Source organism: Triturus cristatus, chromosome 4_1, assembly GCF_964204655.1.
Source record: "Triturus cristatus chromosome 4_1, aTriCri1.1, whole genome shotgun sequence".
In the NCBI taxonomy this organism is placed as follows: Eukaryota; Metazoa; Chordata; class Amphibia; order Caudata; family Salamandridae; genus Triturus; species Triturus cristatus.
This window is the reverse complement of record NC_140585.1, coordinates 193,711,730-193,839,884: the sequence shown is the minus strand read 5'-3', so window position 1 is coordinate 193,839,884 and position 128,155 is coordinate 193,711,730. Positions and strand designations below refer to the sequence as shown.

General features: G+C 45.6%; 1 protein-coding gene across 4 annotated transcripts; it reads left to right on the top strand.

Annotated features, from left to right (window-relative positions):
- The first annotated feature begins 33,995 nt into the window (after positions 1 to 33,995).
- LOC146853997 (membrane-spanning 4-domains subfamily A member 12-like) lies at positions 33,996 to 127,181 on the top strand. 4 transcript variants are annotated; one of them, XM_085650466.1, is made up of 8 exons: positions 33,996 to 34,254; positions 35,149 to 35,275; positions 85,575 to 85,752; positions 92,718 to 92,837; positions 94,712 to 94,768; positions 106,923 to 107,090; positions 121,284 to 121,403; positions 125,829 to 127,181. In XM_085650466.1, exons 2-8 carry the CDS (start codon positions 35,172 to 35,174, stop codon positions 125,928 to 125,930), a joined length of 849 nt encoding a protein of 282 aa, XP_085506592.1. In that variant the 5' UTR covers positions 33,996 to 34,254; positions 35,149 to 35,171; the 3' UTR covers positions 125,931 to 127,181. The 4 variants fall into 4 exon arrangements, with proteins under 4 accessions (XP_085506592.1, XP_085506590.1, XP_085506591.1 ...); XM_085650464.1 differs by having other exon boundaries at positions 35,146 to 35,275; XM_085650465.1 differs by having other exon boundaries at positions 35,130 to 35,275.
- The last annotated feature ends 974 nt before the right edge of the window (positions 127,182 to 128,155 follow it).

Sequence of the window (128,155 nt, the reverse complement as noted above, 5' to 3'; positions counted from 1 at the left end):
CGAGAGAGAGGTTATTTAACTTCCCACGGTGCCCACATTCAGCACGGACCCCTCATTCATGCCTTATTAGATGCAATACATCTACCCACTGCAATATCAATTATGAAATGTAAGGCTCATACGAAGGTTACTGATATCATTTCCCAAGGCAATGATCTAGCCGACAGAACAGCTAAACAGACTGCTCAAACTCAAAGCCCCGACATGACAAAGACAATAGTCCCGACACCGACACATTGTATGACAGTTAAAGATCCTACTCTTGACGTAATTGACATACAGACACATGCTACACCAGACGAAATAAAGAAATGGACTGAATTAGGAGGGATCCAAACGGACCAAGGATGGATGATGAAGGAAAAGTCTGTATGGTTCCTTCCTGATTCAATGGTCCAAGTTATAATTAACACTATACATAGTCCAGCGCATCTAGGAGAAAAAGCTATGCTAGACAGCATTCAACACATTTGGTTCAATAAACATTTACGAACAGCAGCCAAACAAAAGGTCCGTACCTGTATGATCTGTTGTCAGTTTAACCCAGGAAAAAGCGTTCCCGTAGAACAGGGTGGATTTCATCCTCCTCATCATCCTTTTGAAGTACTCCAGATGGACTATATCCAGATGGAACGATGTCGAGGATTCAAATATGTTCTTGTAGTTGTCTGCGCTCTGTCCCGTTGGACAGAGGCATACCCGGTTTCAGATTACACTGCTCCGACTACTGCCAAACAGTTGGTTCGAGAATTCTTCCCACGATACGGTTTACCACGTGTTGTTCACTCAGATAACGGCCAGCCGTTCTCATCCGAATTAATGAAACACGTCTCACTTTTGTTAGGATATCAGTGGAAATTCCACTGTGTCCGACACCCCGAGGCAGCAGGTCTCGTAGAAAGACATAACCAGATACTGAAAATCAGAATGTCCAAAATATGCAGAGAGAAAGGTGTCGACTGGGTAGTAGCGTTACCCGTTGCACTCTTTTACATGAGAATGGTAGCGCACTCTCGAACAGGGCTATCCCCGTATGAGGTGATCTTCGGCAGACCACCGAATATGTGGGGGACGCCTATACCACGCAAAATAACTGATATTGACTGTAATATGCTGACAGATTACTTGGCTTCCTTGATGTCTGCACTACAATCTTGTCGTTCACAGGTAGCTGCAGCCTTTCCCGACAACACTGAGGTGAAACCCCATGACGTTGTTCCGGGTGATCTTGTCTTTGTGAGGAATTTCGACCGGAAGACTCAGCTGGAGCCCAGGTGGAAATCACCCAAGTTGGTCCTGCTGACCACAAGGACAGCCGTGAAGATCGAGGGCCGCAAGGGCTGGATTCATTCAAGTCATATCAAGAAATTTCATGGACTATCCTCGGATATAGACATTGTGCCATGCACTCCCTCACAGACTGATTCAAAACTTCCTTTGGTTGAAAAGACTGAAACCGAACTCTATAAAGTAAAATTGAGGCCTAGAACGTCAGACAATTTGATTGTTTAAGTCCTCTCCAAGGTGAAGCGGTTGAATTCGTCCCTGACATGTATCCTCTAGACCTGAATCATGGACAGTCGCGAAAGATGTTGAAACGACAAGCGTATTGTAAATCACTGCGTAGCCACTGTATAGTGACATTATTAATTCTGTTTTTATTGAGTCTTTTAATAATTATTACAAGTATGTTGTTGCACATATATTACCCTATTTCTAGACACGTTTATAATGTTACTGCTGAACATTCTTTTAGTGACTTACCTCCGCATGAATTGTCTTATAGACTTGCGCTGCGCAATAACACTTTCATTAGTATGTTACATCATTCCCATCAGACTAGTAATGCCACCAATTGTTGGGTGTGTGGCCGACTCCCTCCCTATCAGAATTATGAAGGAGTCCTGCCTTTCTTTCCACATCCATTTACACATAATGGCTCCTGTGGAGCATGGTTTAGTTTAATAAATTCCATAGACTCAGACACAGCAGTTTACCAAGATCATTGGGTATGGGGAAACCTGAACCTAGTTTTACTCAAGGTCTGCTACCCTGACAAGAAGGGTAGCCCCAAAAGAACAGGAACTGATCTAGAAAATGAAGTATATGGATTAGGTAATTATACACCTAATCTCATGATTCTAAATGTCGTATCCGAAGTTGAACTAGTCTTACCCACCATGTCAGTATTCCCAGCGAAGGGTGAATTGTGTGTAAGAAAGGTTGGTTCCATACATATGGGCCATAGTAAATGCACTACTATAGTAGAATTCAGTGATCAAGGCAAATCTTCATTTAGAGCTTCTCGCCACTCCTACTTTATATGTGGTCAGACTGCATATATGCGTCTACCTCCAGATTGGGATGGTACCTGCTACATTGCATTCCTTTTGCCACCTGTTTTCCTAGCTCCTCCTGATTATTACAGAAATATTCATTTAGTACACAACAGAGAGCGGAGAGATCTCCCCATTGTCGATTACACTGAGACGGCATGGGACAAGTATGTAGATTTTAATAAAGGTATCTTTCCCTATATAGGTACTGTTACTAATAGTAAGCTGATACGTAGATTAACTAGAACCCTTGAAGCAGTAGTGAATGAGACTATTTCCGCCTTAGGCAATTTAACAGAAGAGCAGTCTGCTATGCGGATTGTTGTGCTTCAAAATCGTCTTGTCCTTGACGTCATCTTGGCTGATAGGGGCGGAGCTTGTAGGGTCATCGGATCAAGCTGCTGCGTATTCATACCAGAAAATTCGCCATCTGTATATAAAGCCATCACTCGCCTTCATAAGATTGTAAACCAGATACACCAGAACCCAGGCACTTGGACTTGGTCCAGTTGGTTTTGGAATATGATATCAGCCTGGGGATGGAGAGTTTTATCCTTCCTAGGTATTGGCCTTCTCATACTATTCAGTTGCTGTCTATGTCTACAATGTGGACCAGCGATTTGTGGTCTATGTGCCACATCGTGTATTCCACCATCAAGATTTCATTCGTCACGGAAGAAGAAAGAAGAACAAATGATGCTACATGAACAGATCAATGGATTGATGAAGATTGATATCTCTTAACGGGCAAGTAGGGGACAAGGAGGGAATGTGGAAATGTGGATTTTCCTGGTCAGTTATGTCCCCTATCTTGGACCCCAACGGTTTTATGTGCATGTCACAAGTACATGTATGTTCCCTCCAGTTCCAGTTATGAAGACGCAAATACATGTGCGTCCACCGTCAACATGTCCTCTGTCAGATCCGCCATGAATAGGCCGGATATTCCATTCCTAAATATGAAAGGCCACCGGTTTTATATGGTTCACTTATGCCATTTTTACAGTCCAGGCAAGTAGGCCCTGATCCTGTCATCAGACTCCTCTTGCCTTCTGCCTCTGAAAACTCCAGTCTGAGCCTGCATCTGTGACCATGAACTTTGTCTCATTCTCTGCGCGGCTCACGAAGCCTGACATCAGCCTATTCTCTGCCAAGAACTGTATTTCACCTTCGAATTATCTGCTTCCCCCTCAGCCGATGCATTCCTGCCTAGTAGTTTAAGTAAACATTCTTCCAGTTACCAAGCAAAAGGCTCGGCTTCTCTGTCCTCATGCAAGTAATTCATAGCCCTGTTACCAGAGAATATTCCTACCCCCTCGCATTCAGTGTAGACACTTAGACGCTTGTACACGCACGCACAGTCAGTATAGAATAGATTCTGTCCGAGAGTCCTTCTTTTGTGGATAACATAGTTCTTTAAACATAGGATGTTAGATATGATTTGGGATTAGGTTGACTTGACCCCTCAGACTTTTCGTCTCCACATGTAGAGCTAATGTCAAGTCCCCTTCACCCCCTAGTTACACGTCAATTACACGTCATGCTGCTGCGCGCGCATCTATGCCAAGTATTATCTTATAGATCCACCTATGTATGACATCATAACCAATTATGTTCTTTTTTACTCCTTATTACACCCATTTTTGGTTACGCAGGTGAAACGTCAATTTCCTTATCAATTGTTACGCCTACTGCATTCGCTTCATTGTAATGTATGTACTATAAAAGTTACTTCTTGTCAATAAAGTATGTACTTCACTTCCTGAACCCCAGTGACGTGTCAGTCTCGTATTAGTCTTGTTACAGCGAAAGGTGCTTTTGTGTTCTAGCATTCGCAGTCTGACTTTCCGAGTGGTCATCCCTATATACCGGAGTTTGCAGGGGCATTCAATCATATAGATGAGATTTTCACTGTTGCAGTTGGTAAAAGATCTTTGTTCCCATGGTTTGTTCGTGCCTATGTCTAGTATTGTAGAATGGCTAGTCTGCGGGCATATTGAACACGTCCCACATGGGTGGTGTCCTTGTACTGCAGGAAGGTCCCATAAAGTGCCAATGGGACGTGGTCTTACTTCGCGGGGTCGTGTATGAACCAATTTGTCTCTAAGGTTGCTTCCTCGTTTGAGAGAGAACAAAGGCAGTGGTATTTTCTCTTTGCATGAGTTCAAAAGGCGCCAATGCTTTCTCACACTCTTCTGGATTCCATTGGTAAGAGTGCTGAATGTGTGGACAAAGGTGAGCCGCTCAAGTGGTGGTTTAGCAATAGGTGGCTCAATTAGTGCTTCTCTGTTATTATTGGAAGCGCGTTTAAACGCTTTCTTGATCAGAGATCTCGGATATTGTTTAACAATAAGTTGTTCAGTGAGATTCTTTGCATGTACCTGGTATTTGTCAGATGTGGAACAGTTGCGTCTTACACGCAAAAACTGTCCGTAAGGAAGATTATCTCTCAATGATTTAGGATGTTGACTATCATATCTCAGGAGAGAGTTACGGGACATTGGTTTCTTATACAGTTCACTTTCAAGGCCGGTTGTAGTACTGAAGATGGAGAGATCAAGAAAGGCTAATCTCTCTTTGTGAGCTTCCACTGTGAACCTCAAGAAGTTGTTTCTGGTGTTCAACCAATCTAAGAAAGGTGACACTGATGACAAATCACCGCGCCAGATTACCAGGATGTCGTCAATATAGCGCTTCCATAGTCGGATCGAATCACTGAAGGGGTTGTCATCATTAAGCACATGTGTTTGTTCGAATGAATGCACATAGAGATTGGCTAAACTTGGAGCAAAAATACTCCCCATGCTGGTCCCGGAGACCTGCAGGTATATGGTGTCTTCAAATTTGAAAAATTTTTCTTTCATAGCCAAATGTGCAAGGGTCATGATGAAATGAACGGGAGTGATGGTATCCAGGTGTGTATTGTTCAGGATGGAAAAGATGGTATCTAGGGTCTCATCCTGAGGAATGGAGGTATATAATGATTCCACATCAAATGATACTAGAATGTCTCTATCGGGATCAAAATCAACTGTAGGCAAAAGACGTAGAATATCTTTCGTGTCCTGCAGGTAAGTAGGCATCTCTTTGACTAGAGGTCTCAAGAAGTGATCAACAAAAGTCGATAGAGGTTCTAGTAGTGAGCCTTGTCCTGATATAATAGGTCTCCCTGGTGGGGGCCGTTGGACTTTATGGACTTTGGGAAGAGTGTAAAAATAAGGCATCACAGGATGAGGGGTATTGAGAAATGATGCTTCCTGTGAAGTGATCCATCCATTAGATGATGCTTCATCTACTACTTCAGTGATAATTTTCTGAATCCTCTTGGTGGGATCTTGTTGAAGAGGTTTGTAAAATCTTCGATCCGACAGTTGTCTGAAGCATACTATATAAGCTCAGCACAACCGAACCCACAAAGCTTTCCAGTCTCAAGGGCACCAAACGGCCCATGCTATAGCTAGCCCAAACACAGCCCTCAGTTATACCTTCCTGACATGAAATGTATGAGGACTCCGCGATCCCTGCAAGCGCAGGCATATCCTAGCCTACCTAAACAGACACCAAGTGCAACTGGCAATGCTGCAGGAGACACACCTAGACCCTAACACACCACCCACCTTTGATGTAGCGTGATGTGAGGCAGGCTAGCAGACCATTCAGTAATATTGGTAAGCAGTTATGCCCCTGACATTGACGACGTCACCTATTTCGATATACTCTGGGGCTGCATTCTGGCTCAACCTTCATTATATGGGGAGGCGATTTCAATATAGCACTAGACCCACAGATTGACAGATTACATGCACTCTCGTCCTCACATCCACCAGCGAATAAACATCTCTCAGGTATTATGACAGACCACCAGCTGTTTTACACATGGCGGTCCCTCCATCCCACATGCAGGGAAGGCACCTTGTACATTCCAGCTGGTTCCGTATAGATTTTTGGCTGCTCTTGAAAGGACTGAGTACATGGCTCCGAGAGGGGACGCATCTGGCATGCACCCTCTCGGACCACTCCTCCGTGCTAATGCGACTGGCCCTGCCAGGTAACGATTCCCTGTATCAACCCTGGAGGCTTCAACCCACAACGCTGTTAGATAGCGCCTTTTGTGAAGAAATTCGCCAGGAAATTCTGGCATTTTTCCCCTTGTAATAAATACATCGTCTCATCACTTGCTTGCGTATGGGAAAGTTTTAAGGTCACTATGCAGGGACTCTGTATTGCCAAGGGCGGGGCGATCCTGCGTGCCATTAGAGGGACCCTACACAGACTAGAGGGAGACATTTAAAAAGCAGAGGAACACCTGGCTACTGCACCTACCCCGCAGCGGACGGAACACCTCAAAGAACAGCTAATCAAATACTCAGCTGAGGCAGAGTGCGAATCTAGGTTTCGCTGTAAATACCATACAGCTAGGACATATGGAGAGGGTGAGCGACCCAGTAAGGCCCTAACTGAAGTAACTCGAACCCCAGATTTGCTAATCAGATATTGGAAATAGTTGACGAAGATGGTACTAGACATACCGACTCGCATGGGATTCTCAATACTTTTGCTTATTACTATGCGCTACTCTATTGCACGCACAGAAGGAACTCACCTGATATAGCTTCCTATTTGGAAGACACCGCCCTCGGGTGGATCAGTGATTTCCGCGGAGAATTTCTTACAGTTGATATCGAGGAGGATGAAATTCAAGCCGCAAAAATGGGCCTACGCTATTGCAAAGCCCCGGGTCCTGATGGGCTGCCTGTAGACTTCTATAAATGCTATATTGATCAACTAGCCCCTTCCTCAAACAAGTATTTGAAGTGGCTAGGGAAAATGGGGTTCTACCCATGACCATGCGGCAGGCCATGATCATCTCTTTGCTCAAGCCGGGCAAGGACGCCACCACATGTGAGTCCTACAGACCCTTGTCATTGATTAACGGTGACACTAAGATACTAGCTAAATTTATCACAAATAGACTGACATTGCTGATGGAAGGTCTGGTGCTGCCGGATCAGGCAGGCTTCATACCCGGGAGGGCCACCTCCCACAAATGCTTCACACATTGCCTCATTAGATTAGCCTGACTGCTCTGTGCAAATTTCCCAAACGGTGAGCACAGGTAATGTCTAAGTGAGTTTCTGGTTTACCCTGACTAGGAATTGTGGTTCAGCTTGCACAGTGTGTATACACTGACAACCAGGAACTCAATTTCAAACAGGTATTATAAAGGGGTAACAAGGAGTTTCTAAGGTTCAGGGAAGGGTAGCATTCAGGAGTATAACTGTTTTCAAGCACTCCGGGTGGGTAATGTTAAAGGGTAGTAAAGGTTTTAGGGGTCTGAGAAAGGTAGCATTAAGAGGTAGTTAGGGATTTTATGGTTCAGAGATAGTTAGTGTTAAGGAATAGTAAGGGCTTTTTAGGGTTCAAGGAAGGGTATCATTATGAGGGTTGTAGGGTTCAACGAAGGGTAGAGTTAAACGATAGCAGGGGGGGTTTACGTTTCATGGAAGGGTAGCATTAAGGGGCAGTAACAGTTTTTAGGGTTCATGAACGGGTGGATTTAGGTGGAAGTAAGGGTTCTTTTAGGGTTCATGGATGGGTAGCATTATAGCTTAGTAAGGTTTTTAAGGTTTAGGTGACAGTAGCATTAGGAGGTAGTAAGGAATTTTTAGGTTTGAGCGAAGAGTAGTGCTAAGCAGTAGTTAGGGCATTTAGGGTTCATCGAATGGTAGCATAATGGATGGCAACACATTTTGAGGGCTCAGGGAAGGGTAGTATTCAGATGTAATAGGGTGCTTTTAGGGTTCATGGAAGGGTAGCATTAGTGGTATCAAGGTGTTTATACTAGGAAAAGGTCAGAATGTGTTTTTTAGTATTCAGGGAAGAGTAATTTAAAATTGCAGTATATTACATAAGTAAATGAATTGATTTTATAAAAATATTACATTTGAAGTAAAGTGAATACTAAATTATTAATATCTTTTTTTAATTAAATAAGACATTCAAATTAATAGTTAAATTAACTTTTGGGAGTGGAGGGGCTTAAAAAAGGTTTCTCCAGCCTATAAATCTTAAAACTAGGAATCAGAAGATAAAACACTATTCTCTCAAGAAGTCCAATGTTGAGGTATCGCTGAAGTTGAGGACAGAGAGATTTTTTGAACTGCAAAACAGCAGTGCATTCCTCCTCAATGCCCTCCTTCCTTCTAAGCTGCTGCCAAAGAAGAACAAGCACCATAAGTATCTATCAAGGAGACATGCAGCATTGCAGTGGTGTGTGTTTGACCTGAAGGTTGACACAATAGCTATTTCTTGATAAAGAGCTCTAGCTTGTACATCTTGATAAATAAATGATTACAGCTCTTGGAGGGTAAGCACTTTTCAGTGGAAACACTGAATTTCTGCCCAGTTAAAGCATGTACTCTTGTCCACCAACATGTGAACGGAGCACTCTGAAAGGTCTTTTTTAGGTTGATCACATAAGGTATAGTAACCGCTGCACTGGCAAGCCAGAGTTAAAAAGAAACTTCTGTTTAATGCATCCTCAGCATTGATGTTCTCTTCCCTGCTGCTCAGCCAGTGTGTGATGTCATTGGAATGTTGAGAGTGTTTGGGCTTGCATGTGTGTCAGCTGGAGTGGATGTGCTGAGCAGCAAGGATGCCGCTCTTGGTGGGGCATTACATAAGAACTTACCAACGTATTGATAACCTGTAACTCAAGACTTAACTTGAAGAATAAACCTACAACTGTAATCAACATGACTTGACTATGTAGCTTCCTACATTCCAACACAACTGCAGGGATGAGACTGTGTGGAAAGGAGTGTATGGTGGTGGGTGAAAGCAGCATGAGATAGAATCAAGGCTAGACAATCTTGGTGTTCGGTGACCATGTTGTTTGGCAGTGCCATCGGTGGGCTTCTGAGAAGAGCTTTGTTCCTCTTTACTTATTCTTTACAAATTAACTGTGGCAGAGATGCAAGCCTACCTTAGATAACAGACACACAATATGAATAAGGCAGCAGGACAAGCCTCTTTCACACTAAACAGGAGCAGTTGTGCAAGCAGCTGGGCAAACCTCTTACAAAACTGAAATTCAATAGGAAGCATTAAGCCTCCCTCACAAAGCATGTTCTGCATCAACAGCATCTGTGAAAAAAATCATTTGGGAAACACTCATCAACAAGAATGAATGCTAAACTTAGGAAAATGTTTAAAGCAGCAGTACGTGCTTCTTTGATTAGGGTTGAAATGAAAACTGAGCTCACCGACACCTCACAGTCAGGGATCGCAACTCCAGCTTGCAGGTAAGCGCACTTTGGATTCTGACCCTCTTTTTTTCCACTTGCTCCTCCTCCTATGCTTCTAATATTCCTCACACTTGACCCAACTATCCTTCTTCTCTAGTTCTCATCTTTCCATTTTTCCCTTGCACCCTTCTATAACAGAGTTCACCTTTCGTTTCCTTCTCTTCTCTTACTTTTCCTCTGTTTTTTTGGCACCCTCTTTCATTTGCCCATTTTTCTTTCTCATGTCAAATTGATTCAAACAAGGGTGTTGTCTATTGTATTCAATTTTTTTTTCCAGTATGTTGTTGTAACATTTAAACTTATACTTAGGGCTAAATTCAATTGTTTCTCCACCAGGGCGATGAAGTAAGTGACTCCATAACCCTGACAAAGTTTGTAAAGTATTGGCAGGACTGCTGTCACAGCGGTTCCAGTTAATATTTTTTCTTAGTTTGGTGCAGAACTCCCTCAACATGACTGAGCCTTGCACCAAACTGTTCTGTGTTTTTTCCCCAAAAGAAAATGCTGAAGTAGGATTTTCTTTATGAAAATAAAAAAAGATAATGCCCCCTCACCATGGGAGCCCCATCAGAGGGTGAGGTGGGCATTTTGTGTTTTTTGTTGTCTCTTTCTGCCGGTGTTTCCCTGGCAGTCAAGGACAATAGACAATGGCTAAATGTCCGCCCATCCTAATTTTACGGGGAGACATATAGCCAATTCACTGACGGCCCTTACTCTGTCGGAGAAGTTTGGCTGCGGCGGTAATGGAGTAATCACCACCATGGCCAAACTATGATCTGCCCACATTTAAATCAGGCATGCGGACCACTATGTTGACGGGGAGGGCACACCTTTACCATTGAGATAGAGTTTCTTCTCTGCCGACATATAAATTAGGCCCTTAGACTCTATGTTGAACACCTGTGCCAAGGTGCAGGATGCACATCCTGAAGAACAGAAACAATATCACAGATTTTGTTTGAGACCATGGGTAGCTGTAAGGGAGAAGGATGGAGAGATGGGTGGAACAGAAAGAGGATAAAACGCTGAGCCAATAGTTGAGTAGGGTAAGATGCAGTGAGGCATGTAAGGAGAGGACAAAATGAGAGATGAGAAAGATTTACACAGAAAACAAGCATTTGCAATGCAAGAGGACTCGCATTCACGCGTGACCTATTGCATTGCAAATGAGCAAGCGGGGCAGGGGGGGCGCGAAGGCACGAACAACAGGAGTTGTGAGAGGGGTGAGAAGGCACGGGCTGCGGAAGGGGGGAGAAGGCACAGGGAGAAAATAGTACACAAAGTAAAGGGGCCAGTAGCCATGTAAGGATACAAATGAAGACATGGCCATCATAGGGAGGGACTAACAGGCTTATAAGCCAATAGAAGGCAGCATTTAGTAAAGGACAAAGACACAAGCCAATTAAAAAGATGGGCGGGGGAGTGGGCGTGGCTTCTCTCCCATAGTCAACTACCCCAGATCAACCCCAGACCAGGCTCAGGGCTCGACCTAAAAAGTAGGGTGTGCACTATAGGGTAGGTTAGGGAGTGGAGATCGTGTCAGAGAGAGGGAATCAGAAAGTGAGAAGAGGAGAAACAGAAAGAAATCAGAACTAGACTAAAAGAGGGATTGAAATGCAGAGGAGAGAGCAAGACGCAAGAGATAGACATGAGTAAATGAAGTTGAGCGTGAGGAAAAGAGATGAAGTGAATACGAGACCCAGAGAGGCTACACAAAATAACTACATTACCTCAGGACACTTCAACCTCAGCCATTGAAAACACTTGAGTCAGAGTTGAAAAAGGAAAAAAGTGAAGTGGACAGAGCTTGAGCGGCACAGAGAGGCAATATCAAAACCTAAGGCTGCCAGGTGTACAGGTAATTAAAGTTCCTTTCTGTCAAGCTCTTCGACTCCTCGGGATCGGATCGATGCTCAATATGGTCCACCTCTCGATAGCTTCAAGTACAAGGGCTATTATAGCGCAGATCAGTGAAGCGATCGAGCGAGGGAAGGAAAGGGAGGGGACAGCGGGGAAGGAGACCTGAAAAGACACAAGAAGACAACAATGTTATAATCCTAGTGTCCCCACCACTCTCTACCTCTACCCCGTGCGTGAGCACCGGTATTAAGGGTAATCACCTGTAAAGAAAAAGAAGGATACGTGTGGCTCCTTAGGTGCAGATCATGCTCTCTACCCAAGGACCTCAGGCCGGTCAGATGAGGCCTCTTCGTACTCAAGAAAACATACGTAACACTAAGATGGAGAAAACAGTGTTATAATCAGATATGTTCTGTATACGTGGCCCCCTCTCCCAATGTGACCCTTCCTCTTAGTTTGACCTACCCAGATTTATATCTGATAACATGTCGCAGAGGTTGTATGAGATTGCCTCATCTCATCCACAATCCCCTGCTAAGAAAACACAACAAAACACATGGATTAGTTATATCTCATCCCTTGAGATTAAATGGGTCCATGCCCATCGGTTGACGAACAAGTTACGTGGAACATACAGACAGTCTTTGCTCACTCCAAATGAAATGTTTCGTATATCCCCCACACATTTCATGCAGCGTTAGAGAGTGTACTTCATATGTCCAGGCACTGGTATCCCTGCTACCTGCAAGAGCCGACAAACGTGTGGCTCGCCAACGAGGAGGGACCCCTAGTGCAATGGGCGTAATGATATGCTAAATAAATTATAAGACTTATGCAAGCCCTCGAGTCTTGCAGCACCTCCGTGTTTGCAGGGCATTTGTATTTCTCCCCGAAAACCCTCACAAGCCCAGGGAGGCCGTTTGGGAATCACACTGGTGCACTGCACCCTTACCGTACAGGATGAGCCTGCCAATGGAAATGTCTCCCCGGTTTCATCTCACCGGGTATGTGGGAACGAACGTTGTACCTACGTCGCTGTGGGAAGGGTTCTGGCAGAAGCCACCGGAACAGCCAAAAGCGGGAGCAGGAACAGACTCTCCTGCCTCTTGCGCTGCTTCCGTACACAAAATAATCGGCACTGCCGCCAGGGCGGAAGTGCTCTATGAAGCCTTCCGCTCCTGCGCGTGTATGCCGCCCTGCCGCTACTGCTCATGGGACGTGTAGTCCTTTATCGTTTCACGCAATTACCGCTGCATGTCAACATCGTTTCTTTCCAGGGAAGTGCTGAAGACCGACAGGGTTTTAGTGAACCTGATAGTACATCACCCTTTACGTGCAGTTTTTTCTTTTCTGTGGCAGGGGATGATTTCTATGGAAAGCGGCAAGTAACCTAGGAGCGTGTACGGTGCCTGCCGGTTCCCAAGAATTGTCTTCTGGCCCGTACCTCTTCTAGGATATCAGATACCACCTGTTTCGGCCTCTTGTTTTGGTATCTAAGATTTTTGCGACTTCGTATTCTTTCTCATTGTTTATCCACACAGGGTGTGGTCTCTTCTTAATGGGTGCGACCGAGGGCTTTAAGAGCGATACATGGAACACAGGATGTATGCGCATAGAAGCCGGCAGGGCTAGTTTCACGGCCACAGGGTTGATCAATTTAACCACTTTATAAGGTCCGATAAACTTAGGGTTGAACATTGATGGTAGTTTAAAGTGGATGTTTTTTGTAGATAACCACACCATGTCTCCTGTTCGGTATGTGGGGCCTGCTCTACGATGTTTGTCAGCCCCCTGTTTATATTTTTGTTTGGCTACCCGTAGCCGAGTTTGGGTTATCTTTAACGTGTCCTGAATGTGCTTCACCCTGTTGTTTACCTCTGGCATGTTTGTATCCCCTCCTGGATGCAGCAAAGGAAGAAATCTGGGGTGAAACCCGTGTGTGTTATAAAAGGGTGCGGTTTTAGTGGAACTGTGTATGGCGCTGTTATAAGCCACTTCTGCCACCCATAACCGATCCACCCAGGCTTCAGTTGTGGAATCTACGTAACACCTTAGGTATTGTTTAAGAGTTTGATTGACCCTTTCGGTCTGCCAGTCAGTTTAGGGATGGAAGCTCGTAGAGAGAGCCACCTGAATCTGTAGGGCCTTACACCACACCTTCCAAAACCGAGCTGTGAATTGCGTTCCCCTATCGGACACAATGCGACGTGGAAGGCCATACAGTCTGACTATGTGTAGCAACAGTAGTTTTGCCAAGAGCCCTGCTGAGGGTACCTGGTGACAGACAATGAAATGTCCCATCTTAGTGAGATAATCAACCACTACAATTACTGTATCATACCCTTGGTCTTTAGGAAATCCAACGATGAAGTCGATGGAAATGTGCTCCCAGGGAGCCATGGGTGTGGGTAAGGGTTGAAGTAACCCCTGAGGTCTGGTGTGGTCTGTCTTCATTCGAGAACACGTGTCGCAATCTTTGATCCATTGTGAAACGTCCTTTCGAACACTAGGCCACCAGAACTGTTGTTCGATAATAATAATAATAAGGGAGTTTTATAAAGCGCTTGGTTACGCTCAGATGGCGTGTCCCCGCGCTAAAACAGAGGAACTCCCGCAGACTAGAACGTAAAGTCTGCACAGGTTTCGGAGTGTATAAGTATGTTTTTAGCTTCCTCCTGAAGCTAGGTTCAGATGACTCCAGACGGAGGTCTAAAGGTAGGGCATTCCATCTCTTTGCCACCAGGTAGCGGAAAGATCTACCTCCCATGCGAGCCCACCTTATCCTCGGGACCTTTAACCCCTTCCATGCGGGGCGGATTCCCCCGCTGTGCTGACTGCTGCTTGCGCGGGCGTGGTCATGACGGAACGGTTCCGTCATGAGCACAGCTCAACCGACGCTCATGACGGAACCGTTCAGTCATGAGCGTCGAAGGGGTTAAAAGGCCGCCATGGGAGGAGCGAAGGGCGCGCGTGGGAACGTACCTGGTGATTAGGTTCTGGAGCGGTGTTGGTGCCTTCCCAGTAAGGATGCGGTGGCAGGTACAGAGGGCTTTAAACTCGACCCTACTCCTCACTGGCAACCAGTGAAGAGTCCGAAGGGCAGTTTTGGAGGCCGATCTTTTGGGAAATTTTAGAATGAGGCGGGCTGCCGCATTCTGCAACACCTGAAGGCGATTTATTGCCTTATTGGTTGCTCCCAGGTACAGCAAGTTGCCATAGTCCAGGCGTGATGGGACGAGGGTGTGCACCAGCGTTCTACGGGCTGACGTAGGAAGGAGATCCAAGACCTTCCGTAGACTTTTCAGGACGCTGAAGCAGACACCCGCCACACGTCCTATCTGAGATCCAAAGGACAGGTAGGCATCAAGCCAAACTCCAAGGTTCCGAACTTCTTGACAGGGTATTGGAACCTCACCTAAGCATGGAGGCCACCACGCCGACGACCAGACAGATGGGTTCCCCCCCACTATGAGCACCTCGGTCTTGCTGCCATTTAGTTTAAGGCAGTTGGTGGACATCCAGGCTGCAAGGTCTTGCATGCAGGCTCTGAAACTGTCCACCTCAAGACCGGGCGCTCGCAAGAGGGAGATAACCAGCTGCGTGTCGTCGGCGTAGGACACTATGTGCAGACCATGGCCCTCAGCAATGGGGGCCACTGGGGAGACATATAGATTAAATAGGGTGGGGCTCAGGGACGATCCCTGGGGTACGCCCTGGCCCAATCCAATATCTCTGGAATAACATTCACCCTGGCGGACCTGAAAGCTTCTCCCCGTCAGGAAGGACTGGATCCATGCAAGTGCAGCTCCAGATATGCCTCCACTATTCAGACACTGTAGCAAGGTGGTATGAGCTACAGTGTCGAATGCTGCACTCAGGTCCAATAGGATGAGGGCCATAGTATGACCCTCATCCACCCCCTGGCGTAGGGTCTCCACAGCCATCAGAAGCGCTGATTCCGTTGAGTGGCGGGGACGGAAACCGAACTGGGTATCGTGTAGTAGGGCAACCTCGTCCACGAAATCCATCAGTTGTAGGTTTACCGTTTTTTCCGCCACTTTGGCCAGGTAGGGCAGAAAGGAGATCGGCCGGAGGTTCTCTAGCTTCTCAAAGCTGATGTTAGATTTCTTCCTGAGAGGTAGAACCACCGCCTGTTTCCAGTCTTTGGGCACGGTCTTAGTGCTAAAAGACACATCCAGTAGGTGTCTAATGTATGGTTCTAGCACCGGTAAGCCATCTGCTAGCCGTTTCGGCGTGGTGGGATCCCGCGGGGAACCCGACTTGACGGATCTGCAGATTTTTAATAGGTCCTCTGGGGGCGGGGTGACAAAGTTGGTCAATATATGTCTGTCCCCCCATTCCCTCGGGCTTTCCGCAAATTCAGTCCCAGCAATGGGATGACTAGGAAATGCCGAGTAAATTTTGGCTATCTTTTCGGCGAAGAAGTCCGCGATCCTGTCACAGGATTCCACCGAGCAGTCATCTGGAGCAATGGCTGGTTTCCCACTCGAGAGGGTTTTGTAGAGCAAGAAAAGCTCCTTCATCGAGTTACCAGCTTCACTAATTCTAATAGTGTAATATGCTGCTTTGGACTTCCTGATTAGCCTGTGATAAATTCGCCTCTCAATTAGGTAGGCCTCCCTAGTTTCCTTAGAAGGAGCCCCCCACCACTGTCTTTCGACTCGCTTCAATGCTGTTTTCATGACTTGTAGTTCATCACTGAACCACGGGGCAGTTTTTTGAAAGCGGCCACCCGATTTGGCGTGCGAAAGGGGGGCTGTACAATCAAGCGCCTCATTGATACGCTTACATAGATTGATATTAGCCGTAGCCGCATCATCCCCCCCAGGGCTTCCTCCTTTAGTCAATGCCGCACAGAATTTAGCCTGGGAAAAGGTAGCCCATCTCCGCCTAGGATGGTACAATATTACTGGCTCCGGAGATCTTACCCCGGGAATTCGTATGGAGAATAGTACCAGATGGTGATCCGACCAAGGGATGGGAATGGGGGTCATGGCTTCTACTTCCCCCCAATTGACGAATATGGGGTCAAGTAAGTGTCCCAACTGGTGAGTGGGACCACTTACTATTTGATTCAATTGGAGGGCTCCCAGCGCCTGGCAAAAGTCCCTGCTAACGTTGTCTGTGGGGTTGTTCAAATGTAAATTAAGATCCCCCAGTACCAGGAATTTGTCTTTGCGTAGCGCAGCCTCCATTATGCCTTCAACCAGACTCTCCCCAAACCTGGCTATAGGGCCTGGGGGTCTATAGATTAACATGCCCTTCAGCGTGCAGCCTTCATTTACTTTGACAGTAAAGCTCCCTGCCTCACTGTCCAGGATGGGAGAGTGGTCTAATTGGCATCGTAGACGTTTCTGGGCTATAATAGCAATGCCCCCTCCTCTACCGGTGGGTCTATCCTGCCTAAGCATTATGTAGCCTTCCGGTAGTGCCTCTAAGGCATCAGGGGTAGAGCCTTCATCTAACCATGTCTCAGTAAGAAACACAAGATCCCACTGTTTCTTGGTGAGTAGATCGTATAGATCTAATTTGTGTTTCCGCAGGGAACGTACGTTGAGCAGGCCACAGTCCAGGATATAGTCTCTGGGGGCCACATCCCTATCGGGATCAAAGGAGAAGTGGCAATGTTCGCAGCCTATATTATCCTCCACTCGCAAGTTATGTAGACATGGGTCGGCAAAGCCACTGCGGAAGGCCAGCAGTTCCTGCCTGTTCCACCGTATATGGCCCTCCCGAGGGACATAAGGTATGGCCATAGACTGCGTACGATCGCGGACGGGCGCAGACGGGCTTGCTTTAGGCGTGCCTTCGGCGCACTGCCAGCGCGCCCGCTGCGCCCGTCCGCTGCGCGGCCGGAAAAGACACATGATTTAAAGGGAAAAAAGGAGGGGGTATGGCTTAGCGTAGAGGGGGCGTGGCCTGAGCAGAGGGCTTCCCCGAAATGGCGTCGGTCTTTGGAGCAGCCCGCAGCAGCGTCTAAATCGGCTGCGCGGGAGATAGTGCAGACAAGAAAAGTAGCAAAGTGCAAAGGCCAGGTAGGAAGTAAAAACACAGAAATACAAATTTTAACTCGATCCGCTCTAGGGTTTTGTATACCCCGTTGTGTCCAGAACTCGGTATGTCATGGCACCAGGTCTTCGTGGGTACCAACATCATGTGTCCTTTTAGGAAGATGCCTTGTTTTCCCTTCCACTTCCTGTGGAATCTCAGCCATGTTCTCCATGTGCATGTCTGGGTTCCTTTTGCCACTTTCTGTAGGAAATCGCTGGTTTGTAGGGCACACACGACTTTAAGTGGGGGAATGATGGAGTGTTCTGCTCGTTCTTCTTCTTCTCTACTGGATTCTTGTCGGGTGAGGGCATCTGCCTTCTTGTTCTCCTTCCCTGGTCGGTACGTCACAACGAAATCAAATTCTTCAAAGAAGAGCATCCAGAGTAGCTGTGTCGGTGTTAAGTGTCGTGCGGACCTCATAAACTGCAGATTCCTTTGGTCGGTGTAAACCATTACTCTTTCTTTGGCTCCTAAGAGGAGGTGGCGCCACTCGGTGAAAGCTTCCTTGATCGCCAGCAACTCCTTCTCGGCGATGGTGTAGTTTATCTCCACCTCGTTCAGCTTCCGGGACATGAACGCTATGGGATGCAACTGTCCCGTGGCGTTGTGTCTTTGCGACAAGACTGCTCCAATGGCCACCTTGGATGCGTCGGCTTCCACTATGTAGGGTTTCTCTGGATTGGGATGCGTCAATACGATTGCGGTTACGAATGCTGTCTTTAGTTCATCAAAGGCGGTTTGGGCTTCGTCAGACCACTGAAACTTCGTGCCTTTTCGTAATAAATTGGTTAGAAGAGTCACTGTCTTGGAGAACTGGTCAATGAATCTTCTGTAAAAGTTGGCGAATCCCAAGAAGCACTGTACGTCCCGGACGCTCTGTGGTTCTGGCCATTCTTTTACAGCTTGTACTTTCCTTTCTGCTATCACCTGCCCTCTTGGCGTAAGCATAACTCCCAGGAATTCGGCAACGTCCACGTGAAATTCGCACTAACTAAGTTTACAGAACAGTTTGTTGTTATGCAATGCCTATAAGACCAAGCTTACGTGTTGTATGTGCTGTTCTTTGGATGACGAATAAACCAGAATATCGTCGATGTAAACGACGACGTATTTGTCCATGAATTCACGTAGCACCTCGTTAAGAAAAAACTGAAATGCCGCAGGGACGTTGCAAAGACCGAATGGCATCACCAGATACTCGTATAGCCCGTATCTTGTTTTGAAGGCGGTCTTCTATTCATCTTCGGCTCTCATCCTCACAAGGTGGTAGGCTCCCTTAAGATCTAGCTTGGTGTAAATCACTGCCTTCTTGACCTGTTCCAATAGAACTGGGACTAATGGAAGAGGATACCGGTTCTTAACCGTTATGTCGTTCAATGCCCTGAAGTCTATGCAGGTACGGAGCTCTTTGTTGGCTTTCGAAATGAAAAACAGAGGGGAGGCTGCCGGTGACTTGGAAGGGCGTATAAACCCCAATTCCAGGTATTTGTCCAAGTAAAGCCTCAAATGCTCATTCTCCTTTTCCGTAAAGGCGTATATCCGTCCGCAGGGTACTACTGCTCCTGCTACAAAATCGATCTGACAGTCATACTGTCGATGGGGTGACAGGGTCTCTGCTTGCACTTCGTCGTGATATAGAAAAACCGGTTCATGTCTTCAGCACTCAAAGAGGGTAGATATGTAGCACTCGAGAGTTTCCTCCAACGTCCCTCGAGCTGTCTAGTTTTCCGGAGTTTTCTTGCCATAGATGCTTGCCTCCTTTCCCCTCTCCCGTGGGTTCTGGGGTTTCTGTAAGCAATCCCTGACAAAATGCCCTCTTTTCCCACAATTGAGGCACAGTCCATTCTTTCTTCTTGAGTTTCTTTCTTCCACGGTGAGTGGAGCACGTACTGCTCCTATCTCCATAGGTTCTGTGTAGCTACGAGGAGGTTCTCGGGTGCTGAAACGTTCGTTCCGTGGGGGTACACGTTCCTTCTTCCGAGTGTCATTCTTCCTGTCGCTCAGACGGTGTTCTAATCTGAGGGTCAAGTTGATAAGCTCAGTAAACGACGTCGGCTGGGGGTCAATCTGAGCGATTATATCCTTCAGGTCGTCTCTCAATCCTTGATAGTAAATGGTGAACTGTTTATCTTCTGGCCATTTGGTTTCCGTCACTAGTCGCCTGAACGTGGTGAGATATACCACTAGCTCCTTATGTCCTTGTCGCAGTTCAAGCAATTCACGGTCCGCAGAGAGGGTATGGGACCTACGTTCGAAAAAAAATTAAAATTCCTCTCTGAACGAGTCCCAATCGTAAAGGAGCGGGTCACCCCTCTGTACTAACGGGATGGCCCACAGAGCCGCATCGCCTGCCAGATACGATATAAGGAATGCCACCCTTGCTTGATTGGTGGCAAATGCTTTAGCCTTACAGTTAAAGTGTAACATGACCTGTGTCAGGAAGACCTGTATTTTGATAGCGTCTCCATAGTACCTTTCTGGGGGCGCTAGAGGGATTGGGTTGGGGACCTCGACTGTGATAGGATGTGACTGAAACACAGAAGACCCCCCTGCATCGAAAGGGTTCCTTTGTAAGCGGTCTACCTTAGCTTGTAGATTCGCGGTTTCTATTATGGAGGCTGTCAGTTCCTGCTGCACTATCTGTAAAGCAGCCACCACATCCTCAAGGGTAGCCATACGTAAGCAGAGTATTCGATCAGGAGGAGTAAAACCCGTGGGCCGATTATTCTGTCAAGCTCTTCGACTCTTCGGGATCGGATCGATGCTCAATATGGTCCACCTCTCGATAGCTTCAAGTCTGAGGGCTATTATAGCGCAGATCAGTGAAGCGATCAAGCGAGGGAAGGAAAGGGAGGGGACAGCAGGGAAGGAGACCTGAAAAGACACAAGGAGACAACAATGTTATAATCCTAGTGTCCCCACCACTCTCTACCTCTACCCCGTGCATGAGCGCCAGTATTAAGGGTAATCACCTGTAAAGAAAAAGAAGGATACGTGTGGCTCCTTAGGTGCAGATCATGCTCTCTACCCAAGGACCTGAGGTCAGACGAGGCCTCTTCGTACTCAAGACATACGTAACACGAAGATGGAGAAAACAGTGTTATAATCAGATATGTTCTGTATGCGTGGCCCCCTCTCCCAGTGTGACGTCCTTCCTCTTAGTTTGACCTACCCAGATTTATATCTGATAACATGTCGCAGAGGTTGTATGAGATTGCCTCATCTCATCCACAATCCCCTGCTAAGAAAACACAACAAAACACATGGATTAGTTATATCTCATCCCTTGAGATTAAATGGGTCCACACCCATCGGTTGATGAACAAGTTACGTGGAACATACAGACAGTCTTTGCTCACTCCAAATGAAATGTTTCGTATATCCCCCACACGTTTCATGCAGCGTTAGAGAATGTACTTCATATGTCCAGGCACTGGTATCCCTGCTACTCGCAAGAGCCAACAAACGTGTGGCTCGCCAACGAGGAGGGACACCTAGTGCAATTAGCGTAATGATATGCAAAATAAATGATAAGACTTATGCGAGCCCTCGAGTCTTGCAGCACCTCCGTGTTTGCAGGGCATTTGTATTTCTCCCCCAAAACCCTCACAAGCCCAGGGAGGCCGTTTGGGAATCACGCTGGTGTACTGCACCCTTACCGTACAGGATGAGCCTGCCAATGGAAATGTCTCCCCGGTTTCGTCTCACCGGGTATGTGGGAACGGACGTTGTACCTACGTCGCTGTGGGAAGGGTTCTGCCAGAAGCCACCGGAACAACCAAAAGCAGGAGCAGGAACAGACTCTCCTGCCTCTGGCACTGCTTCCGTACACAAAATAATCGGCACTGCCGCCAGGGCGGAAGTGCTCTATGAAGCCTTCCGCTCCTGCATGCGTATGCCGCCCTGCCACTACTGCTCATGGGACGTTTAGTCCTTTAGCGTTTCACACAATTACCGCTGCATGTCAGCATCGTTTCTTTCCGCGGAAGTGCGGAAGACCGACAGGGTTTTAGTGACTCTGTCACTTTCTGACTCTTAAGCCTCATTGAGGGTCAGGCGGTGCAGAATTCCCATATGACCCATTGATTTTGTACTCGGTTTTCACCCGTGAGGGACACTTGGACCCAATTTTACTGGCCCAAAAAACTGGCTAGTAAAATTGCTTCAGGTTTTGGCTCCAATAGCAGCCAGGCCTTATCTCCCGTTTCCGCCCAACCTCCTATTCTGGCTCAGAGTGGTTGTAAATGGGAACATTAAACCCCATAGAATTCGGAACACCATGCGGTTTTACACCCAGCAAAACCAGATTCACAGTGCTAGGCCAGATTCCATGTGGCTTAACTCATAATTTCACAGAACTGATGGGGTATTACTGCATGGTGCTGGTAATTGCAAGTGAGGAGTTTACACCACGCCAGTACTGTGCAACCCATAATGAGTGTCAGAAGAATATAAAGAGAAACAGTGTGCTCTCTGAATTCAAATTGTTATCTGTGGTGGAAAATATGTCTATGAGTGGATGTAGTAGTTGAATTTGTAGTTTATATCTATTTGCTTATTGTACCAATGCTTGGTGTGTTTACAATTTGAATGGGCTTTGTTTCTTATTTAAAAAAATCTATAAATCAGAAACTGAATTTGTGGCTCTGTTCCACACAGTGTACTCTCTGTTTTACAAATCTTGCTTTATCTGTGGAGAAAAATCTGTAGATGAGTGGACTAACCCACTAACCCACTCTACTCATGGACCTCCTTCAACACCTACCCAGGCTTCTAAAGGAGAAAGTAACAGGCAATGGTGTAGCAAGGGTGTCTCAGGCCCTAATGGCTCCACCTCCCAATTTGGTAGTAAAGGACAGTCATAATTGGGGAATACAGCATGTTACTATGCATGCTATTACATTGCGTTCTATTACAATGCGGTCTTTACAACGACCGCGTTGTTAGAACGCGATACCTTTACATCGCAAGTCATTAGATCGAATTGCTGTAGGGGGGCGTGCTGGACTTAGGAATAGTATAATTTACTATTCCAGCTCCAACATGTGCAACCGTAGGAAAGGTGTTGGAATAGTAAATTATACTATTCCTTGGGTCAGAGCGCCCCCTACAGCAAGTCGATCTAATGACTTGCGATGTAAAGGTATCGTGTTGTAAACACTGTTTCCCTAAGTAGGTGGCATTTGAAACATGAGGGCCGGACTGGAAATCAAACACAACTCTTAAAAAAATGTTCAATCCAGCGCCACAGTGTAAGAGTTGCGATTAGTAATGGGACATGAGGTTTCAAGGTTGGTTAGCAGAGTCCAGTCATCTAAAGCAGCCTCTAAACAGCAGCCTATATGGAAACTGCCAGAGTGGCAGAATGGTCAGTCCAGCCCTGACCTTTCTAACATGAACCCTAGTGTCAGAGCGCCTGCTGAACTGCTGATAGCTCACGAGTTGATTGTACCCCTAGGCTGCAGTGTTGGCTCCTCCGTTGAGGCGAAGGAGCATCGCCCCACTGCTCTCTCTGCAGTGAAAACATGGAAAATAAAATAATAATAAAACAGCTTATTGTAATTTTTTTTTCCTTGCTGAGTCGAGTCTAGAGCGGGGCTGGGCCGGGCCATCCTAATGAACAGCAGCAGCAGCAGGGAGGAGGAGTGGTGGGCACTGGTGCAAGTGCGCATGTCGGTTTGGATGGCCAGCTTAGGATGGCCAAACCAGCATGCGCACTTAGATCTCTCCACTCGAGCTGTGCTGCACAGCTGTGTGTAGAAGATGCAGGCTCTCTGATCCTGACTTATCATCAAACCAATCCAGACGCTTCCCTCATGCTGGCTAGTACCAGCTTGAGAGCAGCATCTGGATTTGTCTATGCAGTCTGGGAGGCTGTGCATAGAGTGCCCGGAGGAGCAGAGGAACAAAGGACAAAGGAGCACCAGAGCGACAAGCCCTGGGTAAGTTATATTAATTTTTTTTTTCTTCATTTCCTCCCCCGTGCTTCCCCCTGCGCTAGCCCCCACACATTTTTATTTTACATTAGCCCCCACTGTTAGGCTGCACGTGGCTGTGAGATGGAGAGGCAGGAACGTCATAAACCCCCTCGCGTCAGCAGCTTGAGTGGGGTTGGGTGCTAGACGTCAGTTGTGTGTAAAATAAAACATTTAAAGTGGTGTTAATGGCTTCTTTGAATTTTATCAAAAGCTGATCAATACCAGCTCTTGCAGTGGAAGGTAGGGAAGGCTGTGGGAGGGAGGAATGGAGAGAAGGATGTGTGAAAGGGGAGAAGGGGCAGTATCAAGAAGGATTCAGAGAGGATGGATGGATGGACAGATGTATGATTTCAAATATTTGTATTAGTTGTTTTCAATAAAGAAACAGAAAAGGACAAACAGCAATGGCAAATGGCGTACAGCAAGATAATATTATCTTGATACATCTATTGAGGAGGTACATAACATTTCTAGTTTGTCTAATAAACAATGATTATTAACCTCATTACAATATGAGTCATGGGAAAAATATGAAGCATATTAATACAACAGGCTGTACATTAGGAAATTATATACATATAATCCAAAATTAAGAAAAAAAAGATAAAAGATGAAAAATAGAGAAGACTAATAAGAGCCAGCGAGAAGGCTAGGAGAAGAGAAAATATTGCGATCAGAGCAATTAAGCGGCTTACATCTGTTAATTTCAAATAATTGACCATTAGATGTGTCAGAGAAAGGAACGTATGATAGAGAAGCTTCCAAGATAAATCATGGAGGTTTGTGTGTATTGAAATATGTATCTAGACTATCCCACATATGCCTAGAGGAGGGCTTCCAAGGGGAGTTTTGAAGAGCGATATTATCTGCGCCCCTAAGGTGAATAATCCAGTTCATCCAACCTTTAAAAGATGCCTTGTGTGCGTCTTTCCAGTCATTCAAGATAATCTTAACTGCGGATATGAATAATAGGTACAGTAGGTCTTTGTCTGCATCCTTTAGTGTATCAATGCCAAGAAAGCCAGTTGTTAAAGTGGATAGTTCTCTTTTTAGATTACAAGAGAAAAGTTTTGAAATCAAATCAAATACTTACACGTTACAGCTCTGCACTGCAGAATAAGATGGGCTAAGTCTCCTGTTTCCTCCTTACAGTTCCAGCAAATAGGGTTGTCGCGGAGGTGTTGTAAATGTAATCGGGCCGGTGTCCAGAAGGCCTTGTGTAGGGGCCATAATTTTGTTTGAGATAGGACTAGGGATATTTTTTTTCTGGTGGTAGAGCTCGATATTTGAGATTAATTAGGTTCGTATATCGGGTTAGAGGAGTGTGATTCCCAGAAAGTTATAAGGTTTTTATTAAGAGTTGAATTTTTTGGGCGATTTAATTTATAGATCAAAGAAACTTGGTGACCTTACGTATTAATCTTCATCACAAAGTTTGGTAAGGATGGTGTTGAATTGTGCAAGTTGGCTTTTGTCAGCACCGCCCTAACTTTTAGAAAATTATAAAACTCTATGCTGTCTAAATTGGAGTTCTTTATGGTTTAAATCTTTTATTGACATTTCAAAACACACAAAGAAACTCCAACAAAGGAAATTATCAACACCCTGTGGATCTAAAAAAGGTGGGCGGGCCCCTTACCCCTATGCTTGAAATCCAAGCCAGACTATGCAGAGTTCTTTAAAAGTGATAGGGTAGGATACGTTTTCTAATTGATGGGGGAAGAAGATCCCTTTATCAATCTAGGTATCATAATTTTTTGTTTCGCCTTTGTATAAAATGTCGCGTTTGTCCCATAAGGATTCTGATTTAGAGCGCCTTATGCTGGAGTCAAGTTTCTTATCTAATTTTAGCAACAATGCCTTTGTATTTTTAAGAATAGATTTTGATCTAATTAGATTTGTGTGGTTAGAGGTAAGCAGGGCAACAGGGTCAAGATTATTAAGGATGGTTGTTTCTACTTCTAGCCATACTATAGTGTACTTGATAGGAGACGAAATCCAGTAAGAGCCCTGTTTTGCCTGGAAAGCTGTTTGATAAGTTTTAAAGTCGGCTAAGTTGACTACACCTACTGATTTGTCCAACCTTAGTTTTTTAAGTCCAATTCTGGCCTTCTTGCCTTGCCATATAAATTTGGATAGGAGGACATCAAGTTTACGATGGAAGTCTTCAGTTAATATGAGAGGGAGCATGGTAATTAAATAATTAACTAAGGGCGAGATCATCAGCTTTATTGTTTCAATTCTTTCCCACCAAGTGATACTTTTTGGGGACCATGTGTCTAGAAGTGTCTTTATTTTTTCCAGTGTGGAGTTTTCATTATAAAGAAAAGTGTCTATTATATTGCTACCAAATTCTATGCCTAAATATTTTATATCATCACCAGCCACAGGGGCAGCCCAAAACACCTGAACCAGGGGCAGTCAGTGTATAGTTCTAACAATGGTTCAAGAAGCAATTTGCCTAAAAATACAATACTTATAAACAAATCCAAATCACAAACAAAACAAATAGTAAGTGAAAAAACTAAATAAAAAAAGCTATATAGAGAGAGAAAAGAGAAGAAAACCCCATATGCAAATTAAATCTGGAAAAATATGACAAATGTATTACATTTTCTGAATACTAAAACAATTAAGACAATGACGCTTAATACAATGTGCTGGTACAAAAACAGTATATATTACAAACCAGACAAGTGGCAAACAAAAAAATACACGTCACAGGGAGGGAACAACATAAAACAGTAAAATGTGTCCTTCATTAGTTTTATGGCCACATATGCGTCAACGGCGTTTCGACCACTGTAGAATTACACGGTCATCATCAGGACTGGAAAGTCAATTGAGCGTCCAAAAATTCTATTTCACAGAACAATCCGACCCTCTATTACTTGCATGGGTTGGAATGGTGTTCCAATATTTTCATTAAAATGAGAGATGGGCGGGCGTGATGTTAAGCCGTCCAAGGGTATAGAAACTTTCAAACTGGCTATAACTATCCATACAATTTAGCAGATCATGCCAGGAAACAGGTGAACAAATCACCGATGTGCTTCAACGCCACAATGGGCAAAGACGTCCCAGCTGCGGCAGCAGAATCAGGAATGTTAGCCTTCCTACCTATTAGAGTAATTACACCTTTCTTTTTATGATCTGCCGGCGAACATGCCACGTGTAAGATACAGTTATGCTTAATAAAGGCTGCATCTTCCTCAGATCATTTTGTTTCCTGTGAAAGTATAATATCTCCCTTCATTTTAGCAAGATAATCAAAGACTTTCATGTGTTTAATTGGGTGATTAAGTCCCTTCACATTTAGGGAAACAACGTTGAGGTCCTCCGTATTGTTATAACTCTTATTCTGAGACATTGTATAAACTAGTGAAGATAGTGATGAATGATCTCATATAGCATAGGTATAGCCTGATAATCAACCCATGCACCAAGTCGCTTAGATCCAAATGAATGCTAGACACACAAGGGTGCCTCACGTTAAATGTAGATAAGACAATGGCTCTGCTAGTATATGTATAGTAAGCCGTATATACGATCTCTAGATGTTCGAGAAAGAAAAGAAAAGAAGGAGCAAAAAGAAAGCAAAGAAGGTCAAAAACAACCTGAACCAATCTTACCCAAAACCCTTCTTCCCCCTCCCCTCCCCTCCCTCCCTCCCCTACCTGAAGGATTCGAATATTGGAGGTGCAACGACAGGAACGTCAGTCTGACAGCATGAAGGGATATAACCTGGTAAATAATCTGGAGTAGAGCAAATGTAATAAGCGCTCCCTATATTACTAACATTACTGTAGTCAGTAGAAATCTATAACTATAACGTATAAGCATATAGGCAATTGCATATAAGAACAGTCAGCACCTAATTTTGCACAAGAAAAAATATGGAGATTACAGCCTAATGATTGGTAGTAATGCTGGATTCAACTTTTTGTGGCGATCAGAAGTACCACCATTTAACCAAACAAAACTGAACTATCAGATCCACCGTGATACATAAGCACAGAGTGTCACACAATGCAATGAAACCCAAAACTTAAGATAAGATCTCACTCATGAGTATAGGAAGCCTATTCTTGAAAATACTATTGAATGACTATTCTCTGAGGAGTGGGTCCTCTTACACATGTGATTACTTTTTTAGTCTGCATATTTATTGAAATTTAGTAAAATATAATGTCAATTTTTTTTAGCGATTACCACACGTGAATTCTAATCAATCTGAGCGTTTATCGTACATTGTATGCAGAGCTAGACCATCAAAAGGATATCATGACTTTCTTTTATTCAATGCTGAAGTGGATATATCCATGACCTGAGTTGCCGTTGCATCTAGGTGTTTTGCCAAGTCATTGGGGTTTGTGAAGAAATACGGTCTTCCATTTTCAAAGATTCTAAATTTTGCAGGACCTGCAAAGGAAAATTGGATGTTTTTGTCCCTTAGTTTATCTCTTAATAGAAGAAATCCTTTCCTCGTTTCCACTGTGGTTTTTGAGTAGTCCTGCGTAAATGTTATTTTTTTATCTTCCCAGGAGATCTGACGATTTTTCCGTTTTCTGTAGAAGAGCTCAATGTTGGCACTCTATGTGCCCTGTCCAGTTTTAGATTTTGATGGAATTTTATGCCTGTGGCAAGGGGTATCCAGGATTCCAGAAACGCTACACAAGACTCAGCGGAGTCCTCCGAGCCCTCCGGAATGCCGACAATTTGAATATTGCCTCTCCTATTGCGGTCTTCAAAGTCAACAGCGTGTCTTTTAAGGTTGCTGGTGATATCTAAAAGAGACTTGATTTCTTTGTTGGCCTGAAAGGTGGTGTCTTCCATGTCACTTTTTTTTTGTTCAGCGTCATTGATTTTTGAATTGATTGTGCTCATGTCGGCACGTATGGCGGTTAGCTCTAGTTGCATGGTATCTGTGTTTTGTTTTGTTGATTTTGCTAGATTATGGACATTGGTTAGTTTCTTGAGGATCATTTCCATTGTGCTATTTATATCTGTTTTAGCCTTGATCGGTGAGTCAGGTAGTCACGGCTCAGTTTTAGATTTTTTGAGTTGCGCTCTGGGTTCTTTATCCCCCATCTTAAATCTAATCAGCGCACGTGAATAGATAGAGCGCTTAAATAGATAGCAGTAACTAGATGGAGGTAACTCTGGGTAATATTCTCTCTATAATGGCCTATAATTACTGTTGAAATGGTACAGGTTTAGATAGATAAACCTAACCCCATAGTGCCTAGAGGCGACTCAATTGTAAGAGTGACAAACCTTCAGGGCAATCAGGAGCTCAGATTAGTAGCACAGAGTATTGACTATTGCATGTCTATTGTCGTGTATCTGTCTATTATTTGAGAACCTGGAAGATTTTATGCAGCGTAGTGGTATATGGGGCACACAGTGGCACTAGCTAAGATGTATGGTGAAGGAGTCCTGTGACAATTCTCACCATAACTCAGAACGGACGTTGAGTAGTGCGGTCTCCGTACCTTTTATAACTTTATGGCTGTATTATGTCTGACACTTTATTTACCACCTATGAAACTATATAAACATTATGGAGGGCATCATTCTCAGTTGAGGTACTGTGGAGGCGTCAGAGTGGCATAATGGGAATCAAAAGTCTGGTGTTATACTTAGATGGCTGTATTAGAGTTCTAGCTCTGGCAGCAGTGTAACAGATTTTATTTATCACCCATTACACCATACAACACTATGGAGGGCATTATTTTAAGGTGAGGTGTTTTTGAGGCATAAGGGTTGTATAGCATTGATCGAGAGACTGGTGCCAGACTCAAATGCTGTGCAAGTATTCTGGTTATGGCAGCAATTAGGAGGGCTGGCAATCTGATTTGTCATTACAGCATGGAAGCCCCTACATCCAACTTTGCTGACCTGACCTTGGGGAACATTCGTACATGCCTCAATACAAGTATCTGCCGGTCAGCGTGGAGGATCGAACATGCTCGGATTCCACAGAAAAGATCGGAGCCACCGACATTTCGAGGTCAGACAAGTGCTAATGTGGCAGTCTCTGCACAGACGCTCCCGAAGCACACACAAATTCAGCGCAGGTCAGAAATCAGTGTAGATTTGATTAGCAAGCCACGATAAATATCATTGAGACGATACACTTTGCAGCATGAGGAAACAATTATATTAGTTACTCCGTAATAGGTGATGTAAGCGCCATTTTGGGGTCAGGCAGCTCGTGACAAAAGTTATCGCTGCAGTACCTATACAGTTTTTCAAACAGAATACTAGCAAGTCTTACTGTGCGGCAGTCGGTCGAGGGTGGTAGAGCATTCTGCTTGTCTGACGGACCAACATGTAGATGAATCAAAGGAAGTGCAGCATCTCCAGCGTCTTGGCTAGGGTTTCTGCCTCGTTATTTTGTGTGGTCGCCTTCCTCGAATCACGTCAGGGTCGGGACCGATTAAATGGCAAAACAGAGGTATTCTTCTGCCGGTGAGCATAACAGCTGATTCCGCTTCACTTAATAATGATCACCACATTATTCATATCCTCTCCGCTTCCACTAAACTCCAGAACGGAGGTCAGGTATCCCCTCATAGTGCAGAGCGATGGGATCAGGTAGTCATGAGCCACGCCCCCCATCGAGAGATGTATGTATGGATATATAGACTGATGAGTGAATGATGAATGAGGCAATTGATGTTTTAAGAAAAGGATGGATGGAGGGATAAATGCAAAGAGCAGTAGATGAATAGAGAAAAGAGGGAATGGAGTGAATGTTGGAAAGAACGAAGGAAGATGATCTAGGGAAGAATTAATTGATGGATGGTAGAAGTAAAGATATATGGATGTGTGGTGAGAAGGGAGGGTGGATGGATGAAGGAAGAAAGTAAAATACAAAGATGGAGAGAAGTTTAGATGTGCATAAAAAGAAGGTGGAGAGAAGGATGAATGGATAGAAGTAGAAAGACAAAAAGATAGATGGATAGTTGGTGGGGGGAGTGGAGTGATACAAGTTGAGAAAGGTTAGGAAGAAAAGCAAGGTGGAAACCATCAAAAAGAAAGGTAGAGTGAAGGAAGAAAGGACAGATAAAAGGAGGGAAATTAGGATGGAAGGAATTTTCAGACATTCAGAATTGCCTCAGAGGTAATAATGCCCCTAATGTCTGCCTTCTCCTAGTGCCATTTTGGATACGTGGCTATTTTATTTTTCTGGCTACGCCCTGGTGGAGAAGCACATAGCTAGTGCAGTTATGTTCTTAGGTCTGCAAGAAAAGATGGTGACTAGAATGTGAGGCCTGTTCGAAAGTGTCCACATGACATGAGGTACATTGCCCACCATGGGTGGAGACCTCCTGCACAGTGGAGGATGGCTGTGTAATTAATTATTTGTTGCAACCTAGCATTGAAAACCAAGGCCCAGATCTGTATGAACGAGAGAGAGAATGAATATGTGACAAACGGAAGAGTAAATGCATGATAGAAGAATTCTGCGACGGATACATTACATGCATGAATGTGGGAAACTTCACAGGACTGTTAGGTGGAATGGATCACTCCAGGCACTTGATGACTGAAGTAGTGAGTGCAAAGGGAATTCAGAAAAACATGAAAAACTGAGAGGCAGGGGCGTAGCTTAGTCAGTGAGATTCGGGGGCAGTGGTGTAGCTAGGCACTTGGCCGCCCGTGGCGGTCTCTGCCATTTCCGCCCGCGGCCGCGCTGAAGAGTGGGGTGACTGCTGGCCACATTTTCTGCAGAAAACTCATGTAAGAGAGGCGGGGTCACCCCCAAAACTCGTGCCGCCCTGGGCGGACCACCCCCGACCACCCCTCCGCTACATCACTGATCAAGGGGTGTGAATCTCAAATTTCCAAACTAAAAAAGCAGTTGGCTGCAGGGTGGAGAGATTAAGTGACAAAGGTTTGGGATGGACAGGTTCCATGAGGAACACGGTCAGGACTGATTTGCGCTAAGGGATCCCAGTAGAGTGGTACATTGGGAGAAAAATGATGGGTTGGAATGCTACCCTGAGAGATTGCCAGTGGTTATACTATTTGTAAACAGACATCCCATCACCTTTTGTGTGTATGATTGCCGGTAGTATTTCTGGAAGCGTGAGACAGGCGCAGTTTTCCAAACCTCCTGCTGCCAATGCTTTTGAATTCCAAAAACGAGTAAATTTTAACTCATTCAAGTTGTATTTCTTTAAGAGTAGAGTTAATACTTTTTTGGTAAACAGGTCTCCTGCTTTTACTAATTACTTTATCGAGGAACGACCTCATGTACTAAGCCCCAGTCGTAAACAGAGTAGGGCGCTCAGGCAAATCAATAGAGCAGGTCGAGCCAGAGCCGAGTTATGGGTCCGGCTTGGCTCTAAGAGTCCGTGCCTGAGCCGAGCCATAAAACATTTGGCATGTATTTCGTGCAACAAACATAATATAAAAATATGATACAATCTCTTCAAAGTTTAAAATATTGTATTTCTTTAACATGCATAAGTGGTTCACTTTAGTACATCAGATTAAATCACTGCACAGACAGACATTTATTAAAATGGCGTGCACTCCAACAACAATGCCATTAATGAACTAAGAGGCAAGTCAGGAGTCAAGCCAACCCTAAACCTGCCATAGTTTATTAGTATTGATGGAGCAATGTTACAGTCTAATATAAGAGGTGCTTGTGCAGTGCATGTCATGAATTCAAGTATTTAAAACCGCGCTCATATGTGATAATAAAGAAAAGGGACACTGTGGATTGAAACAGGCACCTAGAAGCACACAGTTTTGACAAGCAGAGAAGACGGGATTGATTCCAAGTTGTCTGGTTTCACATTTTGAAATTCAGACACCATGTGGGTCTCTTTGACTGTCTCTCCCGTTTATTTCAAAGGTCACTGTTTTGTCTTTCCTTCTTGACTACACACAAAAAAAAAAAAAACACAACAACACAGAGATGGTAGCAGAACCGATGCTGGGCCACCAGACTCAAGTACCATGTATTTGGGGTGGATTGGTTACACCTCCCCCCGCCCTCGTCCTCGAAAAGGCGGGGCTGGCATCGGGCACGCCGAGAATATGGCAGTCCTGCTGGCGCCCGATGACCTGGGAGGCGGGCCTGTCATGCACAGCAGTGACGCAACAGGCGCGCCTCCACCATTATTGGTCGTTGGTCATGGGTCGTGACCCGGAAGTGAAGTGAATCACTTGCGGGTCACGCAAGTGGCCAGCACCAGGCCGGCTAGAACCGGTCTGGTGAACTTGTGGCTATAAAAGGCTGGGGAGCAGAGGAATCTTCCTCTTTGCCTTCTGCGCTCCCCAGCCTGTAGAACAGCCTCGCTAGGAGGCTGCTATTTAATTTTGCCCACCCACCATCCCCTAAAGCAGAGGTTGTGTAGTGTATGATTTCTTTCCGTTTTAGGTTGTGTTATGTTCAAGTAACATGTTTTTTCCCTTTTTTAAAGGTAATATATTGTCGTATTTTTAGTGCAATTCCGTGGTCAGGCGGTAAGGTTATGATTGGTGAGCAGAAAATGTAAGGTCCTTAGGGGGCAGCGCCATTCTTGAATGGGGTCGCCAAAGGGGGAGGGACAAGTCGTCCCTCTTAGAACTCCAGGGGCAGTTACAGCCTTTGTGGCTGGATGGGTGCAGGGGAGGGGGGGGAGTTACGCTTTTCCTAGGCTGGTTGGCCACCCCGCACGTGCACAATGGCGCCAGTAAAGGGTGCAGAACTGCAAGGGCCCCTGATGGAGATAATATACAGAGCATACAGGGGTAACGGGGGGGGGAGTACCCTCACGGTGAACGGGCCCTCTGCGCATGCCTACTCCGGAGGGAGTGCGGGCTTAATTGATAAGGATCTGACACCAGTTATTGACCTTGCCGTAGGCTTAAACATGGATATGCAGAAAATAATTGCCATTATGATTATTGATGATGCTATGTTTGGATTCGGATAGGAATAACTTATATTAGAGTTATGTTAAGGATAGCCATCTGATATCTGTACATATCAAATGTAATCAATGTCAATTGTATGTTTTTCTGCGTAATTTTTGTAAATATTGTTATTATTAATTGTTTAATTGTTAATAAATACGGCGGGGGGGGGGTATCTATGACCCCCCTATTCCAAAGAAGCTCTTGTTCTTGATATTCTGTGGGTCTTGCAAGGGAGGAGGGGGTATAGGTAGTGTCAGGCCATAGTGCGGAGAGGTGGTTTGTCTCAGCGCTTGTTCACATGTGAAACTTCCTGGGCAGCGCGGGTTTGCAGCCCTCGTCTCCCCGCCTCCCCTTCAGGGCCCGTCTCTCCGGCCCACACTCCGTGCAGAGAGCACCGAGGCCTCGGATTGCCACATGTTTGGTTAATGAGGTCCCAGCGGGTGTCGTGTTACTTTCCGATGCGGTCACTCGGCTCCGTTGCCATGCGTGTCCTCGCTGCTCACCTGGGGCCTCCGTGGCGTACCTGCGCAGGGCACGGGGTGCGCGCCTTCCTCCCAGTCTCCGTTCTCGTTACTACTCGGCTTCCATCCTCAGCATCTCAGCACGACCTCGAGGCGCTAGAAGTTCCGGAGGACCAGAAGCAGGTCCAGAAGGGTGAAGGTGTAGAGAGCGGGCAGGAATCGGGCCGAGGAAGAGAGGTGCACTGAGCAGAGACAACGAGACCTCTTGGCGCTACGAAGAGAGCGCACAAATTAGAAAGAGACGCAAACTACCAAGGTAGGGGGAATGGGGCACGGTAATTAAGAGACAGTAACATGACTGCCGGAAGAGAGAGACTGGGTGAGTGGGTGTGTCAGATAATAACGGAAAGAGACAGACAAAAAGAAAGAAAGAGACAAGATGGACAGCAAGAGGTTACTATATGTAGAGCTGGGTGGAAATGCAGCTCCAAGCCTCTAGGACAATGTTCGCAGGCCTGGCCAATAGTGTGATGGCATAATGCATTCTGGGTGTTGTAGTGTTTATTTATTTTTTTGCTTCAGTTCAACTAATTAGACTAACACACTGTACACACATGAAACCGGTGATTTGTAGGCGAAAAGGCACCAGCACCCGTAGTGACCAGGGGATGTGACGGACATAAATACTGTGTCATTTAAAGAACGTTAGTATGCACACATGACAACATTGTCTAGTTACAGTACAGCAAATACACTGGTCACCCCACCCCTCTCCTGAAAGAGCTTCCCTTCAGAAAGGAGCCAAAGAGTGAATGGGCAGCTGCTGAGTGAGCGATTTTCATTCCAGCTCTTAGAAATGATTTCTCCAGAGACCGTAAATGCATAATCCCAGGAGGCTTCCTGCAAAACGCAAAGCACTGCGCGCGCACTTCCTGTATTTATCTGTTTACTTCAAGCCATCTATCTGTAGGTGAGCATTATGAGCCATAGCAGCCCGAGGTGTGTATTGTGTAGAAGGATGAAAGAGTGTGGACTCTTTCCCATTCTCCTGCAGCCTCTCATACTTTGAATCAATGCTTTACAGACGTCACGTTTGGTCAGATATGGATTGATGCTGAATGTTTGGTGTGGAATGCCTCTTAGTATTTGAGATGCTAATAAAAATATGACCATGGATGGAAACATCACCAGGTGACGTGTTTCGCAGCAGATTGATCGGGACAGCTAGCACCGATGGACCCCACATTTCAAAGACTGAAGCCCTATCAAGATGGCGAGAACTGGAGCGCCGTCCCTGAGGCCAGCATCATCCCAGAGGCTGGGACCCGCCATGCCAAGTATGTACACTATATGCCAAGAATTACCACCATTATGCTATTGTCAGTATCAGTAGTGGGGGCTGCCAAGCAAATGATACACACACGTGCCAAGAATTACCAGCATTATACCAGGAACAGGCTACATCATTCCTTGGATGCCCACTATGTGCCAAAAATTATAACCGATCGCCTAGAGCCAGCTGAGGCTAGGGTGACGACCACCAGAGCAAGAATGCCCACGCTGTATCATGAATGGGCATCCTCGCCCACTGACGGCCTTTCCCCGTCGAAGCGATAAAAACAGGGATGTCTGGTCAGGTTATCTTTGCACTAGAGAGGATAGAACTGCACAGTAGGAGCACTACTGCCATCAATCAATCAATTAATCAATCAGGGTTCTTGTATAGTGCAGCTAATCATCTGTGAGGGACTCGAGGTTTTTGGGGGTGGGGGGGTTTGTAGTTCAGTCAAAGAGCCAGATATTTAGGTCCTTCCTGAATTGAGGCAGTGACAGTAATTGCCTGAGGTGGAGAGGCGGGGAGTTCTGAGTCTTCGCAGCGAGGTCGGAGAAGGATCATCCTCCAGCCAAGGACTTGCGGATCCATAGGGTAGTGACCAGGGCCAGTTGGACGGAGTGAAGATGTCTGTTGGGTGTGTAGAAGGAGAGGCAGTGGTTGAGGTATTTGGGTCCGGTGTTGTGGAGGGCTTTGAAGGCATGCTTGAGGTGTGTGAGGTGCTTGAAGGTGATTCTTATGTTGAACGGGAGCCAGTGGAGGTCTCTCAGAAGACCTGAGATGTGTCTGCGGCGGGGGATGTCCCCAATAAGTCGGGCGGAGATGTTCTGAATGCACTGCAATTTCTTTGGGAGTTTTTGGAAGGTGCCGGTGAAGCATGCGTTGCCGTAGTCGAGCTTGCTGCTGACAAGTGCCTCGGTGACCGTTCTTCTAAGCTCGGTGGGAATCCACTTGAAGATCTTCTGCAGCAGACAGAGCATGTGGAAGCAGGAGGATGATATGGCATTGATTTGGCAGTTCATTGAGAGCAAGGAGTTGAGGATGATGCTGAGGTTGCGTGCGTGGTCAGGAGGGTGGGGGTGGTCTGAGAGCTGCTGGCCACCAGGAGTTGTCTTATGCAGAGGGAGTGGAGCTCAGGAGGAGGACTTCGGTTTTGTTGGAGTTGAGTTTGAGGCAGCTGTCCTTCATCCATGTGGCCACTGCCTTCATAACGTCGTGGAAGTTGTTCTTAGTGACTGTAGGTTCGTCAGTGAGAATCTGCTGGGTGTCTTTGGCGTAGGAGACAATGTTGTGTCCGTGGTTTCTAACTATGGCTGCAAGTGGGCCATGAAGATGTTAGAGAGGGTTGGGCTCAGAGAGAAGCCCTGGGGACTTCTGTAAGTTCTCAGGAGAATGGTGGGAGCCTGACTCTCTAGGTTCGGCCAGTGAGGTAGGAACGGATCCACTCTAGATCTTTGCTGCGGATGCTGGCATCATGATGTCTTGTGCAGACGGTGTGGTGGGAGACAGTGTTGAAGGTGGCAGAGAGGTCCAAGAGGACGAGGGCTGCAGTTTCGCCTTGGTCGAGCAGAGTGTGGATGTATTCAGTTACAGCAAGGAGTGTAGTCTCAATGCTGTGGTTGCTCCTGAAGCCAAATTGGGCGGGGTCCAGGGTGTGGTTAGTTTCTGTAACGCCCTGAACGTCTCAGGATCGTTTAACAGACACGATAATGAGAACGCAACCACTTGTGAAGGTTTAGTTATTTTAATGAAGGCAAAAATAATACAAGGAATAAACAAAGGTTATAGTCACTGGAATCCTCCAGGCTAAGTACGTTACCAGCCCACAGCACGGATGGTCCTAACCGTCCTCTGCATATACGCCGATCCCGGCGTATGCCAACAGAGGGCAGAAATGAAATGGCCGACAATGCCAATCGGTAGGCTGTGAGGGGCACGAAGAGTGTTGGGGAGAATCGAGGAGTCAGGGAAACACCCAGCCGGGGTCTCTACCTGAAGGGAGCAGCCGCTCAACCTCTTCCTCAGACTGCACCGGGACGCGGAGTCACCTCCTGGTGATACGTCACCGATACCCCAATCACAAGCAAAGAAGACTGAACCGAGAGCAGCCGCTCGATCGATCCCGTGGACTTCCGAGTCTGTAACGCGGCAAACACCTCCTGGTGTGCGTTACAGCTGGCAGTCCCTGTATCTCTGGTCGGGCTGGGAGTTACGACTCCAACCAGCAAAAGCGCCTCTGCGCTTTGACTCAGCCGAGTCAAAAAGCGAAGCTCAATGGTTATCCGGTAGAGCTTCCGGGTCCTTCACAGGTGACGATGGGGCAAGACACGGCCCAGGGAGTAACGACTCGACCTACCTCCGTTCTTGCCTTACTGGAGCTCCACTCCGGAACACTGCTCTTCACTAAGCAGGTACGTCGGTGTAAACACAATATCCAACAGCGTTGTACCTCCCGGTTCCTCCCTTTATAGGGCGTGTTTTCCTTGAGTTATGTAACAGCTCTCCTGTTTACATAAGGGCGTGTTTTCCTTGAGTTATGTAACAGCTCTCCTGTTTACATAAGGGCGTGTTTTCCTTGAGTTATGTAACAGCTCTCCTGTTTACATAACCTCTCAACCGCTAAGCATCCTGGGAGATGTAGTCCGTTTTCGCTGGTTACCGTTTTCCTCCCCTCGCATGACAGGAATTCTTGACAGTACATCCTCCCTCTCAGCGGCTCCCCACGGGTCCAGCGCTGGCAGGAAAACGCCGATGGAACAAGGAGACCAAGCGCGGAGCATGAACCCCTTCAGCCGGTTCCCATGACTGCTCCTCCGGGCCATAGCCTTTCCACGCAACCAGGTACCACAGCTTCCCCCTGCGCCATTTGGACGCCCGTATGCCCGACACTTCATACTGCACCTCCGACTCCACGCATACCGGCCTAGGTGTCCCAGACGGCTTGGAGGGTGCTGGTTTGAGCAATGATACATGAAAGACAGGGTGTATCCGCAATGACTGGGGCAAGCACACCTTCACGTTCACGGGACCCATACACTTGGTAATTCGATAGGGGCCCATGTACTTGGGATGGAACACACTGTTCTTTCGAAACCTCATGTTTCTTGTGGATATCCAGATGTAGTCTCCAGTGCGGTACAGTGGCCCGGGCCTTCTCTTCCTGTCTGCCGCAGCCTTGTATCTTCTCTTGGCCTCTATTAGGACAGCCTTTGAGCGCATCAACGTGTCTTTTATGTGTGCCACCCTGTCCGCTGTGGCGGGAATCCTGTCCTCTCTGAACGGATGTAGAAATGGCAAGAACCTGGGATGTTGGCCATAGTTGCTATAGAACGGAGATGACTGTGTGGAGCTGTGAGTGGCGTTGTTATAGGCTATCTCTGCAACCCATAGCAAGTCGACCCATTCTTCCCTGCCCTGGTCCACAAAACATCGCAGATACTGTTTGAGCGTTTGGTTCAGGCGCTCGGTTTGGCCGTCCGTTTGAGGGTGGTAGCTGGTGGACAGGGCGGTCTTAACATGCAGCGCAGTGCACCAAGTCTTCCAGAATTGCGCAGTAAACTGCGACCCCCGGTCCGACACGATCACCCCAGGTAATCCATGCAGTCGTACCACATTCTTTAGGAGTAGTGACGCCAATTCCCCGGCCGTAGGGACTCTCTTGCAGGGGATGAAGTGCCCCATTTTCGTCAAGTAATCCACCACCACCAGTATTGCCGTCATCCCCTGGTCTACCGGTAGGCCCACCACGAAGTCCAGTGATATGCTATCCCATGGTCTATCCGGGGTCGGAAGTGGATGTAAGAGCCCTTGGGTTCGGCCATGGTCGGCCTTCATGGTAGCACACGTAGGACACTCCTGTCCCCACCTCCTGACATCCACTCTCATGGTTGGCCACCAGAAATGCCGTCCCATGCTAGCCACCGTTTTTTCAAAGCCCAAATGACCTGCGCATGGAGAGTCATGGCACCAGATGAATGCTTGTTTCCTTAGCCTAGGCGTGGGTATCAATAGGCACCTGCCCTTCAGGGGTATCCCGTCCTTCAGCTGCCATTCTCTGTGACTGAGGAGCCACCTCCGCCATGCGAATGACCTGATCCCTCTCTTTATTCCCCTCAGGAAAGTATCCGGTTGGATAACCCCCAATACCATCCTCGGGGAAATGATGGAATGCTCGGTCGCAGGCAATGGTTCCTTAACTGCAGATTGACGGGACAGGGCGTCCGCCTTCCGGTTTTCCGTCCCCGGCCGATATGTGATGCGGAAGTTGAACCCCGAAAAGAAGATCATCCACCGCAGCTGTCTGGGAGAAAGGTGTCTTGTGGCCGTCATGAACTGTAGGTTCCGATGGTCCGTGTACGCCGATACCACATGTCTTGCCCCCATCAACCAATGCCTCCATTCGGTGAAGGCGTCCTTGATTGCGAGAAGCTCCTTCTCCGCAATATGGTAGTTGCGTTCGGCGTCGTTGAGTTTGCGGGACATGTACGCAACGGGATGAAGCACCCCTGTGTCGTGGTTGCGTTGGGACAAGATAGCCCCCAGCGCCACATCCGATGCGTCCGCTTCCACCACGTAGGGGAGATCCGGATCGGGGTGAGCCAACACCGGCGCCTTACCAAAGGCGCTTTTCAGGGCCTCAAAGGCTGTGTTCGCTTCAGAGGACCAGACAAACTCCTTGGACTTCCTCAGTAGCTGTGTGATTGGGGCCACCAATCCTGAAAATCCATCTATAAACCGCCTGTAAAAGTTGGCGAAGCCAATGAAACTTTGGACGTCCTTCACGCTTTGGGGCACCGGCCATTCTTTCACCGCCTTGATCTTTCGTTCTGCCATCTCCTGTCCCTCTGGACTCAGCATCACTCCGAGGAATTCCACGGATGTGACGTGGAAGTCACACTTGCTGAGTTTGCAAAACAGCATGTTTTCCCTCAGCTTTTGGAGCACAGCTTTGACGTGGTGTACGTGCTCCTCCACACTGGACGAATAGATGAGGATGTCGTCGATATATACGACCACGTAGATATCCAACTCCTCTCTGAATACCTCATTCAAAAAGTACTGAAAGGCTGCCGGGGCGTTGCACAGACCGAACGGCATGACGAGGTACTCAAAAAGGCCGAACCTGGTCTTAAAGGCGGTCTTCCACTCGTCTCCGTCCCTCATGCGCACCAGATGGTATGCCCCTTTCAAATCCAACTTGGTGTAGATACGAGCTTTCTTGACCTGTTCCAGAAGTACACTGATGAGAGGCAAGGGGTACCGATTCTTTACGGTTATCGCATTCAATGCCCTAAAGTCCACACAGGCTCTCAGCTCCCCATTAGCCTTCGGGATGAAGAAGAGTGGCGAGGCGGCCGGAGACTTGGACGGGCGGATGAATCCTAGCTTGAGGAGTTTATCCAGGTACCCCCGGAGATGCACGTTTTCAGGCTCCGTCAGGGCATACAGCCTGCCGCTGGGAACGCTGGCCCCTGGCACCAGGTCGATCTGGCAGTCAAACTGTCTATGTGGTGGTAGCACTTCCGCCTTCACCTCATCAAATACATCCTCAAAACTGTGATAAGCCTGGGGGAGAGCCACATCTTTTTCTGCCGCTGTAGCCACCGTCTGACTCCCGCTCTCATCTGCGTCAAGGGATTCCGTTCTTATTCCACAATGCAGGATGCAATACGGTGACGTCAGTTCGATGCGATGTGTTGGCCAATCCACAGAGGGGTTGTGTTTCTGTAGCCACGGCAATCCCAATATGACGCCATATTGGGGCGCTCGGATGATGTTAAAATCGATTTGTTCCAAATGGTTCCTCCCACATCTCATCGGAAGGACCCCCGTGTGCTGCCCGATGGGCCCCGTCACCAATCGCCTTCCGTCTACAGCATAGACGTCTTCGGGTACAGCTTTGGGAAGAAGCACTAGCCCTAGCCTGCATGCCTCGTTGTGGTCCATAAACATGCCAGTGGCCCCTGAATCCACCATGGCCACAACGGGTATCCACTGGTCATGCACTCCCACGTGCACCGTGAGAAACAGGTGTCGTTGTCCCTTAGTGACCGAGTTGGAAAGTGAAGGGATGGATGAGTGACTCCGAGATGCCCCTTCTTTGGTCTGGGAGTCCTCTAGTTTTCCGCCTGTACGTCCACCACGGCTGTTACCGACCGGTTGGCCTGATAACGTGACGTCTTCGGTTTGGCAGGGCATTCACGTACGTAGTGGCCTTTTTTGCCACAATATAGGCACAATCCTTGTTTACGGCGTGACTCTTTCTCCGTGGCTGTGAGGCTCGCTCGTATTGCGCCGATGTCCATGGGTTCTCCCTTGGATGCGGTGGCAGTTTCAGGACTTCCCACTGTCACATAGGATGGAAGGGATTTTCCTTTTCTCCCATGATCCCCCTTTCTTTCACTTAGCCTATGTTCCAGCCGTAATACCAGGTTGATAAGGCCCTCACATGTCTTGGGTTGTGGGTCAATATGAGCCACGGCGTCCTTGAGCTCATCGCACAGCCCGTGATGGAAGAGCGCCGTCTGTTTAGCAACAGGCCACTTGGTTTCCGCAACCAGCCTTCGGAACGCGTTGAGATACTGCACCAGGTCGTTGGATCCCTGTCTCAACTCAAGCATTTCACGGTCCGCCGTGTACGAGTCAGCCCTTCTGTCGAAGACCTTCAGGAATTCCTTGCGAAAAGCACCCCAATCACATAAGATGGGGTCGTCCCTGCTCACCAGAGGTACGGCCCATTGTGCCGCGTTTCCAGCCAAATAGGATATAAGGAAAGCCACACGAGCCTGACTCGTGGGGAACGCCCTTGGTTTGCACGATAAATGTAGCGCCACTTGTGTGAGGAATACCTGCACTGTGTTAGGATCCCCACTGTACCTCTCTGGTGTTGCCAAGGGGACGGCTACCGGCATTTCCACTACTACCGCAGGGGTCTGGTTCGTGAGGGAGGTGCTGGGCGTGAGCGGGTCCAATTGGATAGCATCCAGTCTGGCTTTTACATGGGCTGTTTCTTGCCTGGAGGCAGCCAATTCAATTTGCACGGTCGCTAAAGCAGCCAGCACATCATCAAGTGTTGCCATGTCTGTTCTCGACCGGGAGACAGTTCGTGTTATTAAGGTCGGATATTTTGAACGCCCTGAACGTCTCAGGATCGTTTAACAGACACGATAATGAGAACGCAACCACTTGTGAAGGTTTAGTTATTTTAATGAAGGCAAAAATAATACAAGGAATAAACAAAGGTTATAGTCACTGGAATCCTCCAGGCTAAGTACGTTACCAGCCCACAGCACGGATGGTCCTAACCGTCCTCTGCATATACGCCGATCCCGGCGTATGCCAACAGAGGGCAGAAATGAAATGGCCGACAATGCCAATCGGTAGGCTGTGAGGGGCACGAAGAGTGTTGGGGAGAATCGAGGAGTCAGGGAAACACCCAGCCGGGGTCTCTACCTGAAGGGAGCAGCCGCTCAACCTCTTCCTCAGACTGCACCGGGACGCGGAGTCACCTCCTGGTGATACGTCACCGATACCCCAATCACAAGCAAAGAAGACTGAACCGAGAGCAGCCGCTCGATCGATCCCGTGGACTTCCGAGTCTGTAACGCGGCAAACACCTCCTGGTGTGCGTTACAGCTGGCAGTCCCTGTATCTCTGGTCGGGCTGGGAGTTACGACTCCAACCAGCAAAAGCGCCTCTGCGCTTTGACTCAGCCGAGTCAAAAAGCGAAGCTCAATGGTTATCCGGTAGAGCTTCCGGGTCCTTCACAGGTGACGATGGGGCAAGACACGGCCCAGGGAGTAACGACTCGACCTACCTCCGTTCTTGCCTTACTGGAGCTCCACTCCGGAACACTGCTCTTCACTAAGCAGGTACGTCGGTGTAAACACAATATCCGACAGCGTTGTACCTCCCGGTTCCTCCCTTTATAGGGCGTGTTTTCCTTGAGTTGTGTAACAGCTCTCCTGTTTACATAAGGGCGTGTTTTCCTTGAGTTATGTAACAGCTCTCCTGTTTACATAAGGGCGTGTTTTCCTTGAGTTATGTAACAGCTCTCCTGTTTACATAACCTCTCAACCGCTAAGCATCCTGGGAGATGTAGTCCGTTTTCGCTGGTTACCGTTTTCCTCCCCTCGCATGACAGGAATTCTTGACAGTTTCGAAGATTTCTGTGAGTTGGGCATTGATAGCTATCTCAATGAGTTTGGCTGGAAAGGGGAGCAGAGAGATGGGTCTGTAGTTCTCGAGGTCCATCAGGTTGGCAGAGGGTTTCTTTAGCAGGGGTAGATCTCTCTGTTTTTTCAGTCTTCAGGGAAGGTGGCAAATTCGATAGAGCAGTTGATGGTGCAGCAGAGTTTGAAGGCGATAGTGGCGCCGGCTCGGTTGAAAATATAGTGGGGTAGGAGTTCGAGGGGGCTACAGAGTGTATGGCTTTCATGATCCTTAAGGTGTTGTCCACTGTGAGAGTGGTCTAGTTGAGCAGGATTGGCTGGGATCTGGAGTATTTGGGTGCAGTGGTTGCAGTTGGGGTGGGTGGGTCTTGGATTGCTAAACTGTCAGAGATCTGTATGATCTTGTGGTGGAAGAAGGTGGCAAGGTTGTCGCAGAGGTCTTGGGAGGGGGATGTCTATGGTGTCTGGAGGTTTTGGTGAATTGCTAATCCTAGTGAAGTGTTCTATGCTGTTGTGTGCATTGGCATTGATACATTCCTGTATGGCATTTTTCTTAGTGGGTCTAATGATGTGGTGATGTGTGGTGAAGGCGATTGGGAAGGATGTGTGGTCTTCCAAGGTCTTGCTGCTCCTCCATCTTCTCTTGGGCTTTCTGCAGACTATTAGAGGGTGAAAAAAACAAGCTGGCTTTGCCGGAGGGCTGCTTGCTGGAGGGTTTCCTGAGGGGAGCCAGTGTGTTGGCACAGTAGGAGATCCATTGGTGGAGGTTGCATGCTGAGGCGTTGGCGTTCAAGGAGGTCGGTGGTCGAATTTTGCAAAAGGATGTGGCGAGTTGGTCTACGGAGACCTTGTTTCATTTTCTGCGTGGGTCGCATTGGGCGCAGTGGTGTTCGGTGGGTTTGTGAAGGAGAAGCGGATGCAGTGGTGGTCTGTCTAATGAAGTTTGGAGGTGTGGCTGACAGAGATGTTGTTGCTTGAGGGGAATATGGGTTCGAACATGTGTCCTGCTGAGTGAGCTAGGGAAGAGACCAGTTGTTTCAGTCCAGTGGGGGGCAAAGTTCTCCAATCGGGAAGAGGTGTTATGGTCGTTGAGGTTGTTCAGGTGGAAATTGAGGTCACTGAGCAGACCCCCCAGGATTTCGCGATTTCGCGATTTGCAAAAAAATCACGAAATCGGCACTTTTGTAAAAATGCCGCGATTTTTACAAAAGTGCCCGCGAAATCCTGGCATCCTGGCGGCATCCCACCCCCATCCAGCAGCAGACAGCAGATCACGCGCCTCTCTTCCTCTTCTATTGTTCTATTGGGCCAGTGGCTCTTGCCACGGGTCCAATAGACCAATAGAAGGGGGTTAGGGGGGGGTCCTCACAGCAGGCAGTGCTGACGACTCGATGACGACGCGACTCACCTGGTCTGGAGCGGCGCTGCTGGTCTGGATCGTCATTGTATCTTTGTCTGGCTGGCGGTAGAAAAGTGAAGGATCGACCCGTGCTGGCCGCCGCAGCAGAAGGGCTATAGATTGTATATACGTTGCACTCTGATTCAGGGCCGGCTTTAGGGTGCTGGCTTCCTGGGGGCGCCGTCAATGAAAGTTTATTAAGCTTTTGAAGCACCTGCCGCAGCGTTTCTTTCCGCGGGCAATGACCAGGCATCACATAAATGTCAAGATAACTCCTGTGATTAATTATCTTCCTGGATAGAGATCAGCATTTTGTGTAGTTCAGGGTTTGACTTGGGTGAAGTTAGTGCAGAGGGTTAATGTGCCTGCTGCAAAGAACATGTACCAAGTAGATTACAGAGTGCGTAGGATGTAAACAGATCAGCAGGTCACTACTTTCAAAAGAGACATCCTTTTGTTACTTGCAATTTATAACTTAAAGTCCTAATATAGAATAGTGAGCTATTAACTTTCATCCTAGAACAGCACGCACACTACAAAGAATACATTATTAGACCATTGATTAATGTTGCAAAAAGAGTTAATTTGGCTATTATTAAAGAAAACTCCCAACTCTGCTGTTTCTTTTTCGACTCTGCGTTTGTGCTTCTCCGCACCAAGCACTCTTAAACTATACTGCCTACGAGTATGGATGACATGTGACTCCTACACTTTTAGTCCTTTGGCTTATGTAACATTTCCTATACACTGATTTACACACGTATGATTGATTGTCTCTGTGTGATGTAAAGTGCTCGGACACCCTACACTGGTATGAGTGGCGCTATATAACTACCCTGGGCATTTATTCAGAAACAGGTTTATGTCCTATTTGTAGTCTTGAAGACAAACAAAGTCTCTACATTGTAAATAAACCAAATATACATAGCTTCATGGTGTTAAATAACTCAAAAAACAAAGAGATCTGTGTTTGTTGTAGGATAAACCGCCAAATAAAACGCCGCTAAATTGCCGCTAAATTCCCATATTTGTGCCGCTAAATTTCCATATTTGTGCCGCTAAATTTGCTAATCCATGCCGCTATATCCTGGGGGGTCTGACTGAGGAGGATGTAGTCAGTTGAGGCTAGAGAGTGGTGTGCGATGAAGTCAGCTTTGGATTAGCTGAAGAGGATACGGGTCCGGGAGGTCTGTAGATGATGGTGCCACTGAGGGTGGTGTTTGGGTTGGTCTGAATCTGAAAATGGGGGTGTTCCATGTCGGGTGAGTGGTCGTTGGGGCTGTTTATGAGGTGGAGAGTATTTTTTGTGTATGATGGCGATGCCTCCACCCTTGTGGATGATGTTGTAGCTGTTTGGGAAGGTGGTTGAGATGTCTGGGGCTGAGGTGGGGTACATCTAGGTTTCTGTGTAGAAGGTGACGTCGAGAGAGATATAGTCAAGCACGTCCCAAACCTCCTCAGCATGTTTGTTGAGGGAGCATGTGTTGAGTAGGATGCAGCTGTGGTGGTTGGGTCCAGTTCTTGAGAGCCGTTCGGCTGGTGGGGCAGGTGTGCGGAGGCAGAATAAGGTGCAGTTGTGGCAGGTGAACAGGCATTTGGTGTCCTTCAACGACGCGAGGTGTCAGGCAGTGAAACATCCGGTCTTAAGGGAGTAGAGGATGCTGGCGTCGGAGCAGTGAAGACCTTGGGGACCAGAGTCTGCCGTGCAGGGTGCAGTCCAGGCGCAGAAGGGTGCAGACGGGCTTGCCTGTGGCACACACGTACATCGCATTTGCTGCTCAATGGCCGCCATTAGGTAGCGTTGGGGAGCAGGGAGGGTTGGTCAGCTGGGAGGTTGGATGTGGTGCTGGTAGGGGCGGGCCGTGGGGAATCAGCAGCGGCAAGGACAGTAAGAAAGACGCACAGAATAAAGCAGAGAATGAGGGAAAATGTGAAATACAGAGAAAATTAGAAAAAGACAAAAAGACTGGAAAAATAGAACAAGAGAAAAGAGGAAACAGGGAAGCAGAGACCAACTCACCACTGGGCCACCAGGGATGAGGCCTAGGTGGGAGCCTGCGAGTGGAGATGGGCCTCAAACATAAGACCTGGAGCACAGAGGGGCAACAGCTACCAGATGGAGCTGCATGGCGGGGGCGCAACGCGTGCTGACTGGCCAGTGAGGTCGCTCCTTCACCTTGCCGCCATTAATTAGAGTTTGGGAGGCGGAAGGTGGGAATCCGTGCTGGAAGGGGCCACGGGGAATGAGCAGCGGCAAAGGGTGGGAAGAAAGAGGCACAGAATAAGGCAGAGAATGAGGGGGAAAAGCAAACTACGGAAGAAAAATTAAAAAAGACAAAAAGGCTAGAAAAACAGAACAAAAGAAAGGAGGAAACAGGAAAGTAGAGACAGACTCACCACTGGGCCAGCACGGATAAAGCGTAGGAAGGAGCCTCCGGGAGGAGGAGGGCCTAGAACATAAAACCTGGAGCGCCAAGGGGCCACAGCTAAAATGTGGAGCTGCGCAGCGGGGAGCAACGCATGCTGACAAGGTCCGTGAGGTTGCTCCTTCCCTGCACATCGGCCGCCATTAAGTAGTGTTGGGGTTGAGGGAGGGCTGGTCAGCTTGGATGCAGGAAGTGGTGCTGGAAGAGGGCGGGGCTGCCAAGAGTCAGTAGCGGCAGGGGTGGGAAGAAAGAGACACAGAATAAGGCAGAGAATGAGGGGGAAATGCAAAATACAGAAGAAAAATAGAAAAAGACAAAAAGGCTAGAAAAACAGAACAAGAGAAAGGAGGAAACAGGAAAGCTGGGCAGCTAGGTACTGCCAGATAACAGAGCACCATAGAGGCCAGTCGCACACTCTCAATCCCGCACGTATGCATTCCAGAAGAAACACAGCCACAAGCAGACATTGACTCGCACACACAATCTCAGGCAAACATGTACGCACGCACTTCCAGTCCCTGAAGCCAATGAGACTTTTCCTCCCCATCACTCACTCTGGCTTTGCCTTTTCTCCTGTTCTCGATCACACTCTTGTATTTCATTTCCACTGCATTGCAAGCCAAACATTCACTCTCACCGCCAGCTATGGCTGCTGCCAATCTCAAGTGGAGGGGTGGCATGGAGGGGGTATTATGGAAATAATAAATAATTAAAAAAGACTCATCTGCCACTGATGCTGCCGCCCACCTTGGTGCTCCTCTCCAGCTCTCCTCTTGAAAGTCCATGGGTCACAGCACAAACTTCCCCCCCCAATCCAGACGCTGCACTCATGCTATACCTAGTATGAGAGAAGCACTTGGATTGGCCTGAGTGGGCTGGTCCGACGCTTGCTCAGGCACAGGGATCCTGTGGCTTTTATCCAACCTGGCTGTGCAACACAACTGGATTGGACAAATATAAGTACACATGAGTGTTTGGCCGGCCTGAGACAGCCGGCCAAACTGACATGCACACGTATACGTTCCCAACATTCCTCCTCCATGCCATAGCCTGGCCCCACCCCGCCCATGACTCCATGGCTTCATAATGCTGCTTAGGCAGTGATAAATAAAATGATAATACAATTATTTTATTATTGTTTTATTTTTCATCTGTTTGCAGTGGGGCAACGCTCCTTCGCTATTACGGAGGACCTGCGCCTGCTCACAGCATGATTGACAGTGTGGCCCTGCAATGTGGCCAGTCTCCATGCAGTTCAGCCTTAATGTGCATGGCGATTGGCTAAGTTACAGGCAATCATTCACAATATGTCTGAAGCACAACTGAAACCCAGCTCTGCGACAGAGTCTTAGTTCACTGTCATAAAAAACTTCTTACATTGCGCATGTGAGATGGCAGTTCAAAATTGAAATGGCTGTATTCCTCCATATCAATTTGTATACTTTAAACAATAAAAATGTATAAAGAAAGCATCATAGTTTAAAATGAAGTCTAATATACCTCACAGAATATATATTCCCTACACTGCCCTTTTCCCTCAGTACCACATTTACTTACTTTATTTATTCAATTTAGAAAAGGCGGCACAGAAAGGAAGAGTAATAAAGACAGTCTCAAACCCAGATGCAAAACAGAATAAAACAAAAATATAAATTATACTGTTTAACCTTGCAGAATGCAAGATGATTAATACTGCTAGTGCAACTATGTCAAAAGTGCTAATTCATAGTGAGTCCATCCATTGTTTAACCAGCCCCCAAATTAAGGCTAGCCGGCTCGTACCCTTGCCCCCAACTAAACTAGGCATAGCTGATCCACAGTGCCTATGAAACATTTACACTAAATACAGAAAGTGGGGATTTGGCCTGGGTACATACCTCGGCCAACCACAAATCCCATTTCTAACAGGTTTGGGGTAGAGGGCCTTGGAACTGATGCAGCTGATCTTGAAGATAATCCAGGCTTGAAGGGGGAATCAGTGTAGATCCTTAAGAACATTGGCCATATGATCAGATTTCTTTAGCCCCTTGATGAGCAATGGGGCTGGTGTAGAGGATCCCTTTAGGGGAGCAAAGGTGGTCTCAGGGATGCCATGGGGGCATGGATTCCAGCTGGATGGGAGAGGACTAGGACTTGTTCTGTCATTCTGAAGAGAAAAATGTTACATTTTTTTCAGGAGAAAGAGTTGGAACCAGGCTTTATTCGATCTTCTTGGCAATGTTGTGTGAGAGGTTTGAGTTGAGGATAAAGCCAAGATTTTTAGCCTGTTCTGTTATTAGGGGTGTGAAGCTTGTTAGTTCTACGTTGGAGAGCCATGAAACTGAGAATTCTTGGCATTGTTGCCAAACAGGATAAGTTTGGTCTTCCTGGCGTTTAGCATCAGTTTGCTTGTTGACATCCGGGTTGGATGTGTTCAAAACAGGCTTTGAGTCTCTGTATCTCATTGGTTTAGATTTTGAGATACCATTTAGTGTCGTCAGCACACTGGTGGATATTGATGCTGCTGCCTGCAAAGGTTTGATATAACGGTTGAAAATGAGGGGTGGCAGGATGAAGCTCTGGGGTGACACTGCAGGTGAAGGGTAGAGTCGGGACCTGAGAGCTCCTAGTTAAACGAGTGGCTATCAGTTGGCGAGGTCGAATGTAAGCCATTGCAGTATTGTGTCGATGAAATACATGCAAGTTTTCAGGGTGTGGATCAATGCTGGCTGGTCAACGGTGTTGAAAGCGGCAAAGAGGTCAATCAGGAGACAAAGGGTTATTTTTGTCATTGAGGAAGAGAGCATCATCCACTGCTTGGAGCGTGGCTCTTTCAATAATGCAGCATGGTCTGTACCCGGATTGACAATCTTGGAGTAGGTTATTCTTGCTAATGCGTTCCTGTAGATTATCTTGAAATAGGTTATTTTTGATAAAGTGGTCCTGTATCTGCGTGCTGACTGCCTTCCCAATGATTTTTCCTACAAATGAGAGGAGGGTTACAAGAGAGAAGTTGGCAAGGCCTGTTGGGTCTAGTGTAGGCTTTTTCAGCATGGGGAGATTCTTGGGGCTGTTTAAGGAGGTACACTGGGTGAGCAAGGCATTGACAATGTAGAGAAGGGTTTTAATGACTTCTCCGTGCAGAGACTTGATAATGACAGAGGGATGAATGCTAGCTTTGTAGGAGGTTGCTTTGAGTGAGTTTAGAATGTTGAAGAGGTCTGCATGGGAGAGTTGGTTGAAGGATAACTAGTTACAGGTGTGGCGGCTGGCTATAGGTGATGGTGTGGAATACAACAATGAATTGGTGATGTTAGATCTGATTTTGTTTCTTTTTTCTGTTATAAAGAGGTTGATAGTGTTCCATCTGTCAGACGAATTCTGGGATTGTGATGGCACACTGTTTGACATCATTGGGGATGGATTCTTCTGCTGATGGTTGTGTGGCAGTAGGTGGTTTTACCTGTGATGGTTATGGAATGATGATTGGGGCAGAGTGCTTTCAGACAGGTGAGGTTCTCCTGGCATTTTGATCTTCTCTATGTCTCTTCCTATCTTTGCATGGTGTGCTGTTTTATGGTGATGTTATGGCTTGAAGGAACACATTTTCAAAGGAGCACAGCATTCTATGTGATTCCTCAGAGTGGTGTTGAAGATGTTGAGTAGAGTGACATCTGTTGAGGGTTGAAGCGCTTGAGTATGTTGATTAGTTTTTCTTTTAAATATTTTAGATGGATGTCCTTAAAGAAGCAGTGGTGGAACATAGAATGACATCAGTATTGAAGTAGTGCCAGTGCAAGCTAGAATAATATGTACATCCTGCTGCATCTCTCTTGATTGTTTGCCGGCTATCTCTTAAGTTAAAGGAGTCCATGAGATGGCCTTTAGCTGCACAAACATTATGCATGCTCCCACATCCCTCCATTCTGGAATTATCAATCAGGGCATTTAATAAAACATTGATATCACCATACGTAATAAATGGACCATTCCATTAACTCCAGAAACAGCTGTACATGTACTTGTGGGTCATCTACATTTGGGCTATAAACTAGGCAAATGGTTAATTGCCTCCCAGCATGGTCTAATCTAACCAAAGCCCAGGAGTCCTTATCGTCTTCTTTTGCACACAGACATAACCATGCGCACCTCTTACTTAGGATTGAAACTCCTCCAATGGACATACTCTATGTAGTCCATCAAAAGAGTAGCCTGAATGTCTTAAGATTCTGTACTGAAATATTGGTCACCCCCATGCAGATAATATCAGTTTTCAGTTGATTGAGTTTTCTTTGACTACTTGCCATTTGAAGCCTGAAACTCATACCATTACAGGTCCAAGTCAATAACCTGACATGACAACATATTTGTCCGAGCCATAAACAACAATCTACAAAAACGTCATGCCAGTAAATCCCAAAAATAAGTAATGTACCAACTTTTTCAATTTACAGTTTTACCTGCTCCCCAATGTCTCCACCACCGAGCATTACCAGTTGAAGGGGCCTCCGTACAGAACGTTTTGAGGGTCCCCTGATACTCTCATGTGTCACAGATATTCATGGTCCTGAGGCTAAACAAGGAACCCAGGAAGGGTGGGGACCCCTTGCACCTGAGGGGTTGCAGGAAGTTGCGTAACACCCCTGAGCATTAAGAGAACCAAACCCAAAATTCTCCACTGAAGTCTAAACCACGCAACCCACCAATGATAGCCTTCAAGGAAGGACTGCTGCCACCCTCACCACAGTAACATTAATGATAACCACACACTCTGTCATTACAAAATAGAAGCAGGGTCAGTACCCCCAATCATAGAGTATCAATCAAAGCATTATTATTGTACCGTCTAATACTTAAAAAAGAAAAAGAAACAGAAAGTGGAAAAAACACCCCTTGTAAGCTTATTGCATCATTCTGCCATATAATGAAAGAAGGACAGACATCCAACAGCCCTTCCATATATAATTATCACAGTTCCAGATCATTGTAAGTTGGTAAAATTGGGCAGAGATGATAGGAAAGGAAGGGGAGTGGTCACTGCTTTCTCAAATAGTCTTCAAAGTTTTATTATTGAGTCCCATGTCTCCAAACAGTTGGAGATGTTGGTGTGTAAAGTAGACATATTACCTGGTAAAGGAGCCTGACTTACTGCACTCCGGGCCCAAAGAAATAATTTAGTTTTCTGCTGTTAAGTCTGCTTTTTCCTGACATTATAGAAGCCAATGATTTCTGCTTCTGGGATATTTCACCTACCAAGTGGAGGAAGTTGAAGATAACGAAGTCCTCCAATGGTTATCACACATGGGCACAGTCGAATTGACACCGGTCGTGTCTGCTCCGACACGTGTGACTAGCCACACGCTGGATGTAATATTTAGTCATTTCAACCAGATAAAATTTGACTCCTCTTTACCTGTTATTTGGACAGAACATTATCTTATTATTTGAAATTCCTTTTGCAAATGGCTTTAACTTTCTGACTGCAAAGAAGCAACTACTGTCGTGCTCTTGGAAGAGAATTAACTTGATCATCATGGGGCCTGTTTACAATTTCATAAAATATTAAGGAGGTCACTGACATTGATCAAGTGGTCGTAAGATATCATGAATTCATGAACAACACTCTTGATATTGTCGCTCCATTTAAAATGCTTAGAATTAGGCATAAACACTATCAGGTTATATGGTACAACGATGGGCTTATAATGGTGAAACAAGGATGTAACAAACTCGATAGAGTCTAGTGCCGGACCATATCTCCTCAATCAAAAACGCTTAAAATATTTCCCTACAAACTTGTCGCCTTCTTGGAAGCGCACACCATCTTCCATCCCACCCAAACAGGCTTCCGTTCAGACAGGGTAACAGCACTGAGACTGCTCTGCTACTATCCACAGAAGAACTCCGGTCAATTTTGGACTGAGACGGCTCTGCAGCTAGGATGATGTTAGACCTTAGTGCAGCCTTTGACACCAATCTATATTCTAAGGATGACGGAAGGAGGAATTTCAGGGGCGGATCTCAACTGGCTTGCAGCCTTCTTGGAAAATAGGAGCTTCCAGGTCTGCGACGAAGCCTTTTTCTCAACCACTAACCCCACAAACTGAGGTGTCCCACATGCCTCCTCCCTAAGCCCTGCACTTTTTAACTCATACGTCCTCCCTCTGGCAGAGATAGTGCATGCACATTGCTGCGCACTTGTATCATATGCTTGCGACAAGCAGATGATCAAAGCCCTCACGTGTAACACTGGATAGAAATCCACACAACGAAACTCATGTCTAAAACAGGTCACTGATTGGATGTCAGAAAGTAGTGTAAAGCTCAGTGGAGAAAAAACAGAAGTGTTAGTTGTCAGTAATAACCTCTCGAGGCGGAAAGAAATATCCTGGTCAGATTACCTTGGGGAGCTCACCCAGCCCCCCAATACAGTTAGAAGTTTAGGCTTTTGGGCGGACAATAAGTTGACAATCATAATGCAAGCAAAGAAACTTGCAGGGACATGCTTTGGAGTATTAAGAACCTTAAGGAAAGTTTTACAAAGGCTTCCACCATCTTCAAGGAGAATGGTCATACAGGCACTGATCAACACACGACTTGATTATGGCAACTCCCTCTTCCTGGGAAGTCCCAAGTTATAAAGAGACTGGAAGTCGTTCAGAATGCTGCAGGACAAACTCTCTATAAAACCTCAAAACATCAATCTGTTGCTCCAGCCTTAGCAGCCCTGCACTGGCTACTGGTACAGAAAATAATTCAATTCAAGGAATTATGCATTGGTCATCAGGCAATACACGGGAAAGGTCCCCTACTCCTTCAGCAACTTCTCAACCCTTAAATTCCCAGTAGTTAATGTCTGGGAATCTAAGGTTGTTGACAGAGCCTAAGGTCAACAAGGCAAGGTGCAGGGGACAGTCCTTTGCATACGTTATACCCAAACTATGGAACAAGCTCCCTATTGTCCTCAGATTAGAACAATCCAAACTCAGCTTCAGGAAACCATGAGTGAGTTGTAAGGAGTGCTAGGAGGCCTGGATGGGTAGCTACACACTATACAAAAACACCTGAGCTGAATTGCATGTACTTATCATAAACACCTAGGGGCGGCCCACAGAAGCTTTTTGATCACTAAAATTCAGAATTTGGGTAATTCTGCCAAACAGATTTTTAAGTCTTTGAAAGAATATACTAAACCTGCCACAGTCAGACATTAGTCCCATCTTCACCGGAAATGTGTGTGGCTTTGTCCAGCTACTTCCGTATAAGAATAGTAACATATAATCAGATTTTTACCAACAGACAAGTTTCTGTTAATTACAAGCAGAATATCTGTCCACTTTCAAACTCTCCTGGTCAGTTGGGAAGTTTTGATACTATAGGTTTGGAAGGGGTTCCTGAGCTGTTTTTTAAAGTCAAGTCTAGGTCTCCGACTGTCCCTCTCCCTGCCTACATATTTTCCTGGCATTGTTCTCTTTTTTTGACTCACTTTATTGATTTGTTTAATCTCTCCTTGAAAATGGCTAAGGTCCCTTGTGTTTGGAATCTGCCTATGTTTCTCCCATTTTGAAAAACCTACAACTCATCCTTTCTAATTATCAGCCAATCTTGCTGCTGCTGTTCCCTATTAAAGTTTCTGGAGAAATTGGCCTCTTGGGGTCTACCAAATACTGGATCCTTCCCAGTTAGGGTTCAGGGCAGCCCACAGCACGGAATTAATACGAGCAGTCACTGACTCTATTATGAGCAGTTTGGACAAAGCAAACTAAGCTGTTTAAATATTGCTTGATCTTTCTGCTGCGTTTGACATAGCCTCGCATGCAGTGTTGATCAAATTACTTTATGCAATTGGGGTGCAATCACAGGCCTTGGCCTGGTTGAGGGATTTTTGGGATTATCGATCCCAAGTAGATTCTATTTTCCCTTTCAAATCCAGGACAAGTAGCAACACTTGTGGGAGTCATTTTAACATATATGTTGTCCCTTTGGCAGAGGTTCTTAAGCTCTTAGTTCTAGAGATTCTGTCTTATGCTTATGACACCCAACTGGTGTTGTCATTTGGTCAAAGCATGGACATTACAGAGCCAGGTTCATGAACTGCATGTGCGCCGTAGCTTCTTGGATGAAACAAATTTGACAGTTCTGGCCAAGGCCACAATAACAGAGGGCCTGGTACCCCCAATAATGATTGCCCATAAATGTGACTGGCAGCAGATCAGGACTTGCTGTGAAAGCAAAATCTTATGTTAATACTTCCTTTTCTTATAAATATGTTCCAGGTGCAGGATAAAAATAAAGATTTGTACTGCACTGTGAAACGAACGTCAAGCTGGTTCTTTAATTTCATGGTCAGTGAAACTGTCCCTTTATGGTTCTCTGCAGAAATCAGCATGATATGGTGGATGATCATAATGCTGCATGAGTCATTGCAATGTATGCATTAATGAACTGCATGTTTTATTTGTTAACTCTCCCTTTTGGAAGTGGGCCTCTCTCTCTCTTTACCCTCAGCCTTTTCCTGCCTCTTTAGTGCTTGGTAGACATAGGACGGTAAAAGTGGTTTATGAGCAAACCAAGCAAAAACATCATGTGGGATACTTAGACTAATGCCAAATACCGGAGAACCACACTGAAAACAGCAACCTGACACGGGGCCATCAGAAGTGACACAGGGGCATCAGCAAAGAGACACCATCACTGGTTTTTGGATCAGGTCGAAAGTAAGGATGCGAGTTCTTTTAAGCGTAGCCTGAAGACCTGGCTTTTTAATGAGGCCTTTTAGACCATTCCCTTTCCTAGTGGGAGCGGCGGTTAATGAACCTGTAGTGCTGGGACACTCTTGGAGTAGCCGCATGTTTTCTAAGTTCCTTGATTTGATTTGATCAGGGGCATTGACACATGAGCACAGAAACCAACACAGGCATATTGACTTGTGCACAGTGGGAAAGGAGCACTGAGGCTATGACACTAACAATGGGGCACTGACACAGGGGCACTGGCAAATTGGTACAGCCATTGGGGTACTGCAAGAGGATACTAGCCCCAGGTACACTGAATCAGAAGCACCAGTACTGACGGGGGAACAGCAACACTAGAACGCTGACACACTAATGCTCGGACACTGCCATAGGGCAGTTTCACTGGGACATTGACACAAGGATGCCACGACAAAAGGTTACTGATGCAGTGCGGCTCTTATAAAAACCTTTCCTTATGACACCAACCCAAAAAAACACTTACACCATTTGTTCATCGGTGGTGCCCATAACACCAAAACACATATTCATTCAGTTTTTGTAGATCAGTGATAAGGAGACGAGCTGCAAGACATACTGGGGTACCTTGTTAAAGTTTCACCTAACTAATAACTATATACATTATATACATTTGATTTTGGAATTGTCGGTTCTAAACATCAAGGTACTCCGCTATTTTCGGTCGATGGACCAACTAGTAGGAATCAGTTGATGGCGATTAAGTCCAGCTCAATCACAATTAAAACCTTTAACAATTATTGATCGTAACTTTAATTCTAATAACCACAGACTCAGCTTTTGAGTTAGCATAAACTTTTATCTAGATTCATCGAATAAATTGAATAAGTAAAGTTTTATTAGACAATTATTCTAGACATTATTTTCATAAGCATTTAAGTAAAGATTGAAATGGAAATGGAAAATCGCCTTAGGGCCTTAGGGCGATGACGAGAATGATTCACCAGAACATGAATCGAAGATCACAGGATAGGTTCCCAATACTGACTGACTGTCCCTCCAACCTCCTCGGACGTATTCCCTCCCAGGATAGAATCCCGCGACGGTCGCGTTCCTTTTCCCCATCAACGTTCGAAGTCCAAAACAGACCAAGTCTTTTTTAGCATCAGAAGGAGAAATCGTCTCAACAGACAGCATGTCATGTTGAATAGATCGATGTATAATAAGCGTTCCGAACTGTACATCATTGTAAGCACAAGCTCTTTTATACCCTTTACACTAACTTGCTATACCCAAAATTGAAACATTTTAGGGGTGATGGTCACCTCATTGTCCTTGTTGCTCGAACCTGTTCCGCAAACAATCCATGCATACAATAGTTCTTGTGATTCATCAAGTCCAAATGTTCTTTAATTTTGTTAATATATTTGCAACATTATTCGACAGTCATTAATTAGTTCATCTTTTGGAGTTCGAGTCTCCCATCCGTTCCCATGCATTCATGCTGAACTCTTGGTACAACTCTTGTTTTAGGTCAGACTGGCCTTGACATCTCTCACTCCGGGCATAAGCCACACATTCGTGACTGGAACTTCCACTATGCTCATGCGTGGGGGGCATCTTTATTCGGTGCACTCAATCACGTCTCTCTGCAGCGGCCATTTTCCAAGCAAGGCCTAGCAGACCCAAACAGAACTAATATGAAAACAACATAGCAGACATTAGACTTTGAAAATAAGCCTTTCTGTTTACCACCCACCATTCTAATGACCCATGTTAGGTGTTACCTAGCATAAGCGGCATTTAAAGCCATTTTACTTTCCATCTGCATTCTTTGCCACAATATAATTTTACTGCAAACGAAATACTTGTAATTTACGTCTACTTTCTACACGAATCACAAACCTATGCTAATTTAATTTCACATTTGCAAATAAATTAGATTTTTGCAATGCCGGTTAGTTTCCCCGCGTGTAGTGTCTAATCAAAGGTGCATTTGTTGATTAATACATGCATTCAGTTAGTATTTTTAAAGTTATGAGGTCATTAACTTCGAAGGGGTGCAACATTTTTTTGTTTTTCCCCTGCTCCATCAAATCCCCCCTTTGGTGATTTTTAATATCACGACAAAAATCATCTCTACTAATTTATCAGAAAACATGTTTCTTGTCCATTTTTATTTGTTAGCTCAAACAATTGTATTCTTCACATTCTGTCTCTTAGACTTGTTGTACAAGTTCTCTTTAAATTCTTCTAATTCAATCTCTCCCATTTCTCATTCTCTCAGTTTATTTTTCTCATTTTGTCTTTTTACCTTAATTTCTCTTTTTCTTTTTCTAATACATACACATGCTAATCTTAACATCAATATCATTAATATTACTATTGTCACTGGTATTAGTATTTTCCCAACTAATTAACTACCTATTTCTGCAAACCATTTCTTTACTGAGGAAAAACTCTTACCAAGCTTCTCCCAAGCACCATCAACCTCCAGTGTGGTAACTTCTTCATGCAATTTAGTAATATTCTTTATATACCTTTTGTATATTCCGACTTTTATCAGGAATGTAAGTGCAACAATGTTGTACCTTCAGCATTCCACAGACTCCTGCCTCTTTTACCAAAAGAATATCAAGGTCCCTGGCTGACTTTACTTTGGTCCCCTTGTTGTTTGAAAAGAGAAAAGAATATCAAGGGCAAGTCGATTTTGCATCACCTTAGCTCTCATGGCAACCATCTCGGTATTTACCATTAAGAACCCTCCAGCAGTATTCGTTGATAAACGATCTACTATTGTTGACAATTTCCAAATCTTATATAAAAGATATACCCACTGCTGGTATCAATGCTCCAAAAATGTCACCTATTATCTCTGAGAAACTTTCCCTTCCTCTACGTGTTAGTGGTTTACCTATCTCGTGAGTTCCTTTAGTTCCCCTATCTACATTAAATATCTTTGGAAAGACCAGGCCTAGATAACACGTTCCGTAACAATGGTCCGGCAATCTATAAGCTTTGTTCCCACAAATAAAATAGATCCCTGGGAATACTGGATCTTTTCCTCCTTTGAATCCCCATCCCCCTATAATTCTGTATGTATCTCGGCATTCACTAGCACCCACAAAATAGTTGCCATACATTGTGCTATCCCTTGTTGTGGCAAATCTAACCCTATTGCTACATTAGTTTCACTCGTATCATAACTTCATTCCTCAAATCCCCAAGGTGGCGTTTTCATCTTTTCCCCTGTTACTTTTCTTTGAAACTTAACTTTTCTATCCTCTACATGTCTAAAAATACTTTTTCTTCTTTCCTTAATCTACATGTAACATTGTGTCTAAATGCGTAGTCTAATGTTATATCTTCTGTTTCTAAGAAAAATTCTCCAAAAAGTTTACCAGGCTTCACTTTGTTTAGTCCAGGTACTACAGAAACTTTAGCAAAAATAGCATCCATCTCAGTATAGTAACATTCTAATTTGCTTGTCTTATAAAAGAAACTAGCCAACACACTGCAAGTTATTCCATACGTCAAAGGAAGGTGATGATATGTTATACCCTCTGTCACAGACGCAGGTAACTGCATGCAGACATAACAATCCCTAACATCCATTGTCTCTACATATTCATATAAAAGCTTTGTAAAAACATTCTTAGAAAATAATTTATTGACCTGTCTCTAGAAGGCTCAGAATTATCTATCAATGTTGCAGTATTCTTTGTGCCATATGCTATTCGTTTTATTGTTCATCCCAGATGTATTTTCTGCAGCTAGTCTAAGTGGAATAATTATTGCTAAAACGAACCAAATAAGCATCAGTAAACCTGTACAGTAAAAACACATTCTACACCATCTGTGTAGAAACTTACACCTAGAGCTTCTATTTTCATTCTCTGCCATGGTATACTATATTCTAAGATATGTACAGAAAAATGTATCTCTCCACACTCAAAACTATGGCCTTACGAACCAACTGCCCTTAGCGCACTGTTTGGTCCTTTAAATATTTATTTGATTATGTCAGTTTGTCTTTATTCTGGTTTCTTCAGTCTCTTCAGGATAGGCACAGTTCACTTTCACCCTCCTGCTTACAATTTTCGTTTGGGTTTTCTTGATTGCTATCCACCTTTTCGATGTCAGGCAGTGCTATGTAAGTCCATTCAGGTGATTTGTATTTCAGATTAGGTCTTTTTACTCTTTTCGGTCTTTGCTATTGTCCTTTATTCAGATTTATTTGATTTCTTTGACTCGTTATTTCATTCACTAGTTCTTCCTTGTCTTTGTTCAAATTTATTATTTTATATCTCAGTCTTTTACTCTCGTTGGGCCAATTGTCTCCTTTTCTTGGCCTTTTCAGGTCAGTCTCTTTTTCTTCCCGTTCCACTTTCCAAGCTCTCTTTCTTGGTCCTCTCCTTTGTTTTATTTCTTCTTCACGTTCTTCCGATTCTATTTCAGATCTCACTTTACTTTCTTTAACTTTGAACTGTATGATCTCTGATTCTCCGTCTAATTTTAGATTTTCTTCTGTTGTTTCAATTAGTTCTGAAGGGATTTCCCCAAAACTTCTACCTGGTTGTTCAACATCACTGTGAATTATTTCTGTCCCTCCTGTTTCAATATCAATTGTCTGTCTTTCAAAGTCTTCTGTTTGCTTTTCAATGTCCTCAGTTTGTCTTTCACCAAATTCAGATTGTTCTGCTTCAGATATCGAACTGGTGTCTGATATTTCCAGATCTCGACTTACAGGTCGATCTTCAGGATCTGGAAATCTGACTGCTTCAGTTTCCGCTTCGGATGCCGAACTGGTGTCTGATATTTCCAGATGACGACTTACAGGTCGATCTCCAGGATATGGAACTTTGATTGTATTGCTAGCTTGAATCCAATTTTTTACATCTGCACACTTTACTACTGTGGTAGTCACCAAGATCACCTGATGTGGTTTATCCCAGCGAGGAACAAGGCAATTTCTTCTTCTGTGGACTTTTATGCGAACCCAGTCTCCCGGACTCAGATCATGAGCTGGGTTTCTTTCAAGAGGGATCGCATTCAGTCCAACCTGATGAAACACAGAATGCACCACATCAGCCAATCCTTTGCAATGGTCCAGAATAAGATCATCAGTTATAGTCAGTAGTTTGTTGACAGGTACGAATGCTTGTCTCATTGCTCGTCCCATTATCATTTCACGAGGACTCAAACCTGTTTTTCTGTCTGGCACGCTCCTCATGCTCATGAGCACAAGAGGTAGGGTATCCAGCCAATTGAGTCCTGTGGCTAGACACATTTTCCCTAGCCTATTCTTGATTGTGCCATTTACTTGCTCAACCACCCCAGAAGCCTATGGTCTGTAGGCACAATGCAGCTTTTGTTGAATGTCTAATGCTTCACATATCAGCTGGAGAACTTCATTTCGGAAATGACTTCCTCTATCTGTTTCTATCGTTACTGGAAAACCATATCTAGGAATGAATTCTCTCAGCAGGAGTTTTGCTACAGTAACTCCATCATTCCTTCTTGTCGGATATGCTTCCACCCAACATGAAAACAAACAGACAACCACCAGGACATACCTCAGTCTGTTGCTTTGGGGCATTTCAATTAAATCTAGTTGCATTCTGGTAAAAGGACCTCCTTCTCGTCCTATTGTTCCCAAACTCACTGCTGTTTTTTTTCCAGGATTCAACTGTTAACATATAAGACATCTTTGACAAAGGCTTTAAGCTATAGCCCTACATTTTGGGTTGTACCAAGTCTGTTTAAAAAGTCTGATCATTGCATCTCTACCTATGTGTGCCTGTCCATGGTACATCTGTGCCATGTTAGAGATCATGCTATCTGGCATAACTGGTCTTTCATCCCTGTAAACCCAAACTTCATCTTCCTTTCTTCGTCTACAACCTGATTTTATCCATATATATTTTTCCTCATCACTTGCTTCTTCCTGCAATTTTCTCACCTCTTCCCACGTTTCAATTGTGTTAGTAAACATCAAAGGACATGAAACATGTTCTTTTTCCCTCCTCCGATTCATTGAGGTTGTATGTCTGGCACAATATTGAGCTATTTCATCAGCAAATTTGTTGCCCTCAGTAATGTAATCATCTCCAGTCTTGTGTGCAGCACATTTTAGTGCCGCAATCTGTTTAGGCAGCTGTATTGCCTCAAGCAACATTTTCACAAACTCACCATTCCTAATTGGAGATGCTAAAGAAGTCATGAATCCCCACTGGGACCAGATCTGTCCAAAATCATGTACCACTCCAAAGCCATACTGGCTATCTGTGATCACAGTGATTCAGAAATTTCTTCCCAGTTTGCAAGCCCGAATCAGAGCAATCAGCTCAGCAACTTGGGCTAAACATATTCCTCTCAAACAAGATGCTTCTCTTATGTCTGCCACTGAACATACAGCATACACAGCACTTAAAATTCCTTCTTTCGTTCTCAAACACGATCCATCCACAAACATCACATAATCTGACTCTTCTAGAGGTTTATCTCTGATGTCAGGGCGGGGCTTTGTGCAGAATTCAAGTACATCCAAGCAATTGTGATCAACGTCATCTTTGACCTATGCATTTACTGCATCAGGCAATAAAGTGGAAGGATTCACACTTATGCATCTCACAATCGTTACATTTTCTGCACCCAAAATCACCTTCTCATATCTGGTTAATCGGCAATGTGTCATGAATTGGGTCTTTGTTCAGGTCAGAAGGAATTCAGCTGAATGTGAGACATATAACTTTAAAGGATATCCCATCACAATGCCTTTACTCTGTTCCAGACTCACACAAGTGGCTGCTACTGCTTTTAGACATCCAGGCAATGCTTTTGCTACTGGGTCCAAAACAGCTGAAAAATATGATATTGGCCGTCTCATTCTTCCATGCCTTTGTACTAGTATCGAAAGTGCACATCCGTCTCTTTCACTACAGTACAACTCGAATTCTTTCTCATAATCTGGCATTCCCAATGCTGGGGCTGCACACAACCTGTTTCTCAGTTGCTCGAAAGCTTCCATCTCTTCCTCATTCGACACAATTGGATCTTTTACATCACTTTTTGTTAATCTCTGTAAAGGTTTTGCAATCAATGAAAATGTATTTATTTACTGTCGGCAGAAACTAACCATTCCGAGAAACATTCTCACCTCTCTCTGTGTCATTGGGGCTCTCATTCCTTTAATAATCCTGATTCGTTCTGTTGTTACTTTTCTCATCCCTTTTTCAATCTTATGACCTAAATACTGTACTTCTTGTTGACAGAACTGCAGCTTAGATGGGGACACCTTATGTCCTCCTTCTGCCAAATGATTCAACAATGTGATTGTGTCAATAATACATGCCTCTTTGGTCCTTGATGCCACCAATAGGTCATCAATATACTGGACCATAACAGATTTCTCAGGCATTTTCAAACTTTCTAGTGATTTCTTCAGAATCTGATTAAAAATGGAAGGACTTTCAGTATATCCTTGAGGAATTCGGCACCATGCCAAGATACGCTTGCCAACCCAGAAGGCAAATAATGGCTGGCTGTCAGGGTATAATGGAATTGAGAATAATGCATGGCACAAATCAATAACTGTGTACCATTCTGCATCATGTGGAATTTGATACAATATTACAGCAGGGTTTGGTACAATTGGACAACAGGGAACAACAATTTTATTCACCTTTCTCAAATCCTGTACTATCCTATAGGTTTCATTAGGCTTTTTCAATCCCATGATAGGTGAATTACATGGGCTACTCATTATTTCTCTCAGAATCACTTGTTCAATCATTTTATCAATCACTGGTGTTGTTCCTTCAATAATGTCTGGTGTTAATTTGTACTGTGGGGTATTTGGGTAAATTGCTTCTTCTTTTACAGTAATTTTTACAGGATCAATTCCTTTCATTAGACCGATATCTTCACCCGTAAAATACCATACATCAGTCTTCACCGTTCCTTACAATTCAGTAGGGATTTTCTCTCCATCAAACACAGGAAATGTATCAAATTTTTCTAGTTCAAGTGCTGACATAGTCATCTTATACAGAACATCATCATCTGATGTCTGGAAAGCAATACCATCTGGGGTACAGTAGATGGTGCAGTTCATTTTAGAAAGTATATCGCGTCCAAGTAAATTTACGGGACTGCGATCACAGACTACAAAACGGTGCATCTCTTTAAAGGGACCAATTTCCACCTTTACTGGTTTTGTAAGAGTTGCTTTAATTCGTCTGTTGGAAACACCTAGGACATGGATGAATTCTCCTGAGAGAGGAAAGTTTGGAATTTCAACTGATCTTACAGTAGAACGGGTAGCACCAGTGTCCACATGGAAAGTAACATTTACACCATTCACTTTTCCATCCACAAATGGACCTGACTGATCTACCTCTAGAGTTGCGCCAAGCACGCACTCCTCTTCCTCTCCTAGGCACCATCATAAGCTTTCATCCAATTCTTTTCCATCCGGTCGTAGCCAAAACTGTGAAACAGCAGCTGCACGCGGCAATTTCGTTACCTGCTCTCCACCGTAGAAACCTGCCTCTGCATCTTTGAGGATTTACACTCTTTGGGAGAGGTGGCTGCTGCACCTGACTTTGTTGAGTAACTACCTGTTGCTGTGGTGGTTGTTGGTAACTCACCTCTTTCTGCACCTGTGGATTTAATGATTTATTCTTGGTATTAACTTTTGGAGGTAATTTACACTCGTTTTTCCAATGCCCTAATTTGCCGCATATATGACATGGCCATTTCTTTTTAGCTTCTTCTAGATTTATCTGACCTTTTCCTTTACCAATGCTGGGTTTCATTTTGGTCTGCCCTGCTTCAATAATCTGGTTAATTATCTGGGCTTCTTGCTGTTCTGCAACCTTCACCTGTGCCCACATTGCCTTTTCTTTGAGCTTACGTTGTCTGGCTTCAATGTCATCACTACAATATTTTGCATACCTTAGTACCTCATCCACTGTACTAGACTGCCATCACAACATATGCTGCTTAATCATTTCACTTATCTCGGGTCTCAAACCATACACAAATCGATATACAAAGTGACTCATGTCTTTTTCACTCAAATTCTCATAGCCACTGTACTGTTTAAAAACTAGAAGCAACCTTTCATAATAAGCGTGCACAGACTCCTTAGGTTCCTGAGTTGTTCTATCGATCTTTACCCAATCGGTTTCTCTCCGAGGAACCTTATTTTTTAGCAATGTGATTACCTGCTCATATTTTCTCATTACTTCTGGACCTCGAGCTCCTGTTATTGCGTCTCTAGGATATTCTTCTTTTGGCCAATCAATTGTGATTTTACATTCTGTCCACAAATCAGCAGGTACAACAATCTCAAACAATCCATCCAAATCTTCCCACAATACCTTTGAAAACCTTTACAAACCTTTCCACTTGTCAGTACCATTCTACAGATATCCTGTCTGGACCATGGGAGATGTACATAACCTCCTCCTGGAATTTCTCTCATCGGCCATTCTACTACTGTTAGTTATTTTTCTTTTACTGGGAAAGCTAATGTTGCTTTATCAGATGTACCTTCTTTTCTCCTTATCCACCTACTTCTCCATTTGTCTACATCTCCCCATTTTCTCAGTAACACGATTAGTTCTTTTATCTGTGTTAACCGTCCTGTAGTGTTCAGATTTTCTATATCTTTCTCAATAAAATCTACTCTGTAAGGTTTCTGTAATGCTCTAACTTTTGCAAAATCTACTCCCAATTCATTTGCTGTTTCTTCCAATTTTTCATGCAAATTCCTAGCTCTCCAAGTAATACTTTTACACATAAACATCAATTCATCATCCTGAAATGTTTTTAACTGATCTGTACCAATAGTCCCTAGAATCAGTTCTTCCATGTCTATTTTTATATAACCATATCCAAAGGTTGTGGTTCTGTATCTCTCTTCTGTAAATTCTTGACCCACTCATTTAATTCTTCCGCAGTTGGACCCACAGGGGTCGTATTTAAATCTACTCTATTCACACTTTTCTCTGGTGTTTCAGTTGCTAATTCAGCTACCATAGGAATTTTATTTATTGGACTCTGATTTATTGTTAAATCCATAGGTGGAGTTAATCTAACTGAATCTTTTGTCTCCCTAACTTCAGGATAAATCATTTCTCATACTTTTTGCATACTGGAATTTAATAGAATCGTTAAGGAATGTTCATCTATCTTTTGATTTTCAAATACTGGTATCACTGGGCCTATAGTTACTGGCACAGTTACAGCTTCTACGTTCTTTGTCAATTCTTTTATCTTTTCAGCCAATTCTTTTGTTGTTCTTGCTAGTTCTGACGCATTATGAATATCAGGTTCTACAGTCTGTGGTATTTTCTGTCTATGAAATGGACTATTTCTTTCAGAAAATCGTTTTGGGTTTTGATTCAGCACAGTTTCCATTGGCGGTGCATTTGGTGTCACCACTGCAGAAGCCGGTTGATATGGAGGGGGTCTTTTATTTAATATGTCCTCCAGCAACTCATCATCTGTATCACTGGCTCCATACCCACACCTTCCCGGTACTGTATGCTTCTTTTTCTCTGTACACCTTTTCCCTACTACTTCTTCAGCTGTTCTAGCAGGAAACATACCATCCGTCATATTAGCGTACTGACCATCGTCTCATCCTGTCTTCATGATCCAAACCCCATACTCTTCAATGAACATAACTATTATCCCTTATACCTCTATGTCTCTATCTTTCATACATCTTATCTTCCCATTCACCTAGGGTTCAAACTGAGTTGGTCTAGGTCTCGGTTCAAGTTTCATCATTTTGTTTCTCAAATTTCATAGTATAACTGTGCTAAAAGAACCAATTTCTGGAAACGCCAATACCCATCATTTTGAAGATATTTTGCCCAATTTTCCAACCAAATACAAGTATGATAACCATATTTCATTATCATGTAAGATGCTGGTGTTTTTGATGGAGCAAGCACTTCTCCCTCTCTTGTTACAATCCTTTTATCTTTCTTAAAAAAGTTCTTGAATTTCGTAAACCATTAAGGTTTCTCTATCTCTCTTCCATCGTAATAAGCCATATTTCACAATTATTTGCTGAAGAGAATTCACAAAACTCTCCTTTAATCTGCTTGACTATTCTGCCCTATCCCAGCGCGAATCACACTAACACACCAAACGGAAAACTTTACGTCACTCTCACACTGACCTATTCCAGTGCGACTCACACTAGCGCACCAGTCAGAAAGCTCCTTGTACTTCTGCGACTGTCCAATCCCAGCACGACTCACACCAACGTACCAATCAGAAAGCTCTTCGTACTTCCGCAACTGACCAATCCCAGCGTGGTTCTTATTAGCGTCAGCCTTACTCCTGCTTCTGCTGACCCCTCCTTTACAAAATTATCGGCACTGTTTTATAACTCGTTGATTTGACAAAATCGGTTAATTACAACATAAAACACATTTCCATTGTCCCTTTCTCTAAACAAAGAGATAGTTTATTTAAACATCCAAGAATACTGTTTCGTTTGATAAGTGTAGCACTTCCCTCTACCTTACCCGTCTCTCAAGCAAGAGGTAAACCCGTTTCTCTGGGGATAAAACAAATGTGGAGACTATACTGCTCCTGAGAATTAAGGCCAGCGCTTCACAAGAAAACCTGTTGCTATTCCACTCAACGCAATTCACACATGAATTTCCCTAACATAACACAGTCCTGTGTTATCACCAAATTGAAATCAGATCATGTGACTTCTCTTGTCACACAAATCCACTTCCCGGAAGCTTCAAAATTCCGACTACATATAACATAATACAAACTCAACATGGAGTGTTAAACATAGATATTAATAATCAATAATCCCTTAAACTGACCTATAGAAACCATAACTGTGCTACCAAGAAAACTGATGCAGCGCGGCTCTTATAAAAACCTTTCCTTACGACACCAACCCAGAAAAACCCTTACACCATTCGTTCATCGGTGGGGCCCATAACACCGAAACGCACATTCATTCAGTTTTTCTGGATCAATGATAAGTAGATGAGCTGCAAGACATACTGGGGTACATTGTTAGTGTTTTACCTAACTAATAACTATATATATTATATACATTTGATTTTGGAATTGTCGGTTCTAAACATTAAGGTACTCCGCTATTTTCGGTCGATGGACCAACTAGTAGGGATCAGTTGATGGCGATTAAGTCCAGCTCAATCACAATTAAAACCTTTAACAATTATTGATCATAACTTTGATTCTAATAACCACAGACTCCGCTTTTGAGTTAGCATAACATTTTATCTAGATTCATCGAATAAGTTGAATAGGTAAAGTTTTATTAGACAATTATTCTAGACATTATTTTCATAAGCATTTAAGTACAGATTGAAATGGAAAACGGAAAATACTCATTACCCTTGGCCTCAGGGCGATAACGAGAATAATTCACAAGAACATGAATCGAAGATCACAGAATAGGTTCCCAATACTGATTGACTGTCCCTCTAACCTCCTCTGACGTATTCCCTTTCAGGATAGAAACCCGCAATGGTCTGGTTCCTTTTCCCCAACAACATTAGAAGTCCAAAATAGACAAAGTCTTTTTCAGCATCAGAAGGAAAAATCGTCTCAACAGACAGCGTGTCGTCTTAAATAGATCGATGTAGAATAAGCGTTCCGAACTGTACATCATTGTGAGCACAAGCCCATTTATACCCTTTACACTAACTTGCTATACCCAAAATTGAAACCTTTTAGGGGCTACATTCATTTTGATTGGTCCATTGGAGGGGTGGTGATGGTCACCTCATTGTCCTCCTTGCTCGAACCGGATCTGCAAACAATCCATGTATACAATAGTTCTTGTGATTCATCAAGTCCAAATGTTCTTTAACTTTGTTAATATATTTGCAACATTATTCAACAGTCATGAATTAGTTCATCTTCTGGAGTTCGAGTCTCCCATCCGTTCCCATGCATTCATGCTGAACTCTTGGCACAACTCTTGTTTAAGGTCAGAGTGACCTTGACATCTCTCACTCCGGGCATAGGCCACACACTCGTGACTGGAACTTCCACTCTGCTCATGCACAGGAGCCATCTATATTCGCCACACGCAATCATGGCTCTCTGCAGCGGCCATTTTCCAAGCGAGGCCTAGCAGGTCAGAACGGAACTAATCTGAAAACAACATAGCAGAAATTAGACATAGAAAATAAGCCTTTCTGTTTACCACCCACCATTCTAATGACCCGTGTTAGGTGCTACCTAGTATAAGCGACATTTAAAGCCATTTTACTTTCCAGCTGCATTTTTTGCCACAATATAATTTTACTACAAACAAAATACATGCAATTTACGTCTACTTTTTACACGAATCACAAACCTATGTTAATTTAATTTCACATTTGTAAATAAATTTCATTTTTGCAATGCCAGTTAGTTTCCCTCGTGTAGTGTCTAATCAAAGGTGTCAGTCAGTCATAATACTTTATTTCGATAAATCAATATCATAAAAAGACAGAGGAAATATATATACAGTCGATCAGAAAAATTAATACAGAGTAAGTTCATAATATATATACATACATTTACTATTTACATGTGAATAATCCAAAAATATATACTTTCTATAAAATCCAATCCTAAAAAAGCATTAAGAAGAGGTCAGTTAAAATAAAACAAGCTATACACATCTCTTTCATAAAATCTACGAATTAAAAAAGAAGAAGAAAAAAAAAAAATTATTCATGAAGTAATCATTATCAAATGGCAATATACGATTCATCTTGTTTAAGGACCCAAATACACAGGATTATCAGACAACAACCTTTTCTTGACCCTAATAGCCCCCACTAAAAAATTAGCAACATAAAATATTATCCTTGGAGTCTGTAATAGCTGGAGAAATAAAAGTGCTGGCTTGACCTGTATGAACCCAGCCTCCTTAAGAATCGGAATTAAATATTTCCTTCTTACAGCCGTGAAGTGATCACAGAACATTAAAAAATGCAGTGTGTTCTGAATCGAGAAATTATCACACTTGCACGGCAAAGCGTTTTCGGGAGAACACCAAGTCAGAAAGTGACCCAAAGATAAATGGATCAGGTTCAACCGAAAACGAGTTAAGAGGAAGCGATGATAAGGCAAATTAACAATAGTTAAGTATGGTTCTGGGCCAAGATAAGTACACAGGATAATACCCGATCTTACCGTTGATTTCTTAAGTTCTACTTGTTCCCTGTCTGACCATAACATATCTCCCATCAAGCCTTTAATCAGGACTATGTCTTTTGCAGTTATTGTGGACGGGGAAAAAAAGAGATCTGGTCTCCCTAGCTTTACAAGACTGTTTTTAATGTAGGCCAGCCACGGTATTTTACTTGCCCTGTCTAGCTTCAAACAGTCTTTTAAGATGGTATGATTAAGGGGAATTTCTTGATTCAGCCAGATCCTGAGCCAGGCCAAGACAGGGGCCACTTTAATCAGGTCTGAGATGTATCCCATGCCAAGTTCAGAATGGACAATATATGTGGAAGTTGACTGGGGAACGGAAAGGACTGATCTTAAAAATTTGTTTTCGGTAATCTGCATACTTTCCGTAGAACAGTAGCCCCAAATAGCACTGCCATATGTGGCAATGGCCAGGCTTTTTGCTTTGTAAAGTTTTAACAAGGCAGCTATTGGTGTGCTCCCAATTTTTTAATAAAGCTCTGGAGGGCAGAAGAGGATCTGGCGAGAGCAATATTTCTGTTTTTAATCTGGGGACCCCAGGTACCTCTCTCATCAAATGTTATCCCTAAATAGGGGAAAGTGGCTACTCTGCAGAACTCTTGTTTGCCACATGTAAATGTTTTTGTTAACTTGTTATTTTTTCCCTTGCCCATTATCATAATTTGGGACTTTTTAACATTGATCTTCAAGTCCAGAGTACCCATGAAGTCTTCAAAAGTATCCAGTAGCCGTTGAAGACCCACACCAGTTCGGGAAAGCAAAACCGCATCGTCCGCGTATAGGAGAACTGGGATACCAAGTTCGCCTATACGCGGAACATCAAGAGTTGCATCGTTAAGGGAAGGTTCCAGGGCGTTTATATAAACGGTAAAGAGGAGGGGAGCCAAAATGCACCCCTGCCTCACCCCTCTTTCTGACTTAAAGTTATTTGTACAGCGCCCTCCGAGGTAACTCTAACCACAGCTGTTAGATCAGAATGAAGGTCAGCCAAAAGACAAACAAGTGCCCTGTCCAAGCCTATGTTAAGCAGAATATTCCATAGCTTAGAACGATTTACAAGGTCGAAGGCGGACGAGAGGTCCATGAACCCCAAGTACATGGACCCCTCCCTTGCCCTCGTGTATTTTTCAACCAGTAAGTGCAAATTGAGACCCTGGTCAATTGTGCTCCTGTTGGGTCTAAAACCGTACTGAACATTTGACAAGACCCCTTTCTCACTTAGCCAATCATTCAGTCTTAATAAAATGACCCTGCCCAGTATTTTCACCGATGAATCTATTAAGGAAATCGGTCTATAACAGGATGGGTCTTGCCTGTTTCCCTTTTTAAAGACCGGTATAATAATGGATTTTTTCCATGAGTCCGGGATTTTGTCAGTTGTAAGGACGTTAAAAACATTACATAAAATTTTAGACCAAAACTTGGGTGCATGTTTAAAAACGTCCCCTGGAACCCCATCAGGGCCTGGAGCTTTGTTTTTCGGGGTCAAGTCTATTGCCCGTTCCACTTCTGCTGGTACAAAGGTGACAATGACCTTAGCGGTACTCAGTTCCCCCTCCTCCACTTCTGTGGGGGCAGCGATAATAACAGAGCTGTTAGGTTCTGTGTATATCTCACTAAAATGTTTAATCCAGCCCTCATCAGGGATATTAGCCTCTAGAGGAGTATTTGGGTCTTCTGGGAAAAGTGGCTGAGTTATTGTTTTCCAGAATATACCACTATTTTTTAGGGTTTCTGGTTCTAGAAGTTGCGCTAGAGCGTTGTCTTTCAAAACCCTCTTTCTTTCTAGGATTGTTTTTTTATGAACAGTCCTTGCACTAACTATCTCCGCGCGGATTTTGGGAGAGGCTTTCAGGGCTTTAAGTAGATCACAATGAGCCTTTGAGCATTTCTTATCGAACCATCTTTTACCCGCTAACAGCTTCGAGCTAGATTTGTTCTGGAGGCTACGATCAATTTCTATGCAAATGTAATCAAAGGCCGCTATGACCTTATTGCACTCGGCTCTATTTGCTAAACATATTGCAACTTTGTCCTCGGTCCTAGACAAGACCTCCTGTAAAAAAGTATCAGGGACTATTTTTGTCCATTTCAACCTACGATTTTGGTCTTTTACCATAAGATTTACTCCCCCTCTGTCTTTAGCTGATTTTAGGGAGATTACGTCTGTAAGCATCAGTTCTATGAGAACAGGATTATGGTCACTAAAAACTGATACCTCTGTATAATAATTAGACACATTATTTAACAGAAAAGAAGTCAAAAAAATATAGTCAATAATGGTACCCCTGTCTTTACCTTTAAAGGTAGGGGATCTGTTATTCCCATCCCCACTGCCTGATTCATATAAATTCCATCTTGCTAGGAAGATTTCAAGAAGTTCACCTCGCCTGGTATGTTCTAAGTGCGTTAAGGAGGAGAGGGGGGGAGCATCAACATCCTGGCTAATACATGGTAGGGGGCATGGGTGTATGTTAAAATCCCCTAGTAATATTAATTCAAAAGTATTTACATTGGTACTATAGGCTGACAAAATATTGTCCAGTACTTCTAAGTTTTGACTGGTACAATCATTAGCATGAGAATTATAAAAATTAATAAAAAGGATCTTGGCCTTATCTTGCGAAACAAGTTCAACAATCAGACAGTTATCCGAGCCAGATGAACATTGAGAGAGTTTACCTTTTATGTCCAATTTAAATAAGCTCAAAAGGCCCCCCTTGGGTCGTCCTGCCAAACTGCTTATAGCTGGGATACAAAAATGGCTGTAGCCATCCATGGAAAAACTATTCGTCAAATCCCAGGACTCTTGTAAAGCAATGATATCAAAGGCCTTAAGTGACAATAGCCAGTCCGAGTTCCCAATTTTGTTCTTTATACCAGCAATGTTCCAGGTGGCTATTTTGAGAGATAAGGCTGGTAACTGGGTAGGCTTTCTCGTGCCGTCGAAAAGTCAATCATTTTCCTCCAATGTGGACAAGGCCGTATAACGATTGTGGAGGGGAAGAATATTGTCCATCTGCCTGTTCGCTGATTGATGACCATAAGAGTCCCCACCATTATGGTACCCAGATACATTCACTGGCAGATTAAAAAGACAACTAGCCGTTCCCCTTGTGGGACCATTACCATGATGTTCTGGCTGTTGGGGTGATCGTGGTTGGGTGTTGGTCAAATGACTATAAAAATAACCCAGAGGTCTAGCACAGACTAGGTTATCCTAGATGGGTAAAGAGGCAGCTCTTAGGAGGACAGTGGCAACATGTTGTGGATATTTAAAATTAACAATGATGCAGTCCCCTCTTATATTTTTCCTACCATTACCGATCCAGCCTACTCTACGAGTGGATATTATGTAATTTGAAAAAGCCAGCGGAAAACCACATTTCTTGTTCAGCCAAGCAAGTGTTTTATTTTTCAGAGCATCATGGGTTTCCAGCCTAGAGTTAGACATGCAGGAGTCAACCTCAGGAACGTTAGTTAATACCACTGTGTATGGGAACCACTGTGGTGGGAGGTTGACAGCATTATTGGCTGCATTATTCCTTCTGGGTTTATTGGTCCCAATAACTTCCCCCTCTACTAAGTTCTTCTGGTAGCTATTTTGTGCTAAATAAGATTGTCGTGAGGCTGGTGCTAATGCAGGTAGGGTACCCACTGGTAGTTGTGTGGGTGGGTTGGTAATCAGGGCATTTACAGCCCTAAGTGACTGTATACTGCCCCCAGGACCGCCCTCCCTGGTGTTAACAGTGGTATGGGATGCAGGATCCATTAAACTAAGGCCCGTGGAGCCCGATAGACCAGGTTGAGGGGTCGACAGGGAGGGAGGCCGTGTCAAATGAGAGTCTAGGAGACCTTTCAATCTGGTAACCTCTATTGAAACTAAATCTAGCTTCTCCAACAGTGGGCTAATCAGAGCCTCTAGTTTGGACTGTAGGATAGAAGCCAAGTGTTCTATGTGTGCTGGATGAAGGGTGCTTCCCTCCACGTTATTAATGGGCTCTGACTCTGGGGTATCCCCCTTACTTAGCGAGGCTGGACCTTGTTTTTTCGGCTTTCGGGTCGCCACCCTCTTGACCGGAACCTTCCTGCATGCACGCACCGTTCTACGCACCGGAGAAGGGGTAGACATAACCCTTGGACTGGTGGCCGGACTCTGGCTGGAACCAGGATCATTTGGGGTTACACGCTCTTCAGAGCTTACTAGGATAGCCAAGTCGTTATTTGCGTCTGCATTGTTGGTGTTAACACAGCCGCTATCTAGAGCGAGCATTGGCGTAGTGGACAAGGTTAACCTTGTTGGTGACGTTTCTGGGCTCGATCTGCCAAGTGAGAGTCTCCTGTCTTTATTAATCTTATTTACCACTTTGACAAGATAGTTATCCATTGTCCTGGTATCGTTTGTGGCAGCTATTTTTACAGACCTGGGCTTAGACATAAAATCGGCTGCCGGAACTTGCTATAGATCAGATAAGCAACAATGTCCTCACCATACGGTATGCACTATCAAACACACAATACACCCAGCTGAGGGTACGAACGTACACCGCTAGTCTCAATGAAGTCTTACTTGCTAGTCCGTAGCCTTAAACGTGTAGGCCAAGGTCCGTGGCCCAGCCCAGCCTCGTCCTGCCCCGGACGGCCCGCCCTCTGCCCGGGCTCAACCCAGCGACGCCCGCGCGCGCCCCGCGACGCGGAGGGAGCCGTTCGATTTTAGCGCCTCTGGGCGCGGAAGTGCCTGCGGGTGGGGGCGGAGTCTCCAGGTAACCTGGGAGCCGTAGTCCTGTGCTCCCGACGTGTGCCAGGTAAGGAGTGTGCCTCTCGCGCCTCTCGCGCTCTCGTTCGCCAAGGGCTCCCGCTCCACCAAGGGAGCCATTCGATTTTAGCGCCTCCGGGCGCGGAAGTGCCTGTGGGTGGGGGCGGAGTCTCCAGGTAACCTGGGAGCCGTAGTCCTGTGCTCCCGACGTGTGCCAGGTAAGGAGTGTGCCTCTCGCGCCTCTCGCGCTCTCGTTCGCCAAGGGCTCCCGCTCCACCGAGGGAGCCGTTCGATTTTAGCGCCTCCGGGCGCGGAAGTGCCCGCAGGCGGGGGCCAGCCCAGCCTCGTCCTGCCCCGGACGGCCACAGACGGCCCGCCCTCTGCCCGGGCTCAACCCAGCGACGCCCGCGCGCGTCCCGCGACGCGGAGGGAGCCGTTCGATTTTAGCGCCTCTGGGCGCGGAAGTGCCTGCGGGTTGGGGCGGAGTCTCCAGGTAACCTGGGAGCCGTAGTCCTGTGCTCCTGACGTGTGCCAGGTAAGGAGTGTGCCTCTCGCGCCTCACGCGCTCTCGTTCGCCAAGGGCTCCCGCTCCACCGAGGGAGCCGTTCGATTTTAGCGCCTCCGGGCGCGGAAGTGCCTGCGGGTGGGGGCGGAGTCTCCAGGTAACCTGGGAGCCGTAGTCCTGTGCTCCCGACGTGTGCCAGGTAAGGAGTGTGCCTCTCGCGCCTCTCGCGCTCTCGTTCGCCAAGGTGCATTTGTTGATTAATAACTGCATTCAAACAGTTAGTATTTTTAAAGTTATGAGTTCACTAACTTCAAAGGGGTACAAAACTTTTTTGTTTTTCCCCTGTTCCATCATTACTGACACTAAGGTTTTGAAACTCGGACATTATACCAGGACGGTGACACACCATAGGGAGTGACAGGATATGCTACACTAGTGTACTGACCTGTGGTAACTGACAGGGGGTGCTGAGACACTGGAATGGAGACATTGAGAATGGGACACTGTCAAGGGACATGAATGCTAGAATACTGAGACTGGGGTACAAACAATGATATGGGAATGTTGACATGGCCATAGTGATGATAGAACATTTAACACGGGTCACAAAGGTTGACGCTACGTCGAGGGCACAGATACACCAACACTGACTCTAGGACACACACAGCAGCACTAGCAATCACACAGTAGCATCAACATAATCAAACTGACATTGGCACAGTGCCCCTTGGGCACTGTCAACAGAGCTTCAGCACTCTCATTGGGATACTGGCTTGAGGACAACGACACTGGAACGCTGACAAGTGGCACACGCATTGATACTAGGTCAATGGCGTGGTACTTGACACACAGGTGCTCAGGGATGCTAAGAAACTGACACATGGACACAACACTTGACAGTGACATGAGACAGTAAAATTAACACAAGCACTCTCTGGTCAGACACAACACTGGGGTACTGAGCCTGCTTACTAACGTGGGTCACTGATGCTGGGACACCGACATATGGACACAGGATTCACGCTGAAACTGGGCTACAGTGATATCAGGCACTGGAACACTGCCAAGGGTTTCAGCCACAGCAGGACTCCCAAACAAGGGTTTCAGCCACAACGGCACTGCCAAACAAGGGTTTCAGCCAAAGCTGCACCGCCAAACAAGGGTTTCAGCCACAGCGGCACTGCTAAACAAGGGTTTCAGCGGCATGGCCAAACAAGGGTTTTAGCGGCATGGCCAAACAAGGGTTTTAGCCACAGCAGCACTCCCAAACAAGGGTTGCAGCCACAGCAGCATGGCCAAACAAGGGTTTCAGCCACTGCAGCTCTCCCAAACAAGGGTTTCAGCCACAACTGCACTGCCAAACAAGGGTTTCAGCCACAACGGCACTGCCAAACAAGGGTTTCAGCCACAGCTACACGGCCAAATAAGGGTTTCAGCCATAGCGGCACTGCCAAACAAGGTTTTCAGCCACAGCGGCACTCCCAAACAAGGGTTTCAGCCACACCAACATGGCCAAACAAGGGTTTCAGCCACAGCTGTACGGCCAAACAAGGGTTTCAGCCGCAGCTGCACTGCCAAACAAGGGTTTCAGCGGCATAGCTAAACAAGGGTTTCAGCCACAGCAGCAGTCCCAAACAAGGGTTTCTGTCACAGCGACATGGCCAAATAAGGGTTTCAGCCACTGCAGCACTTCCAAACAAGGGTTTCAGCCACAACGGCACTGCCAAACAAGGGTTTCAGCCACAGCCGCACTCCCAAACAAGGGTTTCAGCCACAGGGACATGGCCAAATAAGGGTTTCAGCCACTGCAGCACTTCCAATCAAGGGTTTCAGCCACAACGGCACTGCCAAACAAGGGTTTCAGCCACAGCTGCATGGCCAAACAAGGGTTTCAGCCGCAGCGGCACTGCCAAACAAGGGTTTCAGCGGCATGGCCAAACAAGGGTTTCAGCCACAGCAGCACTCCCAAACAAGGGTTGCAGCCACAGCGGCATGGCCAAACAAGGGTTTGAGCCACAAATGCACTGCCAAACAAGGGTTTCAGCCACAACGGCACTGCCAAACAAGAGTTTCAGCCACAGCTACACGGCCAAGTAAGGGTTTCAGCCATAGCGGCACTGCCAAACAAGGGTTTCAGCCACAGCGGCACAACCAAACAAGAGTTTCAGCCACAGCAGAACTCCCAAACAAGGGTTTCAGCCACAGCGGCATGGCCAAACAAGGGTTTCAGCCACAGCTGCAATGCTAAACAAGGGTTGCATTCACAACAACTCTACCAAAGTATACTTACACTGCGATAAGAAGACTCTAACACAGAGACACTATAATTAAGATGGGGACATTGACATCAGTGTGCTGATAATGACACATGGACAATGAAATAGAAGAACTATCTTGGGGACATTGACTCTGGAAAATTGACAATGGGCACTGGCATAGGACACAGGTAAATTGAATAATAAGGACACAGGCATTCATACTGAAGCACATTAGCTGGGAGTACTTACCACTTTATTATTCACTCTAGTTGGTCTATACTACATGTAGCACTTTAACCTCTCAGTGTACGGCACCCTGTAACTCTGCACTTCAGCAGTAATTCCAGGCTCCGCTTAACCTTTTTTTTAAAAAATCGTGGACATGCAGTCAGATGTTTTAATTTTAGCTCTATAAACCTAAGCTAAAACTGTTGTATTGTTTAAAAATGGTTGTAGGACTGTTGTGTGTAGATTTAGATTCCGTATATAGGTTTCTCGATTTATGCCCTTATATAGGTACAATTCATATTGCCCTTATTTAGGCATAGAAAATCCAGCCCTTGTTTAGGCATTGTCCATGCTAACCAAATACAGGCATGGTCTCCTACATCCGTCAATCCACGTCACAACGAGTTCTTGGAAAACCAGACTCTTAAGCCTTTAGGAATTTCCCTTGCGTGGATATTGATTTCTCCAAGAACTCATTTAGTATACATGAACATCTGTTCCTTAGGGTTTCATTCATGACGTTCCGATGCCCGACTTTTACGTCAATACAGGCATTCCTAAACACCTTCAAGGTATAAATATACCTGCACTTGCCCTGGCAAACCACGGTTCCGGTACAGTCCAGTTCGACTGCCTACTGGCAGTTCGCCACAGCAAGCTCGGAAGTAGATCGAGTTCCCGCCTGATGCACTGACCAGACACTGTTGTCCTCCTCGCAGAGAATCCAGCTCCAGTGTTTCTGATTCCCTTTGCGGGGTGTTAGACATCGAGTCCCAGAAAGAGATTCCAACTTCACACATTCTAAGGTATGGAGCAGACTAGAACTTAGAGAAATGTTTGGCAACTCTTGGCAAAACTAAAACTATACTTAGCTATACTTTAGAAAACAGCACCTACTTCTTACCTCGTACTGCACTTAGGTTAGGTACACTGGGGTAGAACTATTTAGAAGCATCAGATGAGTATTCACATATTAGCCTGTGTTATTTATGTATGCATTTTATGAATATATGTCATAGCTACAAACCATACTATTGCAGTATTATTTCATCCTACTGCTAACTCTGTACGTATTGTACTTCGCATCCTGTCTTACGATTGTAGCAGTTCATATCTCTTGCATGAAAAATAAGACTGTTCAATAAACCCTTTTTATTGAAACGCCCGTCTCTCTATTTCTGTGTAACTCTGTAGAAACGAAGCATGCACGATTGACTGAGTGAAACTGTTATATATTGTTTCCACGGTTCTGAGATTGTTCCGACTCTAAGGGAACAGAGTTGTCATGTTTATGCGGTTGTCAGAAACTTATCCCTTCTTGTTTATTCGAGAAGTTTCTAGTGACCTCTGAGTTAGCTGGCACACACAAGTAATTAAGTTTAATGTACTCGATAGAGACATACTGACCTCAGTCCTATGTCAAAACTATAGTGTATATTATTCCAATGCGCAGAGCCTATCAGGGATATAGGAACTACACTACAGGACGTAGCTTAAGCCATGACATTTATGTCCGAGATTAAAGTTAACTGCACCTTATATGTGTATACACAGCAAGGCCTGACTTTACTGTTGCATTTGGTGAAATGGATACTACTCATCATTAAGCCTGTATTATTGTAATTGAATGAACTATTCCATTACAAAACAGCACTTTGGTATGTTACAGCATTCGTTTTAAACTATGGACTTGTTTAATTCCCATTTTAACTTGGAATTGCTGCAAAGATAATGCACTATGTCAACTTTAGTATTCGGGCCCAAAAGTCTCTTTGGGTAAATAATTATGTGCAAACTCATCGTTTCACATCCTAATAGTCACTCACACTTTAATGTAGTGTGTTATGAGCCTAATCTGCTTTTTTTTAAACCTTTTTTATGAAATGATTCTTATGTATAGTGAGACATCACTTGCCTGCTTACTATATTTTAATTGTTTTATATTTGTATAACTTATTATATTATGCTGTTGGCACATAGATGGACTTGATTGTCTAAATGAAGTATTTTTAGTCTACATTAGCTGGGAGAAATAAACGGAGGGACACTGACACATAGGCACTAACTCTAATGCTGAGACATTGACAAAAGTGGGGTCAAACTGTGGCATGTGTATGCTACAATATATGGATTTTGATGCTAACACTGATGCAAGTGGTACAATACATAGGCACCAGCATGAAGGTACCAACACAGGGTCAAATGCACATACAGCACCAACATTCACACAAGCAAAGTGATGGAGGGGCACATACACTGGGGCACCAACACTTACACACTAATACAGAAAGGGTGGACACAGACACAAGAGCCCTGATATGGTTACACTGACACGGAAACACAGAACAAATCATACTGACACTGGAGCACTAACACAGTCTTTAGAAAGTTGATAGCTGTCTTTGGGGCACAGCAACAAATCGTGTGAGACAATGACACTAGGGCAGTTAAGGTAACATCGGGACAATGCATTGGAATGGTGACACTGGGACAGTGACATGAACATTGAGATGGGGATACTGGCACCAGAACACCGACACAGGGAAGCTGAAACCGGCAAAGTGAAACACTTGGGCATGTAGATCTTGACACTGGTATGGGGACACTGACAGTCAGATATTGTGACTGAAACTGACATTGGGACATAGAGGTAAAAGGACACATGGGCACTAAAAGTTACACAAGTTTACTGACACTGAGTCAAGAGGACACCAAGACACCAATGCATGAACACTAGGTCTAGACCCAGGGAGACTGACTGGGAGACCACGGACCTTAGACCATGGGCATAAGAACAACTAAGTCTATTGTTCCAAATAAACAGCAATGATCTTTAATCGCTCTCCGTGGCTAGAGGCAATAGCGTTGGCAAATGGTGCTCATCAGTAATACTGTTTAACCTTTATTCTTGAGATAATAAAATAGCCTCTCAGTTTCCACAAACAGTAACCCTCAGCCCTTCCCAAAATATTTCAAAATGCAGGCTTAGTCATTGTGAATTTCTAGAATACACTTATTCAGTTTCCAGCACTGGGCGAAGGCCCCTCTGCTTTCCAGGATTAATCTGTCTTAAAACTGGACTCACTCTCTTTAGATCATCTAGGAGAAATCATAAGTAGTTTTAACCAATCTGCAATTTTTCACATTCTTACGATGTATGGCTTACTATAGAAAACTGGATTAATATTTGGGTGAGGTGACTAGCCACCTCAAGGAATAATCACATCCCTAGTCAACGTGAACCGTTAAAGCAATTGAATTAATCTGCAAAAGGCTACAGTTGGTTCTGTTGGGTAAGATCAATTGCTTATGTGGTCAAGAGATATTCATAAAAACACAAGTTGAGCAACTACATCAATTACTTTACAAATTATGTTGGAACACATCAGACAAACAATTTTTTGCAGAGCGGTAAGTATTTACTTTTCTCTGTAGGTCTAAAAATTGTATGCGGCTGTCAGCATTTTAGTAAAAAGGGGATGACATTAAGTAGAGTGAATAAAAGTGAATGAATGCTGGTGTGCTTCTATGGTCCAAGAGACATATGGCCAGCAGGGGATTCAGGAAGACATCATTAATGTAAAAATGTAGTTGCTGGTGTCTCACTGGAGACTATGAGAAATCCTTTGCAGGGGGAAATGGAAAAAAATGCATATAATAATATATAAACACTGCACATACATACTACAATCATCCTAAAGCACATTAAACTGAAATCTATAAAAAAGATTTACAAAAACAACCAAGCATAGCCCTCTTCTATTAATTTAATGTAGTTGGAACGCTCCATTGCTGGGGCAGCTATGCGCTCTACAAATCCGGTAACATAACATGTCCCTTGAAAATGGCTTTGAAAATTGGAAAAAAGTATATAACACACTGGCCCGCTACACAAAATGGCCGCCAGCCATATGTTCAAACAACATCAGGAAGACATGGGCAATGAAAAACACATTCAGGCCTATGGCAAAAGCAATCTGATGCCTACACAAAATGGCTGCCGGCCACATGTTCAAACAAGAACAAGCAAGAAGGCATGGGCAACAAAGAACACATGTAGGCCTATGGCAAAAGCACACTGGCTGGCTACACCAAATGGCTGCCGGCCACATGTTCAAACCACAACAAGCAAGGAGACACCTCTTTTCTACCCTGACCCCAGAGCAGCAGAGCGAATGTTACCAATTACTTGGACAGTTTGCCTCTCTGTTCTGACCTGTTGCAAAAGACTTGCATCACTCCAGCATCTTAGGACTAACTCATTACCTTCGGAACTGCCACTGGGCAATGCTTTTCCCGGCACAAGCTCCTTGCATCCCTCGTTGATGGCAGCTTCGTCGGCGACACTTAAACTCTGAATTGCACCTTACCGCTCATTGGAACCGACGCATCGCCCCGGCTGTGCCTTGCATCCTCGACACCGGACTTCTCATCGCAAGCCCCATCTACAAGATCTTCAACAATGACGCAACAGGACCTCACACCACAGCCTGCGGGATCTCGGAACCAATGCATTGTCTCTGCTGTGCAACGCACCTTCAATGCGGATTCACACAACACTCTTAACAAGGATTTAAGGTACTTTGTTTATCGGACCTAACTGGGTCCCTTTTTGCTGCTCCATCATGGTCGGCCTGAACTTATGACTTTGACCCAGTCAGGCCCAACCACATATCCCCCAAGAGCGCTTTGCGCTTTCTGGCGATACATTTCAGTGACAACCAGAAATCGCACTAGGGGCCAACAAATCTTGCTCGCAAGCATGCATTGATATGTTGATGGACAGCTTGTGACTGGCAGCATTCAAAAATGGTGCCAAAGAGCTCAGAGGGGACTGAAAATCACACCAAGGGACAGCACATTTTGCACGCAGGCATGCATTGTGGATCCTCGTGGTGTTCCATTGAATATCACAAGTCTTGTACGGCAGAATAATTCCACCATGAACCGATTGGCGGACGTTGCCAGGAACTCCATGTTATAAGCCTAAAGTGGAGTTACCAAATTCCGCCAATTCCAAAAGCAGAATCATAATTTCACCGGGCCTAATTCTCACCCAATGAATTTTAAAACAATGGTGACTGACCTTGCTTGTGAAATTGCAGAGAGTTCTAGTTTACGTGATTTATATCATATTCCCATTTAGTTATATAGACCACTTACATAGTATAGTTCTTCTTCCTAAAAAGAATGCCTCAACCAAACATACCAAGTCCCTCACCCCTCCTGCCACATAAAAGATCTACAACCAATCTTGGGATCTCTCAACATCCTTGAAATAATTACTCCATCAATAAGACCAGAAAACTAAAATCTAAAACACACAGAAGTCTTCAGTGTCCCATCCACACACAAATGTAACCTGGTTAAAGCCCACCCTCTCATAACAGGAGTCAGAGCCTTTCTTCATGTTTGCATCATACACGCACCAGCATCATGACCCTCAAAATGCAAACACCCTAAACATCCCAATACTGGCCTCATTCACCAAAGAAATATCAATATTCATTAATTACACTTGGAACTCTATTCCACACGTACAAAGATTCCTTGGAACTCATGTAAACACAATCACATAAATGTGGAATCTGCACATCTTTCTCCTGTCCTCTGCAACCACAGATGATCCAACGTGGCACATTAGACCCTCTAAATGTCTAGACCAGGCTGCTTCAATTGGTAGCTCCTGATCTACTGGTAGCTCTCCAGCTACCTGCAAGTAGCTTTCCCCAGTGCAACCTAGCCTACTAAATTAGAAACTTTTGCAAGTTTGAATTAATATATGTATACCAAAATTGAAAAGTGTGTATTCGGGACACACATGTATATATTTTCAGAACTCATAAGCTGATGTGTAGAGGAAAATGGTTGAATTTCCTAATTATATCTAAATTTGATATTTGAGTGCCAACTTACTTATTACTAATGTTATTAACTTGGTGCCATGGGCATTGCAGCAAAGACTGTTTTAGATAACCCATCTAGACACATTCCACATTCACAAAGCATTATTGAAATTACTGCTGGCAACAGGGCCTGATGCACTGCGGTGATCATTTCTGATAATCTTACAAATGGGGCCACTAATGAAACCTTGTCTGATGAGGTCACTCTTACAACTATAATAATATTAGTAGCTTGAAATGTTTTTCATTCAACCAAAGTAGCTCTTATAACAGAAAAAGTTGGAGACCCGTGATCTAGAAAGAAAATGCTAGGCACTCTCTATCCTTCCCATTCCTACACCATCTACGTATCCCTCCTAACACAGCCTAGGGCACTGGCAACACTGCCCACTGCCACCCCACTGCACAAGCAGCAGCTCCTATCCTATGGCGGAGGAGCATCATCTCTCCGTCAGCACTTTAAAAATGTAAAAATAAAACGGGTTCAAAACCAGTTTTACTGTTGTTTTATTTAGCTTGTGCCGGGGTTTGGGGCAGGGACATGGTTATGATAGGCTGGAGGGGGAGTGGTGGGCTCTACCTACACTGCGCATGTGGTTTTTGGCCGGCCATCGCAGGACGGCCAAAAACCACATGCGCAGTGACTCCTCTCCAACCCTAGCTGCATTGCTGGGGCTGGAGAGAGCAGACACAGACTCCCAAGCTGTCCTGGAGCGCACATTATTGGCACTCAGGCCAATCCGGAAGCTGCTCTTGTGTGAGAGCAGCTTCAGGATTGGCCATAGGGCAGGCTGGGAGCCTGTGCCTGCCTGCAGTGGCAGAGAGGAGCGGAAGAGCATGATGCGATGCCAGTGGGCAGTAGGTAAGTTTCATTTTTTATTTTTGTGTCTTTCTGTCCCGCCCCGCCTTTTTTGTAATTTCTTTTTGTGTCTCTGTTCTCTCCACCCCCTCTGGCCCCCTCACCAGTCCAGCCTCTTATCCCCAATACCAGCTGCTCCTGCTCTGAGCCCCACAATTACTACACAATGTCCACCTCTTTAAACCATGTCAAAATTCCCATCATATCAAATGCATCATACAGACATGAGACAATACTAACCATAATAAAAATACAAAGGTAGAAATAAGAATCAATTGAGACCGCACAACTCTCTACCTTGAAAAAAGTCAGATAATTCAAGTACACAGTGTAACTTGCACTTCCCCCAACAGCATAATACGAGACAGAAAAATAGAATCTAGGAATTCCACGCTATCCATAAATTAACTCGCAACAACTTGAGATGCAGTTGATCTTTAAACTACATAAAGAGCCAATATTTACTCCTGGACTTCCACCCATGCCACTAGAACATAGGAACCTGTGCAGCTCCTGATCCTATGGTCTGCAATATAAACATGAACCTTTCTGCCTACATCATCAACCCTGACAAGCCATATCTCACTACCTCGCGTGGTTAGAATGAGTGATCTTGAACACTGTGTGGGGCCAAATTGACCACATTAGTTTGCATAAGAAAACAGAAACTGCTTGCCTATCACAAAATATCTTTCAATATATCAATACATGGCCAAACCTATTGTCTTTATCAGTGGACCTTTACATTCTCACAGTTAGCATGCTTAGTTTGACCCATAACCATGTTCTGCTGAAGCTGTTTGGAGTGTGTCTTATTCCCATCACTCTTCTTAATCAAAGATCCATTGGGTTTTCTTTTGTAATATTTTCTTCCAGCTCGTTAAGCATGAATCAAGCCATGGCGGGAGCCAATGGGGTGCTTGTGATCACTCAGGTGATCCCCCCAACCCAGCAGCAGCAGATCCAGGTGGGCACCAGTGTCTTCCAGAATGTCCTGTGCCAGTTTCCAGTGCCCTTGCAGAGGTTCATCAAAGGAGAGCCGAAGGCCTTGGGGGTAAGTAGGTTTCTTGCTTGAAAAAAGCACTGTAGGCACCAGCAATATAATAACTCAAAACCCTTGACATTTTTATACCAGCATCCCTCGTCTATTCCTCACTTAGGCTTATCTACGGATGCAGGTATCAAATATCTCAGTTTGGTGGCTTTGTTATTACTTTGAAGATACACATATAAAGGTTTTGAGCAACTCTATCGATTATGCGCTTTGTAACACATTCATTATTTAACTCTGTAAAATCTCTTTATATAATACTAGCCCAGATTTAACTCAGAAACAGAGTCCTTTTAATATTCAATGTCCAGTGACTAACACATGCCACAATACATCCCCAGGCAATAGTAATGCTCGATGTGTAACCGAATCTCGAGAACTTTGGGGGTCCTCGGACATTCTGGACCTTCCTTCAGCAGCCTGTCCATATGTGGTACTTCTGGCTGGAGTAGCACCTCTGAGGGCCAACCAAAGAGAATCTTGGGAGGAACTGAGAAACAAAAGCGTTCCCTGGCTAACCAAGCATAAAGGGTTCAAGTTCACCAATAGACAGCCCTCCTAATTGTCCAGAGGGTGGGTTGGGTTGGTTTCTCTGAAAAAAACATTGCATGTGACTGTATTGGGATTAACCACCGTAGACCACTAATATTTGTTGCCTCCCACTTGGTTACTTTTACCAACCCACGGTGACCATGCCCCCAACACCCCAGCCAGCTTTTACTGGGAAATGGGTTTGCCACTCTGAAGGGCTAAGACAAATTGGATTGACTGAGATCCACCCTTATTGATAGAACTGGCCCAGCTATTACTGAGCCATCTCCAGTAGGTTTCAGCGTAACAGAAAGCCCTAAAAAAAATACACTAAAAATATTGAGCTGGAATATAGCTGGGTTACAAACTAAATTATCATGCCCCACCTGGCTCACCTTCAGGAGACCTGGTCCCTAAATGAAGTACAAATTAATGGTGTTGTCTGCTTCCACAACCCAGCATCCCAGTTAAGGTCAGGGCGTGCATTAGGGGGAGCTTGGGTGAAAATTAAGGCAGGAGGCCATGTAAAAGCCCTTGAGATAGTTCATCCCTATTTTTGACAATAATAAAGTATAAAAGAGGAAAGACACTTTATTTAACTAACTTTTATGATAATGATTTTATCAGTGTGCCCAACACCAAATTTATATCCCAATTTGAGTGTATCTCTACTCTCCAGAAAATCACAGCCGAGAGCGGTCAAACCGCGGGCTTTTGCATAGTGGGAGATTTCAATGCTAGACTTTGCCCAATACTTCCCTTTTATCCCCATATAAGGAATCCTCATGTCAATTCTGTGGAGGACATAGGTGCTGTGAATAGCCCTAATGCAAGAGGAAGCAAGCCAGTCTCCCTCCTGGCCGCTCATGATTTTTTAGTCAATGTCATGGATATTGTAAACAGAGAGTAGGAAATACCCCCTACTTTCAAAGGATGAGGCCAGAATTCCACAATAGATTACATTTTTTTATTCTCTAATTTTGTACACACTCTGTTACATGGCAAACTGATCTCCTCTAGCTGTAGCGATCACAACCCCATTGAAACCCTTCTTGCGCTAGCGCCAAAGCCAACATTTAATAAGGAGATTGAGGCCAGCCATCTTGAACATTCCTCAGATGGTCTAAGGTTAAGATGGAGAGCTGTATCACCCGTGCGTTTATTTCATAAAGTGATTACTGAAAACTTCCCCTTGGTACAGGCATGCCTCACTGAGGCCGATACGGCTAAACCTGCAGTTGTTGCCTTTGCCCAACCATGACGGTTCAACAGGGAGTAATATCTTGCTAATTGCCAGCTGCGACATACTCTTAAGGTTTTCCCAAAGCATTCCCCGACTGTGGCTGAAGCTTGCAAGCCGTGTAAACGCACCATGAACATCAGGAAAGCAACACTATTAGACCAGCAATGGGATTCCGTTACCTCAGCGGCAAATAGTAAGAATAGCACACTTTTCTGTGTTGCCATTAAAAAGATCAAACAACCCAATTAATCAGAGCACAAGATCAATTGTAAAAAAAGAATGCCTAGTGGGCTTTCTGCCCCCCACCTGGGGTGCAAATTTGGGGCTATTGCCCCCATCTGCCACCCCAGGGAGGCAGAAAGGCTGTGCCATTTTTTTCGGGGGTAGGGGCATTAGCATTGTGTTGTAATCTTGGTTTGTCCCGCCCGCCCCTTCCTTTTCCTCCCTGATGGTTTTTCCCCTTGCTGATGGCAACGTTCTATGTGAGCCTCCTCAAGGGGTTTTGTGAGAAAGGTTTGGACTTCGATGGTGGTGACTAAATAAACGCTGTCTTACCTTATAAGGCGTCTTCATTATAACACATACCCATTTTGGGCAGCCACCACCTCTATGTATAAAAAGAAAACAATCCCTGGTGCCTATTGTGCTTTCTGCACCCCGGTGGACGAGGGGGGCAGATAGGGGGCTATTGCCCCCATCTGCTTCCCGGGGAGGCAGAAAGACTGTTGAATTTGGTGGGCAGGGTGCATTGGCATGCCCATATCGGGCAGCCCCCACCCCTAAATACAGAACAAAAAAAAACCCTGGCATCATGTGGGTTATGTGCCCCACCAGGGGGGCAGATCAGGGGCTACTGCCCCATCTGCCTCCCTGGGGGAAGAAAGACTGTTGAATTTGGTGGGCAGGGTGCATTGGCATGCCCATCTCGGGCAGGTCCACCACTAAATAAAATAAGAAAAATAATCCCGGGCATCTAGTGGGCTTTCTGCCCCCCTGGGGGGCAGATCGGGGGCTGTTGCCCCATCTGGCTCCCAAGGGGGCAGAAAGACTTGGAATATTGTGGGGGTAGGGGCATTGGGATGCCCATCTCGCGCAGCCCCACCCCTAAATGCAATCTAAAAGATAATCTCTGGCATCTAATGGGGACTACTGCCCCCATCTGCCCCCTGTCAATTTAGGGGGAGCAGAAAGACTGATTTCCCCAAATATTTTGGGGGAGCAAAGGCCCTTGCCCGAAGGGCCGCTCCCGCCTCCCTGGTGTCCAGTGGGTGGATCACTGCTTAAGGATCGCCCTCCTGGGGCGATCCCAAGCAGGAATCCACTAGGGAGATTCTCCCCTTTCCAATGCTACCTCTCCTGTCGTTCTACGTGCTCAGGGGGCTGAGATAGCCCCTGAGCACATAGAAAGTGAAACTGAAATGAGCCTATTTGGCTCATTACAGTCTTGGTTTGTCTGAAATAACATCAGCGTGTGCTGATGGTCATTTCAGAGAAACCACAGATACAGACTCTGGGCTGGGGAAGCCCTTTCCCTGCTTCCGAGGCTGTTGCGGGGGGAAGGAAATCCCTCTGGTGCCCGCACCAGAGGGAATTCCAGTGCTATGTGCGCGGACGGCCGGGAGCAGTCTGACGCACATGAGCACTAGTGTGTTGGACGGCTCTCGGCCGTCCGACACATCAAAGGGGTTACGTAGCTTGCACAATACCCCCTCCATCCAGTTCTGGCCTACCACAGAGTTTGAAATGGTGATCGTTATTTGTGCCTTGGGGTGGCAAGCACAGTTGGTTGCCCGGGGAAGAACAAATTGAACTAGAAGTCTGATTCTTTTTTTTTAAATGGTTTTAGCTGTCTCACTGTACTGCGAAATTTACGAGCAGAATGCAGCTTTGTTATTTGGTGTTCAGAGCATAAAAAGAGTTAAATGTAAGCAATGGATAATTGAAGGAATTCCAAAAGTGAAGACTACGGAAAGAATGATGGGCTTTGCCAGACTGCGGACACATTTCAAGGAATAGAGCCTCCACGCTCCCTGAAAGACTTAAGTGACTCTAAGATTCAGTTGGCTTAGCTCCAATTCGGAGCTACAGGGACTCAGCAAGCTCCACAGGCCTCCCTGCAACTGCCCAGCTGACCTGCTGCACTAGGCCTGCAACTAGACCTGCATGAGCCCTGCTGGCCTCTGCCTTAGTGAGTTCCTGATCTCCAAGAGGTGCCTCCACAAGTCCTTGACCCAGGGCTGGCATCAGAGAGAACTCCTCTAGGTTTAAATGAAGTTTAATCAAATCCATTGTAAAGCAATGCAAATTCTTCCTGCACAGCTACAAGCTTCATCGAAACAGACTCTGAGTGACGCCAAGCCCCGAAAAGCCTCGCCGCACAGCCTCATTGGGACTGATGCCAGATGACACGCTGCCTTGCAAAGCAACGTCACACAGACCTCCAACCAAGGACATATGGTACAATCCTAAGCGGGCCAAACTTGGATCTGTGCCTGGCTTGCACTCTATCATGTTCGGCCTGAATGTGTGCCTTTGTCCCAGTCCAGCGTGACCAGATACCCACAGTTAGTGCTTCCTGCTTCTTGGCACTATTTTTCTTAGATCTTTAAAACTCAATATCTCTGGATCTACCTATTGAAGTTTGTTTATTTTCATCTCATGTTATTTTTTTAAATGTACTCTAAATTGTTTTGGGATTTTTCTTGTGTTGTGTTTTCACTTTATTACTGTTTGTGTGTTGCATAAATACTGAAAACACTGCCTCTAATTTAAGCCTGACCGCTTTTCTGCCAAGTTACCAGAAGGTTAAGCCCCGGTTTAATGTAATGATTTTTGTGGTTCACTATGATGAGGATTATGGTTATTGCTTGAGGAGGGTTTTCACCCCCTCAATCAAAAAACAGATCTCTTACAATAGTTAGTTCAATTTAAGAATGAAACATTAAAAACGAGATTTCACAACAAAAAGGGAAGTTAACACTTAGGAAAAACAGTAGGAAAAATGAAAGAGAGAAACAGGTGAAACAACAACAGAAAAACCATCTAAAAACAAATTAGTGAAGTATGCTAAATAGTAGAAGGGGTCTTAGCCATAAATGTGAAGTTAAAGTGATAGAACAAGTTGAGTATGAGGAGTGGAAAGACACCATAAGGGGTGACCAATCAGAACGCCCAAACCCAAAGACAAAGAAAAGGAAACATGATTAGGAATCTGGATAAATATCTGTAGAAGAATGATAGGCAAATAATAGAGAAAACGAGGAAAAGAATAAAAAAGTATTAAAATACACTTACCTCAAAAGATGGAAATGAAAGAGAGATGCATTTAAAGCCATCAAATAACATAAAATAACAGACAACATTTGACGATGAATAGCCCATTCACAAACATCATTATGACAAATCGATAGTCTGCAAAGAGAACAAAAATACAGTTGAGTGCTATCCAGAAGATAATATTCTAAAACAAAAAGAATAGATACAACAAATATCATCAATGCAGAACTCTACAAAGTAGAGGGAAACAGCATGTGACAAACAAGCAATATATGAAAAATCTTGAGATCAAGTACGGTCAACTTCCATATCATCCAGTTCATGAAGCTGAATAAAGTCACAGAAGATGAGCTGTAGATTCAAAAGTAGTAGTTTTATCTTTATAGGTGACTTTAAATAGGCATTAAATTAAGCTGAATCTAGCATAGCTCACAAAGAAGGGTGCAGGTCCACAAATTCATTCTTTCTATTTGTAATGACTCTTGAGACATTTTGGGAGATTAAAATCTTTTGACCAGACCATAACATTTGCTTTCTTCACTTAGAGACCGAAGAGCCTTCATTAGATCAGTAAACTGCAAAAAAAGAATTATAATGCATCTAGGTTTGAAGTTGAAGCATGGGGAAGAAAGTTGAGGACCATGACGATGAGGGCTTTGGATGTTAATGGTGACATTATCTGATAGTCCACCAATTTTTGGTATGTTAGAACCCAGGAATTATATGATGTCTTCTCCCTCAAAGCCTTCCAGAATGCCATACATTCTGAGATTGTTGCATCTATTATGATTTTCTAAATCTTCTGTTTGTCTTTTGAAAGATGCCATCTCCTTGGTCATCATCAGGTTTTGTGACAATGTTCTGCCTTGTACAAATTTGTTGCTCAACATCTGAAACTCTAGACCCAATAACTGACCACCTCTCCTACTCTTTGTAGAATGTCATCAGTTTCCATGACAAAGAGTTTCACATTTTTTATCTCCTCCATCAGATGCTCTCAGGTGAGTGGAAGAGGAGATTTGGTAGGATAAGTAGGATATTTTTGGGGCTATTTATTACAACTTCCCACTCCTTCCGTACGACAAATAGAGGTTGTGAGTGGCTCTGATACTCGTATCAGGATAGAAGACATCAGGATGGTATTTTCCGCCATAGCACTACAAGCCTCGGTGTTTGGAGATAAATAGGAATAGGAAGTTGCAATAAGCATGTTAGAAGGAATAATTGACCTGTGATTCTGTTTATTTCTTCACGTGAGAGCACATGGTGAGAGCAGATAACTGAGGATAAACTTTTATCCTTTTAATATGTATTGTAAATTGACAATTTTACTGCAGCTGGGTACAATTGAAGTCTTAATCCACTTGCTTGAATTTTGAAGAAATATAATCTAAGTATCAACACTGGTCCAAAAACAATTACCAAGGCGTTGCCCAAAACTCAAGCTGTCATGCCCTGCCCACTTAAAAAAAAAATGTAGAGCCTGTCATATATTTTGTCTAATGTGACAGAAAGCAGGTTTGGGGGATCTGGAACTCAATTGCTGGGCAACAATTTTGTGAGCGCCCAAACTACACCTCTGAAAACTGAATGGTTTTAACCGCAAATAAGGTACCCAATATGAGGCCAGAGGGGGAGTGGAGAGAATTGAATCATGAAAGGGTAATAATTGGTATGTTGAAGAGTATGCAGAGAGACCTCTGGCAGTAAAGATCTGATGTCCGTTGATAGGCTCAGATAGAACAAGGTAAAGTTCAGCTTCACATGGTTTGGATGCATGAACTCCAATAAGCATTCATCATGATTCAAAAGAATTAAAGAACCAGGCAACTCTAGAAAGTCCAATAGGAGGGCTTCAGCCCTTATACCAACAAGAAGATCTTGGTTTGTAATGTATATATTTTTCTTTTAAATGCAGGTCGCCCAGATCCTGATCGGACTGATGCAGATCATCCTGGGCATCATCCTGGCCATCTCTATGAGAGCAATCTTTTCCGTAGGTGTGATCGTCGGCATTCCCTTTTGGGCTGGAATCTTCGTAAGTATAAGAGCTGCAGTAAAGAACAGGGAACATTGGATCGGATGCACACTATGGTCCAGATTTACCAAGTTGTCATGCAACGCAGTACCCAAAGTTACTTTGATGTATTGTGTGAGAGGGAGAGACCAGGAAAGCTCCATCGCCTAAGATATAACACTGTCCTGCTCTCTCCCTAACAGTGGTGCACAATCAGGATGCCTAGCACCATGCACACTACAGTGCAAATGTGACTGTGTCATACCTAGCATAGGGTTTGTACTGGAAGGCTATAAAAATACTATGCCTAGACAAACTTTAAAGTTTTTGCCACTTTGGATGTGTGCTGTATAGTGCAGCACGCATGCAAAGTGGGAAAAGAAAAGGAGAAATAAAAGCATTTCTTCTTTTTATGCCTGCCTCAACGAGGTGTTATTTTTTGGTGCAAAACCCTATCTGCTATTGTCCGTAGATAAGGGTTCGCATCAAAACGATGGTTGTTGCATGGGAACGCCCATGTACCACCCATGGAACGCCCCTTAAAGCAAAGTAATGCAAATCAGCACAACGCTCTGCTTTGTGTTACTTTCAAGAAACTGTCCTAGGCAAAACATATTTTGCAACAGAAAGTAAATTGAAAATAAACATTTTACTTTTGTGATTTTAGCATTTCTGACCCTATTTGTCAAAATCCTGTGCCCCAGCTGGTCCTTCTGCCTCCCTCTTGCAGGGTACTAGCCCTTCATTTTCACTCTTGCATGAAAGTGTGCAGTATCTAAAAGTGGGTCCCCTTACTTATTCCTCTACATGCTGATACAAGGACAGCCCCAGATATAAAAAGCATTGGCAAAGCCAATAGATCTCATCTATGCAAGATCTATTGGCTTGGGCAATGTGTTTTAGCTATGTTGTACACCAGTGGGTGCTGTTCAGCGTGGCTAAAGGTTAGTTGCGTGTCATGGACTAGATTGGGGTATATTAGGGTAGAATGGAATGGGGAAGATTGGAGTAGAGTGGAGTGGGATAGAGAGGGGTAGAGTGGGGTAGATTATAGTGGGGTAGATTAGGGTAGAGTGAAGTAGACTGCAGTGGGGTAGATTGGAGTAGATTGTACTGGAGGAGAGTGCTGTAAATTGGAAGGAGGTAGATTGCAGGGAAGTTGAGGGGGTAGGTTGAAGTGAGGCACATTGAATTGGGGTGGATTACTAGTAGCACTGGGTAGATTGAGGTAGATTGGAGTGGGGTGGATTGGTGTAGAGTAGAGAGGGGTAGGTCAGGGTAGATTGGGGTACAGTGGAGTGGGGTAGATTGGGTGGGGTACTTTGGAGTGGAGTAGATTGGAGTGGGGTGGATTGGGGTACAGTGGTGTGGGGTGGGATAGGTTTCTCCTTGCGCTACCACACTGTGTGCTGCCTAACGCCAACACAGGCACTGTTGTACCATGGTTCAAGGGGTCCTGAGTTACGGGCAGGATTTTTTTCTGGCAAAAAAACAATCCTTGAAGGCATATTTCTTTTTCTATGTGTGCTGCAGAATGCCTCGTGTTACTTTGTATTTACTAAACCACGCAAGTGGCTTTGCATAGCTTAGGAAATACACTTTGCATAGCTTAGAAATTGCTAAAATTGAATTTGTGTCAGGGCTGTGCCATTATAGTGACTCAACCCCGATGCAAAATCATAGTAGATCTAAAGCCAGGAACTCATAGTTCCATTGGCAGTATCTACTGGAGTGAAGTAACATAGGGAATATCACGCCCTAAAAGATATTTTGGAGAAACACGCCAATATTCTACATATTACATGCATGTGTCTCTAAGCACGACTTATAAATATGGTGAATTATTTTATTCCAATTTCTTTAACCTAAATCACTCTTTCATTGATATTCACCAGTTTATCATTTCCGGGTCCCTGTCAACCGCAGCTGAGCGGAACAGAAACATATGTCTGGTAAGTACTATGTATTCTGCAGTCATGTCAGTTTGCGGCCATCATGGTCTATTACTTCGACGTTCTTTGGTAATGTGGCCTGCATACTGAAGGTGCCTCGACAAACCCCGGATTAATGCAGTGGGGTAGCAAATGTGTCTAGCCAGCAGTGGCTCCTCTGCTATGGCGGAGGAGCATCATGCCCTCTGCTGAGTGGCAGCTGAGGGAAACAGGAAAAATAAAATGATAATATATCCATTTTATTTTCCTTTTTCTTTTTCTTTCTGTGGTCGCTAGTGCAAACCAGGTGGGTTAATGATGATACGGAGGAGTAGTGCCCACTGTAAGTGAGCATGACAGTTTGGCTGGCTGTCTAAATCTGGCAAAACCGTCATGCGCACTTAGATCTCTCTACACCCGAGCTGTGCTGCACAGCCGGGTGGAGAAGAGGCACAGGCTCCTAGGACCTGAGCGAGCATAAAACCAGCTCGCTCAGGCCAATCACTGTGCTGCTCTCATGCTGTATTACCAGTATAAGAGCAGCGTGTTGATTGGCGTCTAGGAACCTGAGCAGTTTGCACCAGCCCGTAGGGAATTGGAGTCAGGACTGGAGCAGAAAATTCCAGAGACGGCAGCGGCAGGTAAGTGTTTTTCTATTTTATTTTCTGTGTTGTTTACCCCCGCCACACCTTCCCACCCCTTGTAATGAAGAGCAGCCGCTACTGTGTCTAACGCTGCTGTTTGAATTGTAAAATACAGCAATAAGTACAATTCAATGGGCCCCTACGGTCTCTCGGCCCCGGTGCCACTTTACCAATGGAAGTTACACCCCTGTATATGTGTAGAGTGGGAAGGAAGTGGTGGGGTGTCCAGGCCCTGCCACCCTCTCTCTTATATCTTAGTCTCAACCCTGGCAACAAATGATGGACGTCATCAGCTCCTGACATTACATCTCTTACCATTACCACTACTATCTTACCTCTTCTTCCGTTACCTCAGTCCTCTAAATGTATCATTAGTTATGCTATTATCTCGCAGTCCAATGTTCCCTATAAGGCGCATGCATTATCCCTGTTGAATCGATAACACGGCGAATGCGAAGCAGTGTGTTTGTTCAAAGATGGACTTTGTTTTTGTTTATTTCTGTTCTTTTGGTTGGGACGTCGGTGTGTAATTAAATAAACCCTCTGTCTCAGGCCCTATTAACTTCATGCAAGTTGCTCCCGTTGGGACCATGTGCTGTTGGTGCAGAACGCAGTGCTCAGCATGCCTTCTTGGTCCTATCCCCGGAGGACGTTGGTATCCTAAGGGAGGCCCCTCCAAATGTAAAAGACATCACATAAGCACATGCGGAGTGTTGCATGTGTTGAAGGCTGTTAAAGGCCATTAAACTGCACAAAAAGTTGTCATTTCTGAAAAATATCTTAATTAATGGATGTAACTGATTTCTGTGAAAAAGTGCCACTCATAAGTGTCACACATACAGCCCTGAAATCTCCCAAAACCCACCACTGCAACATGGGATATTCACACAAAGTGAAACTATAATATTGGCATTCAAAGTGGGGAGGATGAGGGGGGGGGTACTACCTGGAGAATCATGTATTTACTGTCATGGGAAAAAACAAAGGTCAGACTTCAGCGCGTGTACCTAGATTTAGTGGCATAGTGAGGCTAAGGATAATGTTTCCAGACTCCCTTGGGCTCCACATTGGACAGGCACTGCAGTGGGATCTGGTGACGCAGCCTCTGCCCTCATGATGCTCAAGCCTGCATCTAACTATGCCTTCCTCCAGTGGCCAGGAGCTATTGTGGAGGGACCATGGTTGTACAGAGGAGTGGTCGCAGTTCCTTATGCAGGTCAAGCTTAAAGCAACACCCGCCCAAACGAAGAAAGGTCTTGAGGTTCTTGTAGGAGGACTGAGAGTTGGTCCCAGGAGCCAGCAGCCTGGGATTCCTGGTTCACAATGAAAGGGAGGGGGTTCCTAAAGTAAAGGGCGCATGAAAAGCACCAGTGAAACGACAACAGTGAGTGAGCTGTTCATTGTATCTTTTTTATATCTCGCCTAGGCAGCGCACATGCGCTGTCCTAGAAGGGCCTTTAGCCATCAGTCTGCTCCTTTTCAAGCACCCTCATGCTTGTGGTGGCATCCACCTTGTGGGAGCCAGCAGCGGCGCGCATGCTAATTGGCCGCTGCTCACTTCCGCAAGGCGGATGATACCACAAGCACGAGTGTGCTTGAAAACAGCTGCTGCTTGTTTGAGTTTCAGCATTAGTCATTCACAGTCATTAAACACAGTGCGGGCCGTGTTTTCTTTTTTCATTCCCCCCTCACTCACTCTCTCTTTCGCTCGCACTCTGTCTCTCACTCTCCCTCTCTTTCTTGTCGCAGGTCGCAGAGAGACAGCAATTTGTCTTACAATTTTCTTTGCAACGACAATTAACAATAGCCTCAATATAAGGTAGACACTACTGAGCCCTAAAATATCACATTATAAGTTTTCCCTTGTGCACGGCTCTCTCTCCAAAGTGTCCCATCACATTCATTGCATTATGTTTGCATGTTACTTTCCTACTACCAGCTGCGGGGCATAAAGTGCATTGAATAACTCAAGCAGTGGCAGTACTTTATCTGGCACGGGCTGCGCTTTTTTTTCATTCCCCCCTCACTCACTCTCTCTTTTGCTCACACTCGCACCACCACCACCACCACGTCCACAACCACCACCACCATGTCCACCGCCACATCCACCACCACCACCACATCCACCACTACCACGACCACGACCACCACCACCACGTCCACCACCACATCCACCACCATGTCCACCACCATGTCCACCACCACGTCCACCACCATCACGTCCACCACCACCACATCCACCACCACCACATCCACCACCACCACCACAACCACAACCACCACATCCACCATGTCCACCACCACCACGTCCACCACCACCATGTCCACCACCACCACCATGTCCACCACCACCATGTCCACCACCACGTCCACCACCACCACATCCACCATGTCCACCACCACATCCACCACGTCCACAAAAACCACATCCACCACCACCACGTCCTCCACCACATCCACCACCACCATGTCCACCACCACCACGTCCACCACGTCCACCACCATCACGTCCACCACCACCACCACCATGTCCACCACGTCCACCACCACCATGTCCACCACCATGTCCACCACCACATCTACCACCACGTCCACCACCACCACGTCCACCACCACCATGTCCACCTGTCAAGAATTCCTGTCATGCGAGGGGAGGAAAACGGTAACCAGCGAAAACGGACTACATCTCCCAGGATGCTTAGCGGTTGAGAGGTTATGTAAACAGGAGAACTGTTACATAACTCAAGGAAAACACGCCCTTATGTAAACAGGAGAGCTGTTACATAACTCAAGGAAAACACGCCCTTATGTAAACAGGAGAGCTGTTACATAACTCAAGGAAAACACACCCTATAAAGGGAGGAACCGGGAGGTACAACGCTGTCGGATATTGTGTTTACACCGACGTACCTGCTTCGTGAAGAGCAGTGTTCCGGAGTGGTGCTCCAGTAAGGCAAGAACGGAGGTAGGTCGAGTCGTTACTCCCTGGGCCGTGTCTTGCCCCATCGTCACCTGTGAAGGACCCGGAAGCTCTACCGGTCAACCATTGAGCTTCGCTTTTTGACTCGGCAGAGTCAAAGCGCAGTGGCGCTTTTGCTGGTTGGAGTCGTAACTCCCAGCCCGACCAGAGATACAGGGACTGCCAGCTGTAACGCACACCAGGAGGTATTTGCCGCGTTACAGACTCGGAAGTCCACAGGATCGATCGAGCGGCTGCTCTCGGTTCAGTCTTCTTGCTTTTGAGTGGGGTATCGGTGACGCATCACCAGGAGGTGACTCCGCGTCCCGGTGCAGTCTGAGGAAGAGGTTGAGCGGCTGCTCCCTTCAGGTAGAGACCCCGGCTGGGTGTTTCCCTGACTCCTCGATTCTCCCCAACACTCTTCGTGCCCCTCACAGCCTACCGATTGGCATTGTCGGCCATTTCATTTCTGCCCTCTGTTGGCATACGCCGGGATCGGCGTATATGCAGAGGACGGTTAGGACCATCCGTGCTGTGGGCTGGTAACGTACTTAGCCTGGAGGATTCCAGTGACTATAACTTTTGTTTATTCTTTGTATTAGTTTTGCCTTCATTAAAATAACTAACTCTTCACAAGTGGTTGCGTCCTCATTATCGTGTCTGTTAAACGATCCTGAGACGTTCAGGGCGTTACAAAATATCCGACCTTAATAACACTAACTGTCTCCCGGTTGATAACAGACATGGCAACACTTGATGATGTGCTGGCTGCTTTAGCGACCGTGCAAGCTGAAGTGGCTGCCTCTAGGCAAGAAACAGCCGATGTAAAAGCCAGACTGGATGCTATCCAATTGGACCCGCTCACGCCCAGCACCTCCCTCACGAACCAGACCCCTGCGGTAGTAGTGGAAATGCCGGTAGCCATCCCCTTGGCAACACCAGAGAGGTACAGTGGGGATCCTAACACAGTGCAGGTATTTCTCACACAAGTGGCGCTACATTTATCGTGCAAACCAAAGGCGTTCCCCACGAGCCAGGCTCGTGTGGCTTTCTTTATTTCCTATTTGGCTGGAAACGCGGCACAATGGGCCGTACCTCTGGTGAGCAGGGACGACCCCATCTTATGCGATTGGGGTGCTTTTCGCGAGGAATTCCTGAAGGTATTCGACAGAAGGGCTGACTCGTACACGGCGGACCGTGAAATGCTTGAGTTGAGACAGGGATCCAACGACCTGGTGCAGTATCTCAACGCGTTCCGAAGGCTGGTTGCGGAAACCAAGTGGCCTGTTGCTAAACAGACGGCGCTCTTCCATCAAGGGCTGTGCGATGAGCTCAAGGACGCCGTGGCTCATATTGACCCTCAACCCAAGACATGTGAGGGCCTTATCAACCTGGTATTACGGCTGGAACATAGGCTAAGTGAAAGAAAGGGGGATCATGGGAGAAAAGGAAAATCCTTTCCATCCTATGTGATGGTGGGAAGTCCTGAAACTTCCACCGCATCCAAGGGAGAACCCATGGACATCGGCGCAATACGAGCGAGCCTCACAGCCACGGAGAAAGAGTCACGCCGTAAACAAGGATTGTGCCTATATTGTGGCAAAAAAGGCCACTACGTACGTGAATGCCCTGCCAAACCGAAGACGTCACGTTATCGGGCCAACCGGTCGGTAACAGCCGTGGTGGACATACCGGCGGAAAACTAGAGGACTCCCAGACCAAAGAAGGGGCATTTCGGAGTCACTCATCCATCCCTTCACTTTCCAACTCGGTCACTAAGGGACAACGACACCTGTTTCTCACGGTGCACGTGGGAGTGCATGACCAGTGGATACCCGTTGTGGCCATGGTGGATTCAGGGGCCACTGGCATGTTTATGGACCACAACGAGGCATGCAGGCTAGGGCTAGTGCTTCTTCCCAAAGCTGTACCCGAAGACGTCTATGCTGTAGACGGAAGGCGATTGGTGACGGGGCCCATCGGGCAGCACACGGGGGTCCTTCCGATGAGATATGGGAGGAACCATTTGGAACAAATCGATTTTAACATCATCCGAGCGCCCCAATATGGCGTCATATTGGGATTGCCGTGGCTACAGAAACACAACCCTGCTGTGGATTGGCCAACACATCGCATCGAAATGACGTCACAGTATTGCATCTTGCATTGTGGAATAAGAACGGAATCCCTTGACGCAGATGAGAGCGGGAGTCAGACGGTGGCTACAGCGGCAGAAAAAGATGTGGCTCTCCCCCATGCTTATCACAGTTTTGAGGACGTATTTGATGAGGTGAAGGCGGAAGTGCTACCACCACATAGACAGTTTGACTGCCAGATCGACCTGGTGCCAGGGGCCAGCGTTCCCAGCGGCAGGCTGTATGCCCTGACGGAGCCTGAAAACGTGCATCTCCGGGGGTACCTGGATAAACTCCTCAAGCTAGGATTCATCCGCCCGTCCAAGTCTCCGGCCGCCTCGCCGCTCTTCTTCATCCCGAAGGCTAATGGGGAGCTGAGAGCCTGTGTGGACTTTAGGGCATTGAATGCGATAACCATAAAAAATCGGTACCCCTTGCCTCTCATCAGTGTACTTCTGGAACAGGTCAAGAAAGCTCGTATCTACACCAAGTTGGATTTGAAAGGGGCATATCATCTGGTGCGCATGAGGGACGGAGACGAGCGGAAGACCGCCTTTAAGACCAGGTTCGGCCTTTTTGAGTACCTCGTCATGCCGTTCGGTCTGTGCAACGCCCCGGCAGCCTTTCAGTACTTTTTGAATGAGGTATTCAGAGAGGAGTTGGATATCTACGTGGTCGTATATATCGACGACATCCTCATCTATTCGTCCAGTGTGGAGGAGCACGTACACCACGTCAAAGCTGTGCTCCAAAAGCTGAGGGAAAACATGCTGTTTTGTAAACTCAGCAAGTGTGACTTCCACGTCACATCCGTGGAATTCCTCGGAGTGATGCTGAGTCCGGAGGGACAGGAGATGGCAGAACGAAAGATCAAGGCGGTGAAAGAATGGCCGGTGCCCCAAAGCGTGAAGGACGTCCAAAGTTTCATTGGCTTCGCCAACTTTTACAGGTGGTTTATAGATGGATTTTCAGGATTGGTGGCCCCAATCACACAGCCACTGAGGAAGTCCAAGGAGTTTGTCTGGTCCCCTGAAGCGAACAAAGCCTTTGAGGCCCTGAAAAGCGCCTTTGGTAAGGCGCCGGTGTTGGCTCACCCCGATCCGGATCTCCCCTACGTGGTGGAAGCGGACGCATCGGATGTGGCGCTGGGGGCTATCTTGTCCCAACGCAACCACGACACAGGGGTGCTTCATCCCGTTGCGTACATGTCCCGCAAACTCAACGACGCCGAACGCAACTACCATATTGCGGAGAAGGAGCTTCTCGCAATCAAGGACGCCTTCACCGAATGGAGGCATTGGTTGATGGGGGCAAGACATGTGGTATCGGTGTACACTACCATCGGAACCTACAGTTCATGACGGCCACAAGACACCTTTCTCCCAGGCAGCTGCGGTGGATGATCTTCTTTGCGGGGTTCAACTTCCGCATCACATATCGGCCGGGGACGGAAAACCGGAAGGCGGACGCCCTGTCCCGTCAATCTGCAGTTAAGGAACCATTGCCTACGACCGAGCGTTCCATCATTTCCCCGAGGATGGTATTGGGGGTTATCCAACCGGATACTTTCCTGAGGGGAATAAAGAGAGGGATCAGGTCAGTCGCATGGCAGAGGTGGCTCCTCAGTCACAGAGAATGGCAGCTGAAGGACGGGATACCCCTGAAGGGCAGGTGCCTATTGATACCCACGCATAGGCTAAGGAAACAAGCATTCATCTGGTGCCATGACTCTCCATGCGCAGGTCATTTGGGCTTTGAAAAAACGGTGGCTAGCATGGGACGGCATTTCTGATGGCCGACCATGAGAGTGGATGTCAGGAGGTGGGGACAGGAGTGTCCTACGTGTGCTACCATGAAGGCCGACCATGGCCGAACCCAAGGGCTCTTACATCCACTTCCGACCCCGGATAGACCATGGGATAGCATATCACTGGACTTCGTGGTGGGCCTACCGGTAGACCAGGGGATGACGGCAATACTGGTGGTGGTGGATTACTTGACGAAAATGGGGCACTTCATCCCCTGCAAGAGAGTCCCTACGGCCGGGGAATTGGCGTCACTACTCCTAAAGAATGTGGTACGACTGCATGGATTACCTGGGGTGATCGTGTCGGACCGGGGGTCGCAGTTTACTGCGCAATTCTGGAAGACTTGGTGCACTGCGCTGCATGTTAAGACCGCCCTGTCCACCAGCTACCACCCTCAAACGGACGGCCAAACCTAGCGCCTGAACCAAACGCTCAAACAGTATCTGCGATGTTTTGTGGACCAGGGCAGGGAAGAATGGGTCGACTTGCTATGGGTTGCAGAGATAGCCTATAACAACGCCACTCACAGCTCCACACAGTCATCTCCGTTCTATAGCAACTATGGCCAACATCCCAGGTTCTTGCCATTTCTACATCCGTTCAGAGAGGACAGGATTCCCGCCACAGCGGACAGGGTGGCACACATAAAAGACACGTTGATGCGCTCAAGGGCTGTCCTAATAGAGGCCAAGAGAAGATACAAGGCTGCGGCAGACAGGAAGAGAAGGCCCGGGCCACTGTACCGCACTGGAGACTACGTCTGGATATCCACAAGAAACATGAGGTTTCGAAAGAACGGTGTGTTCCATCCCAAGTACATGGGCCCCTATCGAATTACCAAGTGTATGGGTCCCGTGAACGTGAAGGTGTGCTTGCCCCAGTCATTGCGGATACACCCTGTCTTTCATGTATCATTGCTCAAACCAGCACCCTCCAAGCCGTCTGGGACACCTAGGCCGGTATGCGTGGAGTCGGAGGTGGAGTATGAAGTGTCGGGCATACGGGCGTCCAAATGGCGCAGGGGGAAGCTGTGGTACCTGGTTGCGTGGAAGGGCTATGGCCCGGAGGAGCAATCATGGGAACCGGCTGAAGGGGTTCATGCTCCGCGCTTGGTCTCCTTGTTCCATCGGCGTTTTCCTGCCAGCGCTGGACCCGTGGGGAGCCGCTGAGAGGGAGGATGTACTGTCAAGAATTCCTGTCATGCGAGGGGAGGAAAACGGTAACCAGCGAAAACGGACTATATCTCCCAGGATGCTTAGCGGTTGAGAGGTTATGTAAACAGGAGAACTGTTACATAACTCAAGGAAAACACGCCCTTATGTAAACAGGAGAGCTGTTACATAACTCAAGGAAAACACGCCCTTATGTAAACAGGAGAGCTGTTACATAACTCAAGGAAAACACGCCCTATAAAGGGAGGAACCGGGAGTTACAACGCTGTCGGATATTGTGTTTACACCGACGTACCTGCTTCGTGAAGAGCAGTGTTCCGGAGTGGTGCTCCAGTAAGGCAAGAACGGAGGTAGGTCGAGTCGTTACTCCCTGGGCCGTGTCTTGCCCCATCGTCACCTGTGAAGGACCCGGAAGCTCTACCGGTCAACCATTGAGCTTCGCTTTTTGACTCGGCAGAGTCAAAGCGCAGTGGCGCTTTTGCTGGTTGGAGTCGTAACTCCCAGCCCGACCAGAGATACAGGGACTGCCAGCTGTAACGCACACCAGGAGGTGTTTGCCGCGTTACAGACTCGGAAGTCCACAGGATCGATCGAGCGGCTGCTCTCGGTTCAGTCTTCTTGCTTTTGAGTGGGGTATCGGTGACGCATCACCAGGAGGTGACTCCGCGTCCCGGTGCAGTCTGAGGAAGAGGTTGAGCGGCTGCTCCCTTCAGGTAGAGACCCCGGCTGGGTGTTTCCCTGACTCTTCGATTCTCCCCAATACTCTTCGTGCCCCTCACAGCCTACCGATTGGCATTGTCGGCCATTTCATTTCTGCCCTCTGTTGGCATACGCCGGGATCGGCGTATATGCAGAGGACGGTTAGGACCATCCGTGCTGTGGGCTGGTAACGTACTTAGCCTGGAGGATTCCAGTGACTATAACTTTTGTTTATTCTTTGTTTTAGTTTTGCCTTCATTAAAATAACTAACCCTTCACAAGTGGTTGCGTCCTCATTATCGTGTCTGTTAAACGATCCTGAGATGTTCAGGGCGTTACACCACCACCACGTCCACACCACCATGTCCACCACCACCACGCCCGCCACCATAACGTCATCCACCACCGACCACCACCACGTCCACCACCACCACGTCCACTGCCACGACATCACCACCACCACCACATCCAACACCATGTCCACCACCACATCCACCACCACCACGTCCACCACCACGTCCTCCACCACCACATCCACCACCACCATGTCCACCACCACATCCACCACCACCACATCCACCACCACCATGTCCACCACATCCACCACCACCACGTCCACCACATCCACCACCACCATGTCCACCACCACCACATCCACCACCACGTCCACCACCTCCATGTCCGCCACGTCCACCACCAGCACCACTACCACGTCCACCACCACCACGTCCACCACCACCACCTCCACCACCACCACATCCACCAACACCACGTCCACCAACACCACCACGTCCACCACCACCACATCCACCACCACAACATCCACCACCACCACCACATCCACTACCAAGTCCACCACCACCACCACGTCCAACACCACGTCCACCACCACCATGTCCACCACCATGTCCACCACCACATCCACTACCAAGTCCACCACCACCACCACCATGTCCACCACGTCCACCAACCCATCCACCAACCCATCCACCACCACCACATCTACCACATCCACAACCCCCACCACGTCCACCACCACCACGTCCACCACCACCACATCCACCACCACCACATCCACCACCACCACCATGTCCACCACCACGTCCACCACCACCATGTCCACCACCACGTCCACCACATCCACCACCACTACGTCCACCACGTCTACCACCACGTCCACCACCACATCCGCCACTACCACATTCACCACCACGTCCACCACCACCACGTTCACCACCACCACGTCCACCACCACCACCACATCCACCACCTCCATAGCCAATAGGTCTCACCTTTGGGACCTTATAAGTGTTTAGCCATGCAACATTTGATGTTGTTGCACCAAGGATATTGTGTTGGATAACTAAACAATTATAAGATCCCAAAGGCGAGACCTATTGGCTATGCCAATACTTGCTGTATAACATGCTTCTGAAGCACAGTTCACATCTCAGCAATGACAATCGGAAGCGCAAGCATTTCTCATTTCAAAGTGAAACATAGAGACGCGCTAGCGTCATGCTAAGGTTGGCTCCAGCAATGTCCCTCCATTGATCAGCGCTGGTCCACCATTCCAATCGCTCCCTTGCCAGTGAAGGCGATGAGAAATATCTTCATGCCGGACCAGGGTAACTAATTTAGCCACAGGGAGCTCACCACACCTCTCAGCAGTGCCTCTAAGATTCTTGGTGTGAGTTGGTAATTTCTTCTGTGGGCAGTCCATGCTTCTGGACAGTATGTGAAGTAGGCACCTGCAGCTGAGTTCCTTCCTCTCAGGGATACATCCGGTACCTGTCTCGCAGCAGAGCAGGCACACTCCTGAGGCAGACCCACACCGGTCAATGAGAGGCCCTGAAACTCTGTCTGTCAGGTTCAATCCTTCTCTTATACCCCTTTCAAAGGCAGAGTTGGCATTATACAACCAATTTGAGGGTAATTCCTTCACTTTGTGTTTTCTTCTCTGTAAAATGTCACTTCAGCACAACTAAAGAGAGCCTTTTCTCTATCCTCGACACTTCAGAGTCTGTTGCAACACAAAAGCCTCAGGAATGCTCACAAATACACAACGCTAGAGTGACGGGCTACGTGTAACCTTTATCTGCTTCAGCTTGCTTGCAGTAGCAATCCAAGATGGATTCTACTGGAAAACAGTCATTAAGTCACTACTCCACTGGCGCATACCTTTGTCTACCTATACGCCATGCAAGGAACATTCCCATCCCAAAATCATGGAACTCTGCTTTCAGTGTATTAACATAGTCAACTGTCTCAAAAGCACTGGGTCCTATCATCTGCACACAACACATAGGGCTATAATATAAAACCTTATTTATTCTCTGTTGTTTTAGATCTTTCATAACCTTGTTTATTTGTCTGTTGCTTTTGATATTTCATTATTTTCCCTTTTCTCTACATTCACTTCCTTCTACTCTATTATTTTTGTTCTACTTGTCCACCTCTGCACCATTTGATCTGCATGCTGTACATTCATTTATCTACAACCTTGTCATAACTTCACTAAAATCTATTTTCCAGACCTCTTAATGTGAACCTGCACCTAGCACCATGATTGAATCTAACCTAACCCTAAACTTTATTGAGATAAAATATCCATACATAGCTTTTATGCCTCTGTACTGAAAGGACACACATTGATTAAGAGACTGACATATTGGAAGGTGGTAGAGGAAGCAAAGGAAAGAAGTATGTCTAGCTAGTGACTGTTAATGTAAAAACCCCAAACTTTTTTTTCGTGCAGGTGAAGGGCAGTCTGGGAATGAACATCATCAGCTCCATCGCAGCTTTCCTTGGCTTCATCTTCTATGCAATCGACTTAGGTATCTGCTCTATATATGGCTGGTACTCCGAAGGAGGGTACGGTGGGATGTACGAGGACCATTCAAGGAGAATCGCCCAAAGCTTCGTGGTAAGTTGGGATGTACGATGACTCTCCCAGGAGAATCGCCCAAAGCTTCGTGGTAAGTTGGGATGTACGATGACACTCCCAGGATAATTGCCCAAAGCTTCGTGGTAGGTTGGGATGTGCTATGACTCTCCCAGGAGAAGTGCCCAGAGCTTTGTGGTAAGTTGGGAAGTACGATGGCTCTCTCAGGAGAATCGCCCAGAGCTTTGTGGTAAGTTGGGATGTATGATGATTCTCCCAGGAGAATTGCCCAGAGCTTTGTGGTAAGTTGGGAAGTACGATGACTCTCCAAGGAGAATCTCCCAGAGCTTTGTGGTAAGTTGTCTACTTTAATGGAAGAAAGCCCTTCGGTGAGCATAATTGTGGATACATAGAAGCACAAGAGAACACTATTCCTTATTTTAGTACACAAGTTACAAGTAGAAACAGCAGGGGTCCACTAGGAGTAGCACCTACACTGCTCATCTTGACTTCAATTTGCATGCTGCTTCTATAGAGGACTTTTTAAATGATTCCTAATGAGCTTTACTTTTATGTTTTTCTAGGTTGGTCTATTAAACAAGTTACCTCACTGTTAGGTTGTTTGTGTGTTTGGTCTACCCTGTATCCTAATGAAGGAAACCAACCACTGTGTAGATAGTTATATTTTTTACATTTCTGGTCCTGAAGAATTGCCATTTGGTCCTGCGACAACCCAGGCAAGAAACATGTTGACCTCTAGACTATAGCCACTGCTGAACATTACATCAGTACTGTGCCATTACCGCTTTTAACTAGGATTAGTGGACTTGCTGATTAAAATTAATTTTGAGGACCACTATATCCAAATGTACTATTTTCCCCCCACTTTGCACCCACACTTTTGATACTCATCTACACCACAAGGCCCTATACCTGCACCGCAACTTACTGCATTGGGAATAAAAGATCTTCGAAAAAGAGCCCCTCATAGGGTGCCCGTCAGGCTTTGCAGCCCCGGCCTGACTAAGTGCATGCCCTATGATGAAGCATGATACTCAGCCGGGTGAGTGAGGGCCCTAGTTCCTATAGTGGGATACTCCTTCTCCTCTTTTGGGACATTAACTCACACCAACCAGTCCTCTCAGTTTCCGTTCTTTTCCATCCTACACTTTCTAGGAACTGCCTACCTTTGTTGTGATCCATATCTACCAGGCCATGCAAATCCACTTTGCGTGACTTTTCATGGCCTCACAGATATGGTGTAAGGGAGTGGTTCCCAAACTTTTGACTACTGAGGACCCCCATTGAGTCACCACTGGAAGCCGGGGACCCCCAAGCAATTTGCAGGATTTAAATTTCAAACATTAAAACAGTAATTCGAAAAAAATAAACAAACGTGATCACACAAAACAAATGCTCAAATTACTAAGGATTTTAGTGGCATATTTACAAGTCCCAATCGCCATGGGAACGTCACTTTTTGCAATGTTCCTGTGGCAATAGGGTCTTTGCCTTATTTACAAGGCAGCGTTAAGCCACAATAAGTGGCTTAACGCTGCCTTGTAAATAAGGACCCCTTTCACGCAATGCTCAGTGTGAAAAGGGTGGGCAGTGGGAGTTGCAGCGGGCATTTCACTCCAACACCCATTGATTTTGACGCTGCCCTCTACTTACAAGGTCAGCTTAAATAGGAGACAGCACCAAAATTATGACCATGAAAAACCTGGTCTTAACTTGGCGAAATGAGGAGAAATGCATTTTTTCTCCTCGTTTTTGCTTTTTCTAACGGAAAAAGCAAAACACCTTGGACTGTTTATGTTCAGGATGGTGACCCTTCCTGCTACAATCTTTAATAAAAATGACGTTTTGTAACTTCCATGTGTGCTGCATTAGGCAGCACACATAGAAGTGACAAAAAGGCATTACAAAATTGTTCATGTGCAGGAAGTGGGCACATAGCAGCATCAGGATAATGATAGACTGGGAATAAACATATGTTGCTAACTTTTACCATGCAGTTTGCAAGCAGCTCTTTGACAGTTCATAGGACACTGTGCTAGATTACGATTGTCCCTTATGAATGCACAGTGACAAAAGAATCTCTGTGACAAAATCAGTAGCCCACTCACCTATGCACATAAAATACTGTTTTTTGAAATGCATTGTACACGTTCTTTGCAGTAGGCATATTAACCCTCTGTGTCACATTAGATAAGTCAAAGCTGTCACTAGACAAAACTCTCATCTCTCTCCAGCAGGTACATTAATCACTGGCATTTTCTTGACACTTTTATAGTTGCTCGAAAACTGCTAATTTGACAAGGAACTTTGCAGTGCTTTTAAAACTGCTGTCTGCGGACCCCCTGGGAATGTGCCACGGACCCCTGGGGGTCCCGGACCCCAGTTTGGGAAACACTGGTGTAAGGCAACACAGCATAAGTCAATGAGTTGCCTTACACTGCATTAGGGGGGAATTGCATGGGGGTTCCGGAGGGTTCTCCCCTGCAGCACCCATGGGTTTTGATACAGTCCCAGATTCACAAGGATCTGTAAACCTGGGACTACAACAAAACTGTATGCCTCCCCAGGGGGGCTTAGTGGGGAGGAATATCTTTATTTCTCCCCACTAAGTTAAATGGAGGAAAATGCCTCCATGGATGAATTTTGTTTAGGAAGGTGTCCCATCCTGCACAAAAACAGTCCTGCCAGCAAAGCAGATACCCTTGCACCATTGTGCAAGGGTGCCTGCATTGGCGCTAGGCACCAAATTGTGAGCAGTACTTTTGGGAAATGCCTATCCAACTTAAATCCAGCACATTGATCTGTTAATTATTCAAATACACTAATCTGCTTATTGTGTATGTTGAAAAAAACTGCACTCTGCTATTTAGGTGCAATATAAATGTAGGCATTTATTTTGTGAACAGAAAATGAGAAGCCTCGCTGGCAGGGGTTCCCTTGGCTAGTGCCAAACAGTGGAGCCAACGAGTCCTGAACTAACCTCAATTTATGCACTGTACAGTGGGCATGGCTAGAAAATAAAATGTGCAGTTAGACACACACATGCTAGAAACTATTGCTCTACTAGAGGCTGTGTTGCTGTTGGAGAAGCCCTTCAGCACTTGATATAGAGCCTCCTGTTCACCAGCTCATCCCTTTCCCTGACTCCTCACTTGATGTGCCAAGTCCAGTCCTTTCCCTCATGTGCCCACAGACACCGATGATGTGGACTCAGCCATGAAGGGCCTGGTTAGTGTCCCTGGCAACTCCCCGGTTTGTTCTCCCCTACCACAATACACCACCTTGATACTCCTCGTCTCCAGCTTCATGTTTTCCTTCTCCAACATTCCTAGGTATAGGCATTCAACTCTCATGTTATGGTTCTTGCTTAAGGCCCCTGTGGTGTCCCAGTGCTACGCAGGCAGCACTTTATCTACCACAACAGTCTACTAAAGACATTAAAGAAAATAACATATATGTGGAGGAAAAACATAATTTCATACTTCAAGTTCCATTACCACAATTAATCAAAGAGAGAAACATTGTCATTGGCAGCAAAACACAACCGTTAGCCCTTTCATATACTAGTGACTTTTTCAGAGATCTGTTTATGCTTTTCCAGACACCTCAGTGCTACACTCTCACCCAATGAGGGTGCAGACTTTTTCTTTGGATGCCAGTGCCGGTCCAGGGCAAAGTCCCAGTTCTTCAGGCTATCAGTTCACCAATTATTTGTTATTTCTGCAATAGCAGTGGTTTGTTCACCAGGACTGTATCCACCCCTGCACTTCTCAATCTGAGGCGCTTGCCCCATAGTTATGAAAAGCATGCCAATGTAACTGTGAGGTCCTCTGTTCTGCCTCCTGCATTGAGTAACAACAAAGTCCTGGGTGTGCAGACTGGCAGGTGCACCATCCTACCACAGCTGGGGCCACCCAGGAATATGCCCTGCTTCCACAGATGAAGTTCAAGTGGTAGGATTTGGTTTTCAGGAAGAGGTCTTCTATGCAGTCACTGGTCATGCCTCCAGGTGCCGTGCAGGTATTGACTTCACATATGAGGCCACTATTCATTATATCCAGATGCACAGCAGAGAAATCGATGCTTTACTTGAAAGGGGCCTCTGCATAAGATGATCCAGCACAAGGGCCCTCGGTGGCAAGCAAGAACACAGTTTGGCTCAGTCATAATAACTTGTAAACTCAAAACAATTTTTGGCAGACACTTTAACATTTTAAATGCCGCTGTCGACACTTTCTCAAAGTTAACACTACCTTTACAGTGCAACCGACTAGAACATGTTGATGGCAGCACAAGAAAAGAAAATGCCTTCGGTAAAAACAACACAAGCATTTTCTTATCTAAAAGCAAAGTCTGATTGCAAGGGAGAATCCTTCCTCTTGTCCAGAGTATGATTTTCTTTTATTTGGCTGTAAAGCCAACGAGCACAGCGCTCTGATGTCATGTCACAGGAAAACAAATTGAAAGTAGACCGTGTTAATTGCATGGTCAACTTTCACTTTTGATCAGTGTCAGAGGGGGCACAGCTCTACCCGAGCACCAATGTTTGCAGGAGAGGCAGCAATGGAAAGGAGACAATGTCAATCCTTGTCAGGGTGAGGCTCAACCCTCTGGTAGCTTGGCACAGAGCAGGCAGGATTAATGTAGAGGCAATGTGTAAAGTATTTGTGCAACACTTCAAACAGTGATAAAGTGAGAACACCACACAAAAAGGATCCCACACCAAATTAAAAAGATAGAACTTTCTATAATAAGTGACAGAAGACCAGAACAACAAAAATCCAATCAGTAGAACCGGAGTTATGCATTTGTAAATGTTTTAGTGGAAATAGCACACCAAAGCACAAAATGTGGATATCTGGTTGCACCGGGCTGAGAGAAACTTACACTTTCTTGATGGAGTACGGGCTGGCTACACGGAATTTAGGCCAGCTGAACAGAGTTCCTTAGATCCTAGTTTGCAGAGCATTGGGAGGATCCATGTTGGAGATGCGTTGCGCAGCCGTAGTAATGCGTCAGATCTGAGATGCGACACTCAGTCGGGGGATGCGTCGTTGTTGAGAGTGCCGTGGAGAAGAGTTGTAAGGGCCTGCGCCGACGGTGCACCACACAGCTGCAGTTCCAATGGGCTTCGATTTTGGTTTTTTAGCCAGGTCCTATCCACTCAGCAGCTGCGAAGTGTTGGTTCTGCTCTAGTTTGTGCCGTGCAGCAGAGAAGATGTGTCAGCTCCACTGGATCCACAGGCTGCCAGAACAGCTTAGGCCCATCTCCAAGGTTCCAGGACTGGGGTGGCACCACTTGGCAGGGTAGACTCAAAGATGGCAGAGTTCAGGTGCAAGTGTAAGGTTGTTGGAAGCCTCTTATGTCTCTGAGGCTTCAGATCAGGAGGCCAGGCAACTAGACCTTGGAGTCACTCTGGGTTCTGGGGTCAAAAGATGCAGGTCCAGTCCTTGTCACGCAGACAAGCGAGCAGCAAGCAGCAGGTCAGTACAGCAGGGTAGCAGTCCTTCAGAGCAGCAGTCCAGCAGAGTGGCAGTCCTTTTTGCAGCACAGCAGTCCTTCCTCCTAGCAAAGTATCCACAGGTTCAGAAGTATACTGAAGAGTTAATGTCTGAGGTTTAGCATTTATACGCCGTTGTGCATTTGAAGTGTAAAGAAGCTTTTAGAGGCATGTCTTTGAAGTGCACAGGTGCCCTGTCTTCCAGGCCCTGGCTCCAGACTAACCTCAGTGGGTATGCATCCCTTCGTGTGGAGACAGGAAACAGCCTACTCAAGTTTTAGTGGGGAAGTGTCACTTTACAAGAGACTTACATGTAAATTGAATATGCCAATTAAGTATAAGCCAATCTAACATGTTTTAAGGAGAGAGCACAAGCCCTTTAGCACTGGTTAGTAGTGGTAAAGAGCACAGAGTCCTAAGGCCAGCAAAAAAACGAAGTCAGCAAAAAACAGAAGGTATGAAGGCAAAACGTTAGGGGGAAGACCAGGCCAAGGACGCCCAGTCTAACACAAGCAATGTCGTCGTTCTGCCTTTCTTGGGAGACATATTAGGAGATTTCAAATCCAAAGGGATAGTTTGTCCCACTCTAGCTTTGTGCAATTCTCCCACCTAAAAGTCTTTCTTCACGCTTGGGGGGCACACAGAGGGGTTTTCCCCAATCTACCCTACTAAGGGATAGAGAGCCCACTATACACCAGGCATGTCCTTTTTTTAGAGGACAAGGGCCCTTTTAGGCAAGGGCCAATGCTATTCTCTGTCACAGATAATGCCAATAATACAGTCAGGGGTCCCAGTGCAGGGAGGGGGGAGCCCAATAGACACCAGGTATTTCAACACAAAAGTGAGGGCGGCTCACCCTGGCATCAGGCCATGCCCTCATCTTAGAGGGCAAAAGTCACACAATTAGAAGGGGCACACAGTCTTATTTCCCCTAGGGGTGCAGGTGGGGGGGTTTCCCCAATATGCCCCATGGGGTGGCAGACAGCCCACTAGGGATTTTTGTTTCCATGAGGAGCATCACACTGGGCAAGTGTCAGCGCTCCCATCCCCACACAGTGCAAGACAGTCTTTCTACCCCAGGTGGGTAGATTGGGGCGTTTGCACCAAATATGTCCAGGGGGGGGGGGTTGAAAGCCCACTAGATACCAGGGATTTCTGTCTTCATATATATCTCAGTGGCGGTTGCCGCTGCACAGTTGTAGTTAGGACCACATTTCCAAATAAAAAGCATTTTTAGTTTTGCTTATAACTTTGGTGCTGTTTGACAAATTTTCACAGAACTCTCCAAAAATATTCATCCACCTCAGCTGCTTCCTTGAAAATTTCGGGTGGTCTGTCAATTGCGAACTGAGAGAAAGAGGGGTCCCAAAAAGTGTTTTCCCATGCAATTATCCGTAGGACAATTAGACACAGCTACAGCCAAAGCGACTGAACAGAATGACACTAAATTTGGCAGAAATCTTTATCCACAAAGCGTGCTTTTTGTGATTTAATGTAAATCCTTTCAGTAGTTTTTAGAAAGTAAGGCTCAAAATGTATGTATATAGAATGCTACTGAGGATCCGCGGATCCAACACATCAACCAATCAGTGATCTTATAAAGCGTAACTACTCACCCGTGAAGGTCACAAGGCCATGGGTGGGGTGGGAGGAGTTGGGTCTGCGCTTCAGTTGAGCCAGGTCTTGAGATCCTTCCAGAATTGCGGCAGTGATGGTGATTGCCTGGGGTTCAGAGGCAGGGAATTTCAGTTCTTCACAGCGAGGTAGGAGAAGGATCATCCTCCAGCTGTGGTCTTGCGGATCTGTGGGATGGTGGTCAGGGCCAGTTGGGTGGAGCGGAGATGTCTGATGGGAGTGTAGAAAGAGAAGCAGTGGTTGAGGTATGCAGGTCCACCCTTGTGTAGGGTGTTGTAGGGTTTTGAAGGTGTGCATGGGAAGCTTGAAGGTGATTCTCTTGTTGACAGGTAGCCAAGGAAGGTCTCTCAGGTGACCATTGATGTGGTTGTGGCGTGGGATGCTCAGGATGAGTTTGGCGGAGGAGTTCCTGGATGGTATGCAAGATTTCTTGGAGTTTCTGGGTGGTGTCAGCGTAAAGTGCATTACCGTAGTCAAGTCTGCTGCTGACAAGCGCATGGGTGACCGTTTTCCTGGACTTAGGGGGATCCACATGAATATCTTATGAAGGAGGCAGAGTGTGTGGAAGCAGGAGGATGAAGCTGTGTTGATTTGGCGGTTCATTGAGAGTGAGGAGTCCAGGATGATGCTGAGGTTTCGTGCGTGGGCTGTAAGTGTGGGGGTATTCCGAACGCTGCGAGCCACCAAGAGTTGTCCCAGGCAGAGGGGGAGAAGCCAAGGATGAGGACTTCAGTCTTGTCTGAGTTAAGCTTGAGGCAGCTGTCCTTCATCCATCGTGGAAGTTGCTCTTGGCTGATGTGGGTTTGTCTGTGAGGGAGAGAATCAGCTGGGTGTTGTCGGCGTAGGAGACGATGTTGAGTCCGTGTTTTCTGACTATGGCCAATAGATGTTGAAGAGAGTGGGGCTCAGGGAGAATCTCTGAAGCACTCAGCAGCTGATCTCTGTGCGTTCTGAGTTGAACGACAGAAGTCTGACTCTGCGTTTGGCTGGTGAGGAAGAAGCAAATCCATTCTAGGTCTTTGTTGTGTATGCCGGCGTTGTAGAGTCTTGTGCAGAGGGTATGGTGGGAGACGGTGTCGAAGGTGGCTTAGATGTCCAGGAGGATGAGGTTTGCACTCACCTCGGTCGAGCAAGGTGCCGATGTCATCCTCAGAGGCAAGGAGAGCGGTCTCAGTGCTGTAGTTGCTTCTGAAGCTCGACTGAGAGAGGTCCGGGGTTATCAAAAGATAAGATCTCATTGGCTACCACCACAAACAACAAAGATGTGGCTGCAGCCATTTTAGGACTCGGAGACTCAGCCCCCTGTCCTAGAAAAAAATCGAAAAAACATATAGTGGGCAGGGTAGGGATATTTCCATGATTTAGGCCTAGTGGGGGTGTCCCAGTCAGGCTGCCACTGAGGCCAAAAACATATATTTTTCATTACCGTGGATCTGCAGAGATTCAGTGTAAAACTGAGAAAAGAAATGGGTGGCTTCTGCCCTTTCCTTTTTCAAGCCCCCCGAGGTTTGACACTAGGGGTCGACGCAAGATCTTCTTTTTGGGGAAATGTTGACTACAAGGAGAGGCTTTCCTTAATTAGAGGAGATTGATAGACCCTGAATATCTGGGAAGCCTGTTGTTAGCAAAACACAACAGTGATTCTTTAAACCTCACTATTAGTCCACCGGAACCTCCCCCAGTACATGTATTAACTGATGGAGACAGAAACTCTTTAGACAAGTCAATGGGAAGTTTCAAGAGCCAAAGTATCCTGGAAGATGCAAAACTCAAACCCATCTAGAAATAGGCCCCTGCCCCTAGCATTCAGTTTAGATCTTAATCCTCTGTGTTGCACCAATAACAGATATGGTTTTCATAGAGGAAAACACTGGAGGAACAGAGGCTCCATTGGTTACAGTCCCACATGTCTGTTGGTAATTTAGATTTGAGTCACTATTGGGTTCTAAGGCATCCCTGCCTTTCTATGGCAATGTTCAGTTCTATCTGTAGTATGCACTAGCTTAAGATTGGCTTTTATTAGTTGAATCAGTATCAAGGATATGGCATGAGTCAGTTTCAGGCAGATCGGACACCACTGAAACATGGTTGGCTGTAGTGATACCAGAAGACAGAGGGCGTCGGACAACGGTCTAAAGTAATACTCAATAGTTCAGCATTAAAGTGTCTATAGAAGAAACCTAATGGCAAGAGCTTCACTGAGCCTAACTAATTAGGCTTCAGGTTGGAGTTATACAAAAGACCTTTAGCCATGTTGGTATGCCTGAAATTAGCAATTACACAATCGCCACTAACACTCTTAGCCAAAGTGCCTACCCAGTGAACCCTGAACATCATCACAATGTTATCCAGAGAGGAAGTGTTAGATTCTACATTTTTATGAAGCTAGTGCTTGACCTTGTTTCTTAATTACTCAGATGTTTCTAGGGGCTAGGTATATTTGCCAGGACAAAAACATATGGGCAAGTGTCAGATTTATATTTTGGGGAGACACTTCCAGCTGATGTTGCACATGTCTTGCACCTCACACTATAATATCCCCTTGACTTCTCCCCATGATGATTGGCCTGCTAAATTGCTATTGGGTAGTTGGTTGGCAGTTTGGCCCCCAGTAGCTGCTTACTGAGCCTATTTGTTCTTTTGAAATCTGAGAAGCCGCAGAATACTCTGGTGCATTCAGGTTGATTTAGGGGAGAACCCCCAAAAACAGGAGGACCAGCCCCAATTTTTACCAAATGACCTTCTATTGCTTGTAATCCCTTGAAAATGGACAAGGAATGGGGAATTGATCAAGTGTGCAAAGCGCCTAGTTACTGGCATGCACTTCTTCTGCCCCACAGCAGGCGGGATAAGTGAGACTGGTAAGGTTGCAAATTGCAAAGATGGGAGAACGCTGGACCCCCTACCAGGACCAAAGTTGGAACAGTGTGCTTGTGGCTCTGTTACTACCGAGCATTGGAGCTCCCCCACGAAATCCATCTATTTATTTGTTTATTGATTTATAAAGTTTTATATAGCGCAAACATGACCCACAGGGCTATCAGAGCACTTTACAATATACAGTTGTTGAGCGTTAGATGGTTGAGGTAGTATACATAGATCCGGTATTCGCCATTCAATACAAAAGAGGTAGACAGTAGTATAAGGGTAGCTTAGATGACTGGTAGTCATCATAGAGTTAAAGTCTTAGGATGTGAATTTGTTCATTAGAAGCAGTTTTACTTCTTTTTTGAAGGAGGTAAAAGAAGAGATTCTGCATACCACTGGAGGTAGGGAGTTTCAAATCTTCGGAGCGATCACTGAGAATGCTCTGCAACCAGTTCTCTTTTTGTGGAAGGATTGTGGTTTCAGTAGTAGTGAACTCGCACTGCGCAATTGTCTGCATCCTCCTGATCGCTCTAGCTTTCATGCTAAGTAACTGGGGGTATTGCTACGCTGGGATTTGTGGGTCATGAAGGCGATCCTTAGGTGTATTCATGCCTCGTAGGGTAGCTAGTTCAGAGCTTTAAAGGTCAGAGAAATGTGGTTATTTCTTTTAGTTCCTGAGACCAGTTTGGCCGCAGCGTTAAGCGAAGCCCTCAGCGGGGCCAGCTTATATTTGGGGAGACCGCATAGAGTGGTCCTTCCATAGTCCAATCTTGATAACACTAGGGCTTGTACTGCCATTTTTAAGTCATTCTGTGGGAGTAAGGGTTTAAGTTTCCTTAGTATGCTCATCTGATGATTAGCTCCCTTGGTGGCAATATTGATTTGCGCCTGCATGTTCAAGTGTTTGTCTATGGTGACTCCCAAGGATTTTGCAGAGTCAATGATGTGGGGAGCACAGTCATAGGAAGTTAGATGCTTCAACCACAAGTCTATCTTGGGTGTGTGATTGAGGGGGGGAGATGAGAAGGAATTCCGTGTTTTTTGCTGTTAAGCATGAGGTGGTTGCCAGTGAGCCAACTATGAATATTCTGTAGAATAGCATTGAGGGAGATGAAGTCTTCTGGTTGGGAGATTTTCTTATACAGTTGAGTGTCGTGCGCATACAGCTGATATAGAATGTTCACAGAGTTCAGTGCGTTTGCCAGGGGTTCCATGAGTAGACTGAAAAGAATGAGTGAGAGTGCTGAGCACTGTGGAACCCCTATGGTGACCATGGAGGGTTGAGAGAGTGAATGCTTCGTCTTAATTCTTTGTGTTCTGTTATTTAGGAAGGAGGTGAACCATTGTAGCACTGAGCCAGTTAGGCCCATCCTTCGTTCCAGTAGGGACAGTAGGTTGTCCTGCTTAACCGTATCAAAAGCGGAGGATAAGTCAAGAAGTATCAATAGGCATGATTTGTTGTGGTCTAGCATTTTTAGTAGGTCATCCATTATGTGGGTGAGTGCAGATTCAGTGCTGCGACCTTGACGGACGCCGGATTGGTGTTTGTCTAGGAGGTTGTAATTCTCGATGTGGTTGCATAGTTGTATTTGTACACATTTTTCCAGCAATTTCGCCAAGTGGGATGCTGGATATAGGGCGGTAGTTGTTGAGATCTGTGGGGAGGGAGTCGAATTTCTGTAGTATAGGTGTGACCTGCCCTATTTGAAGACGGTGCGGTATGGACCCTTGTCTCAGAGAGGCATTTACAATCTTTGACCATAGGGGTAGAATAGAGGTTATTATCATTTTGAATAAAGAAGGAGGTAAGGGGTCCGCAAAGTGACTGGAGGGGTTAATCGTTAGAAGACTATTATAGATTTCTTGTTCAGGGATGGGCGAGAAGCTGTGCCAAGAGGCATTGTTTTGGGGGATTTCTGTCGGAGTACTAAAATGGACCTTGATCTGAGAGTGAAATTTAGTATGAAGGGCAATAGTTTCTGGGAGGGCCTTCTTAGATTGGATGTCGAGTTCAATGGATTTAGTTTTTTCTAGGAAGAAATTAGCAAGCTCATTGCAGTTAGGTGTAGCCAAATTACTTGGTTCCATGGAGTTAGGCGTGTTGCACGCTTGTTGTTTGACGATTTAGAATCATTTTTTGGGGCAGTTGATGGCTTGGTTCAGCTGGGTTTTGAAAAAGTCTGCCTTAGCCTTTAGGAACTTCCTGTTGTATGCGTTCCTCAGAACTCTAAGTTGATATAGGTGATCAATGGAGGGTGCTGATTTCAATAGTTGCTCTGCTGATCTTAGCTTGCGTCGATCCGAGTTCAGGTTCTCATTGAACCATGGTTTGGAGATTTTGGAGGAAGCATAGTGGAATTGTAAAAGACTGTGAGGTCATGGACATCAGCCATGTCTGTTGTGGGGATCAGGGCAGAGTTGCATCGGTTTTTGTAGTATTTATGGGCTCTTTTTTCCGGTTAGTTCCAATTTTATGTTTGCACATTGTTATCAGCTGAGTGGTTTGTAAAAGTGCTCGACCCACTCTAACTCTCTTTCGAGCAACTTCTTGCTGACCAGCACCATGGCAAAGTCTAAGCAGTCAGTAGTTAGATACTTTTACATAAAGATGCAGCATAAAAATGGACGGAGCATTGTCAATTCTTGATTAATCGAGGAAGTAAGGGAGGTAGCATAGCCGGGCGAAGATAGGCTGCTCTGTGCTTGGGTTTTGCCCGTGCATGGCCCACACAATGAGGGTAGGCTTCATACTCTACAGCTCTCACAAAGGGGGGGGTACTTGTCAACCCTGCCCCATCGCCAGTGTCACTGGTGGTTTGTGGGGCATGTAGTCCCCCACGAAAAGCTCCTGTGCGTCCCCACAACCTCTTGTGCATCTCAGTAATTTCATTTCTCTGAGGATATGGAACAGAAGCAAAACAATCTGTTGAAGCCAGCATTAGGCTTGCAAAGAGTGTCTCAGTCCAACTCATCCCTTTGCACTGACACACATCTCATCAGAATTGTGGCGATAGGGGTAGGTGACACCTTTCTTGTAGAAAGAACAAATGATGGCTAGAATTTGAACAAATCAAACATTGAACGCCAGTCACAGATCTGGGTTTAATCCATCATTTTTTTGCTCACCACGCCACCCCAGTTCGGACCCAGCCATATGCAAATCAGTCTCGACCCTGTTCCCCATGGGACAATCCAGCCAAACCGGGGCAAACAATGATGGATTAAACCCAGATCTGTGACTGGGGTGAATGTTTGATTCATTCAGCATTCCGTCCATAATTGGTTGTTTTTACCTTTTCGGTAGAAGACAGTCAGGGAAATTAGGATGTGAGATGCCCATGAACTGGAAGCGAGTAATAATAATTATTATAATAATCTGCCGTTATATAGTACGTTAAGTCAATCAATCAATCAATCAATCAAATCATTTGTAAAGCGCACTATTTACCCGTGAGGGTCTCAAGGCGCTGGGGATGGGAGGTGCTGCTACTGCTCGAAGAGCCAGGTCTTGGGTCTGCCGTAGGTGGGTGGGGAGGGTGTTCCAGGTCTTGGCGGCGAGGTGGGAGAAGGATCTGCCGCCAGAGGTCGCTCTTTGGATGCGGGGGACTGCAGCGAGGGCGTGGCCGGTGGAGCGGAGCTGGCGGGTGGGGGTGTAGAAGCTGAGTCGTCTGTTGAAGTCTGTCATTTATAAGCGCTGTAAAAATCACCTGTTATTATTATCTATTTTAATGGTATTCATTTCGACAATTTTGAAAGATGGAAGGCTGAGTGCATGGGATTCCAACTTGTGACCCAGGGCAGGTGTTAGTAACACACATTAAACTCACTGTGTCATCCTACTGGATGTAGCCTATCTGGAAAGGGGAGGTTGGGGAGGAGTGGTTCTGAGATTAAATGCAGTAGGTAGCGCTATGCCTTCCAATGTCCATGATGGATTCAGAGAGTCACCGGCTATCCATACTGGGTCATAGATTCTCACAATCCCTCCGCCCCTATAGGGGTTAAAAAACACAAGTTTGGACAATGCTGCAATCAGAATATTATTCTAGGTGGAGTGGTAAGCATTCCCAGGTAAGATGCTTTGGTTTGCTACTGTTTTACACTAAACACACACTCAACTGTGGAACTGTGTCCAGTCTAGACACCATTAATTGTGTGTGTATCTGTGACTTGTCCACAACATGGCCTGCAGTTGTGTTTGCTCTTCCAGGCGGTGGTGAAGGGGATTGAGGCTCTGCTTCTGCTGCTCGTGCTGGTGGAGTTCTGCATCTCCATCTCCACCTCGGTGTTTGGCTGCAAGGCTGTCTGCCGTGACTCCACCTCTGACATGGTAATCAGGACTCTTCATGCCCAGCTCCCTCTTTCTGTCTTTTTCTATTCTTTTTCTTTTTCTATTTCTATTCTTTTTCTGTTCCTGGTCCTGTCGAGATGCTTGTCGCTGTGATGCTGGAAGCATTGCCAGTCTTCATAATGGGGGACTGAATAGATGCTGCTGTCCGTGAGGGCTGGGCGTGAGTGAGACAGGGAATGAGCATTATGGAAAATATATTGATGAAAGAATATTTTGGACAATGATAATTTTGGAGGATTTGATTGTGGTGCCGGATGTGTGGATGGCAGCTGTGTTATTTATCATTATATCATTATTTACCTGGGTGGTAGAGATTTTCACAATGAGAACTGCAGGTGCCGGCATTGGAGCGGACGAACTATCCCCCACATGCATTCGCTTTTGGTTAATTTTTTATTTATTTTTTTGTGAGGGGGTGGGCGGTGTGTCTTGTTGTGGGTTGTCCTTGTGTGTCTGTCTTGTGTCTACTTCGTTTCCCATGTTATTGTGTTTGACAGAAGGGAGATGTGTTATGATGTGTTTTAGTCTTTTTTCCCCTTCTACCTCATGTGTCATGTACCTTGATGGAATGTGAGGTCTACGACATAATGTGGTTCCTTATCAGTTGGAGAGCTGCAGTCCCTGATGTGTACTAGGGGTTCCTTTGCTCCAATAAACTTCTCCTCAAGATCTTCAGATGTTCCTGACTCTTCTGTGGAATGTGTTTACTTCACAGCTGTGCATGCTTCCTCTCTCACACATGCTGCATACAGAACAGATACAGCATGCACAGGTGCAGTGCAATCTTTTCTTACGTACTAATCCCATTTTGCAATTCAGAGAAGTTTTTTTGAATAGCAAAATGGGGATTGTGACCCACACCGAATTGCAATTTGGAAGGAACATGAAAGGAGTGTTTCTTTCAAATTGTATGTTGATGTGGTATTTGTCAATGTTTTAAGCACGCAATTTGTGTCGCAAAACCGCTTATCAGTTACTGATTGCCAAGTTGCCATGGTAACTGATTCGCAAAGGGGAAGACGTGCCCTTTGGACCATTTCATTTTTGTTAATTGAGGTGGTAGTTTTTGGGGGTAGTATGTGGTGGTCTAAGGATCATGGACGGCTCCCCCTAAAGTTTTCTATTAGAGAATGCAATGAGAGGGATGTTGGTCTGCTGTCCCTTGCAGGCGATTGGCTTATTTGGCTAATGAACCTTCAGCAATTGGCTTGACACATTGTCAATCACATCGTAGATCAACCAAGAGGGATATTTAAAATTCATAGTCTTTCTACAGGTCATTTCGATGTATCTTTCTACCTCTGATGGATTGTTTGTTGGACTATTTTAGTTCTAAACATTAAGGCCTTTCTTCACACGTTTAAATATTGATCTTATCTAGTCATTATTGAAGATACAAAGCAGTCCTTTTTTGTAATCGTGTTGTCCTGCAGCACACATTTGTTTATTTTTTTTTTGTCAGTCCTTGTGTGCGAAGCTGACCCTAACATAGCTATCTTACTGAATTTCTTTTAAGCAGTTTGCATGTGTCTGTCTTCAAAATGGCCTCCTGAAAGTTGCAATCATGTGAGATTTCAGGGGTCATCTTTTTCTTTTATCTTGAAGACACTCACCAGTCCTAGATAGCCCCTGAATTTTGTTAAGGCCTAGATAAAAAGCTTCTGTCCTGCTTGTCCTACTGATCCTGCAACAACTGACTGTTCAGTTGGGACGGATCTGCTGTGGGTTGGTGCAATGCTTGCACATCCCATACTTCATCTGCATCCACCACTGGAGATGCTGCAGAGCCCTTCTGCATCCCCAGTGCCACATGTTTTCTTCTGTGACTCTTCCCAGCTCTACCTCTATCTTTGGTACCTCCCTCTCTTATGTGTGTCTCCTCATCATATCCTCCCTCCCCTAGTAGTACTCCATGGTTCCTTCCTACATCCCCAGAGCTCCCCTGTCTTTCTCCTGCTGTACTGTCCCACTGCCCCCACTACCTCTATCTCCTGCCATTTCCAGGCTTCTCTCTCTTGCATTAGCTTCCAGGGGCTCCTGGTCTACTTCTCAGCCGTTTCCTGGGGGTTGCTGCAAAAAATTATTTTGAACTTCGCTAGCTTCTCTACATAACATATACTCTCTACAATATTACAATAGAAACATCAAGCATATGGTTATTGTCCCATACTTAAAAATATACAGAGAAAAATTCAAAGAAATTATGGATGGAATTGTTAATTAATCCCATTTACTGCTGATTACTCGGGGCTGCATCAGAGTCCACCATTTTTTGCTCAATATGCCACCTCAGTTTAAACCCATCAATATGCAAATCTGCCCTGATCCCTCCCCAATAGGAACAGTCCAGCCTGCACTGCTTAGCCACACTCTTAGCACAAATCAAAGGAAATGATGGACGGAGTGTTGAACATTGCAAGCACTCACCCCCAGTCAACTGATCTGGGTTTAATCCATCACCGTTCTTTAGCCCACTCTGCCACCCCAGTTCAGACATGGCCATATGCAAATCAGTCTGACCCTGTGCCTCATGGGAACAGTCCAGCCCGAACTGCCAGGCCATGTCTTCCCTGGACCGGAAACAAGCTTCCTAGGACCGGTTTCTGGCATTTCAGCCGTCTTCAGCCAGGCTTGCTTGAATCCAGTGGCAAAGTGAGCAAGGGACTCACGTCTGAGCATACCCTGCCAACTTGTGGCGAACAAAGCACAAACCAAAGGAAATGATGGACGGAGTGTTGAACATTGCAAGCACTCACCCCCAGTCAACTGATCTGGGTTTAATCCATCACGTTCTTTAGCCCACTCTGCCTCCCCAGTTCAGACATGGCCATATGCAAATCAGTCTGACCCTGTGCCTCATGGGAACAGTCCAGCCCGAACTGCCAAGCCATGTCTTCCCTGGACCGGAAACAAGCTTCCTAGGACCGGTTTCTGGCATTTCAGCCGTCTTCAGCCAGGCTTGCTTGAATCCAGTGGCAAAGTGAGCAAGGGACTCACGTCTGAGCATACCCTGCCAACTTGTGGCGAACAAAGCACAAACCAAAGGAAATGATGGACGGAGTGTTGAACATTGCAAGCACTCACCCCCAGTCAGTTTGCCACTGGATTCAAGCAAGCCTGGCTAAAGAAGGCTGAAATGCCAGAAACCGGTCCTAGGAAGCTTGTTTCCGGTCCAGGGAAGACATGGCTTGGCAGTTCGGGTTGGACTGTTCCCATGAGGCACAGGGTCAGACTGATTTGCATATGGCCATGTCTGAACTGGGGTGGCAGAGTGGGCTAAAGAACGGTGATGGATTAAACCCAGATCAGTTGACTGGGGGTGAGTGCTTGCAATGTTCAACACTCCGTCCATCACTTCCTTTGGTTTTGCTGTGTTCGCCATAAGTTGGCAGGGTATGCTCAGACGTGAGTCCCTTGCTCACTTTGCCACTGGATTCAAGCAAGCCTGGCTGAAGACAGCTGAAATGCCAGAAACCGGTCCTAGGAAGCTTGTTTCCGGTCCAGGGAAGATATGGCTTGGCAGTTCGGGTTGGACTGTTCCCATGAGGCACAGGGTCAGACTGATTTGCATATGGCCATGTCTGAACTGGGGTGGCAGAGTGGGCTAAAGAACGGTGATGGATTAAACCCAGATCAGTTGATTGGGGGGTGAGTGCTTGCAATGTTCAACACTCCGTCCATCACTTCCTTTGGTTTTGCTAGCCACACTCTTAAACAAGATGGGTTTCAGCTTCCTTGGGCCTCTTCAGTCTGGTGCAGCTTGGTTCCAGTGGCACAGTGAGTATGTCACTTACGACTGGGCATACCTGTTGCACTTAAGCATGGTGTAGCTGGTAAAATAATGAAGGGTTGCAATACGGCTCGAGTAATTACCAGTGGCTGAGATTAATTCAAGCATTCCATCCATCACCTTTTTCTTTACTTCAGTATAAAATGTGCTGAAAAACGTCAGCTCAATCACATTTATTCAATGGCATAACTACCATTCTTGATCTACTTTCTCCACCCTTGGGACAGCATCCAGATACACCTTGGGGCAAAAGAGTTGCACTTGACAAATGCTGATTGATTGATTGGGTCCTTTCAGATGTAGTAGAGTCTAAGTCAAAGAACAACCTGATAAAGAGAGCTAGAATAATTGATTGTATGTGGTGACAGAAATGCTGAAAAAGATAACTATAAATGCATTGGAGAAGATGGAAGGGTGTGATTTTGGTGGTGGGTGTTGCTGGGCAGAATGCTGATGGTCTGGCCAGCAGCGTGATTGAGGTTAACATTGTTTATCGGGTCATGGGTTCTATTGCACACTGATGATTGCGCTGTCAAAAACCAATGCTGGCTCTTGTGGAGGTGTCATTGAGTGAGCTTTCCATCTGATCATAGCAATCTACCTTCCATTCGCAGCCGGTGATCATCATGCAGAACCAGCCAAGGACTGAAGCCACATGTCCGCCTGTGACACCACCTCCAATGTACAACGAGAAAGACCAATTCCAGTGCCCCTGACACCAATGGGACATGGAACTGGGGAGACCAAAGAGGGGTTGAACATGTGTTGATGATGGACTTCCAGGGAAGAGAACTCCCCACACAGCATCTGCTAAATTTGACATCGCTCTAGGGTTTTTGCCAAGGGGCACATTTCATCTCTTTTTCTTGCAATTCATCAATTGTATTCATAGGTGGTAAGAGTCAGCTTCATGAAGAAATGAAGAGAGATTAGTGAGATGACCAGTGTAGTTCAGTAAGCAGGAACACAAGTGATCAGTAGCCTGAGGTACAGACCGAGCAAGAAAACGGATAGTAAGACATACACGCAATATTTCATGTATTGATTTCGCTTTTTGCATGATATAATATGTGCTCTGTTTGATTCCTAAATGAATGCAAAATTGATAGCAAGGCCATAGCTATGGCAGCACTCTGTGGTCATGGGAGACTTGGTTTGGGGCTTCCCAGGGATCTTAATGAAAGGTTGGTTGGTATCTTGATACTACGTCCACCGTCTCTGAAATCCCAGAAGAGACAAGTCTCCGGTGAAGGCTGCACAAAGTCAGCACCTGGCCCAAAACTTTTCATCATAAGGGTTTTGCCATTGTGAAGCCCAATAAGAAGGCGGGATGGCCTACAGAGGTTCCTCAAAGTCCAGGAGGCTTTGGTCTGCCAGGCGGGGTGGTTGTTTGTATAGACAACATCTCAGTTTTATTTTTGTGGTGAGAATAAATGCAATTCCATCCTTAAAGTTTTAAAATCGGTCATTTTTTTTCAAGTCTTGGTACATTACTTAATTGTCTTAGAAGTAAATCTTTCACATGAGAAATCAGTAGTTAGATTAATAAATACCACAGTTAATTGAGTTTTAGTTGCAACCATGATAACCTGCACATACCACATATAACACCACTTCATGTACTAGCTGCTTAGCAACTATAATATATAGTAAGCTGAAATAAATCACACGCGACATCTCAGGAAGAAATCCCTGTATACAGTTTAAGAATAAGTCAGAGGTTCCACTGCTTAAAGAAATATTTTTATAGTAATTGACAAGATGAAAAGTCATAAGGAAAAGGTACATTGAGACGTAAGTGAAGTAAAACAAAATGTGAAAACACTATGAAGATAGTGGGTTACAAACTGGGATGGGAATGGGATGAAACAGAGACAGTCTGCTTCTTCTAATCCCATGACGATGGGCTCAGAGCGCTTCACCTGGGATATACATGTGTATGTAATCGCTCTTCTAAATAAATATTAACTTCTCATGTGTCTCATGGTGATTATTCCTAACCACAGCGTGGTTGATTAAACGCAACAAATGTGTGTGTGTGTAAAAGTAGTTATTTCTGCAGGGGAGACAAGAAGCACTGGAGGATGGTCCATAAGATAGTCTTGTCCATTCATGATCATCTCTTTCCATTGTGGTTGACAACATCTGATTGACACCACAACTTCCCTGGGCAGTTGGAATAGGTGGACTAGGTCTTCAAGCAGGTTCTGTTGTGCAAGTGGTTGTTATGCTTTGCTTTTTATCATGTTTGAAGCTGAGGGACCACAAGAGAGCCTTTCATTGCAGATAAGCCAAAATGACACTGAGACATTATTGGATGTCTGTGCAATAGGTTTGTCTGTGGCATCTCTGATGTGGACGGCTTTGGCATGTCCCAAAGCGGAAAGAGACTGGGCACTTAAAGGAAATTGACATTGACCCCACAAGGCGGATTTCCCACATCTTTACAGCAAGCTCTGTGTAAGGTCAGATGACAGGACCGGTTCCGCTTTCAGCAGCTGAATGCAGCATTAGTACAAGTAACAAAAGCGAGTTTCTGTAATAAAAGTTTAATAGGTTTTGATTCATCATGACCGATGCACTCTAGCAAACTCGCACTGGCCGCCCTAATCCTCAGTCACAATCCGCCTAGATGGATAACCATGTCGCTCACAGGCCTGAATTTAGTCTGTATTTCTTTGCTGCTGGTTTGGGGTGCAGTGACTGTGCTTGGAAGGAAGGACCTCCCTTCCGCTCAGTTCATGGACCTTTGAAGAGGTCCCCAGGCAGTGCAAGTCCTGGTTGAGTGGTTGGGCCGGCAGGTGCCTTCCATCCCATGGTATGCTGACTGATGTGGAGAAGAGAAAGTACTGGATGCTTAATTAAGTGAGTAAGCAATATTTTTCTAAAGAGCGTGAATGCCGAGGCGCCTTAGTGCTAATAATGCTATCACTGACCGAGT

What these genes read in the sequence shown, in the direction of transcription:
- LOC146853997 (XM_085650466.1), top strand. Translation starts at nt 35,172, where the DNA reads ATGGACCCCACATTTCAAAGACTGAAGCCCTATCAAGATGGCGAGAAC. An exon ending in GAGAGCCGAAGGCCTTGGGG is followed by an intron (nt 85,753 to 92,717) that starts GTAAGTAGGTTT and finishes TTTTAAATGCAG; the next exon opens with GTCGCCCAGATCCTGATCGG. An exon ending in GTGACTCCACCTCTGACATG is followed by an intron (nt 121,404 to 125,828) that starts GTAATCAGGACT and finishes TTCCATTCGCAG; the next exon opens with CCGGTGATCATCATGCAGAA.